Source organism: Anomaloglossus baeobatrachus (genome assembly GCF_048569485.1).
Source record: "Anomaloglossus baeobatrachus isolate aAnoBae1 chromosome 5 unlocalized genomic scaffold, aAnoBae1.hap1 SUPER_5_unloc_6, whole genome shotgun sequence".
Classification (NCBI taxonomy): Eukaryota; Metazoa; Chordata; class Amphibia; order Anura; family Aromobatidae; genus Anomaloglossus; species Anomaloglossus baeobatrachus.
Genome location: NW_027441810.1, coordinates 60,716 through 204,894, shown reverse-complemented (window position 1 = coordinate 204,894; position 144,179 = coordinate 60,716). Strand labels below are relative to the sequence as shown.

General features: G+C 46.6%; 1 protein-coding gene across 1 annotated transcript; it reads right to left on the bottom strand.

Annotated features, from left to right (window-relative positions):
* Positions 1 to 36,681: 36,681 nt before the first annotated feature.
* Positions 36,682 to 137,436, bottom strand: LOC142259303 (uncharacterized). The gene is given in 10 exon segments (XM_075331774.1): positions 36,682 to 38,867; positions 57,989 to 58,079; positions 58,277 to 58,372; positions 82,705 to 82,729; positions 82,731 to 84,055; positions 129,888 to 130,132; positions 133,925 to 135,223; positions 136,887 to 136,977; positions 137,171 to 137,268; positions 137,352 to 137,436. Coding segments are annotated over 10 exon segments (4,869 nt in total). The 3' UTR covers positions 36,682 to 37,353.
* Positions 137,437 to 144,179: the final 6,743 nt, after the last annotated feature.

The following is a 144,179-nucleotide window of genomic DNA, read 5'->3' as shown; positions in this document are numbered from 1 at the left end:
TGCCCCGGTACGCCACTGTAGCAAAACTGTACACTGTCAGCAACAATACCATCAAAGCAGTGGAACCCTTGATCCCGTCCGACCAGGCGGAAGACAATGGCTCCAAGGGGCAGCTGGAAGACTGGTGCCAAAAATTACATGTGGGCACCGACTCCACCCCCTCACACCAAAAGCATGGGGTTTACCGGGTGGTACAGGAGTACGAGCGGGTCTTCAGCAAACACCCCCTAGATTTTGGGCAGGTGAAAGTGGTTAAACATCAAATCCCCACGGGTGATCATCATCCCATTAAAGAGAGATACCGCCCTGTACCCCCCGCACAGTATCAGCGTGCCAAAGAAATGTTACGGGAAATGAAGGAGGCTGGGGTTATCAGAGATAGTTGTAGCCCCTGGGCAGCTCCACTAGTGCTCGTAAAGAAAAAAGATGGTACAATGAGAATGTGTGTAGATTACAGGCAAATTAACCGCATTACACATAAAGATGCTTATCCACTACCCAGAATAGAGGAGTCACTAACAGCCTTAAAGTCAGCTAACTATTTCTCCACCTTGGATATCACCAGTGGGTATTGGCAGGTTCCCGTGGCAGAGGCGGACAAGGAGAAGACTGCATTCACGACACCAATGGGCCTCTGTGAGTTCAACTGTATGCCATTCGGGCTCTGCAACGCCCCAGGGACATTCCAAAGGTTGATGGAGTGCTGCTTGGGCCACCACAACTTTGAAACCGTGCTGTTGTACCTGGATGACGTCATAGTCTACTCCAAGACTTATGAAGACCACCTGAGGCACTTAGCAGAAGTGTTTGAGTCCTTGTCGAATTATGGCCTGAAGATAAAGCCGTCCAAATGTCACCTCTTGAAGCCAAAGGTACAGTACCTGGGTCATGTGGTCAGCGCAGAAGGTGTGGCACCTGATCCGGAGAAAGTCACCATAATCAAGGACTGGCCAAGACCCACCACGGTAAAGGAGGTGCAGCAGTTCCTTGGGCTGGTGGGCTACTACCGAAGGTTCATTGATGGTTTCACCAAGATAGCAGCGCCCCTTCAAGATCTCCTGGTGGGCCAGCCAAAGCAGGCTAAGAAGCAGAGCCCTCCATTTGAATGGAGCAGCCAACTAGAAACATCCTTTGTCCGGCTGAAAGGGGCTCTCACGGGAGAAGAAATTCTGGCCTACCCTGACTACAGCCAGCCGTTTGTACTGTATACAGATGCCAGCAACGTGGGACTGGGAGCAGTTCTGTCCCAGGTGCAGGGAGGCAGAGAGAGGGTGATAGCGTACGCTAGTAGGAAGCTTCGGCCCACAGAAAGGAATCCAGAAAACTACAGTTCCTTCAAGCTGGAGTTCCTCGCTATTGTTTGGGCAGTGACTGAACGCTTCAAGCACTATCTGGCATCGGCCAAGTTCACCATCTTCACGGACAACAATCCATTGACACACCTGGCAACAGCCAAGTTAGGTGCGTTGGAACAGCGATGGATGGCCCGGCTGTCTAACTTTGACTTTACCATCAAGTATCGGGCTGGCAAGAAGAATAACAATGCTGATGCGCTGTCCAGAATGCCTCACTTACCCGAGTCTGGAGAAGACCAGGATGAACTCGAAGAGATAGAGTTACCGGCTTTCCATCACCAAGGTGTTTCCCAGTGTGAGCATGCTGTAGGAGTGAAGCGCTCGAGCCAGCACGAGGTCCCGGTCAACCCATTACTCCACCATAATTGGGAAGAGACACAGAACGGTGACCCGGCCGTGCGATTGGTCAAAGAAAAGCTAGCACAAGCTGAGACCCATCTTGGCCCAGATGCTCCAGAAGAAGCCCAGCAGCTGTGGAAGGAGAGGGGACGACTGTTCACATACCAAGGCAAGCTCTGCAAGAGATATGTCAACTGGCGAACGAATGAACTCGTCTGGCAGATAGTGGTCCCACAGAGGGATGCTCCAATGGTCCTAGCAGCTTATCATGATAACGCAGGACACTTCGGGTGGAAGAAGTTGGAGACCCTACTCTGTGATCGGTTCTACTGGGTGCACATGAGAAAGACCGTTGAGAAGTGGTGCCGAGACTGTGGTCCGTGTAACCTGAGGCGGAAAGATGATGCCAGCCAGAGGTCTCCCCTACAGCCAATTGTCACGAAGCAGCCCCTGGAGTTGGTGGCCCTGGACCACGTGAAGTTAACACCAAGCCGGTCAGGCTATGTGTACGCCCTCACCATTGTGGACCATTACTCTCGTTTCCTGGTAGTAGTGCCCGTGAAGGACCAGACAGCCAGAACAGCAGCTAGAGCATTTCAGGCATACTTTTGTCGACCTCACTGTTACCCTGAAAGGGTACTGACCGATCAAGGTCCTGCATTCGAGGCAGAAGTGTTCCAAGAGTTCTGTAACATGTACGGTTGTAAGAAAATCAGAACCACACCGTACCACCCCCAAACCAATGGATTGTGCGAGAAGATGAACCATGTGGTTATTGATATGCTCAAGACTCTACCTCTGGAAGAAAGAAACCAATGGCCAGAGAAGTTACCAGATCTGGTAGACCTGTACAACCATATCCCGGTAAATTCGACCAACTGCAGCCCTGCTTACCTGATGCGAGCAAGACCTGGCAAGTTACCTGTAGACTTTGAGATGGGGACTGTGTCACCTGAAGCGGTTCAGGAGATAGAAGATTGGGATACAGAGCGACAACAGCAGTACCGCAAGGTCCAGGAATGCGTAGAAAGGAGCCTGTCTCAAGCAAGAATGAGACAAGAGCAGCATTACAATCAAACAGCTCCAGCAACTCCCTTAGCACCTGGAGAACAGGTCCTCAAGAAAAAGCGGAGGGCGCATAAATTAGATGATCAGTGGGAGAATGAACCCTACACCATTATCCCCTCCAACTTTGACAATAGTAAGGTATGCCTCATAAGCAAAGATGAAGGCAAGACCTATCAAGCAGTTTCTCGAGACCGCCTGAAAGCATGCCCCGAACGGTGCAGAATCCAAAAAGAAGTAGAAGAAGTACAAGAAAGTCCCCAAAGTCCAGAAAAAGAGGAAGAGATGATCTAAACAATCCTGGGAAAATTCCCCAAAACTTGGACCCGAATAAACAATGCCATAGTGGTACCAGTGTTGACGTTCCCGCAGTTGGTCGAGCCAGAAACAGAAAAGGTTCCAGATCCACCTAAAGAACCGTCCGCTCCAACACGAGATGACACGCCAGCAGTGGAACAGGAGAATCAACCCCCTGTCAGTGGTGAACCTGTCATACCCTTGGCGACTCTTAGACCACATAGGCAATCATCACGCTTACCTATCAGGGTTAGGCCTACCTGTAGTGCTGAGGTAGAAGACACACCAAGTAGTCAGGGACAAACACCAGAGCTACGCAGGTCTCAACGCAGCACTCGGGGACAGCCCCCTCCAAGGTATAGAGAGTAAAAAGAAAGAGTACTTATTAGAATGTAAATAGTTATGTGCAATGTCTGTAATGTTGTGTATAAAATGTTTTTCTTTTTTGATTGAGAAAATGGACAATTGGGCCACTGGACTATGGGTGGCCAACACCTAGCTGTACATAGTTAGCACCAGTGTGCTCAGCACCCCTGAAGAAAAACCCGTCCGGCGTGCATAGAGTGGGGTCATCAATGCTCTGACGCACGCCCAGAGCTTACGTTGGGGATTTTATCGCGGCGGGTCCCCCATGGAGCAGTGTAATGGACACCCGGCTGGGAGCCACACTGGACTCTTAAAGTTGTTTAAGGTTGTAACATGTATGTCTTGTTTTGTTTTCCACAGTCCGGGAGTACTGAATTTAACTAAGGGGGAGTGTGGCGCCCCAGGACCTGGTCGCCACAACAGCATTGACCTTCCAAAGGGTTAATGCTGAGCCTGGAGGTAATGGGGAGGTCCATTGGCCAGCAAGTTTAACACCCAACGCAGTTCTCCCTCCGGCCAGCAGGGGGAGCTCTGAACCTGGAATTCCAGGGAGCTTTCCTCAAGTCTGGCTTGAGGGAGGAAGTAGTGGTCAGTCTGTAGAGAGAAGTGGAAGGAAGCAGACGCAGAGTGAGCTGTCCTGTGGATCTGGGGCCTAGAGCTAGAGTAGCTTGGCCCAGGGAAGCAGGAGTAGCTGAGAGGCAGCGGAGAGACTCGGACATCGGAGTCTGTGGCCACCAGGGCTTAAAATACTCCCTGGTAGCCGAATCCGAAGGGCAGGAGAGCTGCAAGCACCTGGCCCATAAACATCCCAAAGGTACAGCTGCAGCATCAGGGCCCGGTGTGGACTCCAGCAGAGAAGCACCAGAGAGGGCCTGCGCAGCCTGCTACAGAGGGAAAGGGACGTACCATCAGTCCCAGCAGCAAAGAGGGCCATTGCTGGATTCAGAGAAGCAGGGTCCTATCATAACAAAGAAAAGCACAGGAGTAGGCCTCATACTCAGCTGGCCAGAAAGATCACCCCAAGTACTTCCAGGCCGACCGGATCCCCATCACCACCTGTAACGGTCTCCCAGGACTGGACTGTTCCCAAAGTAAAAGAGGAAAAGGTAAAGAGACTGTTGTTTGTGCCTGGTTCTTTCATTGCCTGTCGGCCCTGCACCGTGTTAGCCACACAACCCCATAGACTTTCACGAGCACTAACAGTGTCCCCGGGGCTCCGCTCCACCTGTGGGGAGCAGTACCACCATTGCTGCCATAACATCACCCCGGAGGCCTCACACAGCAGCGGCGGCTTAATAGCCGCAGACCACAGGTGGCGTCACGAACACAAACTTTATTCATCAAGCCACATATTCTACTGACACCCACCAGGGCCACGGAGCCGGGCCCAGCCACCACTGACTACCACCGGACTAGTCCGGCCCGGCACCGGGTGTCCCATAGCCCTGGGGTGGGCGAGTCAACTTCTCTCTGTAAATCCCTCTATTGGCTCCCAATCTTCCATCGTATCCAATTCAAACTACTAACTCTGACCTACAAAGCCATCCACAAACTGTCTCCTCCATATATCTCTGAACTAATCTCTCGCTAAACTCCAAAACGTAATCTCCGGTCCTCCCAAGATCTCCTTCTCTCCTCCTCTCTCATTCGCTCCTCATGCAACCGCCTCCAAGACTTCTCCCGAGCATCCCCAGCCTTCTGGAACTCGTTGCCTCAACACGTCAGATTATCTACGACACTTGCAAACTTCAAACGGAACCTAAAAACTCATCTGTTCAGAACTGCCTATAATCTTCACTGACCCCACCACCGTGTGGAGCTGCCGCCCCACCACCGTGAGGAGCTGCCGCCCCACCACCGTGCGGAGCTACCGCCCCACAACCGTGCGGAGCTGCCGCCCCACCACCGTGAGGAGCTGCCGCCATACCACTGTGCGGAGCTGCCGCCCCACCCACACCCCACCTACTGTCTCCTCCCCAAAATCCTTTAGAATGTAAGCCCGCAAGGGCAGGGCCCTCTTCCCTCTGTACTAGTCTGTCTATTGTAACTTGTATATGTATTCTGTATGCAACCCCCTTCTGATGTACAGCACCATGGAATCAATGGTGCTCTATAAATAAATAATAATAATAATAATAGTGTAAACACCCCAGGCAAGGTAATGTGACCCTGCGGGGTGTTGATAATGTACGCTGGACCTTTTTACCAGACAGTGACCCAATGTCAGCTCTGACTAAAGCATCTCTTAGATTACCTGGCCTCTTATTATAAATGAGAGGTTGTGTTTGAAATCAAGTAATTGTAGGGTACGCTTCCTGTAATAATGCCTAATAATATGTATTAACAAATGTTATTCTATCTGTACAATATTGGGTCTAGATGTAGATCTTATCCATAAAATATTATCCGACTAACCCTGAGATCTAAACTTTTGGTCCATTTCTTTGTGTCGTTGGCTGCATATTCCCTCATTACTTACAATGTGTTCAATCCGATAGAGTTGTGACTGAGGGAGATATTTTTTATACATGGGCTGGATGACTGCTTGTGAAGTGGAGCAGGCTGTTATAATCTGTAGATTTTACAAAAATGTCGGTGGTAATTATACCATCACTGTTGAGGGTCACCTGTGTGTCCAAAAAATTGATAGAAGATGCATCCTGGTGCAGTGTAAGGGTATGTTCACACAGGGCTTTTTGGGTAAGTTTGTGCTGCGTTTTTTAGCTGCATATTTTTCTTGGCTTTATGCAAATCCATGCTAATAAAAAGCAGCTTTTTACAGTACCAGGAAAGCCTATGAGATTTCTGAAATCCCATACACACACAAACACCTGCAGATGTTTTCCTCACTGTTTTGTCAAATACCTGCGTTTTTGCTGCAGATTTTAAAGAATGAGCATGTCAGTTTTTTGCAGCGTTTTTGCAAAGTTTTTAAATAATACAACCCAATTTGCAGAAAAAACACACTAAAAAAAGCACCAAAAATGCAGATGACTCAAATGAGATTTCCTGCCACAAGATCAGGTTTTGGTCAGGAAAAAACTTACCAAAAAATCCCTGTGTGAACATAGCCTAAAGGTAATGTCAGCTAAAAACTCATTAATATCCTTAAAGAAACTGTTATGAGGCTGTACGTCACCCCTCCAAATCAAAAACACATTGTCTATAAAAAGCCTCCAAATAACCGAAAACTGTCTAAACAGTGGATGTTGATATACAAAATGATCTTTAAAGGTAGGACCTGACATTACCTCTCTACTAACCAAAATTCCACAATGTCTGTCTAAAGCTTAACATGGACAAATTAGAGTTCATTGTCTTTCCTCCTCCTCACTCATCTCCTCCAACAAGCCTTTCCATCAAACTCGATGGCTGCTCACTCTCCCCAGTCTCATAAGCTCGTTGCCTTGGAGTAACCCTCGACTCTGCTCTATCCTTCAAGCTACACATCCAAGCCCTCTTCACCTCATCCCAATTACAACTCAAAAATATCTCCCGGATCCGTGCTTTCCTTAACCAAGAATCAGCAAAAACATTAGTGCATGCCCTCATCATCTCCCGCCTCTACTACTGCAACCTCCTGCTCTCTGGCCTCCCTTCCAACACTCTTGCACTCCTCCAATCTATCCTAAACTCTGCGGCTCGCTTAATCCACCTCTCCCCTCGCTATTCCCCAGCCTCGCCACTCTGCCAATTCTTTCAGTGGCTTCCCATCGCCCAACGACTCCAGTTCAAAACATTAACCATTACATACAAAGCCATCCACAACCTGCCTCCTCCTTACATCTGTGACCTAGTTTCCCGGTACCTACCTGCACGCAACCTCCGATCCTCACCTTTTTTGTACTTAATCATAATAATAAAAAAATAAATAAAAAAATTTTTAAATGTGAAATTACTCCTAGTCTCTTGTTTAAATATCACAAGATCTCCTTCTCTACTCCTCTCTTATCTCCTCTTCCCACAATCGCATACAAGATTTCTCCCGTGCCTCCGCCATACTCTGGAACGCTCTACCTCAGCATATCAGACTCTCCCCTACCGTGGAAAGCTTCAAGAGCAACCTTAAGACCCATCTCTTCCAACTAGCCTACAACCTACAATAACCCTCAGTCCAGTACACCACTGCGCAACCAGCTCTATCCACACCTATTGTACCATCACCCATTCCCCTGTAGACTGTGAGCCCTCGCGGGCAGGGTCCTCTCCTCCTGTACCAGTCTGTTTTGTTCTGTTAATGATTGTTGTATGCATACCCTCTTACACTTGTAAAGCACCATGGAATAAATGGCGCTATAATAATAAATAATAATAATAAAAAAAATGTTGGCATACAGTGGGGCCACATTATACCCCATCGCTGTACCATTCTTCTGTAAAAAAAAATTGATCACTGAAAAGATTTTTTTTTTGTCAAAACCATAGTCAATAGATCAATACGGACAGGACTGCAGGACAAGTGAGTGTGAGTGTGTGTGTGTGACTGATGCAAAACAACGGAAGTGTAAACTTAGCCTTATTCAAACAGTGAATCTGAGACAGGATATCAGGGTCAGCAGGTGGTCCAGTGTCACCAACTTCAAAGGGAAAACCTCACTCCTCCAGCAGCTGATAGCTGGGACAAGTTTCTAGCAGGATGAAACCCCTGCGGTTAGTTCAGTCCTCACATTCTTCAGACAGACAGGAGACGTAATGCCATAAGGAGTTATGGAATTACCGTATGTCCTAACCGTACAGTGATTATATTTCCGGGACCGCGGGGACAGGCCATACACGCACATGGGTCCCAACTCTCTCCAGCATCCGGGGTGGGGAGATACGGAGATTGGCTAGTAAAAGCCAGGCAGTGAAGCTGCATTTGGTTTCCAAGCGTAATAGTGGCCTATCCGGATCCACTGGCACCAGAATAGCCTCTCTACGACCTCCCAGTGAGAAGTTCTGATCTATTATAGGTTTTTGGAAGTTTCAGCTATCAGACCAAGGAGAGGGAGTATGGCCATCCAGTGGGCGGGAAAGGGAGTGACTGACTAAGCTTATTTCCAGGGTCAGGCAGTCGCCTAGTGTTGTTTTCTAGGGAGGGCACGCTGCGCATCATGGTCGAAGGAATCGTAAACCCCTGGCACCACACACTTCCCATGTGGCTGCCTGCACCAAGGCCTAAACATCTACCTGGTAAATGACTTATGTAAGCCTGCTTATACCTCTTGTATCTGCCTATCTGACCATTGCATATGTATATCCATTGTGTATATAGTGTTTTCTATAGTGTGCCATTAAGGTGATTAACTATATAATTTAATCCTGGGTTCCTCTATTATCTCAATCCATGCAAATAACATCACCCCCTACGTCACCACACAGACTCACACTAAGAATATCACCCTCTCCTCCACGCAGCCCCCAAGCACATAGTTCCACACACGTAACATCAGCCACTTCCCCATGCAGACTCTTGCAAGTAACATCACCCATTTCCACATGCAACCCCCCACCATGCAGCCTCCTTACCACACAGTCCCCTGCACATCACCCTTCCACACACTTGTAACATCAGCCCTCCAGCACACAGCCCCACGCAAGTAACATCATCCTCTAGAACAGTGATGGCGAACCTATGGCACGCGTGCCACCAGGGGCACGCTGAGCCCATTCTGGTGTCACGCGTGCTGTCGCCCGATTCTGCAGTTTTGATCTGCTAGTGCAATGGCGCCGGCAGATCAAATCTGTGTTGGAGCGGAGGAGACATTTCTCCTCGCTCTGACACTCCTCCTCTCCCAGGCTGCAGGTGTGTTGCCTAGGAGACGGAGGAGCGGCGCCGGCGCCGTCTGCTGGCCGCTTGGGAACTGAGGACCCAGCAGCGCGCAGCGGGGGAGCGTGTGCAGGTAAATTGTGTGTTGCGCTTTTTTTTTTATAACTCGTGTGCGGCTGTGCCAAGGTGGGGATGGGGGGGGCAGCGCCACCATGGGGTGGGGGAACGCACATGGCAGCGTGGGGTGGGGGGAACGCACATGGCAGCGTGGGGTGGGGTGAACACACATGGCAGCGTGGGGTGGGGGAACGCATATGCCAGCTTGGGGGAGGGGGAACTCACATGCCAGCATGGGGAGGGGGAACGCACATGCCAGCATGGGGTGGGGTAACGCACATGCCAGCATGTGGAGGGGGAACGCACATGCCAGCATGGGGTGGGGGAGGGGGAACGCACATGCCAGCATGGGGTGGGGACATGCATGCCAGGATGGGGGGGAAACATGCTTGGGGGAGGGGGAACGCACATGCCAGCATGGGGAGGGGGAACGCACATGCCAGCATGGGGTGGGGTAACGCACATGCCAGCATGTGGAGGGGTAACGCACATGCCAGCTTGGGGTGGGGGAGGGGGAACGCACATGCCAGCATGGGGAGGGGGAGGGGGAACGCACATGCCAGCATGGGGTGGGGGAACGCACCTGCCAGCATGGGGAGGGGGAACGCACATGCCAGCATGGGGTGGGGTAACGCACATGCCAGCATGTGGAGGGGGAACGCACATGCCAGCATGGGGTGGGGGAGGGGGAACGCACATGCCAGCATGGGGTGGGGACATGCATGCCAGGATGGGGGGGAAACATGCTTGCCAGCATGGGGGGGAGGGGGGAGGGGACATGCATGCCAGGATGGGGAACAATGCATGCCAGGATGGAGGAAACATACATGCCAGGATGGAGGAAACATGCATGCCAGGATGGAGGAAACATGCATGCCAGGATGGAGGAAACATGCATGCCAGGATGGAGGAAACATGCATGTTAGGATGGAGGAAACATGCATGCCAGGATGGAGGAAACATGCATGTCAGGATGGAGGAAACATGCATGTGAGGATGGAGGAAACATACATGCCAGGATGGAGGAAACATGCATGCCAGGATGGAGGAAACATGCATGCCAGGATGGAGGAAACATGCATGTCAGGATGGAGGAAACATGCATGCCAGTGTAATAACCTGCAGGTAACAGGATACGCAAGGACTGCACGGAACCACGGGGGTTAATCAATGCAAATTTAATAATGTATTGCACAACACAGGTGGAGGAAAAGTGAGGGAAGGGAGCACAGCAGTAGAGATAATGCAATATACATACAACTACTTTGAATAGCTTGTCAAGGATAGGAAGCCTCAGATTGTACTCCCAAAAGCAAAACACAGAAATCCTTATTAAACAAAAAAACGCAGAGTCCTTGTTATCTTACTTGTATAACACAGTGCAGAGTCTTTTCCTATCTGTCCCTAACTAAAGTAGTGTGGACCACGGGGGAACACTATTCTCCTTAAGGAGACTTTGCAAGCCAGTCTGGCTGCCAGGTAAGGGGACTTATAGCTGCAATGCCCCTAAAATTCCACGGGGGAACACTATTCTCCTTAAGGAGACTTTGCAAGCCAGTCTGGCTGCCAGGTAAGGGGACTTATAGCTGCAATGCCCCTCTGGGAAATATTCAAATTGTCTCTCCAGTAAAGGAGACAAACTCTAGCACAGCGCCACCTATTGGAAGTAGCGATCCTAAAAGTCACAAGTGGATTTTCGACAATCCTTTGCAATATGACTCAGGATATATAAGCCAGATCAGAATCCCAATTTGCAGACACGGTGTTTCGGGGTGCTTGCCCCTCGTCAGTGCAAAGTATGGGGGTGTCTGATCTGGCTCATGAGAAAGCTATGTGGGGACCACGGGGGAACACTATTCTCCTTAAGGAGACTTTGCAAGCCAGTCTGGCTGCCAGGTAAGGGGACTTATAGCTGCAATGCCCCTAAAATTCCACGGGGGAACACTATTCTCCTTAAGGAGACTTTGCAAGCCAGTCTGGCTGCCAGGTAAGGGGACTTATAGCTGCAATGCCCCTCTGGGAAATATTCAAATTGTCTCTCCAGTAAAGGAGACAAACTCTAGCACAGCGCCACCTATTGGAAGTAGCGATCCTAAAAGTCACAAGTGGATTTTCGACAATCCTTTGCAATATGACTCAGGATATATAAGCCAGATCAGAATCCCAATTTGCAGACACGGTGTTTCGGGGTGCTTGCCCCTCGTCAGTGCAAAGTATGGGGGTGTCTGATCTGGCTCATGAGAAAGCTATGTGGGGACCACGGGGGAACACTATTCTCCTTAAGGAGACTTTGCAAGCCAGTCTGGCTGCCAGGTAAGGGGACTTATAGCTGCAATGCCCCTAAAATTCCACGGGGGAACACTATTCTCCTTAAGGAGACTTTGCAAGCCAGTCTGGCTGCCAGGTAAGGGGACTTATAGCTGCAATGCCCCTCTGGGAAATATTCAAATTGTCTCTCCAGTAAAGGAGACAAACTCTAGCACAGCGCCACCTATTGGAAGTAGCGATCCTAAAAGTCACAAGTGGATTTTCGACAATCCTTTGCAATATGACTCAGGATATATAAGCCAGATCAGAATCCCAATTTGCAGACACGGTGTTTCGGGGTGCTTGCCCCTCGTCAGTGCAAAGTATGGGGGTGTCTGATCTGGCTCATGAGAAAGCTATGTGGGGACCACGGGGGAACACTATTCTCCTTAAGGAGACTTTGCAAGCCAGTCTGGCTGCCAGGTAAGGGGACTTATAGCTGCAATGCCCCTAAAATTCCACGGGGGAACACTATTCTCCTTAAGGAGACTTTGCAAGCCAGTCTGGCTGCCAGGTAAGGGGACTTATAGCTGCAATGCCCCTCTGGGAAATATTCAAATTGTCTCTCCAGTAAAGGAGACAAACTCTAGCACAGCGCCACCTATTGGAAGTAGCGATCCTAAAAGTCACAAGTGGATTTTCGACAATCCTTTGCAATATGACTCAGGATATATAAGCCAGATCAGAATCCCAATTTGCAGACACGGTGTTTCGGGGTGCTTGCCCCTCGTCAGTGCAAAGTATGGGGGTGTCTGATCTGGCTCATGAGAAAGCTATGTGGGGACCACGGGGGAACACTATTCTCCTTAAGGAGACTTTGCAAGCCAGTCTGGCTGCCAGGTAAGGGGACTTATAGCTGCAATGCCCCTAAAATTCCACGGGGGAACACTATTCTCCTTAAGGAGACTTTGCAAGCCAGTCTGGCTGCCAGGTAAGGGGACTTATAGCTGCAATGCCCCTCTGGGAAATATTCAAATTGTCTCTCCAGTAAAGGAGACAAACTCTAGCACAGCGCCACCTATTGGAAGTAGCGATCCTAAAAGTCACAAGTGGATTTTCGACAATCCTTTGCAATATGACTCAGGATATATAAGCCAGATCAGAATCCCAATTTGCAGACACGGTGTTTCGGGGTGCTTGCCCCTCGTCAGTGCAAAGTATGGGGGTGTCTGATCTGGCTCATGAGAAAGCTATGTGGGGACCACGGGGGAACACTATTCTCCTTAAGGAGACTTTGCAAGCCAGTCTGGCTGCCAGGTAAGGGGACTTATAGCTGCAATGCCCCTAAAATTCCACGGGGGAACACTATTCTCCTTAAGGAGACTTTGCAAGCCAGTCTGGCTGCCAGGTAAGGGGACTTATAGCTGCAATGCCCCTCTGGGAAATATTCAAATTGTCTCTCCAGTAAAGGAGACAAACTCTAGCACAGCGCCACCTATTGGAAGTAGCGATCCTAAAAGTCACAAGTGGATTTTCGACAATCCTTTGCAATATGACTCAGGATATATAAGCCAGATCAGAATCCCAATTTGCAGACACGGTGTTTCGGGGTGCTTGCCCCTCGTCAGTGCAAAGTATGGGGGTGTCTGATCTGGCTCATGAGAAAGCTATGTGGGGACCACGGGGGAACACTATTCTCCTTAAGGAGACTTTGCAAGCCAGTCTGGCTGCCAGGTAAGGGGACTTATAGCTGCAATGCCCCTAAAATTCCACGGGGGAACACTATTCTCCTTAAGGAGACTTTGCAAGCCAGTCTGGCTGCCAGGTAAGGGGACTTATAGCTGCAATGCCCCTCTGGGAAATATTCAAATTGTCTCTCCAGTAAAGGAGACAAACTCTAGCACAGCGCCACCTATTGGAAGTAGCGATCCTAAAAGTCACAAGTGGATTTTCGACAATCCTTTGCAATATGACTCAGGATATATAAGCCAGATCAGAATCCCAATTTGCAGACACGGTGTTTCGGGGTGCTTGCCCCTCGTCAGTGCAAAGTATGGGGGTGTCTGATCTGGCTCATGAGAAAGCTATGTGGGGACCACGGGGGAACACTATTCTCCTTAAGGAGACTTTGCAAGCCAGTCTGGCTGCCAGGTAAGGGGACTTATAGCTGCAATGCCCCTAAAATTCCACGGGGGAACACTATTCTCCTTAAGGAGACTTTGCAAGCCAGTCTGGCTGCCAGGTAAGGGGACTTATAGCTGCAATGCCCCTCTGGGAAATATTCAAATTGTCTCTCCAGTAAAGGAGACAAACTCTAGCACAGCGCCACCTATTGGAAGTAGCGATCCTAAAAGTCACAAGTGGATTTTCGACAATCCTTTGCAATATGACTCAGGATATATAAGCCAGATCAGAATCCCAATTTGCAGACACGGTGTTTCGGGGTGCTTGCCCCTCGTCAGTGCAAAGTATGGGGGTGTCTGATCTGGCTCATGAGAAAGCTATGTGGGGACCACGGGGGAACACTATTCTCCTTAAGGAGACTTTGCAAGCCAGTCTGGCTGCCAGGTAAGGGGACTTATAGCTGCAATGCCCCTAAAATTCCACGGGGGAACACTATTCTCCTTAAGGAGACTTTGCAAGCCAGTCTGGCTGCCAGGTAAGGGGACTTATAGCTGCAATGCCCCTCTGGGAAATATTCAAATTGTCTCTCCAGTAAAGGAGACAAACTCTAGCACAGCGCCACCTATTGGAAGTAGCGATCCTAAAAGTCACAAGTGGATTTTCGACAATCCTTTGCAATATGACTCAGGATATATAAGCCAGATCAGAATCCCAATTTGCAGACACGGTGTTTCGGGGTGCTTGCCCCTCGTCAGTGCAAAGTATGGGGGTGTCTGATCTGGCTCATGAGAAAGCTATGTGGGGACCACGGGGGAACACTATTCTCCTTAAGGAGACTTTGCAAGCCAGTCTGGCTGCCAGGTAAGGGGACTTATAGCTGCAATGCCCCTAAAATTCCACGGGGGAACACTATTCTCCTTAAGGAGACTTTGCAAGCCAGTCTGGCTGCCAGGTAAGGGGACTTATAGCTGCAATGCCCCTCTGGGAAATATTCAAATTGTCTCTCCAGTAAAGGAGACAAACTCTAGCACAGCGCCACCTATTGGAAGTAGCGATCCTAAAAGTCACAAGTGGATTTTCGACAATCCTTTGCAATATGACTCAGGATATATAAGCCAGATCAGAATCCCAATTTGCAGACACGGTGTTTCGGGGTGCTTGCCCCTCGTCAGTGCAAAGTATGGGGGTGTCTGATCTGGCTCATGAGAAAGCTATGTGGGGACCACGGGGGAACACTATTCTCCTTAAGGAGACTTTGCAAGCCAGTCTGGCTGCCAGGTAAGGGGACTTATAGCTGCAATGCCCCTAAAATTCCACGGGGGAACACTATTCTCCTTAAGGAGACTTTGCAAGCCAGTCTGGCTGCCAGGTAAGGGGACTTATAGCTGCAATGCCCCTCTGGGAAATATTCAAATTGTCTCTCCAGTAAAGGAGACAAACTCTAGCACAGCGCCACCTATTGGAAGTAGCGATCCTAAAAGTCACAAGTGGATTTTCGACAATCCTTTGCAATATGACTCAGGATATATAAGCCAGATCAGAATCCCAATTTGCAGACACGGTGTTTCGGGGTGCTTGCCCCTCGTCAGTGCAAAGTATGGGGGTGTCTGATCTGGCTCATGAGAAAGCTATGTGGGGACCACGGGGGAACACTATTCTCCTTAAGGAGACTTTGCAAGCCAGTCTGGCTGCCAGGTAAGGGGACTTATAGCTGCAATGCCCCTAAAATTCCACGGGGGAACACTATTCTCCTTAAGGAGACTTTGCAAGCCAGTCTGGCTGCCAGGTAAGGGGACTTATAGCTGCAATGCCCCTCTGGGAAATATTCAAATTGTCTCTCCAGTAAAGGAGACAAACTCTAGCACAGCGCCACCTATTGGAAGTAGCGATCCTAAAAGTCACAAGTGGATTTTCGACAATCCTTTGCAATATGACTCAGGATATATAAGCCAGATCAGAATCCCAATTTGCAGACACGGTGTTTCGGGGTGCTTGCCCCTCGTCAGTGCAAAGTATGGGGGTGTCTGATCTGGCTCATGAGAAAGCTATGTGGGGACCACGGGGGAACACTATTCTCCTTAAGGAGACTTTGCAAGCCAGTCTGGCTGCCAGGTAAGGGGACTTATAGCTGCAATGCCCCTAAAATTCCACGGGGGAACACTATTCTCCTTAAGGAGACTTTGCAAGCCAGTCTGGCTGCCAGGTAAGGGGACTTATAGCTGCAATGCCCCTCTGGGAAATATTCAAATTGTCTCTCCAGTAAAGGAGACAAACTCTAGCACAGCGCCACCTATTGGAAGTAGCGATCCTAAAAGTCACAAGTGGATTTTCGACAATCCTTTGCAATATGACTCAGGATATATAAGCCAGATCAGAATCCCAATTTGCAGACACGGTGTTTCGGGGTGCTTGCCCCTCGTCAGTGCAAAGTATGGGGGTGTCTGATCTGGCTCATGAGAAAGCTATGTGGGGACCACGGGGGAACACTATTCTCCTTAAGGAGACTTTGCAAGCCAGTCTGGCTGCCAGGTAAGGGGACTTATAGCTGCAATGCCCCTAAAATTCCACGGGGGAACACTATTCTCCTTAAGGAGACTTTGCAAGCCAGTCTGGCTGCCAGGTAAGGGGACTTATAGCTGCAATGCCCCTCTGGGAAATATTCAAATTGTCTCTCCAGTAAAGGAGACAAACTCTAGCACAGCGCCACCTATTGGAAGTAGCGATCCTAAAAGTCACAAGTGGATTTTCGACAATCCTTTGCAATATGACTCAGGATATATAAGCCAGATCAGAATCCCAATTTGCAGACACGGTGTTTCGGGGTGCTTGCCCCTCGTCAGTGCAAAGTATGGGGGTGTCTGATCTGGCTCATGAGAAAGCTATGTGGGGACCACGGGGGAACACTATTCTCCTTAAGGAGACTTTGCAAGCCAGTCTGGCTGCCAGGTAAGGGGACTTATAGCTGCAATGCCCCTAAAATTCCACGGGGGAACACTATTCTCCTTAAGGAGACTTTGCAAGCCAGTCTGGCTGCCAGGTAAGGGGACTTATAGCTGCAATGCCCCTCTGGGAAATATTCAAATTGTCTCTCCAGTAAAGGAGACAAACTCTAGCACAGCGCCACCTATTGGAAGTAGCGATCCTAAAAGTCACAAGTGGATTTTCGACAATCCTTTGCAATATGACTCAGGATATATAAGCCAGATCAGAATCCCAATTTGCAGACACGGTGTTTCGGGGTGCTTGCCCCTCGTCAGTGCAAAGTATGGGGGTGTCTGATCTGGCTCATGAGAAAGCTATGTGGGGACCACGGGGGAACACTATTCTCCTTAAGGAGACTTTGCAAGCCAGTCTGGCTGCCAGGTAAGGGGACTTATAGCTGCAATGCCCCTAAAATTCCACGGGGGAACACTATTCTCCTTAAGGAGACTTTGCAAGCCAGTCTGGCTGCCAGGTAAGGGGACTTATAGCTGCAATGCCCCTCTGGGAAATATTCAAATTGTCTCTCCAGTAAAGGAGACAAACTCTAGCACAGCGCCACCTATTGGAAGTAGCGATCCTAAAAGTCACAAGTGGATTTTCGACAATCCTTTGCAATATGACTCAGGATATATAAGCCAGATCAGAATCCCAATTTGCAGACACGGTGTTTCGGGGTGCTTGCCCCTCGTCAGTGCAAAGTATGGGGGTGTCTGATCTGGCTCATGAGAAAGCTATGTGGGGACCACGGGGGAACACTATTCTCCTTAAGGAGACTTTGCAAGCCAGTCTGGCTGCCAGGTAAGGGGACTTATAGCTGCAATGCCCCTAAAATTCCACGGGGGAACACTATTCTCCTTAAGGAGACTTTGCAAGCCAGTCTGGCTGCCAGGTAAGGGGACTTATAGCTGCAATGCCCCTCTGGGAAATATTCAAATTGTCTCTCCAGTAAAGGAGACAAACTCTAGCACAGCGCCACCTATTGGAAGTAGCGATCCTAAAAGTCACAAGTGGATTTTCGACAATCCTTTGCAATATGACTCAGGATATATAAGCCAGATCAGAATCCCAATTTGCAGACACGGTGTTTCGGGGTGCTTGCCCCTCGTCAGTGCAAAGTATGGGGGTGTCTGATCTGGCTCATGAGAAAGCTATGTGGGGACCACGGGGGAACACTATTCTCCTTAAGGAGACTTTGCAAGCCAGTCTGGCTGCCAGGTAAGGGGACTTATAGCTGCAATGCCCCTAAAATTCCACGGGGGAACACTATTCTCCTTAAGGAGACTTTGCAAGCCAGTCTGGCTGCCAGGTAAGGGGACTTATAGCTGCAATGCCCCTCTGGGAAATATTCAAATTGTCTCTCCAGTAAAGGAGACAAACTCTAGCACAGCGCCACCTATTGGAAGTAGCGATCCTAAAAGTCACAAGTGGATTTTCGACAATCCTTTGCAATATGACTCAGGATATATAAGCCAGATCAGAATCCCAATTTGCAGACACGGTGTTTCGGGGTGCTTGCCCCTCGTCAGTGCAAAGTATGGGGGTGTCTGATCTGGCTCATGAGAAAGCTATGTGGGGACCACGGGGGAACACTATTCTCCTTAAGGAGACTTTGCAAGCCAGTCTGGCTGCCAGGTAAGGGGACTTATAGCTGCAATGCCCCTAAAATTCCACGGGGGAACACTATTCTCCTTAAGGAGACTTTGCAAGCCAGTCTGGCTGCCAGGTAAGGGGACTTATAGCTGCAATGCCCCTCTGGGAAATATTCAAATTGTCTCTCCAGTAAAGGAGACAAACTCTAGCACAGCGCCACCTATTGGAAGTAGCGATCCTAAAAGTCACAAGTGGATTTTCGACAATCCTTTGCAATATGACTCAGGATATATAAGCCAGATCAGAATCCCAATTTGCAGACACGGTGTTTCGGGGTGCTTGCCCCTCGTCAGTGCAAAGTATGGGGGTGTCTGATCTGGCTCATGAGAAAGCTATGTGGGGACCACGGGGGAACACTATTCTCCTTAAGGAGACTTTGCAAGCCAGTCTGGCTGCCAGGTAAGGGGACTTATAGCTGCAATGCCCCTAAAATTCCACGGGGGAACACTATTCTCCTTAAGGAGACTTTGCAAGCCAGTCTGGCTGCCAGGTAAGGGGACTTATAGCTGCAATGCCCCTCTGGGAAATATTCAAATTGTCTCTCCAGTAAAGGAGACAAACTCTAGCACAGCGCCACCTATTGGAAGTAGCGATCCTAAAAGTCACAAGTGGATTTTCGACAATCCTTTGCAATATGACTCAGGATATATAAGCCAGATCAGAATCCCAATTTGCAGACACGGTGTTTCGGGGTGCTTGCCCCTCGTCAGTGCAAAGTATGGGGGTGTCTGATCTGGCTCATGAGAAAGCTATGTGGGGACCACGGGGGAACACTATTCTCCTTAAGGAGACTTTGCAAGCCAGTCTGGCTGCCAGGTAAGGGGACTTATAGCTGCAATGCCCCTAAAATTCCACGGGGGAACACTATTCTCCTTAAGGAGACTTTGCAAGCCAGTCTGGCTGCCAGGTAAGGGGACTTATAGCTGCAATGCCCCTCTGGGAAATATTCAAATTGTCTCTCCAGTAAAGGAGACAAACTCTAGCACAGCGCCACCTATTGGAAGTAGCGATCCTAAAAGTCACAAGTGGATTTTCGACAATCCTTTGCAATATGACTCAGGATATATAAGCCAGATCAGAATCCCAATTTGCAGACACGGTGTTTCGGGGTGCTTGCCCCTCGTCAGTGCAAAGTATGGGGGTGTCTGATCTGGCTCATGAGAAAGTGTGCACACTTAACTGCAGGTTTCAGCGTGGGGTACCTCGTCACCGTTGGGGCCCGTATTCCGCCGGCAGACACCTCTAAAGTTCAGTCTTTGTCCCGGATCTGTAACTCGCACGTGCTGCCTGGCTCCTCGCTCTCCACATCCAGCCTCTTTGGATCGGTAATTTGCACGTGCTGTCTGGCCCCTCGCTCCACATCCAGCCTCTTTGGATCTGTGTCTTGGGGGGGACACCACGCAACACTCTAAGGTACTTGGACCTCGGAAAACAGGGCAGACTGAGGCCTTCTATCTTACAGCCCACTCGAGCACACTCCACTCTGCAAAACACAGCCACAAGTAGACCCCTCCTCCTCCTGTTCCAGACTGAACCAGTCGCTCGAGCACTAGGACTTTTTGCCCGCTGTTCTCTGTTTTGACAGCAGGTGGCAGCATAACACAAGGAAGTCCACCAAACAGTCTTTTAACCTATATATATATAAATGTTAACAGGTCTTACATTTACCCCCCTCTTTTACCTCGGCCGTCCCGGCCGATACACTCTTGAGGCACTCTGCAAAGGGGCACACGGTGGCAACTCCTGCCCTGCTTCACAACATGTTGCTTGGGAGCCAATGTCGTAAAACAGGATTCAGTGACAGAACACACAAATTCATCTGCCAAGTACCGATCAGGGGGAATACCAGCATTAGCCCGCTCAGTCCGGCGTGGCACCACAGCTAACTCACCAGACGTCGGCGCCGTATCAGGGAGTACAGTATTCCCGTCCCCATCTCTGGAGATTAGTGACTCCTGCTCTGCAGGGGTGGCACCTGTGTCTTGAAAGGATGGGGGTGTGGATCTCTCCCAGTCTGCTGGGTTGGTCGGGGCCCGCCACCATTCTTCATCGTCAGAGCCCTCTTCGAAGGTAACAGGAACAGGCACGGGCACCGTCTCCGAGGTACTTTGTCTGGTCCTGTCTTCTGAATAGCAGGGCCTCAGCATATTACGATGCAGGATGAGGGTGTCGCCTCTTCGCTCACCTCTCACTTCGTATACTGATCCGTGGGGAGAGATTCTTCTAATCACAATGTACGGCTCTGTTTTCCAGTGCTCACTCAACTTGTGTCTCGGGTGTTTCTCTGCAACTAGTACTCGGTCTCCTGGCAAGAACGGGGCTTCACACACAGGTTTCCGCTGCGGGTGTGTCTTTTCTTGCAACCGCTTGGTGACAATTCGATGGATAGTCTCCAGCCGCCGACGGTGACAGTCAACCCAGGAACCTACGCTCTGACCTTCACTGATCTCGGGGGGAGCCAGGTTGAGCTCTTCTATGCCTCTTCCGGCTCTTCCAAACAGTAGTACGTATGGGGTGTACCCAGTGGTGAAGTGGACACGATTATTGTACGCCCACACGAGTTCTGCGAGATAGCCGGGCCAGTGATTCTTACGATCATCCTCCAACGTGCGTAGCATTTGTAGGAGGGTCCGGTTAAATCTCTCGCAGGCTCCGTTGCCCTGTGGATGATAAGGCGTAGTCCTTGACTTCTGCATTCCGTAAATCCTTTGCAGCTCTCTCATGACACCGCCTTGAAAGCAAGCCCCTTGGTCGGAATGTATTCTTTTGGGGCAGCCGTACACCCGGATAAAGTCATCACTGATGGCTCGAGCAGCTGATTCAGCTGTCTGATCTCTGGTGGGCGTCACCACCGCAAATTTGGAGAAGTGATCTGTCATCACAAGGCAGAACTGATAGCCCCGGTGGGAGTGGCCAATCTTCAGATAATCGATCATGAGTACTTCCAACGGCTCTTTGGTTACAATAGTCTGTACTGGTGCTTGCTGTGGGGGAGCCTTACTTAATTCGCAGGAACGGCACAGTTTACAGGCCTTCTCTACCGCTCGAAGCATCTGAGGACAGTATACTATTCTTTGCAACCACTGGTAAGTCTTGTCCGGTCCGAAATGGGCTCCCTTCTCATGCGCCTCTCGGGCCAGTGGTACTGCCATCTTCTGGGGTATCACTACTTGCCACCGTACTTCCAACTCTGTAGCTAGGTGCACTTTCCGATACAGCATCCCTTCTTGCACCGACAGCTTATCCCACTGGCTGAGAATCTGGAGGGCCACGTGCGACAGCGTGGCCCGTATTTCCTTTCTAGGCTTGCGCTGCTGGATCACCCACTCTTTCACTTGAAGCAGTTCTGGGTCAGATGACTGAATTTTCACCCATTCCTCTCTGGTTTGGCCAAGCAGGCGTGATGTTGTGCCCGACGTAATTTCAAGCATACGAGCCTCTACCACTTGAGCGGTGAATTTACTGAAGTCCGGAATTTCGTCTTCCTCCAACTGTTCATCTCTCTCCCCCACTGGGGCTTCGGTGGTAACACGAGAAAGGGCATCCGCATTCTGATTTTCATGCTTAGAGCGGTATTGCACATGATAATTGTATCTGGAGAGTCGTGCCAGCCACCTCTGTTCCATTGCTCCCAGTTTGGCGGTGGAGATGTGAGCCAGGGGGTTATTATCCGTATAGACTTCAATTTTAGCTCCCGTGAGATATTCCGAGAACCTTTCGGTTATCGCCCATACTAGTGCCAGTAACTCCAGCCGAAAGGAACTGTAATTCTCGGGATTGCGCTCGGCTTCTCGCAACGTCCGACTTCCATATGCAATCACCCGTTCAGTACCATTCTGTACCTGGGCCAGTACTGCACCCAGGCCGTAGAGCCTCGCGTCTGTATACAACAGAAAGGGGAGGTTATAGTCTGCATAGGCAAGCACAGGGGCGCTAACCAAGGCCTCTTTCAATCGGTGTAAGGCTTTTGCTTGTCTTGGTCCCCAGCAAATTTTCTGTGCTTTTGGTCCTTTCGCAGTACCTCGGAGCAATTCGTGCAAAGGTTCTGCCTCCTTCGCGAAATCTTTGATAAAGCGACGGTAATATCCGGCTAGCCCCAGGAAAGCTCGAACCTCCCGCACTGTGCTGGGTGTGGGCCATTGTAGCACTGCTCTCACTTTCCCATCGGAGGGCTGTACGCCGGCTTCCGACACCTTGTGTCCGAGATATTCAATCTCTTCCTGAAAGATCCGGCATTTTTTTGGTTTTAGTTTAAGCCCATGGGCCCGTAACCGCTGAAACACTTGGCCCAGGTTTTCTAGATGTTTCTCAAAGGTTGCAGAATACACTACTATGTCGTCCAGGTAAATCAATGTGGCCTCGAAGTTCATGTCTCCAAGGCAACTTTCCATGAGGCGCTGAAAAGTTCCTGGGGCATTATTTAGTCCAAACGGCATGCGATTGAACTCGAAGAGTCCCATGGGTACAATAAATGCGGTCTTGGCCTTGTCTTTCTCTGCCACAGGGACCTGCCAATATCCGCTGGCCAGATCGAGGGAGGAGAAGTAACGTGCCTTTCCCAACGCCGACAGGGACTCCTCTATCCGGGGCAGAGGGTAGGAATCACGAACCGTGCATCCATTAAGCTTGCGGTAGTCAACACAGAAGCGGGTTGACCCATCCTTTTTCTTGACCAGCACGATTGGGGCAGCCCATGGACTCTGACTTTCTCTTACCACCCCGCTCTTCAGCATCTGCGCCAAAAGCTCTTTTACCTCTTGGTAGTACTTTGGGGGTATTTGCCTGTACCTTTCCCTGATCGGTGGGGCATCTCCCGTGGGTATTTCGTGCTGAATCTTGTCAGTACAGCCGAAATCTTCTGCGTGACGGGAGAACGTGGCTTGATTCTCCCAAATAAAGTCCTCTATGGCTTGGGCTTGCTCCGAAGCGAAGGGGCTCAGGTCCACTCCCATCTGCCCTAAGATGACGCGACTGTTCCATTGATCAGTGGGTTTCTCTTTTCTTTCCATAGAAAGAGCCCAAGTCCAGGCTTCCCCTGCCATGGGCTGCAATTCAATCGATTCTGCGGCCGCCACCTCTTCAGGCGCCAGGTAGACATGGGCCAGAACGACTCCCGAGGTCAAGGTGTAGGCCTGTTCACCGGTGTTCACGCAACTGAAAGGGACCCTTCCATTTCTTACTGTTGCTAAAGTGCGAGCCACCAACGGTTCGTCTCCGTTCTCTTCACCACGATAAGGCTCCACCAACACCTCCATCCCCTCGAGTGTATGGTGGGCCCCGACTGGCAAGGTGAGGACTGTCTCACGATTTGGAGGTAGAGTAATTGTTGTCTGTCTTGGGACTCGAACCCTCCCCACCGGGTAGCGGCTCCCACCATTCTTCCACAGTCCTCGGGCATGGATAAGGTGTTGGAAGACCTTTTGGGCAGGCCGGTTAGCAACTGTCGTCTTCCAGTAATCACAGCCCCCCGTGTCGAAGAGCAACTGGTCTAATTCTTTCAAGATGTTCATGCCCACGATAGCTGGCACCTCTCTGTCGTACCGGCCCTCCGTTAACACAATCCCTTTTTTGCCTAAGTTCTGGCCACAGGCACGTATGTTCATCCACACGACCCCTACAACCGGAATGGGAAGATTGTTTGCAGCCCTCAGTTTGATATGTGCCCCTCTGTCAATGGATACAGTTTGTCCAAAATGTTGGTAGAAGAACTGTTCTGGCATGGTGGTCACTTGGGACCCAGTATCCATCAGGCATCTTACTTCTTTCCCTTCAAATTCGGCCATGATCGTCGGCGTGCTGGCTGCTATATCTTCAGGGCGTCGGTTTTCTCTAAGCTCAGTTGGTCTCCCCGCCATGTGCCCATCCATGGAGGGAGGCACTAGTTTAACGGCGGTCTTTCTTGAGACGTCTTCCTCTCCGGACAGTGTCGGAATAAATGGTTCCGATTTCCACAGTTCCAACACTGGTAGTCTCCAGCGGGTCTCGGTCGTCTCTGCTCGATCTGTCCCCTCTCTTCTTGATAGGTATGCGTGCGGGTATTTGGCCGCGGTGCTGTAGTTCCTACTTCTGACGCCGGGGCTTGCATATTCTTCAGCAACTCTTGTAGAGCAGTAACAGTCTCTTGTAACTGATCCACTTTAGCCTCAAGCTGGCTCGGTTCTCGGTTTTTCTCACCCGGGACTACCTTATGCATACAAACTTCACCCCAGGCGTTCTGCGGGTCGCAATTTTCAGTTTGTGTGCGGGAGACTGCTTCTTCCAATATCTCCTGGAAAGTTAGTTTTTTTTCTACCCTGAGCCGTTCACGGAGGGCACCTTTGATCTTGGGGTTATGTAACCCACGGAGGAATTGATCTCGTAGGGTACGGTCAGCATAACCGGGGGTTTGTGCTAGCTCTGGCTCTGCTGTAAGCATTTGTCTCATTATTCTCTGGAGTGCATTTGCATACTGTGGCAGACCTTCTTCTTCACCCTGCAGCCTGTAGAACAGTTGCGCCTGTAAATCTCCTGCTTCTGGTTTCCCGCCATACACTCTCTCAAGAATCTTCACCACCTGCTCTAACGTCTTTCGTTCACTCTCAGGGCGCAATAAAATGGTCTCTTGAGCATGGCCTTCAAGGGCAATCAACAGTATCTCCCCTTGATTTTCTGCAGTCACTCCTGCTACTCTCAACATGCCCCTCACTCTCTGCGCCCAGTCATGGAGAGGTACATTGCTGCCAGTAAATTTTGGTATATGGGTCAGCATAGCCCCCAGGGACAGTTGCCTTGCTGGTATTCCCCCATCAGGTTGTATTAGAACACCTCCATCAGCGACACCCCCCTGTCCGTCCATGGTTCCGTACCAGCCTGCGTATCCTGCCGACTACGCCAAATGTAATAACCTGCAGGTAACAGGATACGCAAGGACTGCACGGAACCACGGGGGTTAATCAATGCAAATTTAATAATGTATTGCACAACACAGGTGGAGGAAAAGTGAGGGAAGGGAGCACAGCAGTAGAGATAATGCAATATACATACAACTACTTTGAATAGCTTGTCAAGGATAGGAAGCCTCAGATTGTACTCCCAAAAGCAAAACACAGAAATCCTTATTAAACAAAAAAACGCAGAGTCCTTGTTATCTTACTTGTATAACACAGTGCAGAGTCTTTTCCTATCTGTCCCTAACTAAAGTAATGTGCACACTTAACTGCAGGTTTCAGCGTGGGGTACCTCGTCACCGTTGGGGCCCGTATTCCGCCGGCAGACACCTCTAAAGTTCAGTCTTTGTCCCGGATCTGTAACTCGCACGTGCTGCCTGGCTCCTCGCTCTCCACATCCAGCCTCTTTGGATCGGTAATTTGCACGTGCTGTCTGGCCCCTCGCTCCACATCCAGCCTCTTTGGATCTGTGTCTTGGGGGGGACACCACACAACACTCTAAGGTACTTGGACCTCGGAAAACAGGGCAGACTGAGGCCTTCTATCTTACAGCCCACTCGAGCACACTCCACTCTGCAAAACACAGCCACAAGTAGACCCCTCCTCCTCCTGTTCCAGACTGAACCAGTCGCTCGAGCACTAGGACTTTTTGCCCGCTGTTCTCTGTTTTGACAGCAGGTGGCAGCATAACACAAGGAAGTCCACCAAACAGTCTTTTAACCTATATATATATAAATGTTAACAGGTCTTACACCAGGATGGAGGAAACATGCATGCCAGGATGGAGGAAATATGCATGCCAGGAGGAGGAAACATGCATGCCAGGATGGGGGGGAAACATGCATGTCAGGATGGAGGAAACATGCATGTCAGGATGGAGGAAACATGCATGCCAGGATGGAGGAAACATGCATGCCAGGATGGAGGAAACATGCATGCCAGGATGGAGGAAACATGCATGCCAGGATGGAGGAAACATGCATGCCAGGATGGAGGAAACATGCATGCCAGGATGGAGGAAACATGCATGTGAGGATGGAGGAAACATACATGCCAGGATGGGGAAAACATGCATGCCAGGATGGAGGAAACATGCATGCCAGGATGGAGGAAACATGTATGCCAGGATGGAGGAAACATGCATGCCAGGATGGAGGAAACATGCATGCCAGGATGGGGAAACATGCATGCCAGGATGGAGGAAACATGTATGCCAGGATGGGGAAAACATGCATGGCAGGATGGAGGAAACATGCATGCTAGGATAGAGGAAACATGCATACCAGGATGGGGAAACATGCATGCCAGGATGGGGAAACATGCATGCCAGGATGGAGGAAACATGTATGCCAGGATGGGGAAAACATGCATGCTAGGATGGAGGAAACATGCATGCCAGGATGGGGAAAACATGCATGCCAGGATAGGGAAAACATGCATGGCAGGATGGAGGAAACATGCATGCTAGGATGGAGGAAACATGCATGCCAGGATGGGGAAAACATGCATGGCAGGATGGAGGAAACATGCATGCGAGGATGGAGGAAACATGCATGCCAGGATGGAGGAAACATGCATGCCAGGATGGAGAAACATGCATGCCAGGATGGAGGAAACATGCATGCCAGGAGGGGGAAACATGCCTGTTAGGATGGAGGAAACATGCATGCCAGGATGGGGAAACATGCCTGTCAGGATGGAGGAAACATGCATGCCAGGATGGAGGAAACATGCATGCCAGGATGGGGAAACATGCCACGATAGGGTACATTTACCAGGAAGGGGTACATTTACCTGGATGGGGGTAAATTAACCAGGATTGGGAACATTTACCAGGATGGAGGACATTTACCAGGAATGGGGTACATGCCGGGATGGGGGAACATTTACCAGGATGGAGGACATTTACCAGGAATGGGGTACATGCCATGATGGGGGAACATTTACAAGGATGGGCAATATGTCAGGATGGGGTACATTTACCAGCATGGGGGAACATGCCAGAATGGGTAACATTTACCAGGATGGAGGACATTTACCAGGATGGGGCCGTGATAGGGACAAATATTCCAGAATGTAGGAAATATATATCAGGATGGGGGACATGTTTACCAGGAAGTGGCCGAGGAAGGGGGACAGAACTACACAATGATGGGGAGGGGAGCAACTCATACGTCTTTATGGGATTTCAAGATGTTCAGACTTTGAAATGTAGATGTGGGTTACAGGGTGACATCTGATTGCATTCCAGGCTAAAATCTCTGTCTAATATGCTGCAATTTTTTCCAGAAAGATCAATCCAACTGCTGTGTCTGGAAAGGGCAGGGGCTCAGCTTCAATGTGTGGTAAGCATGTGTGAGCGTGATGCCCCCTGCTGAAGAGAAGAGAAGACAGCAAAGGTAAGGTTACAATTAATTATTTACATAATAGGATTGGTTGGCACTTCGGAAAAAAAATTGGGTTTAGGGCTACAGTTTGGGCACTCGGCCTGTAAAAGGTTCGCCATGACTGCTCTAGAATGCAGCCCCACACCAGTAATATCACCCACTTTCCCACGCAGCCCCTCCTAGCACACAGCCAGATGCAAGTACCATCACTCCCTTTCCAACGCAGCCCCCTGTGTTAACATCACTCCCTTCCCTATACAGCCCACCAGCAGTCAAATAACATCACCCCTTCCTTTCCCACATAGCTCCATGTGAGAAACATCACCTCCTTCCCCCACAACAAGGAACATCAATCTCTCAGTACCCATGCAAAACCCCAGCACACAGCTCCACACGAGTAACATCAGCCCCGAGCATGCAGCCGCAAGAAAGTAAGGCTATGTGCCCACGTAGCGTATTTTCATGCGGTTACGCTGCGTTCTGCACCGCAGCTTAACTGCATGCGTCCCCAGCACAATCTATGGAGATTTTGCCTAATCCATGCCCACGTGGCGCACCGTGATCGTGTCACTGGAGAGCCGATGGTGGTGGGAAACGGCACAATCCCCACCGCGGCCATTTAAGTCGTGCTGTCAGTGTTTTACAGCGCAATCTAAAGGGTTAACAGGTACGGGTGGATCTCCAATACACCTGAGCCTGATAGCCACACATGTCTGCTGATCAGATCAGCAGATATGTGCAGAGATTTCCTCGGGCTCACCACCAGAGCCCTCAGTAACTGGAGATAGGCGACCAAAGGCGTGCCGGTACGCCCTTGGACGTAAAGGAGTTAAAAAACAAAAGCAATTTATATTTCATTATATATAGAAAATAAAAGTTGTACATTTATTTACACACAACACTGCTGCATGGACAGTATACGCATGTTCAGCTCTGCTACATAAGCACATTTACATACAGTTCTGCTAAATACAATGGAGATCAAAATTAGAGAACAATGTCTGATCACTTGCTTTTTTCAGAAACAATGTAATAACTTTGTCACCAAGGATGTTCCAGAGCTTTTCTATTGGGTTTTGATCAGGACACTGGGCGGCCACTTCTTTGTTTCAATGTCTTGTTTCAAGGAACTGATTTACCCATTTTGTTGTTTGACAGGGGATATTGTCCTGCATGAAAATCGCTGGCCGATTGATTGATGAATGCAAGGAAGGAACTACGTGTTGTTGAAGAAGGTTCTGATAAACACTTGCATTCACTCTACCATGTAGCTGTAGGAGAGGTCCAAATCCTGTTGCAGAAAATATTCCCCAAACCATGACACGTCCTCCACCCCCTGTCACTGACTTCTTAACACACTTTGGGTTTAGTCTTTCCCCAGTTCGTTGACTAACATAATGTTTCCCATCAGACCCAAATAAATTAAACTTGCTTTCATCGCTATCTATAAAGCACTTCTTCTCTGTCCACACAATATACTCCTCACTAAAGGGGAGTTCAGCCTTTTGATTCTTTCTACTAATGAGAGGTTTGGTCACTGCAGAGTGGGCTTTCAGTCCAAATGCTCTTAAACATCGTGACATTGTATGGCGAAACAGATCCTTACCCTGTTTGGTGCTGAACTGGCGAGCAATTCTAGCTGCAGTGCTGAAACAATTACCCATGGAGATTCTCCACATTATCCTGTCCTCTCTTGGGAAAGCGACTAGTCTTCTTTGGGGAATTGAAAGAGTTTGTGATGTTGTAAAGATGCAATATTCTCGAAATCACAGACTTGCAACAACCAAATTCTCTTGCTAGGGCTGTTAGGGTCACCCCTTTGGCCTTCATCTGGATAATCTGCTGCCGGTGTGTTTCAGTCACTTTGTAACGGCACACCATTTCTGCAAAGTCAGTGCAAACTGAAAAGTTAGGCTGCCAACAGGGTTTGTCAGATAATTAAGGAAATTAGCACTAGGTGCCAGAGTAACACCAATAACTTGCAGGTATCTGAAAGTGTTCTCTAATTTTGATCAGTGTTCTTTTACATTTATTTCATTTACATTTTTATCATGTGCTTTTGAAAAAAATCAATTTATGAAATAAGTTTAAAATACTGTGAATTTCATCATATTAGCATATAATCACGTAGTACTACACAGTGATCGCAACATTTAGAAAATTGTGATCTTCACTGTATATACATTTAGGGTATGTGCGCACGTTGCTTTTTACCTGCTTTTTACCTGCTTTTTTGCTGCTTTTTCTTCTGCGCTGTTTAATGCCAAAATGGATGTGTTCTTCTATTCAAGCAAAGTCTATGGGAATTTGGGTTTCTTGTTCACACTATGTTGTTCAAAATGCTGCCTTTTTGTGGCAGAACTTTGGTCAAAAACTCAGCTTTGCAGTGCAAAACCCAAATGGCAAAAACAATTGACATGTTGCTTCTTTGAAAAGCTGAGTTTTTGACCAAAGTTCTGCCACAAAAAGGCAGCATTTTGAACAACATAGTGTGAACAAGAAACCCAAATTCCCATAGACTTTGCTTGAATAGAAGAACACATCCATTTTGGCATTAAACAGCGCAGAAGAAAAAGCAGCAAAAAAGCAGGTAAAAAGCAGGTAAAAAGCAACGTGCGCACATACCCTTATATACACACACACTGTGTACACATCACCCCATTTTACAGTCCCTTACAGGGTATGTGATTGATCCCATGACTTGAAAAGTTTTTGTTAGAAGTGCATCTTATAGTCCAAAAAATATGGTAAGTTCCAAAGTAATTTCCCTTCCTCATTTAATTATACGACTGTCTGTTATGTGATTTTTGGACAATCTGTCAATAAAATATTTATTTTGTCCCTGTGTGAGTTATTATTGATGGTCAAGAAAATATGATTTTCCTTGTTTTCATTTTTCCCATTCTAGGTATGATAATGGCTTCTCCCTCTGTGGGATTTTTGATGTTTAAGAAAGTTCCACTTGTGTTTAAAACATTCTGAACATGAAAAAGGCTTCTCTCCTGTGTGAGTTATTTGGTGTCTAATAAGATGCAATTTCTGGGGAAAACATTTCCCACATTCTGAACATGAAAAATGCTTCTACTCTCTGTGACTGTTCTGGTGATAAAGAAGAGTTGATCTACGTGCAAAACATTTTCCACATTTTTCACATGAAAACGGCTTCACCTCTGTGTGAGTTCTCTATATGTCTATTAAGATTTGATTTGGAGTTAAAATATTTCCCACATTCTGAACATGAAAATGACTTCTCCCCTGTATGAGTACTATGATGTTTAACAAGATTTGATTTCCGGCTAAAACATTTTTCACATTCTGAACATGAATATGACTTCTCCCCAGTATGCATTATCTCATGGTTAACAAGACTTAATTTCTGGCTAAAACATTTCCCGCATTCTGAACATGAAAAAGGCTTCTCACCTGTGTGAGTTCTCTGATGTCTAATAAGATCTGATTTGGTGTTAAAACATCTCCCACATTCTGAACATGAAAAAGGCTTCTCCCCCGTATGAGTTCTTTGATGTGTAACAAGATTTGATTTCCAGATAAAACACTTTCCACATTCTGAACATGAATATGACTTCTCTCCAGTATGAGTACTATGATGTTTAACAAGATATGATTTCCGGTTAAAACATTTTCCACATTCTGAACATGAATATGACTTTTCCCCAGTATGAATTATCTCATGGTTAACAAGACTTAATTTCTGGCTAAAACTTTTCCCGCATTCTGAACATGAAAAAGGCTTCTCACCTGTGTGAGTTCTCTGATGTCTAATAAGATCTGATTTGGTGTTAAAACATCTCCCACATTCTGAACATGAAAAAGGCTTCTCCCCCGTATGAATTCTTTGATGTGCAACAAGATTTGATTTCCGGATAAAACATTTTCCACATTCTGAACATGAAAATGGTTTCTCCCCTGTATGAGTACTTTTATGTGTAACAAGATTTGATTTCTGGTTAAAACATTTCCCACATTCTGAGCAGGAATATGGCTTCTCCCCTGTGTGAGTTCTCTGATGATTTACAAGGTTTGATTTATTATTAAAATATTTCTTACAATTGGAACAAGAAAATCTATTCTCCTCTTTGTGAATATTTTGATGTTTAACAAATGTTGTTTCTGGAGGAAAACTATTTCCATTTTTTAATTGTGAAATTGTCTCCTTTTCTTTAAGACCAGTTGGTTTTCTAATGCCTCTTTTGTGACTTTTTTTTATTTTAGTACTCTGTAATGATTCAGAAGAGAGGACCCGTTTTATAGGATCAGATGATAGATCTTTGCTGTGAAAGGAAGATGGGATATCTGGAATAATGTCATTCACTTTAGTTGAATCCTGTGTGATCTCAAAGTCATCTAATTTATAAATTGAAGATGTCAGTTGTCCCTCTGATCTCGTGGTACAGTCATCTGGTAAGAAAAAAAACTGTTATTTTTTTCATAAAATATGCTTGAAATTAATATTTTTAAACATTTCTACTTAAAACGTCCATAGAAACAGCAAGTTATATAGTAAAATAGAATTATTCACCAAGACAATAACAGCTCACAGTCTAATAGAAGACCTCATGGCATGAACCAGTAGAGTATTGTACGCCACCTAAAATGTTATGTAGGTGAATATGATACCAATATAAACTTCTTCCTTCCCCACAAAAACAAACCCCCACTCAGTTCCATCATGGAAAACCAGAGTATTCCAACATTATAACGACCCCAAACACACCTCCAAGACGACCACTGCATTGCTAAACAAATTGAGGGTAAAGCTGCTGGACTGGTCAAGCGTCTCCAGACCTAAACCCTATTGAGCATCTGTTGGGCCTCCTCAAATGGAATGTGGAGGAGCAGAAGGTCTCTAACATCCACCAGCCCTGTGATATCATCATGGAAGAGAATACAGTGGCTCCTGTGAAGTTCTAGTGAACTCCATGCACAAAAGAATTAAGGCAGTGCTAGAAACTAATGGTGACCACACAAAATATTGTCATTTTGAGCACAATTTGGCAATTTCACTTAGAGGTGTACTCATGTTTGTTGTCAGCAATTTTGACATTAATGGAAGTGTGTTAAGTCATTTAAAGGACACACCAAAATTACACTGTTATACAAGCTGTACACTGACTACTGTGCATTGTATCAAAGTGTCAGATTGTCAGTGTTGTCCCATGAAAATATATAATTAAATATTTACAAAAATATGAGGGGTGTATTAACTTTTGTGATATACTGTATTTGCAATTTTCACTCCAACATCCACTGGGCGCTAATTCCTGGAAAGTGCCTGTGCAGTTAAAATTGTCACTACAACTATGGAGAAATTCACTGAAGGCTATAATTTCCAAAATGGAGTCCCTTTATGGGACTTTCTCCTGCTCGGGTTTTCTGCTGTTCTGTCACATCAAGTCTTCTGCAAATGTGTCACATCTTATCTGGGATCTGCTCCAGTGACGTCAGCTTCTGTTGTTGAGGGTATGAATTGAGTAACCTGAAATACTTAATTCAGCCATTTCACAGACCCAAATATGTGGTTTAGTTGATGTAGCCTAATATATTTATGAATGTTTTTGTTTCCTACTAACTCATATATGTATATATTCAGTAATATCGGGAAAAGTTTTGAAAGAGCCCATCCCACCAGGCTGCTGTCTCCTCGGTCCAGTCTGCTGAGCACTGGCAGTGACACGCAAGATAACGTCACACCTCAGAAACAGATGGACCTGAAACAACTGAAGCAGAGAGCGGCTGCCATTCCACCCATGATCTCAGAAGGCTTCTCTGAATAAGCATCACAAACTGTTCACATGAAGCCTCATCATGCTTTGGCTCTTTATCAAGAGCAGATCACCAAGGTTTAGGAGGTGGCCCTGGATGGACTAGCACCAACCAAAATCAAAATTTTTCCATTATTCCCCTCCCCATGTACATTTACCCATACTGACTGTACATTGTTGCAGTACCCCCAATGTCACCTAAAACCTGTGTTCTAACAAACCTGAACAAATACAGGGTGAAATGCTGCAACAAATTGAGAAGGCAGCTAATAATAATAATCGGGTTCTTATTATGGGGGATTTCAACTATCCAGACATTCAGTGGGTCAGAAAATCTTCTCGTTGTGCTAAAAGCTGTAAGTTCTTATCTACTATTCAAGACAATTTTCTCTCACAGATGGTAGATGAACCGACAAGGGGAGATAATTTGCTAGATCTGGTCCTGTCAAATAGACCGGATACAATTTTAGATCTATAGGTCCGGGAGCACTTGGGCACCAGCGATCATAATATAGTAAGCTTCAAAGTAATAATCAATAGAACATTTCAAAGGGGAAATGCTAAAACCTGGAATTTTAGAAAAGCTGATTTCAACAAATTAAGGGAAGAGCTTAAATGTGTAGATTCGGACAATGTCATGATAACTGGGGATACCGAACATAAATGGGGTAAGTTTAAGGATATACTACTAGAGTCCTGTAAAAACTTATACCCTCTGATAATAAAATGTCCAGGAATAAAAAGAAACCACTATGGATAAATAAGACTGTACAAAGTATAATAAAACAAAGGGCGTTTAAAATCTTAAAGGCTGAGAATACAGAAATAGCATTTCAGAAGTATTAAGATATCAATAGGAAATGTAAAAAAGAAATCAAGCAAGCAAAATTAGCTACTGAAACATAAATCGCCAAGGATATTAAAATAAATCCCAAAATCTTTTATAAATACATTAATGCCAAAAGAAAAACAAAGAATAGTATTCTCCCCTTAAAATATAATAACAAGTTAGTTATAGAAGACAAACAAAAGACTGAGATATTAAACAGGCACTTCTCATCCGTGTTCACCAAGGAACAGACTGTTCCAGGGATCATTCAACAAGTGAAAAATCAAAGTTCACCACCCGATATAATTAATTTAACACAAGAAGAAGTACGCCTGCGTCTGAGTAAATTAAACATTGACAAATCCCCAGGGCCAGATGGCATTCATCCACGAATATTGAGGGAATGGAGTTCCGTAATCGACAGACCGCTGTAGCTCATCTTTTTAGACTTGCTTGTAACAGGGTTGGTGCCTCAGGATTGGAGGATTGCTGATGTGGTACCAATATTTAATAAAGGTAAGAGGGTGGATCCAGGCAATTACCGTCCAGTAAGCCTGACATCAGTAGTCTGCAAAGTTTTTGAGGGCATTTTAAGGGATGACATGCAAAAATATATTGCAGAAAATATTATAATAACTGACAAACAGCATGGATTCATGAAAGATAAGTCGTGTCTAACCAACCTGTTGGGGTTCTATGAGGAGGTAAGTGCAAACCTGGATATTGGTAATGCAGCTGATGTGATTTATTTGGACTTTGCAAAGGCATTTGATACTGTACCACATAAAAGCCTTATACTAAAGCTCCAGAAGCAAGGACTAGGGGAAACTATATGCAGCTAGGTAAGGAGTTGGCTAGAAGATAGGAAACAAAGAGTAGTCATAAATGGTACTTTCTGTAAATGGGCTATAGTCAGCAGTGGGGTGCCGCAGGGATCTGTGCTAGGACCGATTATTTTTAATCTCTTTTTTAATGACCTTGTGGATGGGATTGATAGTAAAGTGTAAGGCGGGCTTTGCACACTACGACATCGCAGGTGCGATGTCGGTGGGGTCAAATTGAAAATGACGTACTTCCGGCATCGCATGCGACATCGTAGTGTGTAAAGGCTCGATGATACGATTAACGAGCGCAAAAGCGTCGTAATCGTATCATTGGTGCACCGTCGGCGTAATCCATGATGCGACGGTCCGATGTTGTTCCTCGCTCCTGCGGCAGCACACATCGCTGTGTGTGAAGCCGCAGGAGCGAGGAACATCTCCTACCGTCGTCACTGCGACTTCCGTAGGATATGCGGAAGGAAGGAGGTGGGCGGGATGTTTACATCCCGCTCATCTCCGCCCCTCGGCTCCTATTGGCCGCCTGCCGTGTGACGTCGCAGTGACGCCATACGACCCGACCCTTTAATAAGGAGGCGGGTTGCCGGCCAGAGCGACGGTCGCAGGACGGGTGAGTCCATGTGAAGCTGCCATAGCGATAATGTTCGCTACGGCAGTTAACACAAGGATATCGCAGCTGCGACGGGGGCGGGGACTATCGCGCTCGGCATCGCAGCATCGGCTTGCGATGTCGTAGTGTGCAAAGTGCCCCTTAGTCTTTGCTGATGACACCAAACTATGTAGGATGTTAAAAACTTAAAAACTGACCTTGATAGTACAATATTACAGAAAGATCTGGATAAGATGTCAGAATGGGCAGATACTTGGCAAATGAAATTTAATGTTGATAAATGTAAAGTAAAGCACCTAGGACGGAGTAATCCTATAACTGCGTATACATTAAATGGAAGTAAACTCGGGACTACAGAACAGGAGAAGGACTTGGGTATTCTCATTACAAATAAGCTGATCAACAGTACTCAATGTCAAGCAGCAGCTGCTAAAGCAAACAAGATTTTATGGTGTTTTTTAAAAGAAAGATTAGATCCCGTGATCCCAACGTATTGTTACCCCACTAGGTCCAAATCCTGTTGCAGAAAATATTCCCCAAACCATGACACGTCCTCCACCCCCTGTCACTGACTTCTTAACACACTTTGGGTTTAGTCTTTCCCCAGTTCGTTGACTAACATAATGTTTCCCATCAGACCCAAATAAATTAAACTTGCTTTCATCGCTATCTATAAAGCACTTCTTCTCTGTCCACACAATATACTCCTCACTAAAGGGGAGTTCAGCCTTTTGATTCTTTCTACTAATGAGAGGTTTGGTCACTGCAGAGTGGGCTTTCAGTCCAAATGCTCTTAAACATCGTGACATTGTATGGCGAGACAGATCCTTACCCTGTTTGGTGCTGAACTGGCGAGCAATTCTAGCTGCAGTGCTGAAACAATTACCCATGGAGATTCTCCACATTATCCTGTCCTCTCTTGGGAAAGCGACTAGTCTTCTTTGGGGAATTGAAAGAGTTTGTGATGTTGTAAAGATGCAATATTCTCGAAATCACAGACTTGCAACAACCAAATTCTCTTGCTAGGGCTGTTAGGGTCACCCCTTTGGCCTTCATCTGGATAATCTGCTGCCGGTGTGTTTCAGTCACTTTGTAACGGCACACCATTTCTGCAAAGTCAGTGCAAACTGAAAAGTTAGGCTGCCAACAGGGTTTGTCAGATAATTAAGGAAATTAGCACTAGGTGCCAGAGTAACACCAATAACTTGCAGGTATCTGAAAGTGTTCTCTAATTTTGATCAGTGTTCTTTTACATTTATTTCATTTACATTTTTATCATGTGCTTTTGAAAAAAATCAATTTATGAAATAAGTTTAAAATACTGTGAATTTCATCATATTAGCATATAATCACGTAGTACTACACAGTGATCGCAACATTTAGAAAATTGTGATCTTCACTGTATATACATTTATATACACACACACTGTGTACACATCACCCCATTTTACAGTCCCTTACAGGGTATGTGATTGATCCCATGACTTGAAAAGTTTTTGTTAGAAGTGCATCTTATAGTCCAAAAAATATGGTAAGTTCCAAAGTAATTTCCCTTCCTCATTTAATTATACGACTGTCTGTTATGTGATTTTTGGACAATCTGTCAATAAAATATTTATTTTGTCCCTGTGTGAGTTATTATTGATGGTCAAGAAAATATGATTTTCCTTGTTTTCATTTTTCCCATTCTAGGTATGATAATGGCTTCTCCCTCTGTGGGATTTTTGATGTTTAAGAAAGTTCCACTTGTGTTTAAAACATTCTGAACATGAAAAAGGCTTCTCCCCTGTGTGAGTTATTTGGTGTCTAATAAGATGCAATTTCTGGGGAAAACATTTCCCACATTCTGAACATGAAAAATGCTTCTACTCTCTGTGACTGTTCTGGTGATAAAGAAGAGTTGATCTACGTGCAAAACATTTTCCACATTTTTCACATGAAAACGGCTTCACCTCTGTGTGAGTTCTCTGATGTCTATTAAGATTTGATTTGGAGTTAAAATATTTCCCACATTCTGAACATGAAAATGACTTCTCCCCTGTATGAGTACTATGATGTTTAACAAGATTTGATTTCCGGCTAAAACATTTTTCACATTCTGAACATGAATATGACTTCTCCCCAGTATGCATTATCTCATGGTTAACAAGACTTAATTTCTGGCTAAAACATTTCCCGCATTCTGAACATGAAAAAGGCTTCTCACCTGTGTGAGTTCTCTGATGTCTAATAAGATCTGATTTGGTGTTAAAACATCTCCCACATTCTGAACATGAAAAAGGCTTCTCCCCCGTATGAGTTCTTTGATGTGTAACAAGATTTGATTTCCAGATAAAACACTTTCCACATTCTGAACATGAATATGACTTCTCTCCAGTATGAGTACTATGATGTTTAACAAGATATGATTTCCGGTTAAAACATTTTCCACATTCTGAACATGAATATGACTTTTCCCCAGTATGAATTATCTCATGGTTAACAAGACTTAATTTCTGGCTAAAACTTTTCCCGCATTCTGAACATGAAAAAGGCTTCTCACCTGTGTGAGTTCTCTGATGTCTAATAAGATCTGATTTGGTGTTAAAACATCTCCCACATTCTGAACATGAAAAAGGCTTCTCCCCCGTATGAATTCTTTGATGTGCAACAAGATTTGATTTCCGGATAAAACATTTTCCACATTCTGAACATGAAAATGGTTTCTCCCCTGTATGAGTACTTTTATGTGTAACAAGATTTGATTTCTGGTTAAAACATTTCCCACATTCTGAGCAGGAATATGGCTTCTCCCCTGTGTGAGTTCTCTGATGATTTACAAGGTTTGATTTATTATTAAAATATTTCTTACAATTGGAACAAGAAAATCTATTCTCCTCTTTGTGAATATTTTGATGTTTAACAAATGTTGTTTCTGGAGGAAAACTATTTCCATTTTTTAATTGTGAAATTGTCTCCTTTTCTTTAAGACCAGTTGGTTTTCTAATGCCTCTTTTGTGACTTTTTTTTATTTTAGTACTCTGTAATGATTCAGAAGAGAGGACCCGTTTTATAGGATCAGATGATAGATCTTTGCTGTGAAAGGAAGATGGGATATCTGGAATAATGTCATTCACTTTAGTTGAATCCTGTGTGATCTCAAAGTCATCTAATTTATAAATTGAAGATGTCAGTTGTCCCTCTGATCTCGTGGTACAGTCATCTGGTAAGAAAAAAAACTGTTATTTTTTTCAGAAAATATGCTTGAAATTAATATTTTTAAACATTTCTACTTAAAACGTCCATAGAAACAGCAAGTTATATAGTAAAATAGAATTATTCACCAAGACAATAACAGCTCACAGTCTAATAGAAGACCTCATGGCATGAACCAGTAGAGTATTGTACGCCACCTAAAATGTTATGTAGGTGAATATGATACCAATATAAACTTCTTCCTTCCCCACAAAAACAAACCCCCACTCAGTTCCATCATGGAAAACCAGAGTATTCCAACATTATAACGACCCCAAACACACCTCCAAGACGACCACTGCATTGCTAAACAAATTGAGGGTAAAGCTGCTGGACTGGTCAAGCGTCTCCAGACCTAAACCCTATTGAGCATCTGTTGGGCCTCCTCAAATGGAATGTGGAGGAGCAGAAGGTCTCTAACATCCACCAGCCCTGTGATATCATCATGGAAGAGAATACAGTGGCTCCTGTGAAGTTCTAGTGAACTCCATGCACAAAAGAATTAAGGCAGTGCTAGAAACTAATGGTGACCACACAAAATATTGTCATTTTGAGCACAATTTGGCAATTTCACTTAGAGGTGTACTCATGTTTGTTGTCAGCAATTTTGACATTAATGGAAGTGTGTTAAGTCATTTAAAGGACACACCAAAATTACACTGTTATACAAGCTGTACACTGACTACTGTGCATTGTATCAAAGTGTCAGATTGTCAGTGTTGTCCCATGAAAATTTATAATTAAATATTTACAAAAATATGAGGGGTGTATTAACTTTTGTGATATACTGTATTTGCAATTTTCACTCCAACATCCACTGGGCGCTAATTCCTGGAAAGTGCCTGTGCAGTTAAAATTGTCACTACAACTATGGAGAAATTCACTGAAGGCTATAATTTCCAAAATGGAGTCCCTTTATGGGACTTTCTCCTGCTCGGGTTTTCTGCTGTTCTGTCACATCAAGTCTTCTGCAAATGTGTCACATCTTATCTGGGATCTGCTCCAGTGACGTCAGCTTCTGTTGTTGAGGGTATGAATTGAGTAACCTGAAATACTTAATTCAGCCATTTCACAGACCCAAATATGTGGTTTAGTTGATGTAGCCTAATATATTTATGAATGTTTTTGTTTCCTACTAACTCATATATGTATATATTCAGTAATATCGGGAAAAGTTTTGAAAGAGCCCATCCCACCAGGCTGCTGTCTCCTCGGTCCAGTCTGCTGAGCACTGGCAGTGACACGCAAGATAACGTCACACCTCAGAAACAGATGGACCTGAAACAACTGAAGCAGAGAGCGGCTGCCATTCCACCCATGATCTCAGAAGGCTTCTCTGAATAAGCATCACAAACTGTTCACATGAAGTGTTACGGTTGCTGCGAGCACTGGAGACTATGTCCAGATTTCTTGCTACTGCACATGTGCGAGCGCTGGAGACTAAGTCCAGATTTCTTGCTACTGCACATGTGCGAGCGCTGGAGACTAAGTCCAGATTTCGTGCTACTGCACATGTGCGAGCGCTGGAGACTAAGTCCAGATTTCGTGCTACTGCACATGTGCGAGCGCTGGAGACTAAGTCCAGATTTCTTGCTACTGCACATGTGCGAGCGCCGGAGACTAAGTCCAATCTTGGAGCCATTGCACATGTGTGGGTGACATCATCGCTGACACGAGGTCACATGTCTCTGACACCTTCTATGCCGATTGGTCGCTGGTCATGTGCTTGTGACGTCTTGCTCGGTGATAGGCCAGCATGACGTCACTCCTGTCGTTCTGGCAGCGGATTGGCTCTGGTGTCCTCCATCTTGGATGAGGCACAGAGTCTATATAAGACCCTGACACACGCCGCATGGTGCTCAGTCCTCTTGGTTCATGCATATGAGTAGACGCTCTGTGCGCGTTCCTCTAGGCATTCCTCTGTCTATGCTAGGTGAGCGCTACCGGCAGGGTAGCGTTCTTATACCTTACAGCTTCGGCTGCTGTCCGTATCCTTACCTCTTAGGGGAGCGGACATAGGCAGGTGCCTGAGGCACATGGTCTGGCTGGGCCTTGTGATTCTACTCGTAGGTGGACGTTGCCGCTAGGGTAACGTTCCTTATACTGCGTCTGGCAGTTGTTCGTATCCTCGCACACTAGGGGAGCGAACAGAGGTAGGAGCTTTGTGCGGCTTACGCTGCTGTTCGTCTCTTTTGCACCACTAGAAGAGCGGACCTAGGCAGGTGCCATATCTAGTGGTTCGTGTCCTCGCACACTAGTGGAGCGAACGCAGGTAGGAGCTTTGTGCGGCTTACGCTGCTGTTCGTCTCTTTTGCACCACTAGAAGAGCGGACCTAGGTAGGTGCCATTTCGCACACATTGCCTTTGTCTCTGTGATTGTTAACAGAGATCATTCCACACACCCTCCAAGTAAGGGAGGAATTGCTTTACTTACTTATTATATCCTTCTGTGAGTTAACAGAGGTATTGCACTCTGCCATAGTCTGCAGCAAAGTCTTTGCACGGTGGACCCTGACTGTCTGATACTTCTTTCGGTTATTATCAGACAGCCCCCCGTAACATTAGGACTGAGCCAAGGGTCTGGCAGTTATGGCAGAATATCAGCAGTTACACCGTTACATACAAGTACTTGAGTCACGGCTCAAGAGTATAGAGGATAAACCTCAGACCATGGTGACATCTGCACATGATCCTCGACTTGCTCTGCCAAACAGATATTCTGGCGATGCCAGATCATGTCGTGGTTTCATTAGTCAGTGTCAGATACACCTAGAGGTCAACTCTTCTCGCTTCTCTACGGAGAGGTCCAGAGTAGGCTTTATCATCTCATTACTTCAGGACAAAGCCTTAGAATGGGCGACTCCCCTATGGGAGCGCTCTGATGTGGTTACTCTGAGACATCAAGACTTTCTTGATGCTCTTAAGGCGGTATTCATGGGTCCGCAGGTTACCCATGATGCGGCCCTGAGACTGTTAGATCTATCTCAGGGTTCGTTATCCACTAGTTCTTATGCCATTGCTTTTAGAACTCTGGTGGCAGAACTAGATTGGCCAGAGAAGGTGTTGATTCCTATCTTCTGGAGAGGGTTGGCAGGCTATGTCAAGGATGCCCTTGCTACTCGTGAGGTCCCTGCTTCTCTGGAGGACTTGATCACAGTTGCAACGAGGATCGATGTACGCCATAAGGAACGTAGACTCGAGGTCTCTTCCTCACGCCCTAAGCATCGGGCTATTCCAGTTGTTGAGGGTCCACTACCATCTTCCTCAGCATCTGAAACATCTCCCACTCCTATGGAGTTAGGTCATACGTTCTCCAGACTACGCAAGTCTGGTCCTCCTATATGTTACGTATGTCGTCAGGCTGGGCACTATGCCAACAAGTGTCCTAGTCGTCAGGGAAACTCCCTGGCCTAGTAACCATTAGAGGGGGGTTACTAGAGACGTCTTCTGCACCCTCTAAGTGTTGTATCCCAGGTCAGCTCTCGTTATCTGAGAATACATGGCCTATTATGGCTTTTGTGGATTCCGGAGCTGACGGGATTTTTGTGTCCTCAGGATTTGTAAAGGGACACAATATTCCCTCTATCATGTTAGAGGCGCCTATTCCTGTCCGTGTTGTTAATGGAACTATGTTGTCTGACTCCATTACATTGAGGACAGTTCCCTTGCGCCTTTCCCTGTCTCAGGGTCACATAGAGGAGATTTCTTTTCTTGTTTTGCCTGAGGGTATAGACGACGTCCTTCTGGGTCTTCCATGGCTTCGGACTCATGCTCCTCACATTGACTGGGAGTCTGACAGCATTATTAGTTGGGGTTCGAAATGTCAGTCCCGATGTCTTCCCTTACCACCTAAGGTCGTTGCGGTTGCATCAACTGATCTCTCTCCCATACCTACACCCTATTTGGATTTCGCTGACGTGTTCTCCAAACAGGGTGCTGAGGTTCTTCCACCCCATAGGCCGTATGACTGTGCCATAGACCTTATCCCAGGTTCGGTTCCACCTAAAGGCAGGGTTTACCCCCTGTCGATACCTGAGTCGGAGGCCATGTCGACCTATATAAGAGAGAGTTTAGAGAAGGGGTTCATTCGTAAGTCTGTCTCTCCCGCGGGAGCTGGGTTTTTCTTTGTTCGGAAGAAAGAGGGTGATTTGCGTCCCTGCATAGATTACAGGGGTCTCAACGCAATCACAATAAAGAACAAATACCCATTACCTTTAATTTCGGAGCTCTTTGACAGACTGAGAGGAGCTCAAGTTTTTACGAAGTTGGATCTGCGGGGTGCGTATAACTTGGTACGAATTCGAAAGGGTGACGAATGGAAGACCGCTTTTAACACCCGAGACGGTCACTATGAATACCTCGTCATGCCTTTTGGGTTATGTAATGCACCCGCAGTATTTCAGGACTTCGTAAACGATGTGTTCAGGGATTTACTGTTATCCTCAGTAGTGGTGTATCTGGACGACATCCTGATTTTTTCTCCTGATCTGGAGACTCATCGTCAGGATGTCGTTCGTGTCCTTTCCCGTTTAAGGGAGCACTCATTGTTTGCTAAACTCGAGAAATGTGTATTCGAGCAGTCCTCATTGCCTTTTTTGGGTTACATTATCTCACAAGAGGGTCTGGCTATGGATCCTGCGAAGCTCTCTGCTGTCCTGCAATGGTCCGAACCTCATTCCTTGAAGGCGGTGCAACACTTCTTAGGATTCATAAATTATTACAGGCAGTTCATACCCCATTTTTCTACTTTGGTGGCCCCTTTGGTGGCCTTGACTAAGAAAGGTGCTAATCCCAAAGCCTGGTCTACTGAGACATCTCAGGCTTTTGAGGCAGTAAAAAGACACTTTTCAACTGCTCCCGTTCTTCAAAGACCCGATGAGAATAAGCCCTTCCTCTTAGAGGTTGATGCCTCTTCAGTGGGTGCTGGTGCGGTCTTGTATCAAAAGAACGGTGCAGGTAGAAAAAGGCCGTGTTTCTTCTTTGCTAAAACCTTTTCACCGGCAGAGAGAAACTATACCATTGGGGATAGGGAACTGCTCGCCTTGAGATTAGCCTTGGAGGAGTGGCGTCACTTGCTGGAAGGAGCGAAACATCCTTTCCAGGTCTATACAGACCATAAGAATCTGACGTACTTACAAACCGCTCAGCGTCTGAATCCTCGCCAAGCCCGCTGGTCCTTGTTTTTCTCCCGCTTTCACTTCTCCATCAACTATCTGTCTGGGAGTAAGAATAACAAGGCAGACGCCCTGTCTCGCTCTATGCTTTCTACCCAGGAAGAGATTGACGAACCTCGTCTTATCCTTCCCTCCAGGGTTTTTCATACGCTCTCCCCTGTGACGTTAGACCAAATCCCACCGGGCAAGACCTTTGTTCCGCCTGATCGACAGAATGATATACTGTCATGGGCCCACACCTCAAAGGTGGGTGGGCATTTTGGTATTAGGCGGACACGAGAGTTACTGGAGAGGTGGTATTGGTGGCCACACTTAGCCAGCCACGTCAAGAGATATGTCGGTTCCTGCTACTCGTGTGCTCGCAACCGTCCATTACGGCAGAGACCGGCTGGGCTCTTGCATCCTTTACCAGTGCCAGATAGACCATGGGAGGTGGTAGGCATGGACTTTGTGGGTGATCTTCCATGTTCACAGGGACATAGATTTGTGTGGGTCATTACGGACCATTTCTCCCGGATGGTTCATCTCGTACCGTTATCGAGAATCCCATCTTCCAGGGTACTAGCCAAACTATTCCTCAAGCATGTCTTTAGGCTTCACGGGATGCCAGATCGTATCATTTGTGATAGAGGCCCGCAATTTACTTCCCGTTTCTGGCGAGATCTTTGTAGCCTTCTGCAAATTGAGTTGAATCTCTCTTCGGCATACCATCCGGAGACTAATGGTTTGGTTGAACGTACCAATCAATCTATGATTATATACCTTCGACACTTTGTTGCTGAGAACCACGATAACTGGTCCTCCCTCCTACCCTGGGCAGAATTTGCCCTTAACAATTCGCTGGCTGAGGCCACTGGGCAGACACCGTTCGTACTCAATAATGGGCAACACCCTAGGGTACCGGTACCGTTTCCCGCTGCTGCACCTCCTCCTCTTGTGGCCGACTGGGCAACTAATGCCAGAGAGGTTTGGGATCGGACTCAAGAGTCGATCCAAGCAGCTAAGGACCGTATGAAGACGGTGTCCGATAGGTTTCGTCGCCCGGCTCCTGTCTTTTCTCCAGGGGACTTTGTGTGGCTCTCTGCAAAACACGTGAGACTTAGAGTGAGCTCTGTCAAATTTGCTCCTCGCTTCCTGGGTCCTTATGAGGTTCTTCGACAGGTAAATCCTGTAGTCTATCAATTGAAGTTACCTGTCCATCTTAGGATTCATGACAAATTCCATGTCTCACTGCTAAAGCCGGCTATTTTACCTCACGCTCGTGAAGTGCACTCTCCTGCCTCTGATTCCTCTCGCTCTAGCTATGAGGTACGAGCCATAGTTGGTTCTAAGATGGTTAGAGGGCGGAGGTTCTTCTTGATAGATTGGGAGGGCTATGGCCCGGAACATCGCTCTTGGGAGCCTGAGGAGGCTGTCCATGCTCCCGACTTAGTTGCCGATTACCTGCGTCGCCGGGAGGGGGGCCCTTGAGGGGGAGGTACTGTTACGGTTGCTGCGAGCACTGGAGACTATGTCCAGATTTCTTGCTACTGCACATGTGCGAGCGCTGGAGACTAAGTCCAGATTTCTTGCTACTGCACATGTGCGAGCGCTGGAGACTAAGTCCAGATTTCGTGCTACTGCACATGTGCGAGCGCTGGAGACTAAGTCCAGATTTCGTGCTACTGCACATGTGCGAGCGCTGGAGACTAAGTCCAGATTTCTTGCTACTGCACATGTGCGAGCGCCGGAGACTAAGTCCAATCTTGGAGCCATTGCACATGTGTGGGTGACATCATCGCTGACACGAGGTCACATGTCTCTGACACCTTCTATGCCGATTGGTCGCTGGTCATGTGCTTGTGACGTCTTGCTCGGTGATAGGCCAGCATGACGTCACTCCTGTCGTTCTGGCAGCGGATTGGCTCTGGTGTCCTCCATCTTGGATGAGGCACAGAGTCTATATAAGACCCTGACACACGCCGCATGGTGCTCAGTCCTCTTGGTTCATGCATATGAGTAGACGCTCTGTGCGCGTTCCTCTAGGCATTCCTCTGTCTATGCTAGGTGAGCGCTACCGGCAGGGTAGCGTTCTTATACCTTACAGCTTCGGCTGCTGTCCGTATCCTTACCTCTTAGGGGAGCGGACATAGGCAGGTGCCTGAGGCACATGGTCTGGCTGGGCCTTGTGATTCTACTCGTAGGTGGACGTTGCCGCTAGGGTAACGTTCCTTATACTGCGTCTGGCAGTTGTTCGTATCCTCGCACACTAGGGGAGCGAACAGAGGTAGGAGCTTTGTGCGGCTTACGCTGCTGTTCGTCTCTTTTGCACCACTAGAAGAGCGGACCTAGGCAGGTGCCATATCTAGTGGTTCGTGTCCTCGCACACTAGTGGAGCGAACGCAGGTAGGAGCTTTGTGCGGCTTACGCTGCTGTTCGTCTCTTTTGCACCACTAGAAGAGCGGACCTAGGTAGGTGCCATTTCGCACACATTGCCTTTGTCTCTGTGATTGTTAACAGAGATCATTCCACACACCCTCCAAGTAAGGGAGGAATTGCTTTACTTACTTATTATATCCTTCTGTGAGTTAACAGAGGTATTGCACTCTGCCATAGTCTGCAGCAAAGTCTTTGCACGGTGGACCCTGACTGTCTGATACTTCTTTCGGTTATTATCAGACAGCCCCCCGTAACATGAAGCCTCATCATGCTTTGGCTCTTTATCAAGAGCAGATCACCAAGGTTTAGGAGGTGGCCCTGGATGGACTAGCACCAACCAAAATCAAAATTTTTCCATTATTCCCCTCCCCATGTACATTTACCCATACTGACTGTACATTGTTGCAGTACCCCCAATGTCACCTAAAACCTGTGTTCTAACAAACCTGAACAAATACAGGGTGAAATGCTGCAACAAATTGAGAAGGCAGCTAATAATAATAATCGGGTTCTTATTATGGGGGATTTCAACTATCCAGACATTCAGTGGGTCAGAAAATCTTCTCGTTGTGCTAAAAGCTGTAAGTTCTTATCTACTATTCAAGACAATTTTCTCTCACAGATGGTAGATGAACCGACAAGGGGAGATAATTTGCTAGATCTGGTCCTGTCAAATAGACCGGATACAATTTTAGATCTATAGGTCCGGGAGCACTTGGGCACCAGCGATCATAATATAGTAAGCTTCAAAGTAATAATCAATAGAACATTTCAAAGGGGAAATGCTAAAACCTGGAATTTTAGAAAAGCTGATTTCAACAAATTAAGGGAAGAGCTTAAATGTGTAGATTTGGACAATGTCATGATAACTGGGGATACCGAACATAAATGGGGTAAGTTTAAGGATATACTACTAGAGTCCTGTAAAAACTTATACCCTCTGATAATAAAATGTCCAGGAATAAAAAGAAACCACTATGGATAAATAAGACTGTACAAAGTATAATAAAACAAAGGGCGTTTAAAATCTTAAAGGCTGAGAATACAGAAATGGCATTTCAGAAGTATTAAGATATCAATAGGAAATGTAAAAAAGAAATCAAGCAAGCAAAATTAGCTACTGAAACATAAATCGCCAAGGATATTAAAATAAATCCCAAAATCTTTTATAAATACATTAATGCCAAAAGAAAAACAAAGAATAGTATTCTCCCCTTAAAATATAATAACAAGTTAGTTATAGAAGACAAACAAAAGACTGAGATATTAAACAGGCACTTCTCATCCGTGTTCACCAAGGAACAGACTGTTCCAGGGATCATTCAACAAGTGAAAAATCAAAGTTCACCACCCGATATAATTAATTTAACACAAGAAGAAGTACGCCTGCGTCTGAGTAAATTAAACATTGACAAATCCCCAGGGCCAGATGGCATTCATCCACGAATATTGAGGGAATGGAGTTCCGTAATCGACAGACCGCTGTAGCTCATCTTTTTAGACTTGCTTGTAACAGGGTTGGTGCCTCAGGATTGGAGGATTGCTGATGTGGTACCAATATTTAATAAAGGTAAGAGGGTGGATCCAGGCAATTACCGTCCAGTAAGCCTGACATCAGTAGTCTGCAAAGTTTTTGAGGGCATTTTAAGGGATGACATGCAAAAATATATTGCAGAAAATATTATAATAACTGACAAACAGCATGGATTCATGAAAGATAAGTCGTGTCTAACCAACCTGTTGGGGTTCTATGAGGAGGTAAGTGCAAACCTGGATATTGGTAATGCAGCTGATGTGATTTATTTGGACTTTGCAAAGGCATTTGATACTGTACCACATAAAAGCCTTATACTAAAGCTCCAGAAGCAAGGACTAGGGGAAACTATATGCAGCTAGGTAAGGAGTTGGCTAGAAGATAGGAAACAAAGAGTAGTCATAAATGGTACTTTCTGTAAATGGGCTATAGTCAGCAGTGGGGTGCCGCAGGGATCTGTGCTAGGACCGATTATTTTTAATCTCTTTTTTAATGACCTTGTGGATGGGATTGATAGTAAAGTGTAAGGCGGGCTTTGCACACTACGACATCGCAGGTGCGATGTCGGTGGGGTCAAATTGAAAATGACGTACTTCCGGCATCGCATGCGACATCGTAGTGTGTAAAGGCTCGATGATACGATTAACGAGCGCAAAAGCGTCGTAATCGTATCATTGGTGCACCGTCGGCGTAATCCATGATGCGACGGTCCGATGTTGTTCCTCGCTCCTGCGGCAGCACACATCGCTGTGTGTGAAGCCGCAGGAGCGAGGAACATCTCCTACCGCCGTCACTGCGACTTCCGTAGGATATGCGGAAGGAAGGAGGTGGGCGGGATGTTTACATCCCGCTCATCTCCGCCCCTCGGCTCCTATTGGCCGCCTGCCGTGTGACGTCGCAGTGACGCCATACGACCCGACCCTTTAATAAGGAGGCGGGTTGCCGGCCAGAGCGACGGTCGCAGGACGGGTGAGTCCATGTGAAGCTGCCATAGCGATAATGTTCGCTACGGCAGTTAACACAAGGATATCGCAGCTGCGACGGGGGCGGGGACTATCGCGCTCGGCATCGCAGCATCGGCTTGCGATGTCGTAGTGTGCAAAGTGCCCCTTAGTCTTTGCTGATGACACCAAACTATGTAGGATGTTAAAAATTTAAAAACTGACCTTGATAGTACAATATTACAGAAAGATCTGGATAAGATGTCAGAATGGGCAGATACTTGGCAAATGAAATTTAATGTTGATAAATGTAAAGTAAAGCACCTAGGACGGAGTAATCCTATAACTGCGTATACATTAAATGGAAGTAAACTCGGGACTACAGAACAGGAGAAGGACTTGGGTATTCTCATTACAAATAAGCTGATCAACAGTACTCAATGTCAAGCAGCAGCTGCTAAAGCAAACAAGATTTTATGGTGTTTTTTAAAAGAAAGATTAGATCCCGTGATCCCAACGTATTGTTACCCCTCTATAAATCAATTTTCACAATTTAAAAAGGACATTCAGAAGTTAGAGTCAGTTCAAAGGCAGGCAACTAGACTACTACAAGGAATGGAAGACCTCCCATATGATGAGAGGTTGAAAAAGTTAGATATGTTTAGCTTAGAAAAAAGACGTCTCAGAGGAGATCTCATTTATTTGTATAAATACATGTGTGGTCAATATAAAGGACTGGCACATGACTTATTTCTTTCAAAGACAATACTAAGGACCAGGGGGCACTCACTGCGAGTGGAAGAAAGGCGATTCTGACAGCTAAATAGGAAAGGGTTCTTTACAGTTAGAGCAGTCAGACTGTGGAATGCCGACCACAAGAGGTAGTAATGGCAGATACTATAACAGCTTTTAAAAAAGGGCTGGATGATTTCCTCAGTACACACAACATTGTTAGTTATAAATGACTTAGTGACCAAATGTATAATTGGTGGTGGAAGGTTGAACTAGATGGACCCAGGTCTTTTTTCAACCTAAGTAACTATGTAAGTATCCTCCTTCTCGTTTAATATCTGGAAAAAGAACCACAGACAATCTGTAAATGTTTTTTGGTTATGTGCTGATCTCAAGATAAGATCTAGATTCAACCTTCCTTGGTCAGGGAAATGTGGTCTAATGAAAGTATTAATGCCAATCCTACTAGCCCCTGTAAATCATGGAGTTACCCTTTAACAAATAAAATAATTATCTAAGGGGGGAGCTAGAGCCTGTAGTGTTGTATTAGACAACGATCTAATGGAAGGCCTATATATATTATATATATATATTATATATATATATATATACATACAGTACAGACCAAATGTTTGGACGCACCTTCTCATTCAAAGAGTTTTCTTTATTTTCAGGACTCTGAAAATTGTAGATTCACATTGAAGGCATCAAAACTATTAATTAAAACATGTGGAATGAAATACTTAAAAAAGTGTGAAACAACTGAAAATATGTCTTATATTCTAGGTTCTTCAACGTGGCCACCTTTTGCTTTGATTACTACTTTGCACACTCTTGGCATTCTTTTGATGAGCTTCAAGAGGTAGTCACCGGAAATGGTCTTCCATCAGTCTTGAAGGAGTTCCCAGAGATGCTTAGCACTTGTTGGCCCTTTTGCCTTCACTCTGCGGTCCAGCTCACCCCAAACCATTTCGATTGGGTTCAAGTCTGTTGACTGTGGAGGCCAGGTCATCTGGCGTAGCACCCCTTCACTCTCCTTCTTAGTCAAATAGCCCTTACACAACCTGGAGGTGTGTTTGGGGTCATTGTCCTGTTGACAAATAAATGATGGTCCAACTAAACGCAAACCGGATGGAATAGTACACCGCTGCAAGATGCTGTGGTAGGCATGCTAGTTCTGTGTGCCTTCAATTTTGAATAAATCCCCAACAGTGTCACTAGCAAAGCACCCCCACACCATCACACCTCCTTCTCCATGCTTCACGGTGGGAACCAGCCATGTAGAGTCCATCCGTTCACCTTTTCTACAAAGACACAGTGGTTGGATCCAAAGATCTCAAATTTGGACTCATCAGACCAAAGCACAGATTTCCACTGGTCTAATGTCCATTCCTTGTGTTCTTTAGCCAAAACAAGTATCTTCTGCTTGTTGCCTGTCCTTAGCAGCTATTTTACCATGAAGGCCTGCTGCACAAAGTCTCCTCTTAACAGTTGTTCTAGAGATGGGAAGGTGTGTCCAAACTTTTGGGCTGAACTACATATATATATATATATATATATATATATATATATATATACAGTGCCTACAAGTAGTATTCAACCCCCTGCAGATTTACACATTCGGAATTAACTTGGCATTGTGACATTTGGACTGTAGATCAGCCTGGAAGTGTGAAATGCACTGCAGCAAAAAAGAATGTTATTTCTTTTTTTTTTTTTTAAATTGTGAAAAGTTTATTCAGAGGGTCATTTATTATTCAACCACTCAAACCACAAGAATTCTGTTTGGTTCCCCTAAAGTATTAAGAAGTAATTCAGGCACAAAGAACAATGAGCTTCACATGTTTGGATTAATTATCTTTTTCCAGCCTTTTCTGACTAATTAAGACCCTCCCCAAACTTGTGAACAGCACTCATACTTGGTCAACATGGGAAAGACAAAGGAGCATTCCAAGGCCATCAGAGACAAGATCGTGGAGGGTCACAAGGCTGGCAAGGGGTACAAAACCCTTTCCAAGGAGTTGGGCCTACCTGTCTCCACTGTTGGGAGCATCATCCGGAAGTGGAAGGCTTATGGAACTACTGTTAGCCTTCCACGGCCTGGACAGCCTTTGAAAGTTTCCACCAGTGCCGAGGCCAGGCTTGTCCGAAGAGTCAAGGCTAACCCAAGGACAACAAGGAAGGAGCTCCGGGAAGATCTCATGGCAGTGGGGACATTGGTTTCAGTCAATACCATAAGTAACATACTCCACCGCAATGGTCTCCGTTCCAGACGAGCCCGTAAGGTACCTTTACTTTCAAAGCGTCATGTCAAGGCTCGTCTACAGTTTGCTCATGATCACTTGGAGGACTCTGAGACAGACTGGTTCAAGGTTCTCTGGTCTGATGAGACCAAGATCGAGATCTTTGGTGCCAACCACACACGTGACCTTTGGAGACTGGATGGCACTGCATACGACCCCAAGAAAACCATCCCTACAGTCAAGCATGGTGGTGGCAGCATCATGCTGTGGGGCTGTTTCTCAGCCAAGGGGCCTGGGCATCTGGTCCGCATCCATGGGAAGATGGATAGCACGGCCTACCTGGAGATTTTGGCCAAGAACCTCCGCTCCTCCATCAAGGATCTTAAGATGGGTCGTCATTTTACCTTCCAACAAGACAACGACCCAAAGCACACAGCCAAGAAAACCAAGGCCTGGTTCAAGAGGGAAAAAATCAAGGTGTTGCAGTGGCCTAGTCAGTCTCCTGACCTTAACCCAATTGAAAACTTGTGGAAGGAGCTCAAGATTAAAGTCCACATGAGACACCCAAAGAACCTAGATAACTTGGAGAAGATCTGCATGGAGGAGTGGGCCAAGATAACTCCAGAGACCTGTGCCGGCCTGATCAGGTCTTATAAAAGACGATTATTAGCTGTAATTGCAAACAAGGGTTATTCCACAAAATATCAAACCTAGGGGTTGAATAATAATTGACCCACACTTTTATGTTGAAAATGTATTAAAATTTAACTGACCAACATAACTTGTTGGTTTGTAAGATTGATGCATCTGTTAATAAATCCTGCTCTTGTTTGAAGTTTGCAGGCTCTAACTTATTTGCATCTTATCAAACCTGCTAAATCTGCAGGGGGTTGAAGACTACTTGTAGGCACTGTATATATATATATATATATATATATATATATATATATATATATATATGATAGATGTAATTGGAGTCTAATTACATCTATAATTGGACCAATTGCATCTAATTACAACCAAGGGGGTGGTTCACAGATAAGTTCCAAATGAAATATGTCTAAATGATAAAGTTTTAAAAATGTAAGGTTGACAACAGTCACAGATATCTTATTAAGGGGGGTGTCACGTCCCCACCGGAGTCCGCTCCTGCGACTTCTGCTCCGATTGCCAGATGATGCCATGTTCCCACCATGGATAGTGCTGGTGATGGGAGAGGTGTCGGTGTCCGTGGCTCAGCGGAGCCCAGGCTCCGCTCATCCGCTAGGCTGGGTTTCCCTGGAACCTGCAGTACCACTGGCTGACTGTAGGTGGCGTGTGTCTTCCAGCTGAAGTTGCCAACATTCACCTGCAGCCAATGGGAAGACACCACACCCTTCTTATTCCCCCTCCTGTCACATGACCACTGCCAGAGATAGTTCTGTACTCCTGGCTCAAATGCTGTTTGTATTTTGATTCCTGTGCGCTGACCTTTGCTTGTTGTTTGACTACCCTCCTGCCTGTCGTTTTTGTACCTTGCTGCCAGTTCCGGATTTGACCTCTGCTTTGTCTCCTCACTACGCCCTTGCCTGCCGATTCTGTTCCTGTTTAGCATCTCCTGGTTTTTGATCCTGCCTGACGACCATGGACTACAGCCTACCATAGGTAGTGATCTCTGGGGCTCTGTGTAATTCCAAATCCTTGTATAGGGGTTAAAGGGTTGCAGAGTTCTTGGGATCTTGCTTTGTGAGCGGCTTTTCTCTAGACTCCCCTTACAGCCAGTCTGAGTCTGTGGATCCAATCAGGCATTACAGGGGGACTGTGAGGGTAGGCCTGGGCTATAGGCCATTTGTCCAGATGTAATAAGATCATCTGTGTGTGTGTGTAAATAATCAAAGTATAGATGTCGTTGCCTAATTATCTGTGTCTATATGACAATTGCATAGAAGCTTTACAATATGATTATAAGATGTGTGTATGTACAGTAAGGTGTTAACAAAGATAATGAAGCCAAAAGGAACAATGAACAAAGAGGTATTCATAATATACTGAGAAGAACTCGTAATCAGTTAGTTCACACTATGTGAGATGTGGGATGTTGACTCCTAGTTCTTGCTCTGCAACCTGTTAACAAAGAAGTATTCAGTAGCTGGTTCAAACTGGTATTAGAAAGCCAGTAACAAACTGGTTACGTACTATATGGACATTGCTGGTTATCTCTGACCAATCAGGGACAATGTTGAACTGAATAACTGTGTGTATTTTATAATATAAGAATCAGAAGGACTTTGAGCTTCTCCCAGATAGAGACACGTCTCTGTGTGGTCATTTTTTCTCATAAATACATCTGTGCAGATTTGATTTGGACTCAGACTCTGTGACCCTGAAGACCCCTTAGCGGTCTCCCCCGACACGGTCACCAGGCACAGCCTTATTCATTCTGTCAGTGGAGCTGGTGATGGAGCTGGTGATGGAGATGTTAGAACCCGAAGCTACAGGTGTGACGACCTGGACTCTGTCAATACTTAGCAGGGGTTAAATTTCTTAAAATTCAGCCAGACATGAAGATAGTTTGTTTATAGACGGGGAATAAGTCCCTCATTGTTTTTACAAAACTCTTGTTGACTCATGTAATTGTTTTGGCCACCGAAGGCAAGACACCCATTGTATTGCTAATCTAATGTAAATTACCTCAGTGGCCATTGCCTAGTCTTGGATTTCAGACTACATGTAAATATCCTCAGTCTTTCTATCCACATCATTTAAATGAACATTATCCATGCAGCTTAAAATTCATCCAATAAGAGAAGCAACCTTGTACAACCAATCCGATAAGGGCACAGTATATCCTAAAGGAAGGCTATGGCTATAAAAGGGGACTTCTTGGAGTCACCAGGTTGGTGATGGATGTTCCATGATCCAGTCTAAGCTCTTAGGAGCTGGCTAGGGGATCAGAACCAGGATGCCTTGTGGACTCGGTCTAGGGACTTTGGCTCCGACTACAGGATCACTTGGCTACATGTCTTCAATGTAGGGACTTCAATTCCGATTGGAGACCATATCCGCAGTCTAGGGATTTTGACTCCGGCTGCCAGGATTATATCAAATCATCATACCAGAGACTACTTAAGGAAGAAACCCAGGTTGGGACAATTTGGTCACCTGGCTACAGACTTTGCAGACCTCAGCCAGCTTCCTAAGTCTGGCGTTATTCCATTCTTGGTGGGTGCCCGCCAAAAGCGGGGTGCTGCTGGATTGGAGTAAGTAGCCCTGGAAGCTCTGAGGCACGGACATTCTAAATCCCTGGTGAGCCAGCGGAAGGGTGAGACTCTGTTGCCTGTTACATTTGTGTGTTTTGCTGGTTATGTGCTATGTGCTGTTAATTGTTTGGGGATCCAATAAAGTCTTAATATTTTGATTCCCTCACCCTGTGTTGTAGTAGTAGTAGTAGTAGTAGTAGTGTTCCGCCCACGGTTAAGGAGGTCGGCGTTCAGTTGGGATGAGCAATGGGCCATGCTGTCTTTCTAAAGGCGGCCGGTTCAGCGGACGAGAGCACCTAAAGACACCCGTGTCTCCACAACAGGCAGTGCAGGCTCTGTGCAGTCTCTATGATTAGGGTGACTGGGATGTGTAGTACAATCCAGTCTGTCAGTATGGGTGTGTGTGCAGTCCAGCTGAGGTAATCAGCTCTCTGCTTCAGCCAATTGGAAAGCACCACACTCTACTAAAGGTGGAAGTATATTGCTGGAAGCTGCCAGATACAGCCTTGTTCTCCTCTGGTTCAGGCCTCTGTGCTCACCTCCTCCGTTTCCTGTTCTCTTCCTGACCTGTTTACTGACTACTCTTACATCTTCTGATTTTCTATTTTCTCTGCCTACTGGTTCTGACCCGGCTACCTAACTATTCTTCTTGCCATCTTGTACCACTGAACAGCAGCTAACTCTTTGGCCCCAGACTAGGGCTCTCTGTGTAATCCAGATCTATGAATAGGGCTTAAAGGGTGATGTTCAAAGCAGTCCCTGGGATCTAGAAAGCAGAGTAGATAGTCCCAAGTCTGTTCAAGGTTGCCATGTCTTGAGCTGCCAGGTGACCACAAGCACTCCCCTCATAACTTTCTACCTGAAAACTAAAACGGCAAAATCTGCGTTCCAAAAACTAAATGGACTCTTTCCTTTCTGATCTCGGCCATGTGCCCAGACAGTACTGTACAGCCAAATATTGGGTATTGTCAGATTCAGGAGAAATTGGAAAATAATCTACAAGTTCCATTTGTTTCCTATTACTCTTTGTGAAAATTAAAAAGTTGTGATGAAACCCAAATTATATTGAAAAATCTACATTATTTTTGCATTCCACTTTGTGTTAATTCCTGAATGTGGTGTTTGATACTATGAAGAGAGCAATTTTCTAAAATCTAGATCCGTGAAAGTAATTTTAAAAGTGAATTGTTATCCAAAAAACAGGAATTACATCTACTGGTATTTGTATTTCCAGGAGTCTATCATGAGAGCACCCAAAGTGCGTTCTGGAGTGGAAGGCACGCACTGCGCATGACCGGAAGCACAGTCGCGGACATCATGGCAGGACGCCAACAGCCCTCATGCGAGAGAAGCGTCTGGCGCCAGGAGCATTGTCCCGCTCTACTGGGGCAGGCTTAGGGACTTACCTTGGAGAGGTGTAGGCCTCGGACCACTAAACAGGAAGGAGGAGAAAGGTGAACCCCCCCGATCCTCCCGAGTCAGTCTCCAGGTAGGTGCCTCCCGCTGCTGCACTACCTCCTGCATCTGTCCTGTATAGGGATAGGAAAAATACTGAGAGGGTGAGGGTGGAAGAGGTTTTTTAACCTCTTGTGTGTTTCCTGTCCCTATAGAGGATATGAGGAGCAACCTCCTATGGCGCTGTCATGAGAAACGACCTGGAAAATAAGTTTTGTTGAGTTAAGTGAACATATAAACACTTGTTTCTAAACTTTTAAGCCTCCCAGCATCTAAAAAAATAAAAGGATTTTGGAAAAATTAAGGGAGTGTTTGAAAAATGCTGCCGCCCAAAGAAGGAATAAGGTAAATGTTATTTAACTATTTTGTGTGGTTTCTATCTTAAGAGCATAAAACTTTAAAGTTTGAAAATTACAACCTAAAATTCCCAGAAACAAGAAGTACAATGTGTCACAGAAAAAATATCTCAGAATCATTGGAATCAGAAGAAAGTTCCAAAGTGATCACCTCGTTAAGAACGGAAAAACTGGGTGCGGTAAGTAGTGAAATCAGAGTATTTTGGACGCTAACTACTGTCGTGAATAACTGAGTATAGACAATAACAAATCTACTGAAATAATCAAACTCAACCGTCTTCATCAGTAAAATAATTAGTAACGAGCGGTGACACATCTCTGGGTGATTAGAGGATGCGGCTCGGTGGCTCTTATCTGTAGATTAGAGCCATCACCCACGCACAGCTGAGGGATAGATCACGGCAGACGGGGAATGGTCTTTTTTTGCAGTTTATTGCAATTCTGTTGAAGTTAGACGGATTTAAAGAAAACTGAAAAGTCAAAACAAAGGCAAACTATTGTAGAGAATTTCACACTTGGATCTCACTGGACATTTAATGTTGTCCATCATAAAAGCAAACTTTGAACAAAAAGACTGGACCTGGTGTTGTAGGGGGCAAATTATCACATTCAGCAGCACAAAATACAGAGAAGGTAGATTCATCTTATATGATGCCAGGATTCTAGGAAGGAAACAGCATCATCACCCTCCGATATCTCCTACAGGCCATCATAATATCATTCTACAAGTGATTTTCTAACTTGTCCGCACATTCTACATACACTGTTGTTTAGATTTTTAGTTTACAGATGTGGGCAGTTGTGAGTACACGACCCCTAACTCCAACAGAAGGACTCCAATGCCCAAAGTAATGGGGACAGATTCAATGCATTGGTTTAGAGGTAGAATGGCAACCATTTGATTGTGATATGGCCGAACTACACCACCGATAAAGCAGCCACAGCCAGGGACTGGGAAGAATCTGTGACTTCTCTGCATTTAGTGGTCACTACTCACCTGGGCGGTTATCTGTAGGAACCTCCTCTTTACTCCGCTCATCACCCCTCACATATGTCTCTGTAGTATTAATATGGGGCAGATCTTCCCCCTGAAACAAATATTGTAAAAGTCACAGACAGATGGAGAAGTCCCATCTGTGATCAGTTCTAATCCTGCCATCTCCACCGCTCTCATTACACAAGTATAACACATATAATACTGGAGGATAAAACAAGACTGAGCACAAGACCTTCACAGCCGTCTACACATCATAGGGAGATTTCATGGCTCCTTCTCTCCATCTACCTGATGATCCTGAGGAACATCGGGGTCTTCTTGTTTACAGTCCTGTGGGAGAAGAGGACGGGGACATCTCTCTGGTGTTGTCCTCTTACTGGATAGAACTGGAGGAGACACATACAGGGACTGAATTCATTCCTTACATACAGGGCCGGATTAAGGTTGGTGGGGGCCCCTGGGCAGAAAATCTGGTGGGGGCCCCATAAACGTTAACATTTTTAGCCATAACAGTAGAGCACGAACTGTAGCATTTAGATATAAATCCAATAAACATGTATCTTAAGGCCCCGTCACACTAAGCAACATCGCTAGCAACATCGCTGCTAACGAACAACTTTTGTGACGTTGCTAGTGATGTTGCTGGATGTCACACACAGCAACAACCTGGCCCCTGCTGTGAGGTCGTTGGTTGTTGCTGAATATCCTGGGCCATTATTTAGTTGTTGCTGTCCTGCTGTGAAGCACAGATCGCTGTGTGTGACAGCGAGACAGCAACAACTAAATGTGCAGGCAGCAGGAGCCGGCTTCTGCGGAGGCTGGTAACCAATGTAAACATCGGGTAACCAAGAAGCCCTGTCCTTGGTTACCCGATATTTACCTTTGATACCAGCCTCCGCTGCTCTCACTATCAGTGCCGGCTCCTGCTCTGTGCACATGTAGCTGCAGCACACATCGGGTTAATTAACCCGATGTGTGCTGTAACTAGGAGAGCAAGGAGCCAGCGCTAAGCATTGTGCGCTGCTCCCTGCTCTGTGCACATGTAGCTGCAGCACACATCGGGTTAATTAACCCGATGTGTGCTGTAACTAGGAGAGCAAGGAGCCAGCGCTAAGCATTGTGCGCTGCTCCCTGCTCTGTGCACATTTAGCTGCAGCACACATCCTGTAATTAACCCCATGTGTGCTGTAACTAGGAGAGCAGGGAGCCAGCGCTCAGTGTGCGCTGCTCCCTGCTCTCTGCACGTGTAGCTGCGTGCGCTGGTAACCAAGGTAAATATCGGGTTGGTTACCCGATATTTACCTTAGTTACCAAGCGCAGCATCTTCCACGCGGCGCTGGGGGCTTGTCACTGGTTGCTCGTGAGCTCACCAGCAACTCGTGTAGCGACGCTCCAGCGTCCTGCCAGGTCAGGTTGCTGGTGGGATCGCTGGAGCGTCGCAGTGTGACATCTCACCAGCAACCTCCTAGCAACTTACCAGCGATCCCTATCGTTGTTGGGATCGCTGGTAAGTTGCTTAGTGTGACTGGACCTTTACCCTGATCTGCCATATTCAGATTTACAGGACTACAATACAGATACAGTCCAGGATAACTCACAGCTGTCACTTATACAAAGAAAGTAGAGTAAAGGGGGCTTTACACGCTGCGACATCGCTAATGCGGAGTCGTTGGGGTCACGGAATTCGTGACGCACATTCGGCCGCATTAGCGATGCCGTTTCGTGTGACACCGATAAGCGATTTTGCATCGTTGCAAAAACGTGCAAAATCGCTAATCGGCGACATGGGGGTCCATTCTCTAATATCGTTGCTGCAGTAGTAACGAAGTTGTTCCTCGTTCCTGTGGCAGCACACATCGCTCCGTGTGACACCGCAGGAACGAGGAAGCTCCCCTTACCTGCCTCCCGGCCGCTATGCAGAAGGAAGGAGGTGGGCGGGATGTTACATCCCTCTCATTTCCACCCCTCCGCTGCTATTGGGCGGCGGTTAAGTGACGCTTCAGTGGCGTCGCTGTGACGCCGCATGGACCGCCCCCTTAGAAAGGAGGCGGTTCGCCGGTCACAGCGACGTCGCCGGACAGGTAAGTATGTGTGACGGCTCTGGGCGATGTTGTGCGGCACGGGCAGCGATTTGCCCGTGTCGCGCAACAGATGGGGGCGGGTACGCACGCTAGCGATATCGGGACCGATATCGCAGCGTGTAAAGCGGCCTTTACTCACATATTTTTAATTGATCCCAATGTTAAGGCAGCCAGGGACGGCTCCAGGTTTTTGTGGTCCCCGGTTGAGTCTCAGTGGGCCCCATCCACACACAGACACACACATACACATACAGGCATACGTACATATACATATTTGAAGACAAATTCACAAAAATACATTTAAACAGACAAATATATGCACAGTCATATACACTGACATACATGCAGACACAGACGCATTACAGGTGTTAATATGGAGAAGTCACAAGCAGCCTCACTCACCTCTCCCGCTTGTTTTCAGCTCCTCCAGGACATGTGGCTGTGTTGCATGATGGCCATCAATAACAGATATGACTGCACACCATGCACACTGACACAGCACTGATGTATATACATCACAGGAGGGGCTGGGGCCTACAATAAATACATTACAGGAGGGGCAGGGGGCATAGACATTACTGGGGGGGCATAGACGTTACTGGAGTGGCAAACCGCTCTGGTGGCGTACACATTACTGGGATGGGTGGCTTAGCGCTCTGGGGGACCCATATAGTTCTGGGGTGCCGCATAGACTGCTCTGATTCATATATACACACACACAGCTCTGCTTCAAACACACAGCTCTGCTTCACACACACAGCTCTGCTTCACACACACAGCTCTGCTTCACACACAGCTCTGCTTCACACACACAGCTCTGCTTCACACACACACAGCTCTGCTTCACACACACAGCTCTGCTTCACACACACAGCTCTGCTTCACACACACAGCTCTGCTTCACACACAGCTCTGCTTCACACACAGCTCTGCTTCACACACAGCTCTGCTTCACACACAGCTCTGCTTCACACACACAGCTCTGCTTCACACCACACATCTTTCTTCAGCTCTGCTTCACACACACACACACAGCTCTGCTTCACACACACACACAGCTCTGCTTCACACCACAAATCTTTCTTCAGCTCTGCTTCACACACAGCTCTGCTTCACACCACACATCTTTCTTCAGCTCTGCTTCACACACAGCTCTGCTTCACACCACACATCTTTCTTCAGCTCTGCTTCACACACACACACACACACACAGCTCTGCTTCACACCACACATCTTTCTTCAGCTCTGCTTCACACACACACACACACAGCTCTGCTTCACACCACACATCTTTCTTCAGCTCTGCTTCTCTCACACACACACAGCTCTGCTTCACACCACACATCTTTCTTCAGCTCTGCTTCTCTCACACACACACAGCTCTGCTTCACACACAGACACACACAGCTCTGCTTCACACACAGACACACACACAGCTCTGCTTCACACCACGCATTTCTTCAGCTCTGCTTCACACACACACAGCTCTCTTTCACACACACTCACACACAGCTCTGCTTCACACACAGACACACACACACAGCTCTGCTTCACACCACACATATTTCTTCAGCTCTGCTTCACACACAGCTCTGCTTCACACACACAGCTCTCTTTCACACACACAGCTCTGCTTCACACACACACACACAGCTCTGCTTCACACACAGACACACACACAGCTCTGCTTCACACCACACATTTCTTCAGCTCTGCTTCACACACACACAGCTCTCTTTCACACACACACTCACACACACAGCTCTGCTTCACACACACAGCTCTGCTTCACACACACAGCTCTGCTTCACACACACAGCTCTGCTTCACACACAGCTCTGCATCACACCACACAGCTCTGCATCACACCACACAGCTCTGCATCACACCACACAGCTCTGCATCACACCACACAGCTCTGCATCACACCACACAGCTCTGCATCACACCACACAGCTCTGCATCACACCACACAGCACTGCATCACACCACACAGCTCTGCATCACACCACACAGCTCTGCATCACACCACACATCTTTCTTCAGCTCTGTCCCTACCTGCTCTGATGCCATCCTCCTGCTGCTCCGGTATAGGCCGCCATCGTCCTGCTGCTGTTCCGGTGCCGCGGCCATTCTCCTGCTCCGGTTAGTCTCCTCTCCTGGCCGCGGCGTGGGTCCTCTCCTCCGCGACCGGCCGCGCGCGTGGGTCCTCTCCTCCGCGGCCGGCCAGCCGGCCGCGCGCGTGGGTCCTCTCCTCCGCGGCCAGCCAGCCGGCCGCCCGCGTGGGTCCTCTCCTCCGCGGCCGGCCAGCCAGCCGGCCGCCCGCGTGGGTCCTCTCCTCCGCGGCCGGCCAGCCAGCCGGCCGCCCGCGTGGGTCCTCTCCTCCGCGGCCGGCCAGCCAGCCGGCCGCCCGCGTGGGTCCTCTCCTCCGCGGCCGGCCAGCCAGCCGGCCGCCCGCGTGGGTCCTCTCCTCCGCGGCCGGCCAGCCAGCCGGCCGCCCGCGTGGGTCCTCTCCTCCGCGGCCGGCCAGCCGGCCGCGCGCGTGGGTCTTCTCTGCGGCGGCGTCCTGCTGTGACGTCCGCAGCATTGGACGCCGCAGCAGAGCAGGGAGCAGGCACACCTCTGACCCCGGAAGTACAGGTGATGGTACTTCCGAGGTCAATCAGCGTCCTGTGCCCGCAGCTTGTTTTTGCGTCTTAGAGACGCAGATACAAATAAATGTAGGTGCCCCCCCCCCCCGAAAACACAGCTGATTTAGACTGTCTTAACGGAGGGGGAGCGGGTGTGAAGAAAAGAAAAAAAAAATTGCTGACGGGTGGCAAGTATGGCCCTGGTGGTGGGGGCCCCCTTGGAAGCTCTTTTGGTGGGGGCCCCGGGGCTGAAGCCCCGCCTGCCCCGCCTATAATCCGGCCCTGCTTACATACAGATAATTATAGGCCGTGTGTATTTAGTCCTGTCTATTACCTGGTGATGTGAGGGGCTGGGGAACCTTCATCATGACTTCCTTGTACAGATCTTTGTGTCCTTCTAAATACTCCCACTCCTCCATGGAGAAATAGACAGTGACGTCCTGACACCTTATAGGAACCTGACACATACAATGATACCGTCACCCGCCGATCCCTTCATAGCGTTACTGTATAATGTCCCAGCATTCCCAGCAGTGTCACCTCTCCAGTCAGCAGCTCAATCATCTTGTAGGTGAGTTCTAGGATCTTCTGGTCATTGATGTCCTCATGTATCGGGGGGTGAGGTGGAGGCCCCGTGATTGGGCTCAGGGGTCTTCCCCATCCCTCAGACACAGGGGCCTGACAGCGCTCACTAGAGGTCTTCTTCACTACTGTGTAATCCTGGTTATGGAGAGACACAGTAATAAATCTCACTCCAGACATTTCCAGAGTCCTCACCTCTCCAGTTCTGTCCATCTGTTATTCCCATAGATAAGAATGATGTAATGTGACGTCATCAGAATCTCTCACCTCTCCAGTAAGCCGGAAGAGGATCTCTAGGGTGAGGTGTAATATCCTCTCCGCCATCTTGTCCCTGGCCATATCCATCCTTCATGGGGCAATCAGGAGAATTCTCTTCTATAGAGCGATTGTTCTGCCCCAGCACCTAATGTGTATGGAGCCTGAGCCCAGTAATGGGGAATCTCCACACACCTCCACCTGCAGAGCCGCACACTGGATATATGGCTGCTCTGTGCTTACAGGACCTATGATGATGTCACATGGAGGGGAGGAGTCAGGGGGTCACATGATCAGCTCCTCAGCGTCTGGTAGGGGCTCAGTATCCGGCTCCGCACAGATCGTATGTAGTAACTCTCTCGTCTTTCTTTATAGTAAAGGCATCATGTATTTGGTAACAGTAAAGGACGAGGATCGCACCGGACAATGTGTTTCCAGCAATTGTTGCTGTTACTCAGAGCATCCATGTAATAACATCACATACACTTATAATATATGGAAGACTAGGCGGTGACTAATGAGACAAGTCCTAATTGATTCCAACCCACCTGCCGCACATCATCACAGAGGGGAATGGAGGAAAGAGAATGGGTTCAGAAATTATCCAAGACAAATAAGGTAGGAAATAGTTCTGTAAATTTGCAGAAATTATACATTGATGTTCAAGATATCGGCCGTAACAGACACTGATATCATCAGACTCATTATTATTATTATTTATTATTATAGCTCCATTTATTCCATGGCGCTTTACAAGTGAAAAAGGGTATACGTACAACAATAACTAACAGTACAAGACAGACTGGTATAGGAGGAGAGAGGACCCTGCCCGCAAGGGCTCACAGTCTACAGGGAATGGGTGATGGTACAATAGGTGAGGACAGATCTGGTTGCGCAGTGGTGTACTGGACTGCGGGCTATTGTAGGTTGTAGGCTTGTTGGAAGAGGTGGGTCTTGAGGTTCCTCTTGAAGCTTTCCATGGTAGGGGAGAGTCTGATATGCTGAGGTAGAGCGTTCCAGAGTATGGGGGAGGCACGGGAGAAATCTTGTACGTGATTGTGGGAAGAGGAGATAAGAGAGGAGTAGAGAAGGATAGCTTGTGAGGATCTGAGGTTGCATGCAGGTAGGTGCCAGGAGACTAGGTCACAGATGTAGGGAGGAGACAGGTTGTGGATGGCTTTGTATGTCATGGTTAATGTTTTGAACTGGAGTCGTTGGGCGATGGGAAGCCAGTGAAGGGATTGGCAGAGTGGCGAGGCTGGGGAATAGCGAGGGGAGAGGTGGATTAAGAGAGCCGCAGAGTTTAGGATAGATTGGAGGGGTGAAAGAGTGTTGGAAGGGAGGCCAGAGAGCAGGAGGTTGCAGTAGTCGAGGCGGGAGATGATTAGGGCATGCACTAATGTTTTTGCTGATTCTTGGTTAAGGAAAGCACAGATCCGGGAGATATTTTTGAGTTGTAGTCTGCATGAGGTGAAGAAGGCTTGGATGTGTGGCTTGAAGGATAGAGCAGAGTCAAGGGTTACTCCAAGGCAACGAGCTAGTGAGCCTGGGGAGAGTGAGCAACCATCAAGTTTGCTGGAAAGGCTTGTTGGAGGAGATGAGTGAGGAGGAGGAAGACAATGAACTCTGTTTTGTCCATGTTAAGTTTTAGGAATCGCGCAGAGAAGGATGAAATAGCAGACAGACATTGTGGAATTTTGGTTAGTAGAGAGGTAATGTTAGGTCCAGAGAGGTAGATCTGTGTGTCATCGGCATAGAGATGATACTGAAAGCCGTGGGACTCTATGAGCTGTCCCAGGCCGAAGGTATAGATGGACAACAACAGGGGTGCAAGAACTGAGCCTTTGGGGACACCGACAGATAGGGGGCGAGATGAGGAAGTGGTGTGAGAATGGGAGACGCTGAAAGTTTGGTCGGTTAGGTATGAAGAGATCCAAGATAGGGCCAAGTCTGTGATGTCCAGAGATGAGAGAATATGTAGCAGGAGGGAATGGTCTACTGTGTCGAAGGCAGAGGACAGGTCCAGGAGGAGGAGGATAGAGTAGTGTCGCTTGGGTTTGGCGGTTAGTAGATCATTGGTGACTTTGGTTAGGGCAGTTTCAGTAGAGTGATATGGTCGGAAGCCAGATTGTAGCTGGTCAAAGAGGGAGCAGGAGGAGAGGTTTGAGGACAATTCAAGATGGACATGCTGTTCCAGTAGTTTTGAGGCATAGGGGAGAAGGGATATGGGGCTATAGTTTGACACAGAGGATGGGTCAAGGGAGGGCTTTTTGAAGATGGGTGTAATAGAGGCATGTGTTACGCTCACCGAGGAGTGGCGAGCGTCTGGAGGTGGACCCACTGGACCGTGCACCGGACTCCCCTGAGAAGACGGCCAGCAGCGAACCCCTATACAGGGACTGTGCGGCGTCTCCCCAGAAGGCCTAAGTGCACGGCAGCCAGGAATCGGAAGTAGGGGTCTCTGTACGGCCAGGCGTAGCTCGGGTATGATGTCCGCAGCAGGCGGAATACGGAAGTGGCACCGGAGATGGTCACAGTAGGTGGCACGGAGACGTTCACTACGGGTATGGCGGGTGACGTCCACTGCGGGTAAGGCCGGTGACTTCCACTGCGGGTATGGCCGGTGACATCCACTGCGGGTATGGCGGGTGACGTCCACTGCGGGTATGGCGGGTGACGTCCACAGCCGGAAGGAACAGATGGTACTACGGTGAGACAAAGTATTAGTAACGGACAGGTAACACACAGGAAGTACAAAGGGGCCAGAACACTAGCAGGGCTCTAGTAGAAGAGTTGCTCAGGCGCCTGCTGCTAGGGGAGGTGGACTTAAATACCATATGGTAACAGGTGACCTCTGAGGTCACTTCCAGATAATTGGGTGCTACCACTTTAAGAAAGGGGGCGTGACCTCGCGCGCAGCCTAGAATCACACACTGCAGACCTGTGTGTGGCCTGCAGACAGGAAGAGGCTGCAGCAGCCCTAGGAGCAGGACGCCCGACCCGGGAGTGAACAGGAGCGGAGTCTGCAGGACCATGAGACTGGTAAGAGGACGGACGTCGCTGCCGGAGGCTGGGCCCGGGGGTGCAGGTGGGGGCCATGCTGGGGCTGGGCTGATGTGAGGAAGAGCGCCCCCCTCGGACTCTGGCTGGACCATGCGCTACAGCATGTTTAGAGCATGAGGGGAATACACCACTTGTTAGTGATAGGTTGAAGAGATGGGTTTGGGCTGGGATGAGGACTGCGGTGATGTTGGGGATGAGGTGCGATGGGAGCTGGTCAAGTGCACAGGTGGTTAGATGTTATCTTGAGAGTAGAGTGGAAAGATTGTTTTCTGTCATGGTGGAGAAGCTGGATTTAGAGGAAGAGGGCTGAGTAGCTTTGATGAGGGGCCGTGGTGATTGTGGGCCAAAGCTTGCTCTGATGTTGTCAATTTTCTGCTTGAAGAAATAGGCAAAGTCTTCAGCTGAGATGAGAGGAGAGGAAGGTGGTGCTGGAGGATGGAGGAGAGAATTGAAAGTGTTGAATAGCTGTTTAGGGCTGTGAGAGAGAGAGGATATGAGGGATGAGAAGTAGGTTTGTTTTGCAGCAGTGAGTGTGGACTTGAAAGTGGTGAGGGACTCTTTATATGAAATGAAGTGCTCAGTGGAATGAGACTTCTTCCATCTGTGCTCAGCAATTCTGGAAGCCCGTCTCAGTTCTTTAGTCTGACTCGTGTGCCAGGGTTGCCTGTTGATTGTGCGGGTTTTGGGTTTTGGGAGGGGGGCAGCTGATTCGAGAGCGGCAGAGATTGTAGTGTTGTATAAAGTTGCAGCAGCATCTGCATCGTGTAAAAGTGCAATGTCTGCAAGAGGGAGAAGGGACTGAGAAAGTGCGTGTAAATCAAGGTGTTTGATATTTCTGCGAGGGTGTGAAAGTTTGTGGAGGGGGGGTTGCATACTTGGAGAAGAGAGAGAAGAGAATGTGAGTAGGTTGTGATCAGACGGGGAGAGGCGAGTTAGAGAGTTTAGATAGGGAACAGAGGTGAGAGAAGATGAGGTCCAGCGTGTGGCCATCTTTGTGAGTAGCTGCAGAGGACCATTGAGTGAGGCCGAAGGAGGAAGTGAGTGTTAAAGTTTGGAGACAGATGAGTGGGAATTGTCAATGGAGATATTGAAAATCACCCATGATGATGGTGGGGATGTCGGTGGAAAGGAAGTGTAGTAGCCAGGTGGTGAAATGATCAAAAAAGGCAGTGGCTGGCCCTGGAGGGCGGTAAATGACAGCCAGTTGGAGGGGGCATAGATACATACGGAGTGCACCTCAAAAGAGGGGCGAGTAACCGTGGGTGGTAGTGGAATTGGTGTAAAGGAGCAGTGGTCGGACAGCAGCAAACCAACTCCTCCACCATGCTTGTTACTGGCTGCGGGGGGTGTGAGAGAGTTGGAGACTGCCATAAGAAAGTGCAGCAGGAGAGGCAGTGTCAGAGGGGGTGAGCCAGGTTTCTGTGATGCCAAGAATGGAGAGTTTATTAGTGATGAAAAGATCGTGGATGTCGGAAAGTTTGTTGCAGACAGAGCGAGCGTTCCATAGAGCTCCTGTTAGTGGGACTGGGGGAGCGGGGGCTGGATGGATGGGTATGAGGTTAGAGAGGTTGCGGAAATTTGTGATAGGTTGTGGATGAGGGTTTGAAATGACAATAGGGATGTGGTGAGGAGGACCAGGATTAGGAGAGATATCCCCAGCAGTGAGGAGAATCAGTGAGTGTTAGCAGGTGGGAGCAGGAGAGGCCATGAGGTGATCGTGTGTGTCTGGAGACACTGGGTGAAATGTGGAGGAAAATAGCTGAGGGGAAGGTGAGGTGGGTGGGGAGGATGGAGGGAGATATGAAAAATTCATTACTGGGTTTAGGGATCAGAGGGAGCAATAGAAAGTGAAGTGTTATAGGAGTGAAAGTGAAGAGAAACACAAACATTGTTTACAGAGTCTATGTATGCATTTGCCTTCCGGTCACTTCTGGCCCAACTCTGGCCTAATTCAATGCATCATACTTACAGGTGCAGACCTGTCATGGTGCAGACAAAGTCTGGTGCAGACTTTTAGTTGCCCCGATATATACACATACAAGTGCAATCAGCTGTGAAGGGTGGGGTGCAACAAGAACCTCTTGATCACTCACTCAAATAAGCCAGATGCAGCATCACATAGTCAGAGTAAACAAAGGTCATAAAGGAAGGTGGGGAACAGTGGGGATGTCACAGTGAGATGCTGGAGCATGCCAGGGAGATATTGAAGCAAAGAGAGAACAAGTCAGATGTATTGGGAAAGTAGAGTGGATAAATGAACATACCATGTATTAGGACACACAGCAGAGAGAAGGAGAGATCAGTTCAGTTCATGGGAGAGTGGGGTGGATAAATGAACATACCTGTGGGGAAGATAGACATGGTGATTAGCTGATGGCAGAGAAGTGATGGTTAGAGATGAGCCACCCCCCTAGAGTTCGAGTTCGGTTCGGATCGCCGAACAGTGCCCCGTTCGACGAACCGTTCGTCAAACTCTCGAACCCCATTGAAACCAATGGGAGGCAAACACAAACACATAAAAACACATTATAAATGTACACATACAGTTAATAAACATTGCCATTACACTTACCGGTCCCCGCGATCCGTCCTGCACTCTGTCTCCAGCCGCTATTCCTGCCGATAACCACTGCATCCTCCCGGTAACCAGCACTGATGATAGGACCTATCGTGATGTCAAAATAGCATGTGACCAGTTACATGTCTATTATCTCATTGGCTACACACTGGTCACATGGCTTTGACGTCATGCTAGGTCCTGTCATTGCATCTCTCCGATACATGGTGCACGTTTGTGTATCTCCGTGTACCAGCGACATGCTCTGGCACACGGTCGGGTTCCCGGTCTGCTTCCCCGTTCCGTTATTCACCGCCTGCCACAGCCGGTCAATAACGGAGATCACTGTTGCTATAGCAACGTGTCTGTAAGCGGTGACGCCACCGCTTACAGCCGCAGCGGAACGGGAATCACGTGATCGGAGCACCATTGCTATAGCAACGCGCCTGTGAGCGGTGACGTCACCTCTAACAGCCAGCAGCACTGATCACTCACGGAGTGATTTCCACACGGAGCAGTAGCGTCCTTTCTCCCATGCAGCGCTGCTGATTGAGCAGAGCTGCATGGGTTAAAGGAGAAAGAAGACAGAAGACCATGGATCGTGGAGGGATGAGAGGGATTAATAAACATGGAGTCTCTGTGTCTGTGTATTTATTTCTATTAAAGTATTTTTTCTCTGTGTGGTGTCTTTTTGTTTTAACCCTTTATCAGAGATTCTTAATGGCCGGTTAAACTTGCCTGACATTAAGAATCTCTGGCTTAATACTAGCTAGTAAAACAAAGCTAGTATTAACTCATTATTATTACCCAGCAAGCCACCGTCACCAGGGCAGCTGGAAGAGTTTGATACAGCGCCAGATGATGGCGCTTCTATGAAAGCGCCATTTTCTGGGGCGGCTGCGGACTGCAATTCGCAGCAGAGGCGCCCAGAAAGCTCAGGCTAACCTGTGCTGCGGATCCAATCCCCAGCTGCCTAGTTGTACCCGGCTGGACACAAAAATGGGGCGAAGCCTACGTGTTTTTTTTTTTTAATTATTTCATGAAATTCATGAAATAATTAAAAATAGGGCTTCCCTATATTTTTAGTTCCCAGCCGGGTACAAATAGGCAGCTGGGGGTTGGGGGCAGCCGTGCCTGCCTGCTGTACCTGGCTAGCACAAAAATATGGCGAAGCTCACGTAATTTTTTTTGTAGTTTTTTGGCAAACAAAATAAAAAATGCTTCCCTGGATTTTCCATTGCCAGTGAAGGTAACATCAAGCAGTGGGGGTTAGCAGCCAGTAGCTGCTTGGATTACCCTTAGCTAGGAATACAAAAAATGCAGCGGGAGCCCATATATATTTTTTTAATTATTTACTTAAAATAACTAAAAAAAAATGGGCTTCCCTGTATTTTGATTGCCTGACATCACAGTGCTGTAAAAATAAATCATTAAACAAAATGACGTAGCGCTCCGCGTTATTTTTGATTCTCAGCACAGATAAAGCAGACAGATACGGGTTGCCAGCCCCATCTGCCTGGCATTACCTTGGCTGGCAATCAAAATACAGGGAAGCCCATTAATTTTTTTTATTTAAAAAAATAGTTTAAAAAAAAAATGACGTGGGGTCCCCCCCATTTTTGATAGCCAGCTAGGGTAAAGCAGACGGCTATAGCCTGAAAACCACAGCTGGCAGCTTTACCGTGGTTGGGGATCCAATGTGGCGGTCACCCCAAACTCTTTTTTTTATAATTATTGTATAAATGTTAATAATTACAAAAATAAGTAGGGTCCCCCCCAAATTGGATCACCAGTCAAGGTAAAGCGGACAGCTGTGGTTTGGTATTCTCAGGGTGGGAAAGTCCATAGTTATTGGCCCCTCACAGCCTAAAAATAGCAGGCCGCAGGCGCCCCAGAAGTGGAGCATCCAATAGAGGCGCCAATCCTGGCGCTTTACCCTAGCTCATCCCGTGCCCTGGTTTGGTGGCAAACGGGGTAATAAATGGGGTTGATACTAGCTGTAAGGTCACCTGACATCAAGCCCAGCAGTTTGTAATGTCATGGCATTTATCAGATACCCGACATCACAAACTGTCAGTACTAACAAAAAACTAGACAAAAAAAAAAGTATTTGAAAAAACACTCTACAAAACATTCCCTCTTTCACCAATTTATTGTAAGGAAAAAAATAAGGGGGTCCCACGACGACTCTGGACCGTCTAGAATATGGGGGACACGCTCAGGGAATGTATCCCCCATTTTCTAGGAGTGCAGACCCTCCATGTGAGGAGTGTGGGTGTAATGAATCTGCACCTGTCGCGGGCAGGGAAGGACACCGCTGCGCTGCGCTCGCTAACGCTCGGGTCCGGCGCTGCTGCGATGGCTGCTCGGTGGGCCGGATCCAGGGACTCGAGCAGCGCTCCTCGCCCGTGAGTGAAAGGGGGTAGTTTGGTTTGGGGATTTGGTCCGTGACGCCACCCACGGGTTGTGGTGAGGTTGGGCACCACCGCTGCTGGTGACGGGGATCCCGGGAGCGATGGCAGGGAGCAGCTGGGATGTTGGTTTCCCCCTCCGTGGGTAGGGGTTGGTGGTCCCGGGGCCCGATGAGATGACAGGGAGGCAGGGTTGGATGGGTGCAGGGTCGCTTGGACTGCGCAGCGCGGTGCCAGATGGCACGGTAGTACTCACTCAGCCACAAAGGTACGCAAAGTCTCTGGTAAACCAAACGGCTGGATGGACGGGTCCCACAGCCGGCTACTGTGGCTTCTCCTGGACAGTTAGTGGTGGCTGCCTTTCCCTGCACCTTTGTGTATGTTCGGTCCCGATGGATTAACCCGTTCCCCAGCGTGTGTATGTGCCGGAGGAGCCCTTTTGCCCGCAGGCTCTGGCCCTTGGAACTCTCGCTGTGGCGGTAGCTGTATTTCCTTCTGTTGGTTGGACGGTTGCCAAATGTTCTTCTGTGTGATCCAAACACCTCAAACTTCGATTTGTCTGTCCATAACACTTTTTTCCAATCTTTCTCTGTCCAATGTCTGTGTTCTTTTGTCCATATTAATCTTTTCCTTTTCCAGTCTCAGATATGACTTTTTCTTTGCCACTCTGCCCTGAAGGCCAGCATCCCGGAGTCGCCTCTTCCCTGTAGACATTAATGCTGGCGTTTTGCGGGTACCTTTTAATGAAGCTGCCAGTTGAGGACCTGTGAGACTGAAATTCTCGCCCATTCTTCCTTTGCAAATAGCTGGAGCTGAGTGAGGTTGGATGGAGAGCATTTGTGAACAGCAGTTTTCAGCTCTTTCCACAGATTCTCGATTGGATTCAGGTCTGGACTGTGACTTGGCCATTCTAACACCTGGATACGTTTATTTGTGAACCATTCTATTGTACACTGTGCAGAATTGTTAGGCAAATGAGTATTTTGATCACATGATACTTTTTATACATGTCGTACTCCAAGCTGTATAGGCTTGAGAGCCAACTACCAATTAAGTAAATCAGGTGATGTGCATCTCTGTAATAAGGAGGGGTGTGGTGTAATGACATCAACACCATATATAAGGTGTGCTTAATTATTAAGCAACTTCCTTTCCTTTGGCAAAATGGGTCAGAAGAGAGATTTGACGAGCTCTGAAAAGTCCAAAATTGTGAGATGTCTTGCAGAGGGATGCAGTAGTCTTGAAATTGCCAAACTTTTGAAGCATGATCACCAAACTATCAAGCATTTTTATGGCAAATAGCCAACAAAGTCGCAATAAGCATGTTGGGCAAAAAAGGCGCAAAATAACTGCCCATGAATTGAGGAAAATCAAGCGTGAAGCTGCCAAGATGCCATTTGACACCAGTGTGTCCATATTTCAGAGCTGCAACGTTACTGGAGTATCAAAAAGCACAAGGTGTGCCATACTCCGGGGCATGGCCAAGGTAAGGAAGGCGGAAAAACCACCACCTTTGAACAAGAAATATAAGATAAAATGTCAAGACTGGGCCAAGAAATATCTTAAGACTGATTTTTCAAAGGTTTTATGGACTGATGAAATGGAGTGACTCTTGATGGGCCAGATGGATGGGCCAGAAGCTGGATCAGTAAAGGACAGGGAGCTCCACTCCGACTCAGACACCAGCAAAGTAGAGGTGGGGTACTGGTATGGGCTGGTATCATCAAAGATGAACTTGTGGGACCTTTTCGGGTTGAGGATGGAGTGAAGCTCAACACCCAGACCTACTGCCAGTTTCTGGAAGACAACTTCTTCAAGCAGTGGTACAGGAAGAAGTCAGTATCGTTCAAGAGAAACATGATTTTCATGCAGGACAATGCTTCATCACATGCATACAACTACTCCACAGCGTGGCTGGCCAGTAAACGTCTAAAAGATGAAAAAATAATGACTTGTTCACCTGATCTGAACCCCATAGAGAACCTGTGGTCCCTCATAAAATGTGAGATCTACAGGGAGGGAAAACAGTAAACCTCTCGGAACAGTGTCTGTGAGGCTGTGGTGGCTGCTGCACGCAATGTTGATCGTAAGCAGATCAAGAAACTGACAGAATCTATGGATGGTCGGCTGTTGAGTGTCATCATAAAGAAAGGTGGCTATATTGGTCACTAATTTTTTGGGGGTTTTGTTTTTGCATGTCAGAAATGTTTATTTCTAAGTTTTGTGCAGTTATATTGGTTTACCTTGTGAAAATAAACAAGTGAGATGGGAATATATTTGGTTTTTATTAAGTTGCCTAATAATTCTGCACAGTAATAGTTACCTGCACAAACACATATCCTCCTAAGATAGCCAAATCTAATAAAACCCACTCCAACTTCCACAAATATTAAGCTTTGAAATTTATGAGTCTTTGGGGTTGATAGAGAACATAGTTGTTGATCAATAATAAAACAAATCCTCTAAAACACAACTTGCCTAATAATTCTGCACACAGTGTAGATTTTGCTTTATGTTTTGGATCATTGTCTGTTGGAAGACCCAGTCTCAGGTCTTTTGCAGACTCCAACAGGTTTTCTTCAAGAATGGTCCTGTATTTGGCTCCATCCATCTTCCCATCAATTTTAACCATCTTCCCTGTCCCTACTGAAGAAAAGCAGGCCCAAATCAAAATGCTGCCACCACGTTTGACAGTGGGGATGGTGTGTTCAGGGTGATGAGCTGTGTTGCTTTTACGCCAAACATATCGTTTGGCATTGTGCCCAAAAAGTTCGATTTTGGTTTCATCTAACCAAAGCACCTTCTTCCACATGTTTGGTGTCTCCCAGGTGACTTGTGGAAAACTTTAAGCAACACTTTTTATGGATATCTTTGAAAAATGGCTTTCCTCTTGCCACTCTTCAATAAGGGCCAGATTTGTGCAGTGTACGACTGATTGTTGTCCTATGGACAGACTCTCCCACCTCAGCTGTAGATCTCTGCAGTTCATCCATAGTGATCATGGGCCTCTTGGCTGCATCTCTGATTAGTCTTCTCCTTGTTTGAGATGAAAGTTTTGAGGAACGGCCGGGTCCTGGTAGATTTGCAGTGGTATGATACTCCTTCCATTTCAATATGATCGCTTGCACAATGCTTCTTGGGATGTTTAAAGTTTTGGAAATCTTTTAGTAACCAAATCTGGCTTTAAACCTCTCCACAACGGTATCATGGACCTGCCTGTTGTGTTCCTTGGTCTTCATGATGCTCTATGCGGTTTGAACAGGACACTGAGACTATCACAGAGCAGGTGCATTTATATGGAGACTTGATTACACACAGGAGGATTATATTTATCATCATCAGTCATTTAGGACAACATTGGATCATTCAGAGATCCTCAATGAACTTCTGGAGTGAGTTTGCTGCACTGAAAGTAAAGGGGATGAATAATATTGCACGCCCCAATTTTCAGTTTTTTATTTTTTTTAAAAAGCTAAAAATAAGCAATAAATTTTGTTCAACTTCACAATTCTGTTATAAAAACATTTCTTTTTATTATTTGAAAAAGTGACATATTAAAACACTTGACAGATATGAAAGACAAATTTCACCAACAAGTGAACCAATAATAAAATTTATCCCGACGATGGCCTTATACCTGAATAATACCCATCAATCTTGATAATAATAAGAACACAGTCGGGCTATAGTTATGGTGAAAAGGTTTTACAGTCGACTATAGGTCAATTGTCATAAGTCCGAGTCACAATTTATGGAGTTTAATTCTGAGGACGACCCTAGAGATTAGGTACTGTAGATCTGTACCTATGGCAAAATAGCCACTAGATACAGCCCCAGTCTAAACTATCTATGGATTCACTAGGTGCTAATAGATCTATAGGAATTTAATTCTAAATGCAGCCCGGACAATATTAATATAATAATATAGCCATTTGGATCACAAGCATCTTAGTTAAATGTTATACATAACCCCAGTTGTGTATAATTTACATATTACAATATAGCGAGAGAGTATAGGCATAAGTCAGATTCATTTTTATGAATCAAAGTTTAAGGGAGAAAAAAAAATAAAAAAAAATACACTCAATATATTATTACTGTTACATTACATCACTAAAGAACTTGACCCGACGCGTTTCTCCTCCCCAGAAGGAGGTTCTTCAGGGGTCAGTAACAACATACAAAATGTGTCAAATTGGTGTATATACAACCATTCATATGTCCATCATTCTTGCCAAAGGAAACTGGCAATCTAAATAAGCTGATACAGCTGTGGTCCTGGGTTATTTTCAATGAGGTATAATCCTGTGTTTATAAGATGGAACAGGTAGTCGGTATCCAGAATGTTCCAAATGTTCAACAACCCCTAAAACAACCAGGGTGTCAAGATTCCACCGTAACTCATACCTTATGTACTGACACTAGTCCTTCCAATACATAGGGTCTCCCAAGAAGTTACACTTAATTGGTCATTAACCCAGCAGAAGTCACACCAGGTGTCACACCAGCCACTGGGAGAGGTCCAGTTACCAGGCAGTCTTTCTCTTAAACCTGAAGCATATTGCTGCCTATACGAACTTGTATATCTTCCCTGGACTTCTGCTGGGTTAATGACCAATTATGTCATTAGGATTTTAGTGCAACCTTTTTGTTTTTTATGTAGGTTATTTTGGGAAGATGGGAGTGTAAAATTTCTGATTTTATTGAACTCTTCAAGCACCAAGTAGAGGAAAGTGTTCAAAAAATGACCTTGGCTTTCAAAGGGATAAAAGCTTGATTTTGGAAAAACATCAATATGTAGTGGTGTGTCATATAGAAATTAGAAAATTCATAAAGACCCAACAATACCCCTATGAAGCTGTCCCCCTCCTTTGGAAACAGGTAACTAAAGAGAATCCTATAGCAGATGTAAAGCCAAACTCAGCTTAAATGCACAAGAATTTAGAAAAGGACAGATTTATGACCGGTAGAGAGAAGAGCAGCAGTTGAACAGTAAAATAACAGAGAAATTAAAATCCTTTGTTTCCCCTTATAGAAAGTATAAATTGCATTGATATAATAGATACAGTAGAAAACTCACATTTTTGAATTTGTGCTGAAGTGGAGAATGCAAAGCATTGTTCCGCAATATTGGTAGACTGCTGGGCTCCTGCCAAATGGATATCGGCCAGAAAGATGAAAATATCTATGCAATGTCTCCTATCTATGTACAGATAAAATTATAATAGGAAAGATGACTGTTATATCTTCCACCTAGGACCAGCAGGGGTGAAGTTATCGAAAGGTTTGGGAATCTCATAATTTTCTAAGACTTAAGGGTACTTTACACGCTGAGATATCGCTAGCGAGCATACCCGCCCCTGTCGGTTGTGCGTCACGGGCAAATCGCTGCCCGTGGCGCACAACATCGCTAGGAACAGTCACACATACTTACCTGACTAGCGACGTCGCTGTGACCGTCGAACCGCCTCCTTTCTAAGGGGGCGGTTTGTTCGGCGTCATAGCGACTTCACTAAGAGGCTGCCCAATAAAAGCGGAGGGGCGGACATGAGCGGGCCGAACATAACGCCCACCTCCTTCTTTCCTCATTGCGGGTGACTGCAGGGACAGTGATGTTCCTCGTTCCTCGTTCCTGCTGTGTCACACATAGCGATGTGTGCTGCCACAAGAACGACAAACAGCCTGCGTCCTGCAGCAGCAACGATAATCGGGAATAGAACGACGCGTCAATGATCAACGATAAGGTAAGTAATTTTGATCGTTAACGGTCGCTCCTGCGTTTTCACACGCTAACAAGGCCGGATGTGCGTCTCGAAATCGGTGACCCCCAACGACATCTTGTTAGCAATGTCGTTGTGTGTAAAGAGGCCTTTAGACTCAGGCTATCTTTCACTGCAGTCCATCCGTGTTATGAGTAACCAGAGGGGAAGTATGTGGGTGTAACTTGTGTTAATAAAAAATTCCAATTATGATCTTCATTCAATGAAAGGAACATTGCTATGTAGGATTGTTCCATTAGAGTCCTTCTCTCCAGAAATCTGAAGCCATTTCTGTGACCCAAGTTCAGTAATTTTCCTTTTGTTATTCCCGTTTATTTTATTTAATTGTATATGATGCATTGTTTTGTTTCCCTTTGTAATATCTTTTGTGTATTTATTATTAGTATTAACACAGCCTACTTTTCAGATTAAATATATAAAATGTAATAGCATATGGCTTTGGGATGTGGTTTATAGATCAAGGCTATGTGCGCACGTTGCGTAAATACATGCAGTTACGCTGCGCTTTGTAGCGCAGCGTAACTGCATGCATCCTGCGTCCCCTGCACAATCTATGGAGATTGTGCAGGGGCCGTGCGCACGTGGCGTATTAGAGCGCAGCGCTTCGGCTGCTGCCAGAGGCGCGCGTTCTAAGAAGTGACATGTCACTTCTTCCGTGCGCTTTGCCGGCAGCTCCTGCTTTGTCTATGGCAGAAGCTGCAAGCAGAGCGCATGAAATCGGCTTTTTTTTTTCACTACGGACATTTTCTGCAGCAATTTAAAGCGCACATGTGCTCTTCAGATCGCTGCAGAAATTTCTGCAGTGACTGTACGCAACGTGCGCACATAGCCTAAGAGGAACAAAGCTACTTGTAACGTGTGTCCAATCGACCTGTATAAGCAGAGACCCTGATTCCAGCGATGTGCCAGTTACTTGGCTGCTTGCTGAAGTTTTGAAAATCAGTTTTCTCTGTTTAAAATCTACCAGTTCTCGAACTACTGCTCTGTGTATGACCTCATCCACACCACTGATTGGCAGCTGTGTACAATGAGCATAGACAGAAAGCTGCATATCAGGGGTGGAGTTATACAGAGTTTATGGAGATAGAGGATACATACCAGCAGGTTACTAGTTCTGTAGTGATAATCCCCTAGTGATAATACAGTGAATTTATCAAAACTACAGCAAGCAGCCCAGTAAATGACACATCATTGGAATCAGAGTCCCTCTCTGAACAGGTGTGTCACAGGTGACAAGACAGTCATGTGGTGTCCAGCAATAGAAGGTCACAGCGTTCGGCTGTGCTAAATAGTCCCTGACTCTCTATTTTTCCTGCTGTTAGTATTCTGTGTACTAGGTATCTCCTCTCTGCTGGGTTTTCATCCTTTTACTTTAGGACACTGGGGAGCTCCTCTTCCCTTCAACTGCTAATCATCTGTATTTCCTCTTGGGTTAAAATATTCTCATTTTTCCTGGACTTGTGCTGGAGATATTCAGTTACTTCACAAGGTCTGGATGCAAGCAGGTGGTCTAGTACCTAGTGAGGTTGATTAAGAGCTCATCCCATCCGTTCCCTATTTAGGGCTCAGTTCAGGGTCAGTCTAGGGTCCGGTATCCGGCTCGGCGCATAGGTGTGGAATCTTTATATGGTGGTGACGGAAGTCAGGGGCCCAGCGGTAAACTTGGTCAGGGCTCTCATATTCCCTTACCCTAGGCACTGGGTTTCCCTTCCCTTTTGCCATTCGCTTGGTACTTCACCGTACCTAGTGTGACACTGTCTCTACATTATTCTGATTTTTAATTAAGTGGTAAATAGAGTTGATTGAACGGCCAATAATCCGGGGCCGGCGGATCACTGCCAGATTTAAAAAAAAGTCCAATCTGCTCTGGAATCCGGTGCCTATATAAGTCAATGGGGACCGGAATCCGGAGGTTAAAAACATTTGTGGAGGGGTTAGGGGGCTAGGAGCGAGCGCGGCATACTCACCGAGGCGCTGTCATGGCGGCACACTCCTTCCGGGTCACGCTGTTACCTTCCGGAGCCAACAATTCAATATTCATTGTTTCCCCTGCCCACCGGCGCGTGTTTGTTACAGCTAGACACGCCCCCACCCTCAGTGGCAGCGAGTCAGCTAACTGCAACCAATCACAGGCGCCAGAACGGCCGGTGGGCGGGGAAAGCAGTACAGTCTGTCGGTCAGTTCACGGTGGTAAAAATAAACACTCGGCAGCACAGTTATAGTGCGCGGCTGCAGCCCCAGCTGTCGCGCTGTATCTGTGCTGTGTATACAGTGCCCAGAGTCACACATTCGAGGCTTTGCGTGAACCCCTCGCAAGTGTGAAAGTAAAAAAAAAAACGACGTGCGGTCCCCCTATTTTCATCCCCAGCCAAGATAACAACGGCTGGAAGCTGGTATTCCAGCCCGCAGCCGCCCGGTAGTGCCAGTCGGGGTAATAGCAGGGGTTAATAGCGGCACACAGCTGCTACTAAACTCTAAGTTTGTGTGATGGCACAGGCGTCTATCAGATACCTGCATCACACTAACCTGTAAGTGACAGTAAATAAACACAGACACATTTGGAATAAAATACAAACACCCCCTCCTTTACCTCTTTATTAACACCGAACACACCCTGCAGCTCTGACGTAATCCACAGGAGAAGTCCCACGCCGCTTCATCTTTGCTACATCTGAAAATCACAGAGCGCGGCATAACCGACCGCTCCAGAGAATAAATGAGCTGCGCATTGAGCGGTGACATCACTCAGGTCATTTGCGGTCACTGCTGGAAGTTCCCACGGTCCTTCATCTGTGATCGCAGGTAACCTGACCTCAGGTGGAGGTCACTGAGTTCACAGACCTGCATCTCCTAGCAGAAAAATCACAGTTTATTTGGCCAAGAGATGCAGATTTTGTGCTGAAATTTTTATACCATATTCCTGCATCCAGTCTACACCTCTTGGCAAAAAAACATGGTGTTTTGGCGGATTTTTTTGCCGCGGTCATTGTTATAGGATGTATTGTGTACAAGGAAAAAACTCCGTCATCCCTCCGCCGGTAATAAATACTCTGTTAATGGCTGGTTGCATGTGGGCGGAGACCCGAACTGCCCAATCAGTGACTTCCAACAGGTTCAGGACCAGTCCGGTTCCCGAACTGAACTTTATCTAAAATATAACAGAAAAAGCTGAACCCGAACTTCAACGGGTCCGCTTATCTCTATTTGTGTGTAGCCCCACAAAAAAATAATCCATTGGATATCAGATAAAATACTTTAGTTTTCTAATTACAATAATTATCCTTTGTAAAGAGATCATTTTTATAACATAAAGTGCCCAATTTATGTGGAGGCCACGCCTGATTCATGAAGTGGTGCATGCCTCTTCACTCCCTCAGGGACTAAAGTGAAATTTCTGGCATAGGGAACACCACAGATCGTCATGAATTTAAGGAGCTATGGTATTACGCCTGTGTCCCACCCAAACCCTGCCAGTTTTGGAGTGAAAATGGCAAAAGCCACCAGAATTTGGCACAACTATAAACTGATCCAAATTTGTGTGACTTTTCAAAGCTTTTGTGCCATTTTTTTGGCATAAAAGCTTTTCAATTCTCCCCTGACCCTGCTGGGGATAGAAGCTATACCAGCCGTATATTACAAAGGGAAGGGGAAACGAATGCCCTATCACTAGGGAAAGGGGGAAGTAGTGACCCCTGACAATACAGCTCACCCTCACTGCCCTCAGCAACTTTATACAGGTTCTGCACCTGTCACCGAGCAGGAATACCTCACACTAGGCAAACCCTGATCTGGGCCTAAGTAAGGATGGTACGTATGAGCTCTTCGTCAACACCACTAACACTAAAGGAGACAAATGGAAACAATACAGAGGAAATACAATTGCTACCTGAGCCCAGGTACATAGCAAAAGTCAAACAGTCATCTTAGGACTGAGGAACAGCTACCACAGAAGTCTCAGGAACAACAGGAGGAGACGACCTCTGCAAATCACAGCCAGGAACAACTATAAACTTCACCCAAAGCACCCCAGGGTGAGGTTTATAAAGGAAATCAGAGGCTGACAACAGAGGAAAAACTGACAGTTTCCCAGAGTCATGGAGTCCACTGCTGCAGAAAATGAGAACTGTCAGATAACAACACGTGCTGCAAATTTCTGGGATTTTTCCAACACTTCTGCCACTGGATTGTCAGCCGGCCGTGACATCTCCGTGACATCCCCTCACTATTTTTGTGCGAAATGCCTACAGCTCTGCCTCAACTCCAGAGGTTCTGAGGAAAAATCATCACATCTAAACAATAGAGAAAGACAGGCATGAAGAATATACATTTACAAGCATTTATTAACAAAACAAGTTTTGAAATGCAATTATATACAATGTGATATACTTAAGAGTTCCTATCTCCAATCTAGGGCTGCTCTTTTAGTAAATAAAGCAGTGGGTAAATTGAGATTAGTGAATTATCTAAATATAATCTAGTAGTAAAACCTTTCTCAAATGTTCATAAAGGCTCTCGAAATACCCAACTTACTAGCAAAGTGGAGCTCGATTTTTCATTTTGTGGGATCTCAGAGTGCAGAGCGGGATCCCACAAATCTTTGCAGCTGCTCTAAGCATGAGAAATTGTTCTCTCAACTACTCCAACGCTGTCACATACTTTTTTAAGGTTTTACTGAACTGCTTAAGAAGGATGCCGCAGAGCTGGGGTCGTAGAGCTCACGCTATCAGTGATCACTGAGGGTTGTGGGATCTCACAACCTGGAAGTTCCATTTTGGGGACATTAGGGATACTTCTACTAATCTGCGGCTCTGCACTGTTTAAGTAAATAATAAAGGCACCCACAGATTTGTGATAAGCACTATTTAAAGGGAAAGTCATCAAACACATTGCACTAGAAACTACGGGATATTACCCCTGTAACAGTGTCACCAGCAGATTCCCCCATAACAGTGTGTCATGACCAATTTTTTTCCCTATTTTTCTCTGTCAAAACCTAGGTGTGTCTTATGGTCCGAAAAATACGATAAGTTTAAAAAGAGAGAACATTTTTCTTTCCCTCACCAATTCTTACTTGAGCAATTGTAGCCGACTTTTGGATAAACCCTTTGAATTATGGTACCTCATGATGGCTTCTCTTGTGTCACTCATCTGACAAAAGGACCTCATTAATGAAAAAAACATTTGACAAATTCTGAAAGCAAGAATGGCTGCTCCGCTCTGTTGGTTTTCTGATGGTCGCAAAGACTTGATTTACCAGTTATACATTTCAATTATTCACAACATAAAAAAGGTTCCTTCCCTGTGCGGCTTCTTCACATGTTTAACAAGACTGATTTCTGAGAATAACATTTTCCATCTTCAGAACATAAAAATGGTTTATTTTGTGTGATATTTTTGATGGTAAACAAGACCTGATTTCCTAGTAAAACATTTACCACATTCTGGGCATGAAATTGGCGTCTCCCTTGTGTGAGATCTTTGATGAACAACAAGGTGTGATTTCTGAATAAAACATTTCCCACACTCTGAACATGAAAATGGCTTCTCCCCTGTGTGAGTTCTCTGATGTCTAACAAGACTTGATTTCTGGATAAAACATTTCCCACACTCTGAACATGAAAATGGCTTCTCCCCTGTGTGAGATCTTTGATGCGAAACAAGAACTGATTTCCGCATAAAACATTTCCCACACTCTGAACATGAAAATGGCTTTTCCCCTGTGTGAGATCTTTGATGCCAAACAAGAACTGATTTCCGCGTAAAACATTTCCCACACTCTGAACATGAAAATGGCTTCTCCCCTGTGTGAGATCTTTGATGCCAAACAAGAACTGATTTCCAAATAAAACATTTCCCACATGCTGAACATGAAAATGGCTTCTCCCCTGTGTGAATTTTCTGATGTATAACAAGGTGTGATTTCTGAATAAAACATTTTCCACACTCTGAACATAAAAATGGCTTCTCCCCTGTGTGATGTTTCTGATGTATAACAAGGTGTGATTTCCGCATAAAACATTTCCCACACTCTGAACATAAAAATGGCTTCTCCCCTGTGTGATTTTTTTGATGTCTAACAAGGTATGATTTCTGAATAAAACATTTCCCACACTCTGAACATGAAAATGGTTTCTCCCCTGTGTGAGCTCTTTGATGCCAAACAAGAACTGATTTCCGAATAAAACATTTCCCACACTCTGAACATAAAAATGGCTTCTCCCCTGTGTGAATTTTCTGATGTCTAACAAGGTTTGATTTCTGAATAAAACATTTCCCACACTCTGAACATGAAAATGGTTTCTCCCCTGTGTGAGCTCTTTGATGCCAAACAAGAACTGATTTCCGAATAAAACATTTCCCACACTCTGAACATAAAAATGGCTTCTCCCCTGTGTGAATTTTCTGATGTCTAACAAGGTTTGATTTCCGAATAAAACATTTCCCACACTCTGAACATGAAAATGGTTTCTCCCTTGTAGGAGCCTTTTCATGTTCCACATACCTTCTGTAACTTTTATTTTGCTTACAATTCTGTAATAAATTGGAATTTTGGACTTGTTTGAAAAGATCAGATGATAGAGCTTTCTGAGGAAGGACTGAAGGTATATCTGGGACAACAGCATGCTCTTCATATGTATCATGTGTGATACTTTGATCATCTGTTTTAAATTCTGAAGATATTAGATTTCCATCTGAACTCCTGATATAGTCATCGGCTAAAAATAAAACACAATGTTATTATTTATTATGATATAATTTTGAAAGTAGATTTATTTTTTAAACCATAACATAAAAAAATAAATTAGGAAACAAATTATTCTGAATTCGTTTTCCAATTTCGAGATTTAAGAGTTACATCTTTGTTAATTCGAACCTCCCATTTCTAGCACCAGTTCTCTGGAATGTGCTACATTAAATATTTTGATTGATTGTCGCAATGTGACTGTAGAATAATGAGGGACAGGGGGCTGCTATACTTTCCCTCATGCTAGGAGACCTTAGGCTATCCCTAACCTCTGGATTCCCCCTGAACGTGAAAGGAAGGGGCAGGAGTATGATGGAAATACAGATTAAGACAGACGGGAAAACCAAAATTCAGACACACTTCAAACTCACAGAAATAAACAGTGAGAGACTAAAGGAGAAAAGCAAGAACAGGAAGGCAGAAACAAAAAGACAAGGGTTAACACAACTGCTCACAGCAATAATGCATAATAATCACTAGTTTGTATCACAACACCTCACCAGACCTGTATAGGTAAACTATAGCTGGCATTAATGGAATAGTCCAGCCAGCATATACAGAAGGGGAGAGAATGATACTGGCTCCATTACAGCATGTGATCAAAGAGATTAACAAGGAGCCCAGCAGAGAATAACTCTTGCTAGTCTGACTAATTATGTGGTTCGACGCCTGCATCTCCCTGCGCTGCTCACAGACATCAGAGAAGTTAGCAAGCAGAGTGCCAGAATCTGTAATTTCCACAGATCCTGATGCTGCCATGACAGTTGGCGATGCCTGCAAGCATCTCGTTGTGACATTGATCCACAACATAGACAATTTCAAAAAGGGTTTTTTTCGAAGACGAAAATAAAATCAGAGTCAGATGCCAAATATTTATGGGCTTCTCCAGGACTGTAAGATTGATGGCCTATCCTTAGGCTTTGTAACCAAAGTAGGTAGCAGGGTCTTTGCTGTCTGTGCAGATAAACATTAGGTCTCCAATTCATCAAGACCGGCGATGTACAATGAAAATTGATGTCAGGGACTGGTGTGAGATTTTTAGCATAGGGAACGCCGCAGTTTGTTATGAATTAGGGCTGCTTCTCACTTGCGAGTTTCTCGCAGTAGAGCAATGCGAGAAAAACTCGCATTGGAATCGGACACATGTTAGTGAATGATTCAGCTCGCATTTGCGATTATTTTTTTCTCAGTCCAAATCGGACTGAGAAAAAAATCGCAGCATGCTGCTTTTTTGCACGTTTCTACTGCGAGTCTCTCCAATGCAAGTCTATGGGAGCTTGTAAATCGGATGTCACGGGACGGCACTCACACCATCCTAGTGACATGCGGTTTTCTAAATACATTTCTCGCATGTTTCCTAAAACACTGGAAACGAGTGATGTCTCACAATGTCTGTCAATCACTATTCTCTGTCAGTCGGTCTCTCCCTCTCGGTCTCTATTCTCTCTCTGTCGGTCTGTCACTATTCTCTGTCCCTCTCTCACAGTCTGTCGGTCATTTTCCCCTCCTCTCTCATACTCACCATTCCCCGATCCCCGGCGCGGCGCTGCACGGCATTCACACTGCTCCGGCGGCTTTTACTATTTTGAAAAAGCCGGCCGCTCATTAAATAATCTCGTTTTCCCTGCTTTCCCCGCCCACAGGTGTCTCACTGCACCCAATCACAGCAGCCGGTGGGCGTGTCTATACTGTGCAGTGAAATAAATAATTAAATAATTAAAAAAAAACGGCGTGTGGTCCCCCCAATTTTAATACCAGCCAGATAAAGTCATACAGCTGAAGGCTGGTATTCTCAGGATGGGGAGCCCCACGTTATGGGGAGCCCCCCAGCCTAACAATATCAGCCAGCAGACGCCCAGAATTGCCGCATACATTAGATGCGACAGTTCTGGGACTGTACCTGGCTCTTCCCGATTTGCCCTGGTGCGTTGGCAAATTGGGGTAATAAGGAGTTAATGGCAGCCCATAGCTGCCACTAAATCCTAGATTAATCATGTCAGGCGTCTCCACGAGATACCTTCCATGATTAATCTGTAAGTTACAGTAAATAAAACACACACACACCTGAAAAAAATCATTTATTAGAAATAAAAAACACTAACAAATTCCCTGGTTCACCAATTTAATAAGCCCCAAAAAGCACTCCATGTGTGGCGTAATCCAGGATGGTCCATAGTCGCTTCCAGCTCTGCTGCATGAAGCTGACCAGAGCTGCAGGATACACCGCCGCTCCTTTCAGCTCCACGCAGCAACTGAGGTGAGTAGTGCGATCAGCTGAGCTGTCACTGAGGTTACCTGGATCCAGCGGTGGCCGCGAGTATCCTGAGTGACAGCTCAGCTGATCGTGCTACTCATCTCAGTTGCTGCGTGAAGCTGACAGGAGCGGCGGTGTCTTCTGCAGCTCCGGTCACCTTCATGCAGCAGAGCTGGATGCGACGCTGGACCATCCTGGATTACGCCGGACATAGGGTGCTTTTTGGGGCTTATTAAATTGGTGAAGCAGGGAATTTATTAGTGTTTTTTATTTCTAATAAATGATTTTTTCAGGTGTGTGTGTTTATTTACTGTAACCTACAGATTAATCATGGAAGGTATCTCGTGGAGACGCCTGACATGATTAATCTAGGATTTAGTGGCAGCTATGGGCTGCCATTAACTCCTTATTACCCCGATTTGCCAACGCACCAGGGCAAATCGGGAAGAGCCGGGTACAGTCCCAGAACTGTCGCATCTAATGTATGTGGCAATTCTGAGCGGCTGCTGACTGATATTGTTAGGCTGCGGGGCTCACCATAACGTGGAGCTCCCCATCCTGAGAATACCAGCCTTCAGCCGTATGGCTTTATCTGGCTGGTATTAAAATTGGGGGGACCGCACGCCGTTTTTTTTTAATTATTTAAATTATTTATTTCACTGCACAGTATAAACACGCTCACCGGCTGCTGTGATTGGGTGCAGTGACACACCTGTCACTCAGCGTGGGGGCGTGTCTCACTGCAACCAATCATAGGTGCCTGTGGGCGGGGAAAGCAGGGAATACGAGATTGTTTAATGAGCGGCCGGCTTTTTCAAAATAGTAAAAGCCGCTGGAGCAGTATGAATGCCGTGCAGCGCTGCGCCAGGGATCGGGGATTGGTGAGTATGAGAGAAGGCTGCTAACTTCAGTCACTCAGGGGATTAGCGGTCACCGGTGAGCCCTTCACAGGTGACTGCTAATCAGGACGTGACACAGACAGAACAGCAGCATTACAATGAAGTCAGGTGAAGTTCACCCGAGTTTATTCTGATCGTGCGGCTCTGTCTGTGTCTGCTGTCATCTGCCATTCAGCTCTGCTACATGGCTGTCTGTGTCTGCTGTCAGCGGCCATGTAGCAGAGCTGAATGGCAGATGACATAGTAAAAAATACGCATTACACACGCATTACACACGCTAGTAAAATCATTAATTTATTCAGAAAAAGCATCGCACTTGCGTTGCACTCGGACCTAACGTGAACTAAAATCAGCCGAGTTTTTTTCAGCCCAGTCGGACCGATTTTACTCGCATAGATGTGTTTCCAGCCTTAGAGAAGCGGTGGCACCACACCCTTTTTCTGGTCAAGCTCTGCCCATTTTGGCAAAGCTGGTTAAAATATGCGTGAAACCTCCAAAAGTTGCACAATTTCTTTTTTGTACATTTATTTATTATTGACAGTAGAATGGCTATGATGTTTCAATGTTTGGAATCAGTAGTGTACAAAAGGATGTTGATGAAATAGAGAATCATGACTGTAAGGCACTAGAGTGTTAATAAGTTAATAAGAAAACCATGCAATGTAAAAGCAACAATGGTCATCATAATCAAAGCAAACAAGAGACTATCACAATATAGCTCTGCAGTGCAGCCAGGCCAACCATCTGCCTTTATAAAATCCTTCTCCGGTCTTCTTTCCAAGCTTATTGAGCAATTCACTGGGGGCAAAAAGGGGGTTTTCAGGTTCCATCTGGTACCAACCATCAATGGTGTATTTACTAGTGTCAAGACCAACATAATCCATAAGCTCAAAAGGACCTATTGAGTAACAGGATTAAAAATTAATTGCAACATCCAGGTCTTGCTGAGATGCATGACCTCTTTCATGAAAATGCACGAATTACACTAGGTATGGTACCAGAAGACGGTTAACAATGAACCCTGGAGTGTCCTTACATGACACAGGCATCTTTCTTAGTGTTTAACTGAACTGAACCTCTCGAGCCCCATTGAAACCAATGGCAGGCAAACACAAACACATAAAAACACATTATAAATGTACACATACAGTTAATAAACATTGCCATAACACTTACCAGTCCCCGCGATGCGTCCTGTACTCCCGCCGCTTTTCCTTCTGATAATCGCTGCGACCTCCCGGTAACCAGCACTGATGATAGGACCTATCGTGACTTCAAAATAGCATGTGACCATGACCAATCACGTGTCTATTATCTCATTGGTTACAGACTGGTCACATGGTTAGACGTCATGCTAGGTCCTGTCATTGCATCTCTCCGGTACACGGTGCACGTTTATCTCGGTGTACCGGCGACATGCTCTGGCACACGGTCGACTCCCCATTCCGTTATTCACCGGCTGCCACAGCCGGTCAATAACGGAGATTACCGTTGCTATAGCAACGTGCTTGTCAGCGGTGACGTCACCGCTTACAGCCAGCAGCTTCTGGTCACTCACGGAGTGAAAAGACTACACGAGGAAAAGCAGCGTCTTCCTCCCATGCAGCGCTGCTGATGTAGCAGAGCTGCATGGGTTGAAGGAGAAAGAAGACAGAAGACCATGGATCGTGAAGGGATAAGAGGGAGTAATAAACATGGAGTCTCTAAGTGTGTCTGTGTTTTTATTTCTATTAAAGTATTTTTTCTCTGTGTGGTGTCTTTTTTTGTAACCCTTTATTGGAGATTCTTAATGGCCGGGTCAAACTTGCCTGACATTAAGAATCTCTGGCTTAATACTAGCTAGTAAAACAAAGCTAGTATTAACTCATTATTACCCAGCGAGCCACCGGCATCAGGTCAGCTGGAAGAGTTGGATACAGTGCCAGATGATGGCGCTTCTATGAAACCGCCATTTTCTGGGGCGGCTGCGGATTGCAATTCGCAGCAGATGGGCCCAGAAAGCTCGGGCTAACCTGTGCTGCGGATTCCAATCCCCAGCTGCCTAGTTGTACCTGGCTGGACACAAAAATTGGGCGAAGCCCACGTCATTTTTTTTTTAATTATTTCATGAAATTCATGAAATAATTAATAAAAAAATGGCTTCCCTATATTTTTGGTTCGCAGATGTTTACAAATAGGCAGCTGGGGGTTGGGGGCAGCCCGTAGGTGCCTACTGTACCTGGCTAGCATACAAAAATGTGGCGAAGCCCACGTCATTTGTTTTTTAATTATTTCATGAAATTCATGAAATAATTAAAAAACGGGCTTCCCTATATTTTTAGTTCCCAGCCGGGTACAAATAGGCAGCTGGGGGTTGGGGGCAGCCTGTAGGTGCCTGCTGTACCTGGCTAGCATACAAAAATATGGCGAAGCCCACGTAATTTTTTTTGGTGGGCAAAAAACTCCTGCATTCAGTCCTAGATGGAGTATGCTGAGCCTTGTAGTTCTGCAGCTGCTGTCTGCTCTCCTGCATACACTAGTGAACGGAGCATGCTGAGCCTTGTCATTCTGCAGCTGCTGTCTGCTCTCCTCCATACAGACAGACAGCAGCTGCGGAACTACAAGGCTTAGCATACTCCATCCAGGACTGTATGCAGGAGTTTTTTGCCCCCCCCAAAAAAATTATGTGAGCTTCGTCATGTTTTTGTATGCTAGCCAGGTACAGCAGGCAGCTAGGCTGCCCCCATCCCCCAGCTGCCTATTTGTACCCAGCTGGGAACCAAAAATATAGGGAAGCCCTTTTTTTATTATTTCATGAATTTCATGAAATAATTAAAAAACAAAATGACGTGGGCTTCGCCCAATTTTTGTGTCCAGCCAGGTACAACTAGGCAGCTGGGGATTGGAATCCGCAGCTCAGAGTGCCCAAGCATTCTGGGCACTCATGCTGCAAATTGCAGTCCGCAGCCGCCCCAGAATATGGCGCTTTCATAGAAGCGCCATCTTCTGGCGCTGTATCCAACTCTTCCAGCTGCCCTGAAGCCGGGTGGCTCGCTGGGTAATAATGGGGTTGGGGCTAGCTGTATAGTATCAACTGGCCCTAAGCCCGAAATTCATGGTGTCACGCCAATATTAGACATGGCCACCATTAATTTCTAGTACCGATAAAAAGAACCACAACACACAGAAAAATATTTTTATTATAAATAAAACACAACACAATTAGTGACTCCATGTTTATTAAAAATAAAGAACCCCCTCTGCAGTAACCCTGGGTTAAGGGTCCCGGGCCGTCCAAACCGGATCCAATATCTGATCGGTTTGCTGGAAGGCAAAGCGATCAGATGATGTGTAAGGTTCAAGGGCCTGAATCACATGACAAAGCAGCTGATTGTATAAAAGCCTTTTACAATCAGCTGATGTATCAGTGCAAAAAAAACCCAAAACAAAGTACACACTTCAGTGCAGACTCCTGTCCGATAGCATCAGCTGATAGTTTAGCCGGCTAGGCGGTAAAAAGCCGGCCACACCGCTCGACTTATAGTGTAAGCTGATTCCGTCAGGTGACCGCATCAGCTGATCGTCGCCAGGTCTGAGGAAGAGAAAAAGAGAAGAGAAAAAGAGAAGAGAAAAAGGAGAAGAGAATCGGTGATCGGTGAGTAGCAAAGGGATAGGGATTGTGCTGGGGACACAGGACGGATACAGATAGCAACATGTGCACATAGCCTTAGTGTGAAAAGCCACGTTTATGGTGATCGAACCGTTCTCGAACCTAACTCGAACTGTCGAGCTTTTAGCAAAAAGCTCGAGTTCGATCTCGAGCACCCCCCAAAATCAGTCGAACATGAAATTGGCGAACCTCGAACATCGCTCAACTCTAGTCAGAAGTCATTTGACTAGTCATTGGTGTCTTAATGACCTCCACCAGCTTCATGATTGGTACTGGATTAAAGAAATGCGGCCCTACGAACCGATCCTGCCTAGTTGTGTAGTTGGCTGTCAGTTATTGCCAATAAAAATGTGTTGCTGGCAAATATGGTATGTTCTGGTGCAAATTTGTCCAGTGTCTTGATTAGTGCGTTTTTCACTTCCAAGTTTTTTATCATGACTTCCACCACCAGATCATTGCTGTGCACCACGGCCGCTGGGTCTGTGCTTGTGCTGAAGTTTGAGAGGGTTTTGCTGATGAACTGTGAAGCAGCCTCAGACTTGTCCGCAAACATCTTCTTAGTGACCCTTTTCCAGCTGTCTACAATACTTGTGGCAGATTTTTTTCAAGATGTCATCAGTCTCGTCCACTAAAACAACAGTGTCTCCAGTTAATGCAGCTACATGCACTATCCTGGCAACCATCAGGCCTCCTCCGATCACAGTCACGTGCTTGATAGTCAGCTTCTTCGTAGTGGCGCTGGAGGTCATACATTTCACTATGAGCTACCAGCAAGAGGAGGCCATGTCTGCTTGTACTGTTGGGAGCTGAAGGACATGCGAGTGATGTCAACGCAGCGCGCCATGATGATTTAGTCGCACGATTTTTTTCACAACTCTGTGTTGCACAAAAAATTGATTGAAAAGTGATTTCTGACAGAATTCTGGCATATTTATTTGAAGGATCAAGGTCTAGGTGTCAAATCTCCTTCTATAGATGTCTCCAATCCTTCCAGGGTAGTTTGCCAGTAGCTCACATTCTCAAAAGCAATAATTTTATTAAATATTTTTTGGTAGTTTAAAAATTTGGTATTTCAGTGTGCGGCTGTAACTCTTTCTTTTCTAATATTCAGCTATCTACACACACACACACACACGCACACACGCACACACGCGCACACACACACACCTGTCTCCTCTTCAGCTTTATACTCCTGCAATTAAGAGACCTTTGGTCACATGACGTGATGTCAAAAAGGTTCTTAAGTAGTCCTATAATTGGCATATAAACACTGGGGCCGCTAGGAGAATGGGGGCCCTGTGAAATTGCCCAGTTTGCTCTCCCTTACCCCTAAGGGTATGTGCGCATGTTGCTTTTTACCTGCTTTTTACCTGCTTTTTTGCTGCTTTTTCTTCTGCGCTGTTTAATGCCAAAATGGATGTGTTCTTCTATTCAAGCAAAGTCTATGGGAATTTGGGTTTCTTGTTCACACTATGTTGTTCAAAATGCTGCCTTTTTGAGGCAGAACTTTGGTCAAAAACTCAGCTTTTCAAAGAAGCAACATGTCAATTGTTTTTGCCATTTGGGTTTTGCACTGCAAAGCTGAGTTTTTGACCAAAGTTCTGCCACAAAAAGGCAGCATTTTGAACAACATAGTGTGAACAAGAAACCCAAATTCCCATAGACTTTGCTTGAATAGAAGAACACATCCATTTTGGCATTAAACAGCGCAGAAGAAAAAGCAGCAAAAAAGCAGGTAAAAAGCAGGTAAAAAGCAACGTGCGCACATACCCTAATACCAGTCCTGCATGCCAACCTGTGTCCTGTTCAATTCTTTTAGACTCCAGCAATTAAGAGACTTTTGTTTACATCATGTCACATGACTTAATCAAAGGTCCTTAAACAATCAACCTTAGAATACAACTGATGGGGTCCCTAAGAGAGTGGGGTTCCTGAGAAATTGCGCAGTTTGACTCCTCCCAACTCCTGACTGTAACTAGGGCTTATTTTTAGGGAAACAGGGTATTCATGAACCCTCTGCAGGTCTTTGAGTTGCCTTCACAACAACATAGAGAAGGGACTAGAAACAAACAGCAGAAGAAGCAGAAGCAAAGAAAATACAGCTGAAAAACCCAGAGCAGAAAGTCTAAAAATGTAACCACAAAATTAGTGCATATAGTACATGAGTAGATATCTCTTACTGGATAGAGCTGGAGGAAACACATCCTGAGGAACATCGGGGTCTTCTTGTTTACAGTCCTGTGGGAGAAGAGGACGGGGACATCTCTCTGGTGTTGTCCTCTTACTGGATAGAACTGGAGGAGACACATACAGGGACTGAATTCATTCCTTACATACAGATAATTATAGGCCGTGTGTATTTAGTCCTGTCTATTACCTGGTGATGTGAGGGGCTGGGGAACCTCCATCATGACGTCCTTGTACAGATCTTTGTGTCCTTCTAAATACTCCCACTCCTCCATGGAGAAATAGACGGTGACATCCTGACACCTTATAGGAACCTGACACAGACAATAATACCGTCACCCCCGATCCCTTCATAGCGTTACTGTATAATGTCCCAGCATTCCCAGCAGTGTCACCTCTCCAGTCAGCAGCTCAGTCATCTTGTAGGTGAGTTCTAGGATCTTCTGGTCATTGATGTCCTCATGTATTGGGGGGTGAGGTGGAGGCCCCGTGATTGGGCTCAGGGGTCTTCCCCATCCCTCAGACACAGGGGCCTGACAGCGCTCACTAGAGGTCTTCTTCACTACTGTGTAATCCTGGTTATGGAGAGACACAGTAATAAATCTCACTCCAGACATTTCCAGAGTCCTCACCTCTCCAGTTCTGTCCATCTGTTATTCCCATAGATAAGAATGATGTAATGTGACGTCATCAGAATCTCTCACCTCTCCAGTAAGCCGGAAGAGGATCTCTAGGGTGAGGTGTAATATCCTCTCCGCCATCTTGTCCCTGTCCATATCCATCCTTGATGGGTCAATCAGGAGAATTCTCTTATATAGAAGATCTCCACTGAGAGGATCCAATATTGTAGGAACCTGAATGGGGAGAACATGACGATGTAACATCAGAAAGAATCCGCTGTAATAATACAATTACTGGACATAACCGTTCACTAGATAGGGATGATTGCCGCACTGCCATGAGGAGTCCAGACTATAGCCTGCTTTACACGCTGCAATTAATCGTGCGATCGCACCCGCCCCCATCGTTTGTGCGGCACGGGCAATTTGTTGCCCGTGTTGCACAAAGTCAGTAATCCCCGTCACACATACTTACCTCCCAAGTGACCTCACTGTGGGCGGTGAACATCCTCTTCCTGAAGGGGGAGGGACGTTCGGCGTCACAGCGACGTCACACAGCAGCCGGCCAATAGACGCGGAGGGGCGGAGATGAGCGGGACGTAAACATCCTGCCCACCTCCTTCCTTCCGCATTGCCGGCGGGACGCAGGTAAGCTGTGTTCATCGTTCCCGGGGTGTCACACGGAGCGACGTGTGCTGCCTCGGGAACGATGAACACTGGCGCGCAGAAGATTATGCGATTTTTAGAAAATGAGCGATGTGTCAACGAGCAACGATAAGGTGAGTATTTTTGCTCGTTAACAGATGCTCGTAGCTTTCACACGCTAAGATATGTCAAATGGCGCCGCATGTGCGTCACTAACGATGTGACCCCGACGACATATCATTTGATATATCGTAGCATGTAAAGCTCGCTTTACTCTGCTGCCTTATTACAATGAATGGATCCTTTGGGGGTTTCATCTGAACCATGTAATTTGAAGAATGACATGTAAACCTGTCATGCTAATAGGTTTAGGAGAAGGGTGTAGCCTCACTGCGCCCTGAACCAGGCTTATCCGGAGGAGCATGATTAAGTGCCTACTCAGTCATCACCAGAGCCTCTGAGGTTGGACTTTGCTGACAGTAGGCACCAGTTACCAATACAGGGCAGTCCCTGGTTGTTGTGTTCCACCAAGAGGCTGAGCGGTGTATCATGAGAAAGATGGGGTGGGAGCCACTGCCTCTAGGGAAGAACAGGAAGGATAAACCCTGTCACTTACTCTGAGCAACCCTGAGCTCCCCGATGTCCAAGACAGGTTCTTTCCCCTTGTGCGGCAATCACGTGTCTATCCCCGTCTTACACTAATCACAATCGTGTCTAGTGAGCAGGGCAGGAGGAACACTAGTCCTGCTTTATGATAATGACACAAAAGGAAAACGACAAACAAAGGAAAAAGAAACTGCATTCCCAAACAACAAGTGGTAAAAAAGGGGGGTGGAAAGAGAAATTAATAAAAAGGGAGATGATCAATAGGAAGACACCAAAGAAAACTTCCAGGCAGCAATCTCCAGGATCAAATTCAAAACAATTTCTCTTTCCATGGCTCTCACCTCCATGCCAGGACCATGGAAAAGAAAGTTATCACTGGAAACTACCGAGGTAAAGTGGTGACTAGTTATACCAGGGGGGGTGCAAAAATCAGAACAGCTGATGGTAAGCCAAGAAAGACACAAGGGTCTGCTTAACCCTAGCAGCACCAGCACAAGGATAGTCTGCACAGCTACGTGGAAGGCAAAGCAGATCCAACTAGTGCTGGCTTATGCTGTGACCTTCTGACCCATGGGATAGGGGCGACCTCTCTGTCCGATAACCTGGTGTCGAAACCCTGATGTAAGTGCTCAGTGTAGAGAACGGGATAATAGTGATCCAAAAGTCACAGACAGATGGAGAAGTCCCATCTATGATCAGCGCTAATCCTGCCATCTCCACCGCTCTCATTACACAAGAATAACACATATAATACTGGAGGATAAAACAAGACTGAGCACAAGACCTTCACAGCCGTCTACACATCATAGGAAGATTTCATGGCACCTTCTCTCCATCTACCTGATGATCCTGAGGAACATCGGGGTCTTCTTGTTTACAGTCCTGTGGGAGAAGAGGAAGGGGACATCTCTCTGGTGTTGTCCTCTTACTGGATAGACCTGGGGGAGACACATCCTGAGGAACATCGGGGTCTTCTTGTTTACAGTCCTGTGGGAGAAGAGGACGGGGACATCTCTCTGGTGTTGTCCTCTTACTGGATAGAACTGGAGGAAACACATCCTGAGGAACATCGGGATCTTCTTGTTTACAGTCCTGTGGGAGAAGAGGACGGGGACATCTCTCTGGTGTTGTCCTCTTACTGGATAGAGCTGGAGGAAACACATCCTGAGGAACATCGGGATCTTCTTGTTTACAGTCCTGTGGGAGAAGAGGACGGGGACATCTCTCTGGTGTCGTCCTCTTACTGGATAGAGCTGGAGGAGACACATACAGGGACTGAATTCATTCCTTACATACAGATAATTATAGGCCGTGTGTATTTAGTCCTGTCTATTACCTGGTGATGTGAGGGGCTGGGGAACCTCCATCATGACGTCCTTGTACAGATCTTTGTGTCCTTCTAAATACTCCCACTCCTCCATGGAGAAATAGACGGTGACGTCCTGACACCTTATAGGAACCTGACACATACAATGATACCGTCACCCCCGATCCCTTCATAGCGTTACTGTATAATGTCCCAGCATTCCCAGCAGTGTCACCTCTCCAGTCAGCAGCTCAATCATCTTGTAGGTGAGTTCTAGGATCTTCTGGTCATTGATGTCCTCATGTATCGGGGGGTGAGGCCCCGTGATTGGGCTCAGGGGTCTTCCCCATCCCTCAGACACAGGGGCCTGACAGCGCTCACTAGAGGTCTTCTTCACTACTGTGTAATTCTGGTTATGGAGAGACACAGTAATAAATCTCACTCCAGACATTTCCAGAGTCCTCACCTCTCCAGTTCTGTCCATCTGTTATTCCCATAGATAAGAATGATGTAATGTGACGTCATCAGAATCTCTCACCTCTCCAGTAAGCCGGAAGAGGATCTCTAGGGTGAGGTGTAATATCCTCTCCGCCATCTTGTCCCTGTCCATATCCATCCTTCACGGGGCAATCAGGAGAATCTCTTCTATAGAGCGATTGTTCTCCCCCAGCATCTAATGTGTATGGAGCCTGAGCCCAGTAATGGGGAATCTCCACACACCTCCACCTGCAGAGCCGCACACTAGATATATGGCTGCTCTGTGCTTACAGGACCTGTGATGATGTCACATGGAGGGGAGGAGTCAGGGGTCACATGATCAGCTCCTCAGTGTCTGGTAGGGGCTCAGTATCCGGCTCCGCACAGATGGTATGGAGTGAGTCTCTCGTCTTTCTTTATAGTAAAGGCATCATGTGTTTGGTAACAGTAAAGGACGAGGATCGCACCGGACAACGCGTTTCCAGCAGTTGTTGCTCTTACTCAGAGCATCCATGTAAGAAAATTGTGGCGCCCCTGAATATATCAGGGTGCCACAGGGTACTGCAATCCTTACCCAGGGTGCAGAGCCTACCCCAAAACATGGTTCCAGGTTCCTAATAACCGGTGTCACACCATCAGCACTACAAATCCCAACCACACCTCACATCAAACCTGTCAGACACACCAGTGGGTTGGTTAAGCTGGGATAGCGCCACCCACCTAGGGGTCAGGCAGACTGGTGGGAGGGAGGAAGTGGAGAGCAGAGCAGTTGAGTAGTAGCCCTTCAAGAGTGAGGACCTGGGAGTTGTAGCTCCCGGGGAGTGAAACCAAGGTTGGGTCGCAGACGGTGGTCCAGTACCACAGGAGTCGGGGACCGGTAGCAGTGACATTGGATAGGGCGCGACGGACATAGTCTAGGAGGACTGTCGGCATCAGAACCCCAAAAGAACTAACTGGTAACTAGCACGGCGGGGTACAGGACCCTAGCTCTGGAGCAGTTTCATCCATCCTGATAATTACTTGGGAGGGAGGGTATCTTCATAAACTTCCCTAGGAGCTCAGAGATTGAAGGCATCAGCACAACGCGGGGGATAGGGTTTCCCATAAAAAGCAGCCCAACTGAAATCCCAAGTGCCAGCCATCAAGAGCACAGCTGCCCTACACACAGGTAGCGGGGCCCCAACAACTTCATGCCAAGGGGCCACAACAAACAACTAAAATTGTGCACGGAGGCAGGGTCTAGACTATCAAGTGACACAGGTGCACAGAGGTTTATCTTCAATGTGAGAGTCTGCTTTAGGCCTAAGCCACACGGCGAGAAAAACAATGCGAGTGGAGTGCGATAAAACATCGCATTCCCCTCGGACCAATTCTAGCCTGTGTGTCAGCACACATGAGCGATTATTTTCTCAGCCCTAATTGGACCGAGAAAACAATCGCAGCATGCTGCGATTGTAATGCGAGACTCTTTCTCTCGCACCCATTCAAGTGAATGGGGCGAGAGAAAAATCGCACTGCACTCGCGGTACACCGGTGTACCACCAGTGCAGTGCGAGAATGGCAATCCCTCCCTCCCCTCCTGAGTGCCAGCCCGCCCCCCGCAGCTGATGTCTGCTCACACGAACGGACCTCAGTTGCAAGGACACACGCATGACACTCGGCCCTGCTGTACTGCCAGCACGAGCCGAGTGTCATGCAAGTGGATCGCAGTAGTCCCCGTGTGGCCCCAGCCTTATAATCCTCATCCTGCACCACGACTACCCACAGTGAGTACCCTGGTCCCCTGCACCCTGCGCTCCCAAATATCCCATACCGAAAACCGAGAGGCCGGGGCCTTCCCTATCTGCGGAGGGACTGACACCTTGCTGCCCCACACCATCTGCTCCGATACACCTTCCAGCAGCGGCGGTACTCCCATTACCGCAACCCGCAGGTGGTGTCACGAACTTCTCCCGTGTAAATATCTCCTTTCAAGGATCGGAGTGTTAGCCGAGCCCGGGTCCGGCCCTCGAGCCACAACCACCCCGGATCCGAGCACCCCAGTCTGTGCCGGGGCGGCAAAAAAATCACATACACTTGTAACATATGGAAGACTAGGCGGAAACCAGTGAGACTTCGTCAAGTGCTAATTATTTCCAACTCACCTGCCACACAACATCACAGAGGGGAATGGAGGAAGGAGAATGGGTTCAGAAATCATCCAAGACAAATACGGTAGGAAATAGTCTTATAAATTTGCAGAAATTATACATTGATGTACAACATATCGGCCGTAACAGACACTGATATCAGCAGACTCATTATACATGACAAAATCCTTCTAAGCATATTTAACACATGTGACAGATATAATGCATATATTTAGCTGAAAAAGAGTTGAAATTATAGAAGGAAAAAGCGTGTCTAGAAGCAAAACTCGTCGTAGACACGGAAGCAGCAGCAGAAGCTGAAGTACAGGCTTTAGAAGAAGCAGCGCGCAGTGACAGTAAGCTTAAGGCTCGGACCCGAACTTAGTCGTCGGGATATCTCACAATGCACTTCAGACTACGTGCTACAGCATGCCGCATCTGACGACCATCTACATTCAGCTCCAAGAGAGAGACTAAATCCTGCCATTCAGCCATCAACCATCATTCACCAATCATCCCACGTTAAGCATGAAGGTAATTCCGTCCACCTACCACCATCAGCGCCACCTGCATCCAAGTTTGTAGATTGCTACTGTAGTGCCCCTGAGACCCTCAGGGCACTACAGGAAACTGCATCCTCTTGGGGATGCAGGACCTACCCCCTGGGACCTGGAGTACTAGTGCTGATACTACCAAAGCACAACCAAAATCTTAGTTCTCCACTCCACACTGGGCATAGAGGGTTAACTATGTAAGGGGATGGTCGCCATGGGAACGAGTCCCTGGGTTTAGCCAGCCTGGTGGGAGGGGTCAGCAGTCAGCCAGTAGTCAGTCTAGAGAGTATGGCACACAGGAGAAGTGTGCAGATATGTGACTTGCCCACCCCAGAGCTATGGGACACCCGGTGCCAGGCCGTACTTGTCCAGGGGTAGTCAGTGGTGGCGGGGCCCGACTCTGTGACCCTGGCGGGAGTCAATTAATATGGCTTCAGTGGGAGTGATTAAAGTTTATGATATTCGTGACGCCACCTGTGGTTTGCGGCTATTAAGCCGCCGCTGCTGTATGGGGCCTCCGGGGCTGGTGGAATGGCAGCTTGGATGGTCCTGCTCCCTACAGGTGGAGCGGTACCCTGGGGCAACCGTTGGTGCTTATTAAAGTCTATGCAGTGATGGAAGTCTATGCAGTGGTGGAAGTCTATGCAGTGATGGAATAGTGCAGGCGAAATAATGGAGACAACACCAGGGGGTGCAATTTCAAGCTGTTTACTCACAGTTCCTGGGCTGCAGCACACTGGTGCCTTTGGACTGCTGGAACCCACTGTCAGGGACCTCCGCCGATCCTGGGTAGATCTGGGGGCAAAAACCGGTGCACCCTTCTATTGTGTTCCTCTCTTCAGCTGTCTTCTACGCCTTGCCTTTGCTGGATGAACCTGGCTTGGCCTCCACTACAGGTTCTGGACAAGAGGGCTCGCCCGTCGGAACTGTACCCTTTTCCCAGGGGTTCTGCAGTGGGCTGTGGCCCTGGGCGCTTGCAACCACCCTGGGCCTCGGTTTTTACCTTTGGAAATGACTTCTCTTCCTCCGGTTTCTAGGGACCGTCCCCTGTATGCAGCTTGATCCCTCCACCTGATCTTTCTGTTGAACAGGCCACAAGCTTGAAAGCCTTTCAGTGGCCCTGGAATCCTTTCTGTTGTTCTTTGCTGTGGTGTCACCTGGGCCTAGCTGGGCCCCAGGGTCTTCACCAGGAACTCAGTTCTCTTCAGACTTCTCTCTCTCACTCCCTGAGGTAAACTCCTCACTTCTCCCTCTGCCTCTCGCAGACTTCACCTCTCTCACTCCGAGGTAAACTGCCACTAACTGATTCCTGCTTCTACTCTAACACTAGCTGTTGGCTCCTCCCACCTCCCTGTTGCTAAGCTCCCACCCCATGGGAGCAGGGATGGGTCTTATGGCCCCCCAGCATGCAGCCTGGGGGGGTTGCTGCCACTGTCCCTGGTCCCTGTGTGTGCCTAACAATGGGTGTAGTGCAAATTTGCCTGTGGACCGGCGTTTACTCCTTTCCTTACCCAGGATGGGACATTACACCTCTGGCTGGGGTGCAATGTTCCTGTGGCGACGGAAGCCTCAGGGGCGCCACATATGCCTGAGCTGGGTCCATGTAACGGTGACCCCGGGGGCACAGGAGAGAGGTTGCCAGGACGGGTATCGGAGATACCGCTGGGACCAGAGCACGATGGGGCACAGGGCCCTAGGTCAAGTGTTGGTTTCAAATGGTTTGATAAATACCTGCCCGGTGAGGACACCTTCACGGACTTCACCGAACCAAATAATCCAGGAGCATCAGCAGTAAACTAGGATCGGGATTCGGACACTTACCTCCCCGCAGGGTCCGCACTGCCCGCCGTACGGAGATGGAGACTGTACCCCAAAAGGGACAGTTGGGGCCCCCAAACGCTCCACGCTACGGGGACCCAATCAACTGAGGGTACCGGGGACAGAGCAACCTGGGTCGCTACATTGGCACTGGTCCTCCTGGGACTTGAACGAGCAACCCCTGGGTCCACAGTGAGTAGAGACTGTTAAAGACAACCTGGTGTGGTCTCCGTTATTGCCCCCGTTACATCTCCCAGACACAGCCCTACCTGCGGAGGGCCTACCATCACAGCTGCCACTACCACTAGCTCTGGGACAACCCACATTCAGCAGCGGCGGTTCTCCATCCTTAACCGCAACCCGCAGGTGGCGTCACATGACAAAATCTCTTATCTCCCCTGTAAATGCTCCCATTATCAAAAGGGGCCCAGGGCACGAGACCGGGCAACGGCCACCAGAGTGACATTCCCATTTGTTACCGCCCGGGACCGAGTATGCCCCTTCCCTGGGTGACTAACTACTACACAGAGAACCCCCACAAGATGGAAGACCCCGATAGTGACTATCATGGCGACGATGCGTTTTATGGCAACAATAACTCACTGAGACCTCATCATAGCAACATGTATCCGGACCACCCTCTCAGAAATCAAGAGCTACCAGCTTTCCTCAAGTTCTTCACACATCGTGAGTTACTCACCAAAGGTCTCTTTAAGTTTAATGACTGTCCCGAAAGTTACAGAGCGTGGAGAGCTTCCTTCAGAAATGCCACGGCAGGCCTAGACAACTCTGCCAATGAGAAGATTGATCTTTTGGTTAATTGGCTAGTAAACAAATTGATAGAACATGCAAAATGCATCAGAAATATCAGCATCAACCACCTGAGCAAAGGTTTGTGCCTGTTATGGGAGAGACTTGACGAGTGCTCTGGATCTTCAGAGAGGATAGAAGAATCCCTCTTCGAAAGGTTGGAGGACTTTCCAAAAATCTCAAATAAGACCTTTCACATGCTAAGAGAATTGAGCAATATCTTGGTAGAACTCCAACTCGCCAAGATTGAAGGAGACCTGCCAGGCCTCGCATCCCTAAATACAGCCAGAGGCATTAAACCTATAGTGAAGAAGCTACTTTAAAGTTTGCAAGAGAACTGGTTGAACCGGGGTCCAGATTACAAACAGCGCCACAACGTGCTGTTTCCTCCATTCCGTGTCTTTGTAGATTTTGTGCACCAGCAAGCCAAGATCAGGAATGATCCCAAAAACCAAAAAACATATAACCTGCAACCATCATCATTACAGGGTACTTCAGCATTCTATTCACACAAGCCACGAATATAAAGCCTTCCCGTGCCTTACATAAAGGTATCTATCATCAGGCCGCCTTTATAGAAGAAGCCATATACTATATCACTTGCAGTAGGTTATTATACATATCCTTCTCTTCATTTTTAGGTACTTACCTATAACCTCACCTTCATTTTGCACTTTTTTAACTGTCACACTTCAGTCAATAAAAATCGCTACTATCAGGTAAACTTTACTCTTTTGGACTTCATAACTCCTGCACCTACAAATATATTTACCCCTGTGCATTTTTTTTGACAGGTTTTACACCTATACAGTTGGTTTTACAGTATTAATCTAAGCTTCCAACTTACTGTATCATCCTGAAATACTTTTACATTTATTTAATAAAATACATATATTTTTAATACTATTAGTTTTATAGTGTTTTATTTACCATATATTTTCACCCATAATCAATCATTTTTTCTAGACCTTACCCCCACAAAAAACCCTCCCTCCCCTTATTTAGTGAGTAGTATTTGTATTCTATTTTTATTAACCCTGACAGGCTCACGCAGACCCTGCCTGCTACCTGCAGCTACTATTAGATCCAACACTGTTATAACCAGATCCCCCCCCCAATATCCCCATTGTAGAGTTCTAGTGTCCATTCTCAAATAGCTTGAAAATAACAAGTGTACTGCAATCATTGTTCCTCATGGCCATGTTGCTTCCCTACTGATCGAGTATTATCACGCACAGGTTAGACATCAAGAAGTTGGTCCTTCGAAGCTCGCTCATGAGACTCTCACAACCTTCATGGCCGAGGTAGTAGCCATTATGAACGCTAGACAACTGGTTTCCATATCCAATGATCCTGATGACCTGTCTCTGCTCACTCCTTCAACTCTCCCACCCAGAAGTTTAATGTGAGCATGCCGACTTCTGGAGAGTTTACTACGAAAAACTTGTACAAATCCCAATGGAAGAGAGTTCAAATGCTATCAGACCTTTTCTGCACCAAGTGGAGAAAACAATGTCTCTCTACGTTACAGACAAGAGATAAATGGCAAGTTAGTAGGCTCAACATGAAACCTGGAAATGTCGTTCCTAGTAAAGAACACTCAGTCTAAAAGGAATGAGTGGCCTCTAGGACTGGTAACCAAAGTCTTCCCAAGTCAAGATGGACAGGTCAGGAAGGTGGAAATCAGGATTCCCCAACAAAGTGGAAAGCTGTTTCTTATGCCTGCTTTACACGCTTCAATAAATCTTTCAATCCGTCGTCGGGGTCAAGTTGTAAGTGACGCACATCCTGAATCGTTCGTGACGTATTTGTGTGTGACACCTACGTGCAATCAAGATTGAACGAAAATACGGTGATTGCATACACGTCGTTTATTCCTCATACATTGGACGTTTTGTTGTATGAACCTAGTCAATTGAAACGTGTGACATCCCTCATACGATTGTGATGTCTGAGGCTATGTGCGCAGGTGTGCGCTCTGCACCGCAGCTTAAAAAAGGTCCGCTTCAGAGCGCAGCTGTAAAGCTGCGTTCTGAAGCGCCTCACAATGTCTGTCATTCACTAATCTCTGTCAGTCGGTCACTATCTCTGTCCCTGTCTCTCTGTCCATGTCGGTCTATCCCTCTGCCCCCCTCTCTCATATACTCACCGTTCCCCGATCCCCGGCGCGGCGCTGCACGGCGTTCACACTGCTCCGGCGGCTTTTACTATTTTGAAAAAGCCGGCCGCTCATTAAACAATCTCGTATTCCCTGCTTACCCCGCCCACCGGCACCTATGATTGGTTGCAGAAAGACACGCCCCCCACGCTGAGTGACAGCTGTCTCACTGCACCCAATCACAGCAGCCGGTGGGCGTGTCTATACTGTGCAGTGAAATAAATAATTAAATAATTAAAAAAAACGGCGTGCGGTCCCCCCCAATTTTAAAACCAGCCAAATAAAGCCATACGGTTGAAGGCTGGTATTCTCAGGATGGGGAGCTCCACGTTATGGGGAGCCCCCCAGCCTAACAATATCAGCCAACAACCACCTAGAATTGCTGCATACATTAGATGCGACAGTTCTGGGACTGTACCCGACTCTTCCCGATTTGCCCTGGTGCGTTGGCAAATCGGGGTAATAAGGAGTTATTGGCAGCCCATAGCTGCCAATAAGTCCTAGATTAATCATGTCAGGTGTCTCCCCGAGATTCCTTCCATGATTAATCTGTAAGTGACAGTAAATAAACACACACACCCGGACAATCCTTTATTAGAAATAAAAAACACAAACACATTCCCTGGTTCACCAATTTAATCAGCCCCAAAAAGCCCTCCATGCCCGGCGTAATCCAGGATGGTCCAGCGTCGCTTCCAGCTCTGCTGCATGGAGGTGACCGGAGCTGCAGCAGACACCGCCACTCCTGTCACCTCCACGCAGCTAATAGCGCGATCAGCTGAGCTGTCACTGAGGTTCCCCGCTGTCACTGGATACAACGGTGGCCGCGGGTAACCTCAGTGACAGCTCAGCTGATCGCGCTACTAACCTCAGTTGCTGCGTGGAGGTGACAGGAGCGGCGGTGTCTTCAGCAGCTCCGGTCATCTTCATGCAGCAGAGCTGGAAGCGACGCTGGAGCATCCTGGATTACACCGGACATGGAGGGCTTTTTCGGGCTTATTAAATTGGTGAACCAGGGAATGTATTTGTGTTTTTTATTTCTAATAAAGGATTGTTCGGGTGTGTGTGTTTATTTACTGTCACTTACAGATTAATCCTGGAAGGAATCTCGGGGAGACGCCTGACATGATTAATCTAGGACTTATTGGCAGCTATGGGCTGCCAATAACTCCTTATTACCCCGATTTGCCAACGCACCAGGGCAAATCGGGAAGAGCTGGGTACAGTCCCAGAACTGTCGCATCTATTGTATGCGGCAATTCTGGGCGGCTGTTGGCTGATATTGTTAGGCTGGGGGGCTCCCCATAACGTGGAGCTCCCCATCCTGAGAATACCAGCCTTCAGCCGTATGGCTGTATCTGGCTGGTTTTAAAATTGGGGGGGACCGCACGCCGGTTTTTTTAATTATTTATTTATTTCACTGCACAGTATAGACACGCCAACCGGCTGCTGTGATTGGGTGCAGTGAGACAGCTGTCACTCAGCGTGGGGGGCGTGTCTCACTGCAACCAATCATAGGCGCCGGTGAGCGGGGTAAGCAGGGAATACGAGATTGTTTAATGAGCGGCCGGCTTTTTCAAAATAGTAAAAGCCGCCGGAGCAGTGTGAACGCCGTGCAGCGCCGCGGATCGGTGAGTATATGAGAGAGGGCTGCTCAATTCAGTTACTCAGGAGTTTAGCGGTCACCGGTGAGTCCTTCACGGGTGACCGCTAATCAGGACGCGACACAGACAGAGCCGCAGCATGACAATGAAGTCGGGTGAAGTTAACCCGAGTTCATTCTGATCGTGCGGTTCTGTCTGTGTCTGCTCTCATCTGCCATTCAGCTCTGCTACATGGCTGTCTGTGTCTGCTGTTAGCGGCCATGTAGCAGAGCTGAATGGCAGATGACATAGTAAAACGCATCCCTACACATTACACACGCTTGGCAAGTCAATAAATAAAAAAAAAAAAGGTGCCCAATGCATACGTCACAAAACACATGATCTAAAGGATGGCACACAAAATTGATCAATTTAACATAGACTACTAACGCTCGTGTGACAGCAAATGAACGACCTATGTGCAATCTCATAAGATCCCGTATGCGACCTGGGCGTGTCACATCGCATACGAGATCGCACACCTAACTGTAAGGTGTAAAGCTGGCTTTAGACCTGTTTCTGAACTTATTTTATTATCTAGTTAAAGTTCATGTGGCATTTCCCCGAATGCCAGAAGGGGAGTGTCATGCCTTCATAGATATGCATATAATTAGCTTACTTGCCTTGTGATCAAGTTGAGTTTTACTTATCAAACAGCGCCATCTGTTGACAAAGTTCTCTTACTGCAACTTGGTTATCACTTGTTTCATTGGTTACAGTGCAATGTAAGGTGTCCCACCAAGGCTTATGTAGTTTCCCATCAGCCTCTTGCATGGGCTCCGCACCCTTCTTCTTCAGCAGCCATTTTACATACACAGACACAGACATTCTGCATGCTGATCGGCTCTCTGCACTTCAGGTCTTCTGTTTGTTTACCTCTACATAGCACAGTCGGTGAGTAGATATGATCCTCTTGTTAGAGCTCATCAAATTGTATAATGTAGCTGCTCTGTTCTACATGTTAATCTTCTGTCATTATAGCTATTGTGTATTCGCCATGTAGTGCATTTACACTGCGTGTCCTTTATCCAATAGAATGCTATGTATCTCAGATATGTTGAATGTTGTACTGAGTACTTTCATTTGTTTCTTGTAGTTTTACACTGATTTCATCAATAAAAGTTGTAAAGGACCCCCTGCGTCCAAGTCAATGCATCGATGGGAAAGAGTTTAGCTGTCAACTCGTTCTTCTTAAGCACATATTGAGGGTGCCAGAACATACATAACACACTGTATAACAAGTATTGGTGTATATACATATCAGTATCAGTATATACATATCAGTCTGCAAAAGACCTGAGACTGGGACGGAGATTTGTCTTCCAATAAGACAATGATCCCAAACATATAGTAAAATCTACAATGGAATGGTTCACACTATAAACATATCCAGGTGTTAGAATGGCCAAGTCACAGTCCAAACCTGAACCCAATCGAGAATCTGTGGAAAGAGCTGAAAACTGCTGTTCACAAATGCTCTCCATCCAACCTCACTCAGCTCCAGCTGTTTGCAAAGGAAGAACGGGCAAGAATTTCAGTCTGTCGATGTTAAACTGATAGACACATACCCCAAGAGACTACAGCTGTAATCGCAGCAAAAGGTGGCGCTACAAAGTATTAACTTAAAGGGGCCGAATAATATTGCACGCCCCAATTTTCAGTTTTTTATTTTTTACAAAAGTTTAAAATAAGCAATACAATTTAGTTCAACTTCACAATTGTGTCCCACTTGTTGTTGATTCTTCACCAGAACATTAACATTTTTATCTTTATGTTTGAAGCCTGAAATGTGGGAGAAGGTTGAAAAAGTCAAAGGGGCCGAATACTTTCGCAATGCACTGTAAGATTCACCAGCTACTAATAATAATAGAAGAAATCAGATTTATCATTTAAACCAGGGGGAAATCTACTTTCCATATGAGAAATCAAGTGGACCTCACGGCCACGTAATTGTGTCACCCAATTATCCTCATCCTCACAATTTGGTCAATTGATTTTATCACATATAGCAAGAAGAGAATGGCACTTCCTATATATGCGTCTAGGAGATATTGGGGTGCACTTCAGGTTACAAAGCCAAACAGTGAGCAGCCCCCATACAGCGGTGGATTCCGTGTCTGACAGCCCACACAGCAGTTTCCCTCACATATGTGCTACTGAGGAAGGTCCACATAGGACCGAAAACGTTTTTGTTACTCACATGAATAAATATTTCTTCAAATCTTCTTGGGAGTGCCTTGTATACTTCTCAATTAATTTTATCACTACTACAAACTTGTTTATTTTTTTTATATCACCACCATATATTTGGAAAAAAAATGTCAGGAAGCGCCGGATAGAGAACGTTTGTGTCATGCGATGTTTGGCTCTGCACACATCTGTGTGCACAGCGTTGTCAAACTGTGTTCACACCACAGAGTCTGACAAGCAACCTGAGGCTTCTGTATTGTTCAGCCAGAGCCGGGCGTCGGCTGGTTCAGGTTCACTGATCTTCAGCTCTGCAGCGGTTAATTCCTACTGACTGGTGAGCAGAAACTAGGAGCTCTGGTTGCTAATTGCCTCGTGCAGCTGGGTCCTCCCTATTTAACCCCTTCAATCCCCGGGCACTTTCCGTTTTTGTTTTTTGCTCCCCTTCTTCCGAGAGCCGTAACTTTTTTATTTTTCTGTCAATCTTGCCATATAAGGGCTTGTTTTTTGCGGGACGAGTTGTACTTTTAAATGAAGCCATAAGTTTTACCATATAGTGTACTGGAAAACGGCAAAAAAATTCCAAGTGCGGAAAAATTGCAAAAAAAGTGTGATCGTACACTAGTTTTTGGGATATTTTATTCACAGTGTTCTCTATATGGTAAAACTGATGTGTCAGTGGGATGCCTCAGGTCAGTGCGAGTTTGTAGACACCAAACATGTATAGGTTTACTTGTATTTAAAGGGTTAAAAAAAATTCACAAGCTTGTCCAAAAAACGTGGGGCAGGTTTTGCGCCATATTCCAAAACCCGTAACGTTCTCATTTTTTGGGATCTATGTGCTGGGTGACAACTTGTTGCATGCAATGTGGTGTTCCCAGAAAATGGTTTGCGATATAAACAAGTATCAAAAGTAGGAGAGAGAGAATACCCTTCAAAAGAACATCCACAAAGGGTGTGCAATTAGTTCTAACTTCAGAGACAAATTTCAGATTCTTATGGTTCTCGCTGAGAAATTTACAAAAGCGAATTACGTCCGGTATATCTGTATGCATGAGAAACAGCAGATCATCAATATATCTCCCTGCACAAATTATGTATTTTGTACATGGATTGTATGATGAAAATAAATATTGTTCCCACATGGACATATAAATATTAGCTAAAGCTGGTGAGCTTCTCCCGCCCATGGGACATCCTAAAATCTGGAGATAACATATCCCATCAAACATAAAATAGTTACTGGACAATAGAAAAGAGATGGCAGAGATCAGAAAGGAAACCAGAACATCGGGTAATATAGACATTAAAATCCTCCATACAGCTCAAGTTGTTTCTTCATGGAGCAAACACGAGTACAAGGCTACAACATCTACGGTCATCCAAAAGTATTCATCCACCAAAGTCCTATTATCCACAGTGCACAGGAAATGCTTTGTGTCCATGATATAACAAGGGGTTAATTCAGATAGTGGCTGTCATGGAGGTGATTGGGGGACACAATTACTAGATTTCTCATATGTAAAATAGAATTCCCTCTGGTTTAAATGATAAATCTGATTTCTTCTATTATTATTAGCAGCTGGTAAATCTTATATATACAGCTGTGTGATTAAGCTGTAATACCTGATGGATAACAATATCATATCATCCCGTAGTGGCTCTGGTTGTATGATTCATGGTATATACAGTGAAATATGCTCTTATTATATATTACCATTGGTATATGTATATACACCAATTCTCATTATGCAGTGTGATATGTATATGCACCAATACTCGTTATGCAGTGTGATATGTATATACACCAATACTCATTATACAGTGTGATATCTATATACACCAATACTCATTATGCAGTGTGATATGTATATGCACCAATACTCGTTATGCAGTGTGATATGTATATACACCAATACTTGTTATGTGTCGCGGGCGGGGAGGGCGCTGCGCTCACCACACTCGGGTCCGGCGCTGCTGCTGCTCGGTGGCTAGAGCGGTGGGCCGGATCCGGGGACTTGAGCGGCGCTCCTTGCCCGTGAGTGAAAGGGGGGTAGTTTGGGTTTGGGGAGTTGGTCCGTGACGCCACCCACGGTTTGTGGTGAGTTTGGGACACCACCGCTGCTCTGGACGGGGATCCCAGGAGCGATGACAGGGAGCAGCCGAGATGTTTCTCTCCCCTCCATGGGTAGGGGGGTTTGGTGGTCGCGGGGCCCGGTGAGGTGTCGGGGAGGCAGGGTTGGCGAGGTGCAGGGTCGCGGGGGCAGTGCGGTGCCAGATGGCATGGTGGTACTCACTCAGCCAAGAATGGATACAGAGTCTCCGGTAAAACAAACGGCTGGATAACGGGTCCCGCAGCTGGCTGCTGTGGTTACTCCTGGACGGTTGGTGGTGGCTGCCTTTCCCTGCACCTGTTGTGTATCTTCGGTCCCGATGGCTTCCCACCAGTAACCCACTCCCCAGCTTAGATATGTGCCGGAGGAGCCACTTTTGCCCGCAGGCTCTGGCCCTGGGAACGCTAGCTGTGGCGGTAGCTGTATTTCCCTTTCTCTGTTTGGACGGTTGCCTTCAATCGGGTCTTTGCTGCTAGGAAACCCCGGAGGTTCCGGTCGCTAACGGATTTGACCTGTTTAACGGCGACTCCAAGCCTGGTCGGGGTCCGCAGGCCCTGCCAGTTTGTGCTGGCTTCTCTTCGCTCCCCGGTTCGGTACCGGTGGGCCACCGCCCGTCCCATGGTTCCGCGTCGATCGGCCTCTCCTGCAGACGGCCACCACCGTCTGCCAACCTTGCTCTCGGTGCCCAGGCCACGTACCCGGACACGGTCAGTCTGCTCCTCTCCTACCACTTCACTCCTTCTCCTTCACTCTCCCTAACTGCACTCCTCACTGACTTCCTTTTCCCGCCTCCAGGACTGTGAACTCCTCAGTGGGTGGGGCCAACCGCCTGGCTCCACTCCACCTGGTGTGGACATCAGCCCCTGGAGGGAGGCAACAAGGATTTGTGTGTGACTGATGTGCCTATCTCGGGGTGTGGGGTGTGTTGTTGCAGTACCTGTGACGACCTGGCTTGTCCAGGGCGCCACATTCCCCCTTGGTTAAATGCTGACCGTCCGCGGGCTGCTTGTCCACCACCGGTTTTATTTTTGTAAAACTGTAAAAGAGGTAGAAAACATGTAAACATTAAACACAAGTATTTTAGGAAACTTCCCTTAACGAGAGGCACGGTACTTTTAACGTTACAAACACATTTTATTAGCAGTAACGGTCGGCTTCCGCTCTCTCCCGCCCAAACAACCTGGCCCTGATGCTGCCCCTAAGAAGTGGGCAGCACCCCTTGACCTCAGTCCACATCCAGGCTGCCCGAGCGGGTACGGGTACGATGTTTCGCACCCTACGGTCACTTCAGGGGACCCACGTCCATGGGGAACCCCTGACCCCCGGAGGATCGCCACCGGTTCCGGTGGTGGCTGGACCCCAGCCTACTCCGCTGCGGGCCCTTCCTCTAACCTGCCTCTCCGGAGGCGGTTACGGAAACATGCCAACTTATTTACATTCCACAAGTTTGTGGTTGCCCTGCGAGTTCTCGGGCCTTGTCCGTAAGTAGTTCCTTACGCAAGGTGCAAAGGGTCCCTACGGGGACAAACTTGCCGGCAACAGCCGGTTCAATCACGGTTGACAATCAGGTTAACATCTCGGTTGATTCATTCATTCACTCATTTATCAGGTTAACGGTACTGGTGGTCCCAACGGGGACAACGGTGCAACGGAGGGACCGCTGACTTTGGGGCGGCTACCACCGCAGGGGGTCGGCCCACTCAGGGACCGGACGGTACATCAGGTTCTCCTTCCATAGGCAGTGCAGTCCAGAACCACTGATCGCCGTTGGGAACGGTGGCGGGGGCAGCGTGGTCGGGACCCCTTCTTCCATCAGCGGCACTCTCTCTGGACCTCCTGCTGCGGTACTGGCCCCCGGCTCCCACGCAATCAAGGCTGGTTCAGGAGCTTGTGTGGCCTGATCGCGACGCGGCACGGCCATAGCGGCCCCTTGCTCGCTGGCCCACTCCACGGCAACCATTCTGCGCATCTCCGCCTTCCAATCCAGCAGCTGCTGCAAGCTCTGCGCCCTCACCTTCAAGCAGAACCGGCCCAGCTCCCGCCAAGCAGCGGTCCCGGCGGGGAGCTCACCCGGGCCGCAATCTTCAAAGGCTACTCCTCCTCGGTTCCCCCAGAGCTTAGACGCTTCGGTGGCGGGCGCTCCTGCGCTCCAGCCTGAGGACGCCGCCATCTCTCCATCCGCGTTCCCCCTTGGTCTTTTCTCAGCACCTCCTCTTCAGGGGCGGGGCTTCGGCTTTCGCGCCTCCACTGCTCGAGAAGACGCTCGAGCGGGAAAATCTTCGCGTCCAAGATGGCAGCTTCTGAAATTTTTCGTCCGGACACCGCCGGCGGGACACAAGGCGCACCTCTACCAGTCGGTAGAACGGTAAGATCCTGTTCGTGACGCCAAGATGTCGCAGGCAGGGAGGGCGCTGCGCTCACCACGCTCGGGTCCGGCGCTGCTGCTGCTCAGTGGCTCGAGCGGTGGGCCGGATCCGGGGACTCGAGCGGCGCTCCTCGCCCGTGAGTGAAAGGGGGGTAGTTTGGGTTTGGGGAATTGGTCCGTGACGCCACCCACGGTTTGTGGTGAGGTTGGGTCACCACCGCTGCTCTGGACGGGGATCCCGGGAGCGATGACAGGGAGCAGCCGAGATGTTTCTCTCCCCTCCGTGGGTAGGGGGGTTTGGTGGTCCCGGGGCCCGGTGAGGTGTCGGGGAGGCAGGGTTGGCGAGGTGCAGGGTTGCCGGGGCAGCGCGGTGCCAGATGGCATGGTGGTACTCACTCAGCCAAGAATGGATACAGAGTCTCCGGTAAAACAAACGGCTGGATGGACGGGTCCCGCAGCCGGCTGCTGTGGTTACTCTCGGACGGTTGGTGGTGGCTGCCTTTCCCTGCACCTGTTGTGTATCTTCGGTCCCGATGGCTTCCCACCGGTAACCCACTCCCCAGCTTAGATATGTGCCGGAGGAGCCACTTTTGCCCGCAGGCTCTGGCCCTGGGAACTCTAGTTGTGGCGGTAGCTGTATTTCCCTTTCTCTGTTTGGACGGTTGCCTTCAATCGGGTCTTTGCTACTAGGAAAACCCGGAGGTTCCGGTCGCTAACGGATTTGACCTGTTTAACGGCGACTCCAAGCCTGGTCGGGGTCCGCAGGCCCTGCCGGTTTGTGCTGGCTTCTCTTCGCTCCCCGGTTCGGTACTGGCGGGCCACCGCCCGTCCCCGGTCCTACGGTTCCACGTCGATCGGCCTCTCCTGCAGACGGCCACCACCGTCTGCCAACCTTGCTCTCGGTGCCCGGGCCACGTACCCGGACACGGTCAGTCTGCTCCTCTCCTACCACTTCACTCCTTCTCCTTCACTCTCCCTAACTGCACTGCTCACTGACTTCCTTTTCCCGCCTCCAGGACTGTGAACTCCTCAGTGGGTGGGGCCAACCGCCTGGCTCCACCCCACCTGATGTGGACATCAGCCCCTGGAGGGAGGCAACAAGGATTTGTGTGTGACTGATGTGCCTATCTCGGGGTGTGGGGTGTGTTGTTGCAGTATCTGTGACGACCTGGCTTGTCCAGGGCGCCACATTATGCAGTGTGATATCTATATACACCAATACTCGTTATGCAGTGTGATATGTATGTGCACCAATACTCATTATGCAGTGTGATATATATATATATACACAATACTCGATATGCAGTGTGATATGTATATACACCAATACTCGTTATGCCGTGTGATATGTATACGGTATATATGTCGCATGTGTTAGATATACTTTGTATTGATTTTGTCATGTATAATGAGTCTGCTGATATAAGTGTCTGTTACGCCCGATATCTTGTACATTAATGTATCATTTCTGCAGATTTACAGAACTATTGCACACCGTGATGGGAGTCACAGTTTATGACATCCTGGCCAAAACATCAATCTGTTTAACACTATAAGAGATGTCAACAAATTTGCCTGACTATTAACAGTAAAAAGGCATTTTTTTCTTAAAATAAATCTGTTATTGCAGTTGCATCTTGTGGAAAATGTATAGTCAATGACTTTATGGATTTGCAATATAATGGACAATGTGCCCTCCTGGACCTCCGGCATCTTCAGGGTGAGAACCATAATAATCTGTCTGATGATGACATCACAGCTAATTTTGGGAATCCTTCATACTATCCATTGCAATCAAGAGTTCCGCTCTTCATTTATTCCAGCAATTAGTTGAAAAAGATCTTAAAGAATTGTCTGATGATACTAACGTACTCCCTTATACAATGCAAATCTATATAAATATTTATACACAGCTGTCAAAGAAATAAAGAATCGAAATGTCACCAGATGATCAGATGCGGCTGGAGTTGTGGTGGTTCTGGACGCCATGTTATATCGGGATCAGGTACAAACTATGAATAATCACAGAACGTATAGGACAGTCATGGCGAACCTTTCACAGGCCGAGTGCCCAAACTGTAGCCCTAAACCCATTTTTTTTCTGAAGTGCCAACCAATCCTATCATGTAAATAATTGATTTTAACCTTACCTTTGCAGTCTTCTCTTCTCTTCAGCAGGGGGCATCACGCTCAAGCATGCTTACCACACATTGAAGCTGAGCCCCTGCCCTTTCCAGACACAGCAGTTGGATTGATCTTTCTGGAAAATATTGCCTCATATTAGACAGAGATTTTAGCATGGAATGCAATCAGATGTCACCGTGTAATCCATATCTACATTTCAAAGTCTGAACATCCTGAAATCCCATAAAGAAGTACGAGTTGATCCCCTTCCCTTTCATTGTGTAGTTATGTCCCCCTTCCTGGGCCATTTCTTGGTAAACATGTCCCCCATCCTGACATATATTTCCTACATTCTGGTATATTTGTCCCCATCATGGCCCCATCCTGGTAAATATACCTCATCCTGGTAAATGTACCTCATTCTGGCATGTTCCCCCATGCTGGCAAATGTACCCCATCCTGACATATTGCCCATCTTTGTAAATGTTCCCCCATCCCGACATGTACCCCATTCCTGGTAAATGTCCTCCATCCTGGTAAATGTTCCCAATCCTGGTTAATGTACCCCCATCCAGGTAAATGTCGCCCTTCCTAGCATGTACCCCCATCCTGGTAAATGTCCACCTTCCTGGCATGTTCCCCTTCCTGGTAAATGTTCCCCATCCTGGTAAATATTCCCCATCTTAACATGTTCCCCATCCTGGTAAATGTTCCCCTTCCTGGTAAATGTACCCTATCATGGCATATTTCCTCCATCCTGGCATGCATGTTTCCTCCGTCCTGGCATGTATGTTTCCTCCATCCTGGTATGTATATTTCCTCCATCTTGGCATATATGTTTCTCCATCCTGGCATGCATTTTTCCCCATCCTGGCATGTTTGTTTACCCATGCTGGCATGTATGCTTCATCCATCCTGGCATGTATGTTTTCCCCATCCTGGCATGCATGTTTCCCCATCCTGGCATCTATGTTTTCCCCATCCTGGCATGTATGTTTCCTCCATTCTGGCATGCATGTTTCTCCCCATCCTGACATGCATGTTTTTCCCCATTCTGGCATTCATGTTTCCCCCCATCCTGGCATGCATGTTTCCCCCCATCCTGGCATGCATGTTTTCCCCATCCTGGCATGCATGTTTCCCCCCATCCTGGCATGCATGTTTTCCCCATCCTGGCATGCATGTCCTCCCCCCCATGCTGGCATGTGTGTTCCCCAGCCCCATGCTGGCATGTGTGTTCTCCCCCCATGCTGGCATGTATGCCCCCCCCATGCTGGCATGTCTTCTCCCCCCATGCTGGCATGTGTTCCCCCCCCCCCATGCTGGCATGTATGTTCCCCCCCATGCTGGCAGTGGCCACCTCATCCTCACCTTGGCACAGCTGCACACAAGTTACAGTCATATGAAAAAGTTTGGGCGCCCCTATTAATGTTAATTTTTTTTCTTTATAACAATTTGGGTTTTTGCAACAGCTATTTCAGTTTCATATATCTAATAACTCATGGACTGAGTAATTTTTCTGGATTGAAATGAGGTTTATTGTACTAACAGAAAATGTGCAATCCGCGTTTAAAAAAAATTTGACCGGTGCAAAAGTATGGCCACCCTTAACAATTTCTTGATTTGAACAGTCCTAACTACTTTTTACTAAAGCACTAAATTGGTTTTGTAACCTCATTGAGCTTTGAACTTCATAGGTAGGTGTATCCAATCAAGAGAAAAGGTATTTAAGGTGGCCACTTGCAAGTTGTTCTCCTATTTGAATCTCCTATGAAGACTGGCATCATGGGCTCCTCAAAACAACTCTCAAATGATCTGAAAACATAGTTGTTCAGGGGAAGGATACAAAAAGTTGTCTCAGAGATTTAAACTGTCAGTTTCCACTGTGAGGAACATAGTAAGGAAATGGAAGAACACAGGTACAGTTCTTGTTAAGCCCAGAAGTGGCAGGCCAAGAAAAATATCAGAAAGGCAGAGAAGAAGAATGGTGAGAACAGTCAAGGACAATCCACAGACCACCTCCAAAGACCTGCAGCTTCATCTTGTTGCAGATGGTGTCAATGTGCATCGGTCAACAATACAGCGCACGTTGCACAAGGAGAAGCTGCATGGGAGAGTGATGATGCGAAAGAAGCCATTTCTACAAGCACGCCACAAACAGAGTCGCCTGAGGTATGCAAAAGCACATTTGGTCAAGCCAGTTACATTTTGGAAGACGGTCCTGTGGACTGATGAAACAAAGATTGAGTTGTTTGGTCATACAAAAAGGCGTTATGCATGGAGGCAAAAAAACACGGCATTCCAAGAAAAGCACTTGCTACCCACAGTAAAATTTGGTGGAGGTTCCATCATGCTTTGGGGCTGTGTGGCCAATGCCGGCACCGGGAATCTTGTTAAAGTTGAGGGTCGCATGGATTCAACTCAGTATCAGCAGATTCTTGACAATAATGTGCAAGAATCAGTGACGAAGTTGAAGTTACGCAGGGGATGGATATTTCAGCAAGACAATGATCCAAAACACCGCTCCAAAGCTACTCAGGCATTCATGCAGAGGAACAATTACAATGTTCTGGAATGTCCATCCCAGTTCCCAGACCTGAATATCATTGAAAATCTGTGGGATGATTTGAAGCGTGCTGTCCATGCTCGGCGACCATCAAACTTAACTGAACTGAAATTGTTTTGTAAACAGGAATGGTCAAAAATACCTTCATCCAGGATCCAGGAACTCATTAAAAGCTACAGGAAACAACTAGAGGCTGTTATTTTTTCAAAAGGAGGATCTACAAAATATTAATGTCACTTTTATGTTGAGGTGCCCATACTTTTGCACTGGTCAAATTTTGTTTAAATGCGGATTGCACATTTTCTGTTAGTACAATAAACCTCATTTCAATCCAGAAATATTACTCAGTCCATCAGTTATTAGATATATGAAACTGAAATAGCTGTTGCAAAAACCCTAATTGTTATAAAGAAAAAAGGTTAACATTAATAGGGGTGCCCAAACTTTTTCATATGACTGTATATATATATATAAAAAAAAAAGCAACACACAACTCACCTTCCTGCACACGCTCCCCCGCTGCGCGCTGCTGGGTCCTCATTTCGCACGCGGCCAGAAGACGTCATTACGCCAGCGCCGCTCACTGGCGCTCCTCCGTCTCTTAGGCAACAGACCTGCGGCCTGGGAGAGGAGGAGTGTCAGAGCGAGGAGAAATGTCCCTCCGCTCCAACACAGCTTTGATCTGCCAGCGCGACTGCACCAGCACATCAAAGCGGCAGGATCAGGCGACAGCACGCGTACCATCAGAATGGGCTCTGCGTGCCCCTGGTGGCACACGTGCCATAGGTTCGCCATCACTGGTATAGGAAGTTGCCATTTGATCCAATGTTGGTGTGAAAAAGATACACTCTCTAAATTGGGTGAGGAGGGTAAAGCCTTGGGGATATTTAAGGATAAATATAAGAAATATCTCATTCCTGAACAGCCGATAATTCCAGTATTTCGTGGCTTACCTAACACATACGTGTGATTCCCCCACCATTACGCCCTATTATTGCAGGAATAGGCTCTCTGAATGAAGCCCTGAGTGGTGGCTTGATGAACACATGGGACCTTTGGTCACCAGGATTTCTGGTTATTTGAGAGACAGCACTTCAGTTCTTAATATTGTTGATAAATTTATATGGGAGAGACATTTTTCATTCTTTAGTTGTGATGTGACTTATATTCTACTAAACTCCATCATTTGGTGAAACAAGCAATCAGCTTTCATTTAGAAAAATACACTTCGTTTTTGGATGAAGGTAATGTATAATCATGGTGTTGGAATATTTATGAAGTCACAATTATTTTTCTTTGACTCTACATTTTATTTACAGTTGGAAGGAGCTCCAATGGGGTCCAGATTGTTCCCGTCTCTTGCCATTCTGTACATGGCATGGTGGGAAGAGAGATTTATATATGTCATCAACCATTCATTTTCTGGTGAAATCGTTTGGTATGGTCGCTATATGGACGACTTAAGGCCACTTTACACGCAATGACATCGCTAACGCGAAGTTGTTGGGGGTCACGGAATTTGTGATGCACATCCAGCCTCGTTAGCGACGTCGTTGCATGTGACATGTACGAGCGACCGCTAACAAGCAAAAATACCTTATCGTTGCTCGTTGACACGCTCCTCCATTCCCAAATATCGTTGCTGTTGCAGGACGCAGGTTGTTCGTCGTTCCTGCGGCAGCACACATCGCTACGTGTGACACCGCAGGAACGAGGAAACTCACCTTACCTGTGACCGCCCGCAATGAGGAAGGAAGGAGGTGGGCGGGGTCGTTCTGCCCGCTCATCTCCGCCCCTCCGCTTCTATTGGGCGGCTGCTTAGTGACGTCGCTGTGATGCCGAACAAACCGCCCCCTTAGAAAGGAGGCGGTTCGCCGGTAACAGCGACGTCGCTAGGAAGGTAAGTATGTGTGACGGGTTCGAGCAATGTTGTGCGGCTGTGCGCCACGGGCAGTGGTTTGCCCGTGACGCACAACCGATGGGGCCGGGTACGCACGCTAGCGAGATCGCAGCGTGTGAAGCGGCCTTTACTGTTTACACAACTTTGCCGCTTTTCTTAACAATAATGATTGTAATTTGGGGATCACATTTGAGGGTGCAGAGACCAAAATCCCCTTTTTGGATATAATTTTAGAAGGGGTTCCCAGTACAGGCAGAGTGTGGACATCCTTATTTAGGAAAATAGTAACAGGCAATACTCTATTGCAATCTTCCAGCTGTCATCCCGCACACACCATCAAGGCTATACCCTCCGGTGAGTTTACACACGCTCGTCACATATGTTCAGATGATTCTGCTTTTTCAGATGAAAGCGCAGTCATCAGATGCAGACTTATTGATCACGGTTATAATAAAAAACCCGAAAATCTACGTTTAGTGATTCAAGTAAAAAATCAAAAGTCTTTACTGGGTAGAGTTGGCCGTACAGATCGTACAAATGGAGATTTATTATTAACATTTAGCGCCCCATATAGCTTACAAATTAATAAAATAAAAGAATTCTCTCTAAATATCTATCTGTGGTTAGTCAGGACGAGACCCTGGGAAACATTATTCAGGGTGGGTGTAGATATGTTGTTAGGTGGGGTAGATCCTTGGGAAACATTTTATCTCCTAGTCTTTTTCAGTCCACCTCTAGTAAATCCACCCGGCTCCCCAGTAAAGGGATCATAAATGCGCTGGTTCCGGTGTAATGTGTGCAAATATGCGATGAACCGCAAGATGGATTTCTCATCATTTCAAGGTGTGATTTATGATATAAAGGATTTCATAAACTGTGACTCACATCACGTTATTTACTCCATTGAATGCACCATCTGCCAGAAAAGATATATTGGTTGTACTATTGGAAAAACTAAAAAGCGAATAGCGGAACATAAAGCCAATATAAATAATAGGAACAGTTGGTATTCGTGTGCGGGTGACACTTTGTGACTGCACACAATGCAGACCGGGCAGGTATAGAAGAAGTCTCTAATCCGGCTACAGGTGGGAGATGGCAGAAGCTTCATTATGGAGGGAGGCTTTCTGGATTCTCACATTAGATACCAGAGGACCAAGGGGACTGAACCTGAAACCTGGGTTTACAATAAAGTATAAGAAACAATTCTATATAATGTTTGTGCAATGATCAGCTCTGCTTTATGTATATAATGTTAACTGAACCGTTTATGTTTTATTTCATACTATATAATTAGCTTCCAGCACACCTGGTTTGGTTAACCCTACGTAGTTTGGAATGTGTACAATTGGTTAATTCATCCTATGCAATGATTGGGCTGTGGTTTTTTTTTTACACTTAATATATTTGTATATAAATGAGTCCTTCCATTTTCTGTTTGTGCTATGAGTAAGGTCACATCTTGCCCGAAACATGTCGGCTTTAAAATGGATCCTGCTAAAATTTTAATCCCTGGAATAAACTTTTGGTTTTATTGCAGCACAGATTGTGCTGGAAATTGCCTTTCTACTCTGCATTATAGGGATTACTACTATGACACCATATAGATTAGGGATCTCTCCATGTTCTTTGGTGCAATGTTTGGTTAGATCTTCGTCTATGGACTCTTTACATTAGTACCGTATTTTTCGGACTATAAGACACATCGGACCATAAGATGCACCCTGGTTTTAGAGAAGGAAAATAGGAAAATAAAATTTTAAGCAAAAAATGTGGTCATGACACATTGTTATGGGGCGAGGATCTGTTGCTGACACTATTATGGGGGTAATGTCCCCAAATTCTCTACTAAGATACCCCATCCTGGTAATGATCCTCCTGCCTTGTGTACATATTTATGTCCCTCATCCTGGTATAGCCCCATCTTGCTATATACTGCCATCTTGGTATGTGATCCCATCCTGCTATATACACCATCATCCTGCTCATATACCCACATCATCCTGCTTATATACCCCCATCATCCTGCTCATATACCCCCATCATCCTGCTATATGCCATCATCCTGTTCATATACCCCCATCATCCTGCTATATGCCATCATCCTGTTCATATACCCCCATCATCCTGCTATATGCCATCATCCTGTTCATATACCCCCATCATCCTGCTATATGCCATCATCCTGTTCATATACCCCCATCATCCTGCTATATGCCATCATCCTGCTCATATACCCCCATCCTGCGGCACACACAAAAAATAAATAAACGTTTACACTCACCTTTCCTCGTTCCACGCAGCGTTGCTCCTCCTCCTGTCTGTGCCGGCAGTGCTGTGTTGAACCGGTCACGTTCCCTGCAGCACTGCGATGTCCACCAGTCTGCCGGCGCGGCTGTGAAGACACACGTGCGCACAGCGATGACGTCATCGCTGTGAGCCCCGCTAGTCTCCAGTCCACACAGCACGGCCGTCAGACTGGAGGACATCGCTGTGCTGCAGGGGAACGGTGAGTACATTGATTCACTGCACCCCGCGCTGATGATGATGCGCGGGGAGCAGTGAATACAGCCGAGCATGATCACTCCAGGCTGTAGCTGCCAGGGGTGATCACGGCCGGCTGTTAATTATGCGCGCGTCCCCGCCCATCATCCCGCCCACCTATCAGCCCTGGCTTCAGCGCTGAGAGATGGGCGGGAGGATGGGCGTGCATATGTAATGAGCGGGCCCATGTGGTCACGGCAGGCGCTGCTGCTGCCTGCTCGTGCCCTCGATGACCTGCTCCACCACAGCACCCTCATTCCCCTCAGCCATGCCCTACATTCAGACCATTAGACGCACCCCCCACTTACCCCCAACATTTGGGGGGAAAAAAGGGCGTCTTATGGTCCGAAAAATACAGTATATTGTATGCTCCTCTCTATTCCTCCTGCATACTTTATACAAACTCTAATACTTAGTGGATAGTTATACACATAAAAGTATCCATAACTTTAGTATTACTGCTGTATATATTCCACTCTGCTTCTACCTTTCCTTCATTTATTCTGGGTGTATATATGTGCGTATTATGATGGATCTATATAGCTTTGTCCCATGGTAGACATTATTACTCTGATGTTTGCCTGTCCCCTTCTCTTCTTCATACAGACCTTGTCTTACACGCTGACCTTTGTATGTTATATGTGTATTCCATATATTTATACCTCCTGAGATATTTCTTCTGCCTCCTTTTCCTTTGGAGACTTGAATCTGTAACGGTCGTTACAAAAGTGTAAAGAAAAAAATCATTGTATGATAGAAAATATGTGTAATTGTGATCTAAAATGAAACCCTGATCTTATACACAGGCTGCGGATCTTATACACAGGCTGCGGAGTATAAATACTTTTTTGGAGTAAAGTTATTACGATTGTAAAATCCTAATCAGCAGGTTTGGTCAGAGACACCAAGGTTTTATATAGGGGAATATAGAGGAACTGACACTGGACACACATGGGAAAACTGCGGAAGGACGATTATTGTTTCTTACACATAAATTGATAACATTTAGATGGATTCCGACAAAACGTGATTAACAAAGTCATTACTACAGGACGGTATGAGAAGGGCATTTATTCTAAAAGAAACGCAGGAGCCAAAAATGAGAGAATCTGGGCCCCGGGGCTGGAGACTTCGGGCTTCCAGCGTGTCAGTACAAGAAGAGGTCTTTGTCCCTGTGTTACGGGGGGACCGGCAGATTAGGACCAGGGGTATACATCCCAATCGCCAGTCGGGGCCCACCGTGCTCCAGATGGTAATGGAGCTGCTGGCACCCTGTGGGTTAGGCGGAGACTATAGAGCTGGATGGCTCTGAGATAACTCAAGGAACCGGTCACGTGTGTAGGGACACGTCAGACCGGACGACAACCCAGTTAGCGTTTCGGTGGAGTGGACGCTACTCCGACCACGTGTGTAACAACACGTCAGGCCGGATGGTAACCAGTTAGCGTTGACCGAGAAAACCACTGCGACAGTGCCCTGTCGGCCACGTGTAGATAATGATGAAGATAACCGGTCTGTGAGCGCTAATGATGGATCTGAATCTATAGATTCTTTTAAATGTAAGGCTTTATTGTTAAAATAAAGCTCTTGTTATCACTTCACATATAGATTCAGATCCATCATTAGCGCTCACAGACCGGTTATCTTCATCATTATCTACATTGTCCACTCCCGTAAGGGAACCCGGCAAAGAGCTGCTGTGGATTACAGAATCTATCAGTTCACCCTGATTAACTCAGCGGGAGGACGTAGAGCCGATTTGAAGCTCCAGGATCAAAGGAGTCGGTGAACCAGGAGCCATCAGCGGTAAACCCTCCAGCTCCATCCGGCCAAAGGATCGGATAGCACCAGCTAACACAGCCCCTCATCCTTAGAGGAATTACACACTCATCACCGAGGTTGTGCGAGGGCGCACAACAAAACCAGGTGAGCAGCCTTCAATTATTTACTTAAAACAAAATAATCTCGGGTGCTCCTCATATTGCGCTATTTTATATTGACTGTCGGCCACGTGTGTAAGACACGTCAGGCCGAGCGGTCCTCCGATTAGCGTTTCTGGCCACCACTCGACTGGCCACGTGTGTAAAGGACACGTCAGACCAGGTAGTCACACCAGTAGCATTTGACTGGGAAGCCGAGGAGGATAATAGGGTTCACACACCCAATCCAGGAACACCCTGTTAACTTCACAGGGGTTCTGTGGCGTGCGCTGTCCGTGCGTGTAGAGGGCACAACCGGACAGGTGGCGCAGCAGGTACACTGTCCGTGTGAGTAGAGGCACTCTCGGACAGGTGACGCAACAGGTATTCTGTCCGTGTGCGTAGGAGGCACAACTGAACAGGTGATGCAGCAGCAGCAGCCCAGTTAACGCCACTGGACTGTTCTAGCACAACAGGAACGGTAGCAAGGAAGCACGGCGCCTGACCCTCATGTGCTGAGCCACGAATCTTGGCGTGACAGGCACCGTTCGCCTAGCCCTACCTACCGCTTCCAACAAGGCTTATGCCACCAAGAACTCTAAATGAAGACTGCGCACCTCCATGTTGTCTCCAGCCACTTTTATAACCTGGGTCCGCCCCAAACCCAGGGTGGAACCACCAAAGTCCAATAGCAGAGTGCCATGTCATCAGTGACGTCACATGCGACCTATCACCGCCACGTCATTGATGACCTCATGGCAGCCACGCCCCAAACACTTCACCAGTCATCGTCTGACGACCAATGGTGAGGTGCCAGATCATAGGGGCGGGCCTCTGCAAGCCAGTCCGGAGTTGCCACGTCATCGGAACACCTGACACTCTCTGCCCTATCAGGGCCTGCCACCTCACGGACATGCTCAGTGAGGTCCTTACCGGACCTAGCCTCTGATGCACTAAGTGCCTGAGCATCCTCAGTAGCCTGAGCAACAGGCTCAGAAAGCAGACTATCAGTTTGAGCATGCTCAGTAGGCACATTCCAGAACTTAGACACAGCACGAAGTCCAAGTACCTGTGCAAAGAGGCTGTTAGGGTTAATTGTGGGAGCATGCTCAGTAGCCTGAACTGAGGACTTAGTCTCAGACATAACACAATCAGGCTGAGCATGCTCACTAGGCAAAACACCGGGCTTAGACTCTGGCTGGGGTAAATCGGCGCACGCATGCGCACTAGCCGCCTCTCCACACTTAGACGTGGTGGAAGGAGCAGCCAACTGGACGACCCGAGGCACAGCCAAGAACGGCAGCCGGCGCCTGGGCGCAGCAGGAACTGCAGCAGGCTGCTTGCGGCTATGGCAGCGCCGGTTCGTAACACCCTGGAGCTTCTCTACTCGGTATAACGAGACTCACTGATCTTATTCATATAAAAAGCTTCTGAGGAAAATAGAAACTGCCGAAATATGAGGAGCTTGTCTGATCTATAAGTCACTGTATAAAGAGCTATGGAGACAGCACTATTCTTCTGTATAACATATGTGATGTTGCTGTAGACCTAATATTTCTGTACATGGCGTCTCTGTATAGATAATCACTGATTATTTTGTCAAACTCGATCACATCAGATGTTCCCACAAAGAAGGAATGGATCGTAGATGGAAAAAGTAATTTGTAATATGAACATGTTTATTATTGTAGTATAGAGAAGTTACAGACATTGCTCACACATGGAGATTGTGCGCTGAAAGTAAGGGGTCGAGCGCGATGTCGAGCGCGATGTCGAGCGCGATAGTACCCGCCCCCGTCGCATATGCAATATCTTGTGATTTCTGCCATAGCGAACATTATCGCTACGGCTGCTTCACACGCACATACCTTGTCAGCGACGTCGCGATGACTGCCGAACAATCCCTCCTTCAAGTGGGAGGTGCGTTCGGCGTCACCGCGACGTCACGAAGCGGCCGGCCAATAGAAGCGGAGGGGCGGAGATGAGCGGGACACAACATCCCGCCCACCTCCTTCCTTCCGCATTGGCGGCGGGACGCAGGTAAGGAGAGGTTTGTCGGTCCTGCGGCTTCACGCACAGCGATGTGTGGTGCTGCAGGAACGACAAACAACATTGTATCAGCAGCAGGGGCGACATTATGGAAATGAACGACGTGACACAGATCAGCGATTTTTGACTTTTACGCTCGTTCATCGTTGCTCCTAGGATTTACACATTGCGATGTCGCTACCGACGCCGGATGTGCGTCACTAACGACGTGACCCCGACGATATATCAGTAGCGATGTGGCAACGTGTAAAGTACCCTTAACTGTAATGAATGGCAAATCGCTGAGATTGGGAGTTAGGAAGAAGAGGGAGGAGGAATGTTGGGTATTTTTGGGGGAGGGTTGCAATACTCTTGTCCATATAGTGAATATAGACTAAATTAATTACCGGTAATGGGATTTTCTGGAGTCCATGACAGCAGCCACTTGCGAGAGGGATCATCCCCTTCAGAACAGGAAACCTACAGATAAAAAAGGGCGGTCCCTCTCCCTCATCAGTTGGTTTTCAGAGCATGTGAGAGGAACCACAGTGGATTTGTATGACACAAAAATAAAAGAACCAAGAAGGACCACATCCACCAAGGGGGTGAGTAAATTTATAAGGGTGAGGTGTGCGGGTGCTGTCGTGGCCTCCGAAAAATCTCAATTACCAGTAAGTAATTCAGTCTTTTCCTATCACCACGACAGCACCCACTTGAGAGACTTTCAGAGATACCAGGAGAGACCACCGCTTGTAGAACTGATCTTCCGAAAGTAAGGTCTGAAGCAGAGGGTAGGTCCAATTTATAGTGATTATAGAATGTGGAAGGCGAGGACCAAGTAGCAGCCTTACATATGTGAGTGATAGAGACATCTGCTTTCTCAGCCCTGGAAGATGCCAGTGCTCGAGTAGAATGAGCTCGCACACTATGTGGCAATGGTTCTTCTTTAGCTGTATATGCCAGAGATATTGCATCCCTCATCCATCTTGCTAATGTGCTTTTTGTCACATGACACCCTTTCCTATGGCCTTGAAAGGATATGAACAAAGACCTAAGGTGTCTACAGGAGGCTGTTCTAGCAATGTACTCAAGTAAGACGTTACGGACATCCAAGGTATGGTACATATATTCCTCAGGTTTGACCGGATTAGGAAAAAATTAAGGCAAACTAATCTCCTGACTTCTGTGAAAATGGGAAGCTACCTTAGGCAAGTAAGTAGGGTCTGTTTTAAGAATAATTTTGTCAGGAAAGACCTGCAGATACGGAGGATCAATGGATAGAGCCTGGATATTGCTAATGCGGCGAGCAGAGGTTAAGGCGACCAGCAGACAGGTTTTTAAGGAAATTAGTTTATCCGAAGCTGACTGCAGGGGCTCAAAGGGGGGCCCTGTCAGGGCGTCTAACACCAGATTGAGGTCCCAAGGGGGAGGATTGGGAATATGAACCAGCTGTCTGCGTTCACATGACTTAACAAAATGCATGACCCATCGATTACCAGCTATGTTAGAATTGTAGAGGGCCCCTAGAGCTTTGAGTGTATTCAGGGAAAGACCCATGTCTCGACCAGATTGGAGAAACTTCAATATAGATGAGATAAGAACTACCTCTGGAGAGTAGTTAGGAGAAAATTCAAGAAATTTTCTCCAGACTCGACTATATTGTCTGGTCGTCACCGGTTTCGTAGTGTGAAGAAGGGTATTAATCAGTTATTGGGAAAAACCATGTGCGGCTAACAACTCCCTTTCAAAGTTCATGCCGTCAAGTTCAAGCCCTTGACGTGGGGATGATGGATAGGCCCTTGGGATAGTAGATTCGGTCTGGATGGGAGAACCCAGGGGTCTGTAACCGACATGCTCGTGAGAAGGGAGAACCAAGAACGCCTGGGCCAAAAGGGCGCTATCATAATGACCCTTGCCTGTTCTGCTCTGATTTTCCTGAGAACTACCGGAAGCAGAATCATCGGGGGAAAGGCATATGCTAGGCTGAAAGTCCAGGGTATCTGCAGGGCATCTTCAACAGTCGGATTGTCTGTTTTGTTTAGAGAACAGAATTGCTCCATTTGTTTGTTTCTCTTGGTGGCAAACAAATCTATCACTGGACGGCCCCACCAGTGAACAATCTGAAGAAACACTTCTCAGTTCAATTTCCATTCCCCGTGATGGAGAGTGTGGCAGCTCAGAAAATCTGCTCTGTCGTTGTCCGGCGAGAGTCAAAATCCTGGCAGCCGTTGTCACGAGAGAACCAGACCGTGTACCTTCCTGGTGGTTGATATAGGAAACTACTGTCTGGTTGTCGGAGAGGATTCGACATGGGTCTGTTGTAGGAGAGGAAGGAACTGCACCAGCGCCTGTTCGACCGCCAGTAGTTCCTTGAAGTTGGAGGAAGTGTGCCTTTCATGGTGAGACCAGAGACCTTGTGCTATAGTGTCCCCCAAGTGAGCCCCCCACCCCCAAGGGCTGGCGTCTGTCGTCACTATATTGGTGAGATGAATGTGCCGTAGTTTTCCGGTGGTCAGGTTGGACTCTGTCATCCACCAAACAAGGGAATCCTGTGCTGCTCTGGTCAGAGTCAGACTGGACTTGAGAGCGCCACGTAGAGTTTTTCCGGCCGACAAGACCTCCCATTGTAGAGTCCTGGTATGGAGTAGTGCCCAGGGAACTGCAGGGATACAGGACGTCACGGAGCCTAATAAGGACATGCCGTCCCTTAGGGATATGTACGGATAGACCTGTATGTGTAGAATTTTTCTCTGGATTTTTTCGTCTGGTAGAGAACAACGTTGTTGACGAGAGTGCAGTAACATGCCTAGAAAAGACTGAAAGGTGGTCGGGGTTAGCTTGGATTTTTTTAGATTCAGAATCCATCCAAGTCGTTGAAGGGTAAACATAGTGTGATTGAGGCAAGTTGTACATTCATCCGCCGTTTTACCCACTATCAGGAGATCATCTAAATAAGGTATTATCAAGGTCTGACGTTCCCTTAAATGTGCTGTGACTTCTGCCATAATCTTTGTGAAAATTCGAGGAGCCAGTGAAACTCTGAAGGGCATTGCTACAAATTGAAAATGTCTTATTGATTTATTTATCAAGACAGCTACCCTTAAATATTGTTGATGATGTTGGTGGACAGGAATGTGATAAAAGATGCGTACTAAGTCTAAGGCTATGTGCGCACGTTGCGTAAATACATGCAGTTACGCTGCGCTTTGTAGCGTAGCGTAACTGCATGCGTCCTGCGTCCCTTGCACAGTCTATGGAGATTGTGCAGGGGCCGTGCGCACGTGGCGTTTTAGAGCGCAGCGCTTCGGCTACTGCCGAAGCGCTGCGTTCTAAGAAGTGACATGTCACTTCTTCCGTGCGCTTTGCCGGCAGCTCCTGCTCTGTCTATGGCAGGAGCTGCAGGCAGAGCGCATGGAATCGGCTTTTTTTTTTTTTCACTACGGACATTTCTGCAGCGATTTAAAGTGCACATGAGCTCTTCAGATCGCTGCAGAAATTTCTGCAGTGACTGTACGCAACGTGCGCACATAGCCTAAGACTGCCATGTAACAATTGGGGAAAAGGAGTTTCGTGACTGACTGGATTGATTCCATCTTAAATGGTCGATATTTTAAGGAGAGGATCAGTTTTTTCAGATTGATTATTGTTCTATAAGAGCCATCTGGCTTTGTAACCAGAAAAAGACTAGAGTAGAAACCTTGGCCCCGTTGATGGGCACGGACCTCAACTAGGACCCGTTTTGTAAAGAGAGTGAGGACTCCAGTCACTAAAGCAGAATGTTGTTCTGACGTTTTCCTAGTAGGGGTTAAAACAAAGGATTGCGGAGGTATGGAAGTAAATTCTAAATGAAGACCTTCAAAGATGACATTGATGATGAAGGAGCTACATATAATGGTCTTCCAGATGGTACTGTAGAAGCGGAGTCTACCTCCCACAGGGAGGTCAATGTTACTGTTTATGTTGTTTTCCCCTGAATGATGCGCCACCAAACAGGTAACCCTTGGAACCTGACGTGCGAGGATCATATTTTTCCCGGCGCTCTGACCTGATGGGCTGTAATTGACACTTTTTGTAGGATTTCCTACAGGTAGGGAAGTATGTGTTAGGGAATGCCTTCTTATTATCCCCAGCTTTAGTGAGAATGTCGTCTAACTCAGGCCCAAAAAGAAACTCACCCTGACAAGGCAGTGTGCACAATTTTGTCTTTGAAGACGTGTCCCCCTTCCATGATTTTAACCACAGTGCGGGTCGAGCAGCATTAGAAGATCCCGCAGATCGGGCCGCCAAACGTACGGAATCAGCAGAGGCGTCAGCAAGGTAGGCCGCTGCGTCCTTCAGGAGTGGGATGGACAAGCGTAACTTTTCTCTAGAAGAACCAGATTTAATTTGCTTTTCTAACTGGTATACCCATATTGACAGTGACCTAGCCGTGCAAGTTGCAGAAATGGCAGGCTTTAGTGCTGCGGCCGAGGCTTCCCGGGTTCTTTTCAGGTAAGTATCAGATTTCCTGTCAAGGGCATCCTTCAGGAAACCCATATCTTTAAATGGAAGTGCTGAATCTTAAGCTGGGTTCACACTAAACGACAGCGACAACGACGTCGCTGTTACGTCACCATTTTCTGTGACGTAGCAGCGACCTTATAAGTCGCTGTTATGATCGCTGCTTAGCTGTCAAACACAGCAGCCGAAGCAGCGATCATAACGACACGCGTCGCTGTGCTGCAACATGTGCAGAGAGCAGGGAGCCGCGCACACTGAGCGCTGGCTCCCTGCTCTCCTAGCTACAGTACACATCGGGTTAATTACACGATGTGTACTGCAGCTACATGTGCAGAGAGCAGGAGCCGGCACTGGCAGCGTGAGAGCGGCGGAGGCTGGTAACGAAGGTAAATATCAGGTAACCACCTTGGTTACCCGATGTTTACCTTGGTTACAGCTTACCGCAGCTGCCAGATGCCGGCTCCTGCTCCCTGCTCGCTTCATTTCGTCGCTCTCTCGGTGTCACACACAGCGATCTGTGCGTCACAGCGGGAGAGCGACGACCAAAAAATGAAGCTGGACATTCAGCAACGAGCGGCGACCTCACAGCAGGGGCCAGCTCGTTGCTGGATGTCACACACAGCGACAGCGACGGGACGTCGCTGCAACGTCACAGAAAATGGTGACGTAGCAGCGACGCCGTTGTCGTTGTGTGACACCACCTTTAGAAGATTTTGCAACTGCCACATCCACTTTAGGCACTTTACACCATTGAGAGAGGTCAGCATCATCATCATCAAAGGGATATCGTGTTTTAGAAGAGGATGGAAGAAAGCCCCTATTATCCTGCTTCTGCCACTCCTTCCTGATTAGGGCTTTAATCGTATCGTTCACTGGGAAAGATTTACATTTCTATTGGGATAATCCTGCGAAATTAGTATCCTCAGTGGACTTAGTAGGTTTGGTATCCTGAATCCCCATGGTGGAGCGAACAGCCCTGACAAGGCCATCCATCCACTCCAGAGGAAAGCACGATTTCCCTGCTTCATCTGAGAAGGAAGAACTATCAGAGTAAGAAACGTTCGACTTGGTTTCCGAACTAAGGGCTGAGGATGAATCAGGGCGAGTAATTTATTTCCTATGTTTTTTTGATCCCTTTAACGATTTTAAAGATGACTGAACTTTGGTGCGGATAAGTTCCCTAAGATCTGCTGCTGGGGATAGGATGTAGGGGCTTCTTCCCATACAGTCTGCTTGATACAGGGCTCACAAAGTCTTTTTTTATAAGAACTGGGTAATTTTCAGGCACACAAGGGCCATTCTTTATTTTTCTGCTCGGCGGAACACTTCCTATGTACCTAAACACAGTTATAGACAAGAAGGGGGACATTAGCTATTGGAGTACTTTCACGAAGATCACTCACCCATAGCAAGAAAGACGGATACCGGAGCTAGAGACAGAGACGAGGTGATTGTCTGGCCGATTCTAGAGGGTTGAGAACCGAGATTTTCATGATCCTCTTTCCTCTTGCGACCTGTAGTAATCCCTCTGGAGTGACTATCTGCACTGCTGCTTTTTCGCTTGGATGGAGCTTGGGATGGTTCCCGAGTAGTATCCCGGGATGGGGGTGATTGCGGGCTGTCCATAGCTGGTGAGGGTCGGAGCAAGCACCACTCTGTCAGGTTTCAACTTCATTTTTAAGATGGAGGACCCCACAGCCCCCTCCAGCGTCTCTTCCTCCGGATCAGATACCCCGGAAGTGCTCACAAGCACTTCCAAGTTACAGCTGCGGTGACCAACCAGCGTGCAGGCGCGCAGCCAGGCACATCCGGGTCACCCTCCCCGCGCGTGCACGGCCGTGCGCAACCTGGAAGTGTCAGTACAGACACACGTGCGACGCAGTAGGGAGAGCACCTTGCCCGACCACGCTATCTCAGGAAGTCACCGGGTAGCCATGAGGGAAGCAGCACTTACCCTCCCGCAGACGTGGTTCCCCTGGCGGCCTCACCCGGACCAGAGACAACCAACGCAGGAACACTAGGACGGCGAAGTCCACCACGGGAGCTCCACCGACCATGCCTTCAGACCCAGAGCTCCGCCATTCCCGCAGACACCGCACGGACACTACTGGAGCCCAGGTACCTATAGGTTCCGATCCATCAGAACAGGAAACCAACTGATGAGGGAGAGGGACCGCCCTTTTTTATCTGTAGGTTTCCCGTCCTGAAGGGGCGGACCCCTCTCTCAAGTGGGTGCTGTCGTGGCGATAGGAAAATAAAAATATAACAATGTGAAATGTTCGATGCACATGGAATATTGCTTTATTTGATTTTTAGAAAACAGACGTCTATTAGTAACTGCATGTATAATTCTAATGTAACTTCTAACGTGCTTTCCGTTCGTTTACTTTTACTGTCACGTTTGTGTTTTCTTGTTCAATTTGTCAAATTTATATTTTCTCCACATGTGAATTTTTTTTCCAATATATATTTTATTTCAATTTTTCACAAAACAATCGATACATATCACAATCGAAGTAACACTACGATAATATTAACAACCACCACAAAGCAAAATAAGGAAAAAAAAAAAGAAAAAAAAGATGAAAAAAAAGAAAGGGGGAAGGGGAAGACACCAATTCAGTCTATTTTATAGGTAGGAGTCAATAATACAAATACATCAAAATCCCGTGGGACAAATAGTATGTAATGAAAATTCTCCAATTTTTCGGAATTCGTTTTCTTCTCTCTACATTATAGCAAAGTGTAAACTCATAATGAAAATGAGGATTCATTTTCCTGACAAGCTCCTCAACCGAGGGAACTGAAGGGAGTTTCCACTTTATAGCCTGACATCGTCTGGCCAAGGTAAGTATATCAGCAATAACAGTTTTCACATTTTAGGGGAAGTTATCAAGTCCTACATTCAGAATTGCCAGTGGATCATCCATAATTACACGAACACCAGTTACAGATGAAATTAGAACAAACACCTGCTCCCAAAATACCATAACTTTAGGACAGGACCACCATACATGCCCCAGCGTGCCTTTCTGAAGACAGGCTGTCCAACAGAATGGGGAGTAATCAGGGATCATCAGAGCCATTTTGCCTGAAAACAGATACCACCTTGTATGAATTTATATAATTTGTTCTAGGTGATTTATACAAGCGGAGGTCCTATAAGTCTATTCCGAGGCGCCCACCATTGTTGAGGGAAGAATGTTTTCAGCTCTTGCTCCCATTTTATCACGTATGACAACTTCAGATCTTCCAATGGGGAGCTTAAAAAACTATATAACATTGAGACCCCTTTAATATTATATTCCTCTTTTGAAAAAGTCTATGTAGATCGAGAGGAGGTGAATTGTACCCAATATCAGGTCCTGTACTAAGATGTCTCACTTGGAGGTATTGATAAATACAGCTTCAATGTAATCAAAATTTCTCAACCATCTCCGAAAAGGACGTTAACTGAGACTCTCTATAAATAGTTGCAAATTTAGAAATGCCGCTCTCTTCCCAATTAGCAAGGCTTAAATAAGGGATACGGGTTTCTAAGAATGTAATAGAAATATCCAATAAAAAAAAAAAAGAGTGATTCCCTTCACCCCACCTTTTCCACCAATACCAAGGAGAGGAGATAGTGGGGAAGTCAAAAATTGCATTAGATGTTTAATTACCTCTACTTCAAAAGGCTTCAAGTAACCAATGTGAATTGTTCTTAGAGGTCAACAAATTATAATTTTCAAGTAAAACAGTTCTGACCTTCTAGGTATGATAATGACTTCTACACTTTTAAGATTTGTGATGTTTAAAAATAATCCATTTGTGTGCAAAATATTTCCCTCATTCTACCCATGTCAAGGGTTTCTCCCCTGTGTGAATTCTTTTGTGTCTTGCAAGACTTGATGTTTGTGTAAAACTTCTCCCACACTCTGAACATGAAAAAGGCTTCTCCCCTGTGTGAGTTCTCTGATGTCTAACAAAAGCTGATTGATCTGCAAAACATTTCCCACATTCTGAACATGAAAAAGGCTTCTCCCCTGTGTGAGTTCTCTGATGTTTAACAAGACCTGATTGATTTGCAAAACATTTCCCACATTCTGAACATGAAAAAGGCTTCTCCCCTTTGTGAATTGTCTGGTGTGTAAGAAGATTTGATTTTAGGTTAAAATATCTCCCACATTCTGAACATGAAAAAAGCTTCTCCCCTGTGTGAGTTCTCTGATGTCTAACAAGACCTGATTGATTTGCAAAACATTTCCTACATTCTGAACATGAAAAAGGCTTCTCCCCTGTGTGAGTTTTCTGATGTCTAACAAGATCTGATTGATATGCAAAATATTTCCCACATTCTGAACATGGAAAAGGCTTCTCCCCTGTGTGAATTGTCTGGTGTGTAAGAAGTTTTGATTTTAGGTTAAAATATCTCCCACATTCTGAACATGAAAAAGGCTTCTCCCCTGTGTGAATTCTTTGGTGACTTGCAAGGCTTGATGTTTGGGTAAAACATCTCCCACATTCTGAACATGAAAAAGGCTTTTCCCCTGTGTGAGTTCTCTGATGTTTAACAAAACATGATTGATCTGCAAAACATTTCCTGCATTCTGAACATGAAAAAGGCTTCTCCCCTGTGTGAGTTCTCTGATGTGTAACAAGAGTTGTTTTATGTGTAAAACATTTCCCACATTCTGAACATAAATATGGTTTCTCCCCTGTGTGAGTTCTCTTATGTGTAACAAAATGTGATTTATACGCAAAACATTTCCCACATTCTAAACATGCAAATGGCTTTTCCCCTGTGTGAGTTATCTGGTAACTAACAGATTCTGAAGAAATTCTTTTCTCCTCTGTGTCATTTTTGTTATTAATTTTTTGATATTCTGAAGTTGAAAATGGCTTATTTGCTGTAAGAGCACTTTGATTTTTAATGCTGCTTTTGTGACATTTATATTTCTTAATAGTCTGTGATGAATCAGAAGGTAGGACTTGTTTAATAAAATCAGATAATAAATCTTTGCTGTAAAGGGAAGATGATATATCTGGAATAGAGTCATTCACTTCAGTTATATCTTGTATGATATCAAGGTCATCTGATTTAAAAATTGAAGATGTCAGTTGTGCCTCTAATCTCCTGGTACAGTCATCTGTCAAGAATAAAAGTTATCTTCAATAATACATACAAATTTAAAGATATATTTCATAAAATAGGTTGTAACGCTGTTACCAGCGTCCCCGCACTGTCCTGCACCTTTTCCCGGGGTAGGTCTCCTAGGACTGCGCTTAGCTCACGCTCATAAATTCTTAAAGGGCCAGCGTGCACCTAACCCGGAAGTTCCTCCCAACCTATGGTTAAGAGGTAATAGGTATTTAAGGCATCCTCCCCCTATGGGACGTGCTTGGGCAATGTGGTCTATCCTTAGAGATGCGTTGATAGTTGTCAGTTACCGTGCTGCTTGCTGAGTCGTCTGCTGTGTGTGTTAACACGTGTTTGTTTCCTAGCATCCACTCTAGATGCTGCATCTATCTATACCAGCTGTGTCTGCCATACCTCCTGCATCTATCTATACCAGCTCTGCCTACTATATCTGCTGCACCTGCTTACACCAGCCATCCCGTCTGCACCCGACCACATCTGTGACTGTCAGTATCCAATCGTAGAACCCTGCGGTCAGCCAACACAGTACAAAGACTCTTTGGCATAGCATCTGGTGGCTACCTCTCAGCACAGGCCTATTCTCACCATTAGAGGCTGAACATGTGAACTTATAATGAACATGGTAAATAAAAAACAATCGTGTAATTGCACTTTTTTTTGCAATTTCACTGCACTTGGAATTTTTTCCCCATTTTTTAGTACACTATCTGATAAAATGAATAGTGTAGTTCAAAAGTACAACTCATCAGGCAAAAAAAAAAATCCCTGATATGTCTATGTTGACGGAAAAATAAAAAAAGCTATGCTTCTTGGAAGTTAAAGGGTGAAAAACTAAAATTCCCCAGGGGTGAAGGTGTTAAATTTTAGAAAACCTGTGTGTGGGCTGCCCGGTCTCTATGTACCCACTGTGGGGTAATTCTAACCCCCCTCATATGTTACAGTTACCCTGTGCCCAACTTTGGATATAAACGCCCCTATCAGCACATTCATCAGAAGGGAGAGAAGGAAGATCTATCAATAAGAGGCCGAGATTCTAGGAAGATGGAGTCATTGCTCTCAGTGGAGAAACAATAGGAATCTTGTAGTTATGATACTTATTAATGGAGAACAAAAATAAAATAAATGATGTTACAAAGCAAGCTTTCCAGACTACTGAGGTCTCTTCATCAACTACAAGATTATTATTTTGTTTCTCCCACTGAGAACAATCAATCTTTATTCACCTGGTGAACACGGCACCAAACTAAGAATCTAGGAGGTCACCAGCATCATTACCCTCCGCTTTCTCTTAGGGGTCCATCATACAGATTAGATTCTTCTTCCCATGATTTTCTAAGTTGTCTGCACTTTCTACGGACGCTGTCATTTGGCTTTACAGATTAGAGATCTGGGCAGCTAAGGGTCAATGTCTTCTAATTTCAGGTGATAGGATGGATCCTACCTGTAAGATCTGGCCGATACAGATCTCACTACAACAGAAGAACGTCCAATGCCCAAAATAATGGGGACAGTTTTGGGTGGAGGAGCATGTGGTGGTCTAGCAGCAGAATGGTGGCCATTTGATATGGCCAGACTACAACCCTGATAAAGCAGCCACAGCCGGTGACGGAGAAGAATGTGTGACTTCTCTGCATTTAGTGGTCACAACTCACCTGGGCGGTTATTTGTAGGAATCTCCTCTTTACTCCGCTCATCACCCCTCACATATGTCTCTGTAGTATTAATATGGGGCAGATCTTCACCCTGAAACAAATATTGTAAAAGTCAAAGACAGAGAAGTCACATCTATGATCAGCTCTAATCCTGCCATCTCCACCGCTCTCATTACACAAGTATAACACATATAATACTGGAGGGTAAAACAAGACTGAGCACAAGACCTTCACAGGCGTCTACACATCATAGGGAGATTTCATGGAACCTTCTCTCCATCTACCTGATGATCCTGAGGAACATCGGGGTCTTCTTGTTTACAGTCCTGTGGGAGAAGAGGACGGGGACATCTCTCTGGTGTTGTCCTCTTACTGGATAGAACTGGAGGAGACACATACAGGGACTGAATTCATTCCTTACATACAGATAATTATAGGCCGTGTGTATTTAGTCCTGTCTATTACCTGGTGATGTGAGGGGCTGGGGAACCTCCATCATGACGTCCTTGTACAGATCCTTGTGTCCTTCTAAATACTCCCACTCCTCCATGGAGAAATAGACGGTGACGTCCTGACATCTTATAGGAACCTGACACATACAATGATAGCGTCACCCCCGATCCCTTCATAGCGTTACTGTATAATGTCCCAGCATTCCCAGCAGTGTCACCTCTCCAGTCAGCAGCTCAATCATCTTGTAGGTGAGTTCTAGGATCTTCTGGTCATTGATGTCCTCATGTATCGGGGGGTGAGGTGGAGGCCCCGTGATTGGGCTCAGGGGTCTTCCCCATCCCTCAGACACAGGGGCCTGACAGCGCTCACTGGAGGTCTTCTTCACTACTGTGTAATCCTGGTTATGGAGAGACACAGTAATAAATCTCACTCCAGACATTTCCAGAGTCCTCACCTCTCCAGTTCTGTCCATCTGTTATTCCCATAGATAAGAATGATGTAATGTGACGTCATCAGAATCTCTCACCTCTCCAGTAAGCCGGAAGAGGATCTCTAGGGTGAGGTGTAATATCCTCTCCGCCATCTTGTCCCTGTCCATATCCATCCTTCACGGGGCAATCAGGAGAATTCTCTTCTATAGAAGATCTCCACTGAGAGGATCCGATATTATAAGGCCCTGAATGGGAAAGAGATGAGCCGATATGTAAAATTAATGGAGATAAGTGATATAAATGAATAATTATTATTATTATTATAATAAGGGAAGTGAGATATCATTTGGGTAGGGAAAAAAATTCAACATGAAATGTGATATGTAAGTAGTAAAACCGACCGATAAAAGTAGTACATAACCATATTTTTCGGACTATAAGACACACCCTGGGTGTAGAGGAGGAAAATAGGAAAATAAAAGTTCAAGCAAAACATGTGGTCATGACACACTTATGGGGCGAGGATCTGCTGCTGACACTGTTATGGGGTAATGTCCTGCTCATATACTCCCCATATACTCCCGATGCTGCTCATATACTCCCCATCCTGCTTATATACTCCCCAAGCTGCTCATATACTCCCCATGCTGCTCATAAACTCCCCATGCTGCTCATAAACTCCCCATGCTGCTCATATACTACCCATGCTGCTCATATACTCCCCATGCTGCTCATATACTCCCCATGCTGCTCATATACTCCCCATGCTGCTCATATACTCCCCATGCTGCTCATATACCCCCCAGCCTGCTCATATACTCCCCAGCCTGCTCATATACTCCCCAGCCTGCTCATATACTCCCCAGCCTGCTTGTCATGGTTCGCCTCCCTGTCCACATGGCTAGGGGGCGGAGCCTTCTCTCGAGCCTCACTTCCAGACCCTGGATGCCTTAAAAGCTGGCATTTCCAGTGAATCAGTGCCAGCTATAAGCTTAGCACTGCTTTGCCTGTGATTGCTGGTCCTGTGAGTGATATCCTGATCTGTCTGTTCCTGTGCCCCCGTGCCCTTGTCTGTGTTCTGTCCCCTGGTCATCCCTCCTGTCCTCTGTCCCCTCTCCTATTTCCCCACTCGATTGCTTCCTACGGTACTGACCTTGGCCTGACTTTGACTCCGCTTTTGCTCGTCCCTCCGGTCCTGCTTCTGCCCATACGGTGTTTGACCCAGCCTGTGTGACTATACCTTGCATGCTCTGCAGCTCTGCTTCTCAGCTGAGGTAATGCATGAGAATGCTGTGAATTCACTTCCTGGTTCTCATTGCTCTGTGTAGTGTATTATGCTACAGAGCTCTGGCTCCCCCTGGTGGCAGCATTACACTGCTCATATACTCCCCATGCTGCTCATATACTCTCCATACTGCTCATATACTCCCCATGCTGCTCATATACTCCCCATGCTGCTCATATACTCCCCATGCTGCTCATATACTCCCCATGCTGCTCATAATAAACCCCTATCCTGCTCATATACCCCCATCATCCTGGTGTATGGCCGCATCCTGTGGCAAATAAAATAAACGTTCATACTGACCTTACCTCACCTCACTCCCTGCAGCACCGCTCCTCTTACCGTCTATGTCAGCGGCTGCGCCGCTGAGTGGAGCCGTCCCCGTTCCCCTGCAGCATCGCGATCTCCTCCTGTCTGTGCCAGCGGCTGCGTGTGGACACGTGCGCACAGCGATGACGTCATCGCTATGCGCGCCGCTAGTCTCCACGCAAGTCAGCTGACCGGCACAGACAGGAGCAGATCGTGATGCTGCAGAGAAACGGTGAGTAATGTGTACTGATTCACTGCCCCCCGCACTGATGATGATGTTCGGGGGCAGTGAATACAGCCGCACATGATCACTCCAGGCTGCAGTTGCCAGGGGTGATCATGCGGGCCGGCTGTTTATCCCTCGCCCATCACCCCGCCTACCTGTCAGCTCCGGCTTCAGCGCTGAGAGATGATGGGCGGGACGATGGGCGTGCATATTTAATGAGCGGGTCCACATGGTCATGGCAGGCTGCTACAGCCTGCTCGTGCCCCCGATGACACGCTCCACCGCAGCCCACTCATTCCCCGCAGCCCTATATTCAGACCATAAGACGCCCCCCCACTTCCCCCCAACATTTGGGGGGGAAAAAGTGCGTCTTATGGTCTGAAAAATACGGTATCTTTATAAAAAAAAACACAATCCTTCATACGACAATGTGAATGGAAAAATAAAAGAGTAATTGCTCCTAGAATAAGAGGAGGAAAATACAAAAGAGCAAAAACAAAACATTTCCCAGTTTTTCGGTTAAGAACAGGACAATGGAATTAAGATTCGATGTGTTCTTGTTTCTAACGGAAGAGGAGGGGCCACACATGGCGTACGGATCTGTGCACTCGCTGACGTGCACAATTTACCACCCATTTCTTGTATGAAGGCAGCAAAATAGTGAAAATCAACCCAATTACAAAATGTGCCCACATTATATTTCACTCCTAAACTAGAAAAATTCTGTAAATAACAAAGTTTAGATATTCTAAACTGGTTTTGGAGCTCGTAGACTTTAACCCCTTAATGACCGCAGGCAGTAAAATGATGTCCTAGCAGTCATAGTGTTTATTCCCTCTTGCTGCTGCCGGCAGCCGGCAGAGATAGGCGCACATCTCAGCTGATTTACAGCTGAGATGTGTGCCTAGCAGGTACCAGCAGATCCGCAATCTGCCCATGCCTATTAAGCCCTTAAATGGCGCTGTCAAAATGTGACAGCCCCAGTATAATTGCAATTGCCATAAAACTTTACTCATAGGCCTCCACTGGAAGTCACGTGACCTGATCATGTGGATCCGATGGTTGTGATGGTAGTACAGGGTAATATGATGACTCCTGTAGCTCACATGACTTAGGTCCTGTAACAAGCAGCCAAGTACTGCAGGTTACAGGAGATGAGTATTTTTCCCGATCTGACCGGTGCTGCTCTGATCGGGAGAAATAAATAAGCAATCAGACTGCTGATCCTTATAGCCCCCTAGGGCAACTAGTAAAATAAAAAAAAAAAAAGTTAAAAAAAAGTTTTCAAAAATTAAAAAAACAACAAAACCTATAAGTTGAAATCACGCTCCTTTCACCCCATTGACAATTAAACGGTTAAAAAAATTAAAAATATACACACATTTGGTATTGCCGCGTTCAGAAATGCCTGATCTAACAAAATATAAAATCAATTAACCTAATTAATAAACAACATAGTGCCAAAAGAATGCCAAATGCTAAAATTACATATTTTGGTCGCCGTAAATTTTACCCAAAATGCGATAACAGGCGATCAAACTGTAGTATCTGCGCAAAAAACGGTACCATTAAAAACTTCTGCTTGAGACACAAAAAATAAGCCGTCACTGGGCCATAGATCATGAGAATGTTATGGGTTGTAGAAAATGGCGCAAAATGTGCGCCAGTTTTTTAGAGAAACTTCTGATTTTTTTAACCCCTTAGATAAAAGTAAACCTATCCATGTTTGATGTCTACGACCTTGTACCGACCTCAGGCATCACAGCGACACATCAGATTTTCTATGTAGTGAACACACAGAGAATAAAATATCTCAAAAACAATCGTGCAATCACACTTTTTTTGTAATTTTTCTGCATTAGGAATTTTTTTGCCATGTCCCAGTAAATTATATGGTAAAACTCATGGTTTCAGGAGTAAAACTTGTTCCGCAAAAAAACAAGCCCCACATGGCAAAATTGACTGAAAAAAAGTTACGTCTCTCAGAAGAAGGGGAGCGAAAAAAACAATAAAAACCCCCGAAAAAAATCGGCCAGGGGTGAAGGGGTTAAACATGGGGATCATCTGACTCCTACTCTGCAGTGATGTTCTACAATGTCATTACATAGCAGTGCATCTATACGCAAACATGTTGCACAGGAGAGGAAATCCGTCCATCTCTACATAAGGCAGAGACGGTTTATTACTGCCTCTGCCTTCTCTGTCACTGTATACACAGTTCTGCGGTGCAATGCAGCTGGAACGGTGAGGGACCCGACAGCGACACAGATCTCTGTGTAAGAGCCCATCCACCATCGGTACTTACCATCTGTAATTGTTTGGGGTCTGGTAAGTTCGATTTTTGTTTTGGGGTGGTCGGTCTGCTTTCTTTTGGGGGGTGTCTGCTTTCTTTGATGAAGAGTCCTGCTGTATTCTTTAACTTTTTTAGAGGCTTGGACACTTCCCTATGGAAACGCTACTAAAGCGGGCTGTACACGCTACAATATATCTAACGATGTGTCGGCGGGGTCACGTCGTAACTGACGCACATCCGGCATCGTTAGTGTTGTAGTTGCGTGTGACACCTACGTGCGACTGCGATTGTACGCAAAAATGTTGATCGCATACACGTCGTTCATTTTCTAAAATTTGAACATCCGGTTGTTCAATGTTCCCGAGGCAGCACACATGGCTCCGTGTGACACCCCAGGAGCGATGAACACAGTTTACCTGCGGCCGCTGGCAATGCTGAAGGAAGGAGGTGGGCGGGATGTTTACTTCCTGCTCATCTCCGCCCCTCCGCTTCTATTTGACGGCTGCTGTGTGACGTCGCTGTGACGCCGAACGTCCCTCCCCTTTAGGAAGTGGATATTCGCCGCCTACAGAGAGGTCGTATGGAAGGTAAGTACGTGTGACGGGGGTTACAGCATTGTGCGACAAAGGCAACAAATTGCCTGTACCGCACAAACGATGAGGGTGGGTGCGATCGCAAATGCGATCGCACGTTTAATTGAAACGTGTAAAGCAGGCTTAAGGCTTATTTTTAGAGTAGGGTTTATATTTGAATTACAGTATAGTCAAAAAAAGCCCCAAAAATCCTACTAGGGCTTATTTTCCGGGTAGGTCTTATTTTCAAGGTAGAAAGAGCTGACTGTGCCTCCTCCCCCATACACAGAGGTCATGTGGTCACTGCTAAGAAGTAAATTAAAAATACTTAAATACGGAACTGACCCCCCCCCCCCGCCCCCCTCTCCTTGGAATATGTGAAAAATAGGAAAATACCATTGTGAATCCAAATCTCTGTTTTTAGCCCCAATCAGGTAAAAATCAGCCATATATACAAAATAATAAGTGCTACAAAATAGCTAAGAAATATTTACATGTGGTCATAAACATATAATATGACAGTGTCCGGCTTTCAGTCATAGGGATGGCCCTGATGATGTTTTAGTCATTGCTCAGTATACAGTGACCAGTGGTTGTATACGCTCTCACCACTGACTGACAGCAGGTTCTAATGCTCAGCGGCTGTCAGTCACTGCGGGGGGCAGGGTATATATGTAGTAATAACAGACATTTCCCTTATTTTCCTACCAGTATCGCTCAACATCAGCAATAAAAAACTCGATGCTGAAGATGGTTTCTTATTGGTGAGTTTCTTATTCGGGGCTGAAGATGGTTTCTTATTTGGATTTTTTTCTGTTTTTTCTCTTTACAGGTTTAACAACAAACATAAAAAAATCACAATAATAAAGTACAATACAGTGAGGAGCCCGGATGTGAATACACTTAACAGCAGCTACAAAAACTATAAAACTGGCACAAAAATGGGCATCAAAGTGGGCACCGAAGGGCGTTTTTGAAAGGGTTAAATGACCTTGGGTCACTGATCTGAAACCTCCATTATATAGTGATGTCTCGCATCAGATTCAGGTCACTCCAGCCCGGCCCAAATGGGTTCTGGGCATCAGAACTGGCAGCAAAGTGAGCAAATAGCCAATTTTCCCAGATGTGAATAAGTAGCTGGTGTTCTGTAAAGTTCGCTTCCGGCTGATGTAAATGGGTTTCTGGCATTAATTTGGAATCATAGAGGGAAAGCCGCTATTGTTCTCTGATTTCAGTCTATTCTCACATTATTATGGTTTTACCTATATAGATCAGTGGCCCAAGGACATTTAACCCTTTCCATAACGCTCTTCGGAGCCACTTTGATGCCCATTTTTGTGCCAGTTTTATCATTTTTGTTGCTTTTCAGTGTATTCACATCCGGGCTCCGCACTGCAGGGGATTATATTGTTGTCATGTTTTATTTTTGTTGCTAAAAAACAATAAACAAAATAAAAAATTGCTGAATACAAGGTTAAACACAATTTAGTGCCACATGAAAGTTACTAAAGGGTGCCAGCTTAGAATATGAAGGGGGGTGGGACATTATATAGAGATTAGATCCCGTGATCCCAACGTATTGTTACCCCTCTATAAATCACTTGTAAGGCCGCATCTGGAATATGGGATCCAGTGTTGGGCTCCACATTTTAAAAAGGACATTCAGAAGTTAGAGTCAGTTCAAAGGCGGGAACTAGACTATTACAAGGAATGGAAGGCCTCCC